General features: G+C 34.1%; 18 protein-coding genes, 5 non-coding genes and 1 pseudogene across 28 annotated transcripts; 11 read left to right on the top strand and 13 right to left on the bottom strand.

The window, feature by feature from the left end:
* Nucleotides 1-13,597: 13,597 nt before the first annotated feature.
* LOC123221728 (DNA replication complex GINS protein SLD5) lies at nucleotides 13,598-16,058 on the top strand. The gene is made up of 6 exons (XM_044644631.1): nucleotides 13,598-13,947; nucleotides 14,021-14,143; nucleotides 14,288-14,370; nucleotides 14,469-14,578; nucleotides 15,618-15,693; nucleotides 15,769-16,058. The coding sequence occupies exons 1-6, from the start codon at nucleotides 13,771-13,773 to the stop codon at nucleotides 15,860-15,862; spliced, it is 663 nt and encodes a 220-aa protein (XP_044500566.1). The 5' UTR covers nucleotides 13,598-13,770; the 3' UTR covers nucleotides 15,863-16,058.
* Nucleotides 16,059-17,022: 964 nt separating this feature from the next.
* Nucleotides 17,023-17,757, bottom strand: LOC123221730 (calcium-binding protein CP1-like). The gene has a single exon (XM_044644632.1). It carries the CDS (start codon nucleotides 17,650-17,652, stop codon nucleotides 17,143-17,145), a length of 510 nt encoding a protein of 169 aa, XP_044500567.1. The 5' UTR covers nucleotides 17,653-17,757; the 3' UTR covers nucleotides 17,023-17,142.
* Nucleotides 17,758-20,730: 2,973 nt separating this feature from the next.
* Nucleotides 20,731-20,802, top strand: LOC123222233. Its single transcript, XR_006503556.1, has one exon. It is a non-coding gene; the product is annotated as a small nucleolar RNA R66 (small nucleolar RNA).
* A 55-nt stretch (nucleotides 20,803-20,857) lies between these two features.
* Nucleotides 20,858-20,945, top strand: LOC123222254. The gene has a single exon (XR_006503577.1). It is a non-coding gene; the product is annotated as a small nucleolar RNA snoR118 (small nucleolar RNA).
* A 1,077-nt stretch (nucleotides 20,946-22,022) lies between these two features.
* LOC123221354 lies at nucleotides 22,023-29,024 on the bottom strand. The gene is made up of 16 exons (XM_044644203.1): nucleotides 28,749-29,024; nucleotides 28,282-28,476; nucleotides 27,942-28,016; nucleotides 27,670-27,837; nucleotides 27,273-27,436; nucleotides 26,186-26,407; nucleotides 25,897-26,023; nucleotides 25,322-25,510; nucleotides 24,768-24,854; nucleotides 24,434-24,594; nucleotides 23,870-23,989; nucleotides 23,455-23,680; nucleotides 22,973-23,032; nucleotides 22,724-22,897; nucleotides 22,530-22,639; nucleotides 22,023-22,418 (listed from the first exon to the last, which is right to left on the bottom strand). The coding sequence occupies exons 1-16, from the start codon at nucleotides 29,007-29,009 to the stop codon at nucleotides 22,253-22,255; spliced, it is 2,505 nt and encodes an 834-aa protein (XP_044500138.1). The 5' UTR covers nucleotides 29,010-29,024; the 3' UTR covers nucleotides 22,023-22,252.
* A 973-nt stretch (nucleotides 29,025-29,997) lies between these two features.
* On the top strand, nucleotides 29,998-33,406 carry LOC123220396 (CTD small phosphatase-like protein 2). Of its 2 annotated transcripts, none has more exons than XM_044642604.1 (4): nucleotides 29,998-30,107; nucleotides 31,049-31,532; nucleotides 32,176-32,513; nucleotides 32,933-33,406. In XM_044642604.1, exons 2-4 carry the CDS (start codon nucleotides 31,085-31,087, stop codon nucleotides 33,089-33,091), a joined length of 945 nt encoding a protein of 314 aa, XP_044498539.1. In that variant the 5' UTR covers nucleotides 29,998-30,107; nucleotides 31,049-31,084; the 3' UTR covers nucleotides 33,092-33,406. The 2 variants fall into 2 exon arrangements, with proteins under 2 accessions (XP_044498539.1, XP_044498540.1); XM_044642605.1 differs by having other exon boundaries at nucleotides 30,008-30,107; nucleotides 31,053-31,532.
* Nucleotides 33,407-34,074: 668 nt separating this feature from the next.
* Nucleotides 34,075-38,422, bottom strand: LOC123221779 (probable protein phosphatase 2C 42). 2 transcript variants are annotated; one of them, XM_044644691.1, is made up of 4 exons: nucleotides 37,604-38,422; nucleotides 36,617-36,978; nucleotides 35,181-35,417; nucleotides 34,075-34,546 (listed from the first exon to the last, which is right to left on the bottom strand). In XM_044644691.1, exons 1-4 carry the CDS (start codon nucleotides 37,926-37,928, stop codon nucleotides 34,331-34,333), a joined length of 1,140 nt encoding a protein of 379 aa, XP_044500626.1. In that variant the 5' UTR covers nucleotides 37,929-38,422; the 3' UTR covers nucleotides 34,075-34,330. The 2 variants fall into 2 exon arrangements, with proteins under 2 accessions (XP_044500626.1, XP_044500625.1); XM_044644690.1 differs by having other exon boundaries at nucleotides 36,617-36,984; nucleotides 37,604-38,416.
* A 3,555-nt stretch (nucleotides 38,423-41,977) lies between these two features.
* On the bottom strand, nucleotides 41,978-44,625 carry LOC123221752 (probable enoyl-CoA hydratase 1, peroxisomal). The gene is made up of 3 exons (XM_044644656.1): nucleotides 44,081-44,625; nucleotides 43,254-43,536; nucleotides 41,978-42,323 (listed from the first exon to the last, which is right to left on the bottom strand). Exons 1-3 carry the CDS (start codon nucleotides 44,488-44,490, stop codon nucleotides 42,219-42,221), a joined length of 798 nt encoding a protein of 265 aa, XP_044500591.1. The 5' UTR covers nucleotides 44,491-44,625; the 3' UTR covers nucleotides 41,978-42,218.
* Nucleotides 44,626-45,192: 567 nt separating this feature from the next.
* Nucleotides 45,193-47,280, bottom strand: LOC123221746 (GDSL esterase/lipase At4g16230-like). The gene is given in 6 exon segments (XM_044644650.1): nucleotides 45,193-45,549; nucleotides 45,552-45,674; nucleotides 45,774-46,029; nucleotides 46,116-46,361; nucleotides 46,713-46,843; nucleotides 46,926-47,280. Coding segments are annotated over 6 exon segments (1,107 nt in total). The 5' UTR covers nucleotides 47,182-47,280; the 3' UTR covers nucleotides 45,193-45,454.
* A 2,067-nt stretch (nucleotides 47,281-49,347) lies between these two features.
* On the top strand, nucleotides 49,348-52,457 carry LOC123221775 (probable pectinesterase 67). Its single transcript, XM_044644682.1, has 5 exons — nucleotides 49,348-49,794; nucleotides 50,444-50,606; nucleotides 51,292-51,498; nucleotides 51,568-51,815; nucleotides 52,064-52,457. The coding sequence occupies exons 1-5, from the start codon at nucleotides 49,496-49,498 to the stop codon at nucleotides 52,215-52,217; spliced, it is 1,071 nt and encodes a 356-aa protein (XP_044500617.1). The 5' UTR covers nucleotides 49,348-49,495; the 3' UTR covers nucleotides 52,218-52,457.
* Nucleotides 52,458-53,214: 757 nt separating this feature from the next.
* Nucleotides 53,215-55,419, bottom strand: LOC123221572 (GDSL esterase/lipase At4g16230-like). The gene is made up of 4 exons (XM_044644396.1): nucleotides 55,117-55,419; nucleotides 54,451-54,681; nucleotides 54,004-54,256; nucleotides 53,215-53,435 (listed from the first exon to the last, which is right to left on the bottom strand). The coding sequence occupies exons 1-4, from the start codon at nucleotides 55,387-55,389 to the stop codon at nucleotides 53,215-53,217; spliced, it is 978 nt and encodes a 325-aa protein (XP_044500331.1). The 5' UTR covers nucleotides 55,390-55,419.
* A 2,485-nt stretch (nucleotides 55,420-57,904) lies between these two features.
* Nucleotides 57,905-58,783, bottom strand: LOC123221570 (glycine-rich cell wall structural protein-like). The gene has a single exon (XM_044644395.1). The coding sequence runs from the start codon at nucleotides 58,781-58,783 to the stop codon at nucleotides 57,905-57,907; it is 879 nt and encodes a 292-aa protein (XP_044500330.1).
* A 2,395-nt stretch (nucleotides 58,784-61,178) lies between these two features.
* LOC123220707 (huntingtin-interacting protein K) lies at nucleotides 61,179-62,828 on the top strand. Its single transcript, XM_044643263.1, has 4 exons — nucleotides 61,179-61,420; nucleotides 61,485-61,540; nucleotides 62,434-62,500; nucleotides 62,583-62,828. The coding sequence occupies exons 1-4, from the start codon at nucleotides 61,289-61,291 to the stop codon at nucleotides 62,661-62,663; spliced, it is 336 nt and encodes a 111-aa protein (XP_044499198.1). The 5' UTR covers nucleotides 61,179-61,288; the 3' UTR covers nucleotides 62,664-62,828.
* Nucleotides 62,829-64,056: 1,228 nt separating this feature from the next.
* On the bottom strand, nucleotides 64,057-70,023 carry LOC123220706 (serine/threonine-protein kinase BCK1/SLK1/SSP31-like). Of its 2 annotated transcripts, XM_044643262.1 has the most exons (14): nucleotides 69,370-70,023; nucleotides 68,798-69,212; nucleotides 68,060-68,723; nucleotides 67,716-67,756; nucleotides 67,276-67,344; nucleotides 66,571-66,671; nucleotides 66,401-66,479; nucleotides 66,031-66,129; nucleotides 65,855-65,923; nucleotides 65,666-65,715; nucleotides 65,472-65,553; nucleotides 65,159-65,253; nucleotides 64,457-64,622; nucleotides 64,057-64,426 (listed from the first exon to the last, which is right to left on the bottom strand). In XM_044643262.1, exons 1-13 carry the CDS (start codon nucleotides 69,771-69,773, stop codon nucleotides 64,496-64,498), a joined length of 2,295 nt encoding a protein of 764 aa, XP_044499197.1. In that variant the 5' UTR covers nucleotides 69,774-70,023; the 3' UTR covers nucleotides 64,057-64,426; nucleotides 64,457-64,495. The 2 variants fall into 2 exon arrangements, with proteins under 2 accessions (XP_044499197.1, XP_044499196.1); XM_044643261.1 differs by having other exon boundaries at nucleotides 64,057-64,622; nucleotides 69,370-70,022.
* A 2,654-nt stretch (nucleotides 70,024-72,677) lies between these two features.
* LOC123220482 (phytochrome B) lies at nucleotides 72,678-79,545 on the bottom strand. Of its 2 annotated transcripts, XR_006503052.1 has the most exons (5): nucleotides 77,036-79,545; nucleotides 75,531-76,338; nucleotides 74,321-74,614; nucleotides 73,083-73,368; nucleotides 72,678-72,997 (listed from the first exon to the last, which is right to left on the bottom strand). XR_006503052.1 is itself a non-coding variant. In XM_044642716.1 (4 exons), the coding sequence occupies exons 1-4, from the start codon at nucleotides 79,116-79,118 to the stop codon at nucleotides 73,146-73,148; spliced, it is 3,408 nt and encodes a 1,135-aa protein (XP_044498651.1). In that variant the 5' UTR covers nucleotides 79,119-79,545; the 3' UTR covers nucleotides 72,678-73,145. The 2 variants fall into 2 exon arrangements, 1 of the variants encoding a protein (XP_044498651.1); XM_044642716.1 differs by having other exon boundaries at nucleotides 72,678-73,368.
* Nucleotides 79,546-81,079: 1,534 nt separating this feature from the next.
* Nucleotides 81,080-87,469, bottom strand: LOC123221208 (ATP-citrate synthase beta chain protein 2). Its single transcript, XM_044643977.1, has 17 exons — nucleotides 87,305-87,469; nucleotides 86,750-86,872; nucleotides 86,549-86,651; nucleotides 85,885-85,950; nucleotides 85,674-85,797; nucleotides 85,373-85,507; nucleotides 84,525-84,585; nucleotides 84,347-84,423; nucleotides 83,953-84,108; nucleotides 83,695-83,823; nucleotides 83,484-83,616; nucleotides 83,259-83,386; nucleotides 83,008-83,113; nucleotides 82,821-82,897; nucleotides 82,565-82,635; nucleotides 82,192-82,476; nucleotides 81,080-81,414 (listed from the first exon to the last, which is right to left on the bottom strand). The coding sequence occupies exons 2-17, from the start codon at nucleotides 86,847-86,849 to the stop codon at nucleotides 81,339-81,341; spliced, it is 1,827 nt and encodes a 608-aa protein (XP_044499912.1). The 5' UTR covers nucleotides 86,850-86,872; nucleotides 87,305-87,469; the 3' UTR covers nucleotides 81,080-81,338.
* Nucleotides 87,470-94,560: 7,091 nt separating this feature from the next.
* LOC123222207 lies at nucleotides 94,561-94,721 on the top strand. The gene has a single exon (XR_006503532.1). It is a non-coding gene; the product is annotated as a U1 spliceosomal RNA (small nuclear RNA).
* A 1,083-nt stretch (nucleotides 94,722-95,804) lies between these two features.
* LOC123222213 lies at nucleotides 95,805-96,000 on the top strand. The gene has a single exon (XR_006503537.1). It is a non-coding gene; the product is annotated as a U2 spliceosomal RNA (small nuclear RNA).
* Nucleotides 96,001-97,023: 1,023 nt separating this feature from the next.
* On the top strand, nucleotides 97,024-97,184 carry LOC123222209. The gene has a single exon (XR_006503534.1). It is a non-coding gene; the product is annotated as a U1 spliceosomal RNA (small nuclear RNA).
* Nucleotides 97,185-98,381: 1,197 nt separating this feature from the next.
* On the bottom strand, nucleotides 98,382-100,687 carry LOC123220317 (annotated as a pseudogene).
* Nucleotides 100,688-101,046: 359 nt separating this feature from the next.
* Nucleotides 101,047-102,547, bottom strand: LOC123221911 (UPF0481 protein At3g47200-like). Its single transcript, XM_044644886.1, has one exon. The coding sequence runs from the start codon at nucleotides 102,501-102,503 to the stop codon at nucleotides 101,130-101,132; it is 1,374 nt and encodes a 457-aa protein (XP_044500821.1). The 5' UTR covers nucleotides 102,504-102,547; the 3' UTR covers nucleotides 101,047-101,129.
* Nucleotides 102,548-112,039: 9,492 nt separating this feature from the next.
* LOC123220898 (aldehyde dehydrogenase 22A1-like) lies at nucleotides 112,040-116,919 on the top strand. The gene is given in 16 exon segments (XM_044643500.1): nucleotides 112,040-112,261; nucleotides 112,264-112,305; nucleotides 112,386-112,429; nucleotides 112,679-112,783; nucleotides 113,072-113,199; nucleotides 113,331-113,453; nucleotides 113,777-113,930; nucleotides 114,125-114,228; nucleotides 114,306-114,384; nucleotides 114,713-114,808; nucleotides 114,950-115,087; nucleotides 115,262-115,477; nucleotides 115,641-115,832; nucleotides 116,216-116,359; nucleotides 116,442-116,617; nucleotides 116,727-116,919. Coding segments are annotated over 15 exon segments (1,788 nt in total). The 5' UTR covers nucleotides 112,040-112,194; the 3' UTR covers nucleotides 116,598-116,617; nucleotides 116,727-116,919.
* A 1,354-nt stretch (nucleotides 116,920-118,273) lies between these two features.
* On the bottom strand, nucleotides 118,274-121,835 carry LOC123220899 (peptidyl-prolyl cis-trans isomerase CYP21-4). 2 transcript variants are annotated; one of them, XM_044643501.1, is made up of 7 exons: nucleotides 121,558-121,835; nucleotides 120,706-120,905; nucleotides 120,582-120,621; nucleotides 120,459-120,509; nucleotides 119,579-119,664; nucleotides 118,856-118,993; nucleotides 118,274-118,778 (listed from the first exon to the last, which is right to left on the bottom strand). In XM_044643501.1, exons 2-7 carry the CDS (start codon nucleotides 120,855-120,857, stop codon nucleotides 118,550-118,552), a joined length of 696 nt encoding a protein of 231 aa, XP_044499436.1. In that variant the 5' UTR covers nucleotides 120,858-120,905; nucleotides 121,558-121,835; the 3' UTR covers nucleotides 118,274-118,549. The 2 variants fall into 2 exon arrangements, with proteins under 2 accessions (XP_044499436.1, XP_044499437.1); XM_044643502.1 differs by lacking the exon at nucleotides 121,558-121,835 and adding an exon at nucleotides 121,426-121,446.
* A 5,388-nt stretch (nucleotides 121,836-127,223) lies between these two features.
* LOC123221748 (probable N-acetyltransferase HLS1) lies at nucleotides 127,224-129,810 on the top strand. The gene is made up of 3 exons (XM_044644652.1): nucleotides 127,224-127,618; nucleotides 127,842-127,975; nucleotides 128,658-129,810. Exons 1-3 carry the CDS (start codon nucleotides 127,436-127,438, stop codon nucleotides 129,565-129,567), a joined length of 1,227 nt encoding a protein of 408 aa, XP_044500587.1. The 5' UTR covers nucleotides 127,224-127,435; the 3' UTR covers nucleotides 129,568-129,810.
* Nucleotides 129,811-132,849: the final 3,039 nt, after the last annotated feature.

Raw genomic sequence — 132,849 nt, 5'->3', positions numbered from 1 at the left:
TGATATTTCACAATGCCTCAACTATTCGCATTGCAAGTTTGTGATATACCACTACACCATTTGCTTTTCAAGTGCTGACACCTATCATCAAATGCTTAATAATAGTTTATTTTATTTGGTATTGCTATTCCAATTACAACCTATAAAGCTAGTTTATGTAGAAGATTAATTTATGAAATTAGAGTATTAATTAGGTCTTCTATTGTAATACATTATCAAAATGATTTACAAAAATAGAAAATTTTAAATTTTAAAACAGTATGATAGATTTGTTAGAAAATTCCTAAAATAAATATAGTCTAGTGAGTTGTTTTTATGGGTATATCTGAATAGATTCTATTGAATGCCCAATATATTTTATAAATAAAAATTTGGTTATGAAGATGTAAGTTTGAACTATTGAGTTTAGTAAATTTGTAATGAAAGAGTCCAGTGAATTATTAATAATAAGATGCTAAGTCCTTTTCTAAATATATGCACGATGAAAACATGACATTCTAAATATCATCATTTGAGCATTTTAGAAAAAGGAAGACTAATTTCATCAAATCAAAAATTGATTGAATTAAGAAACAATTTTAAATCAATTATGACATAAATAAGTTTGTCTAATTCTCTAATCTAGTAATTTTAGTATTTTATAACTTGATAATTTTGTAAAAATATGTGTAGAATCCACCAAAATTATGTAATTAAGGTTGTTATATTATTTAATTTGTGAGAGAATGCTCCCTTGAAAAAGGTACGTAAATGGCATATATATTGCCACATCCTTCCATCTCATGATCTGCGCACATTAATCATCCTCATTGTTTAAATTCAGTGTCAGAGATCTTGTGGAGGCTTTGTTATAAGGCGTCTATTATGCATGTTTATGAATAAAGAGTGCATGATTTAGAGTGTGTTTATCATGTTTCGTGCTTGTAGTCATCAAATCACTAAGTTTCAATGAGGTCCGACTTTTGGTATTGGCTTATGATTTTAGTTTGAATTTTCAATAACATTGTCTGGTTAGTTTATGCGATTCCTATGTCCACCTTTAAAGTGGATCTAAAGTCTAACCAAACTTAAATAAGTTTGAAATACTTAATCAAATCTAAAAAGAGTAATCTATGTTTGATGTGTTCAAACTAGTTAATATTAACATTGAAAAAAGGGAATAATAACATTAAAAAAAAATGAATCATTAAAAAAATAATTTGTAACACTAATATCAATTCCTAATCGAACTAAAATTTGATAAATTAAAATATTTTAATTCAAGTCTGATTGATTCAATATGAACAACAAATTGGTAATAGACTCAAATACAACTCTTTCCCCTGTATTTAGCCAAAGACAAGGGGATATTTTATTTTTGTTAACTTTAATCACACAACTTGTGACGCAACTTGTATAACATCTTGGTACAAATAATTAATTATTGCATGTGACATTTCCTTTTGCACTTTTTTGGCTTGACTAATTACCGAAGGGTCAAATCAAAACTACAATGGGAATTGGGAAACGTCTTTCATGATGTACAATTAAGAATTTGAACATGACCATAACGAAAATGGAAAATGCCGTAATTATCAATCATAATAATAATTTCTATCTTCGGTGGCCACAACCTTTCCCCATTGGCCATTAGTAGTCTGTTGCAAAATACTTGATGATACCTCCACTGCACCAGTAGTTGTGCTTCACTCATGGCGCTTTCCTTCCGTCTGATTCTTAAAACAGAGAAGCAAACTCATTTTCCCGTTATCTAAAGTGGTATTGCTCAAAAACGTAGTTTATTTTTCAGTAATCATGCTTGCATAAGTTCTGTATATATCTTTGTTAAAAGGAAACTAATTGTGTTTTTCTTTGAAGGATTATATATGCTGCTAAAGTTCATATGTAGCTCCTCCTTGTTACAAGCTTGTATATTAGCCGGTTGTTATATGCAGCAATTAAAATTACGATGAAATAAAGAGACCATGAATCGATGATCACTAGCATGGTTTTGCGTCATTTTTACCAAGGATATAAGTTTATGAACCTTAATAAAGAGATCTACTTTTTAGCGATTTTTAGATTCGTTATTTATCAGCCTGATCTGGTTGTGTTTTTCCAAAGGGATATTAAGCTCTACTCTCTCTGATGGATAAAACGGTGCAACTCTAGTCAGTACCATCCTTGCCTTTGTGTGTCTGCCTCCTCCTTAGCTCGCTACATATTACTGCTAATTTCATATTACTATACACACTTGATAATTGAGGGATGATAGAAAGTATGCAATTAAGTAGCACAATCTCTCATTTTTACTGTTTTGCATATCTTGAGAAAGAAGAATCGGATCAATCACAAATAAGCAAAATGCGGAAGAAAGTTGTATAAACTGTACAATTCTTCATTGATCATATATATAATAATTTACACTTCTATGTATTGAACCCTAGAGTAGGTAACATATTCCTCGACTAATTATTGAAAATTTGAAAGATTAACAAATGGAAAGTAACTTAATTATCAATCTTAATTTCAATAATTACTTCTTTGGTGGCTAAGGGACATCGACCAATTGTGCTGCAACACATTTTGGCACCCCCGCATGTATTTTTACTTAGTGCTCGATAGCACGCTACATCTAATCTTGAAACAACTAGCCCAAATCGCCTATTAATTGGCTTGTTCTTCAATAACCCTACGCTCGTTTCTTTTCCTTGTATTAATTATCTTTGAAATTACTAATCATTTTGACAACTAGCTAAAAATATTGTATTTTTTACAGGGTTATGCCAGTTGTGCTAGTGATCGATCGTGAATATGTTACTAGTATTTTTTTCTGCCTTCTTGATAGTCCTTATCAGAAATATATATTGGGCTTACAAATATGAAGATTGAAACTCATATTACACAAAACTAATTGATTTGTGTTAAGGTTCAATCCACACACTTATATATCACTCTCTTATGTTCTATTTATTAGATATGAGACTCTCTTTTTTTATTCTTTATTTGAGTCTCCAACACCCTCGCTTAAGTACAAACACCTATGTTGTTAGACATGTCTTTCGGTTCAGTCGATTTTTGGCTGGGTGCATTGTCATTTGTATCCAGGAACACTTAGACTGTTAAACCCGTCGTTTGACTTGTGCTCTGATACCATATCAGAAATATATATTGGGTCTACAAGTGTGAAAATTGAAATTAACCAATTGGCTTGTGATAAGATCCAATCCACACACTTATATACCACTCTCTTATGTTCTATTTATTAAATGTGTGACTCTCTTTCTTTATTCTTTATTTGAGTCTCTAATACCCCTACTTAAGTACAAACACTTAGGTTGTTAGACTTGTCTTTCAGCTCAATCAATTTTTGGTTAGGTGCATTATCACTTGTATCCAAGAACACTTAGGTTGAAATTGGCTGAGCCGAAAGGAGGTCTAACAGCCTAGGTGTTTGCACTTAAGCGGGGGTGTTGAAGACTTAAATAAAGAATAAAGAAAGAGAGTCTCACATCTAATAAATAAAACATAAGAGAGTGGTATATAAGTGTGTGAATTGGATCTTAACACAAGTCAATTGGTTTTGTGTAATATGAATTTCAATCTTCATACTTGTAAGTTCAATATATATATTTTTGACATAGTATTAGAGTACGAGTCAAACAAAGGGTTTAACAGCCTAAGTGTTCTTGGATACAAGTGACAATACACCCAACCAAAAATTGGCTGAACCGAAAGATAAATCTAACAGTTTAGGTGTTTGCACTTAAGCAGGGGTGTTGGAGACTCAAATAAAGAAGAAAGAAAGAGAGTCTCACATCTAATAAATAGAATATAAGAGTAGTATATAAGTGTATAGATTGGATCTTAACACAAGCTAATTAGTTTTATATAACATGGGTTTCAATCTTCATACTTGTAAACCCAGTATATATATTTTCGACAGTCCTAACAAGTCTGTTAGCTAAGGCGATCACTTTGGAGGAAAAAGAACAAGCAGATGGTCGATCGTTGTCAGCCATTTGTCAGAGAGAAATATGGATCATGTACATGCAGGGTGCATCTACACAGGTGCGAAAGATGCAGAAAGGCTAACTGCAATTTCAGAAGATGATGATACCAACCCAACTTATGAGAACTATGGAAATCCTTCTGGTTCTCCTATGGAATCCATCTTATATGAATCCAATCATATTATAGCATGTCTACGTGTGTGTGTGTATCTTTGTATTGATTGTTAGTACATATAGTATTACCCTAGTAAGGCTGCAACACCAAGATACTTACCAACGCAGCAACATTCAGTTACAACAAAGGCCTAGTCATAAAATTTCTCATAAAAGTAGCAAACACAATCTGGATCACTAATTTTCAATATCTGATTTCATTCCAACAGTTACCATCGCTTCCTCCGCTTCCTCTTCAGTAGCACTACCTGAAGGAGCTGAGGATGCAGCTCCACCACAACGGCACCTTTTGAGTATACTTAAATTCTATGACCACTTGACCAGTATTTTTTCAAAAAATTTGTTCTTTTGATTTTCAAAATTAACAGCCTTGATAACAAAGACATAGAGATATATTGGGAACGGGAAATGCTATCTCTTCGCTCTCTTCAGCCTTTCTTGGTACCTTGCTAATTTCCTTTAGGGCAAACTTTTAGTCATCTTGGTAGCTTGCTTCTTTTTTACTGACCTCCATCAATTTTTTTTTCCCTTTTTTCCTCGGCAAGCATAATTGTTCATTAATTTGAGTGAGCCAAATTCAAACTAAAAACTCTAATTCACCCTCGTTTTGGATTTGGTTTGGGTTGAATCCGCCGATACAGTAATGATATGATGCTAGAATAGGGAACATCTTATCCATTTTCAATTATTAAAAGATTGAATATCAAGATAATCAAATGGAAAATCCTGTAATTATCGATCATAATCATAGTGGCCGCAGCCTCACCCAAATGCACTCCAATATTACTTTCCACTGCACCCATTCTTTTTTTAAGTGCTAGACTTTCTCTTTAATCCCTAGATAGGAATTATGAAACTCGCCTATAAATATTGATCCATCCTTTCATGGCTCTGCACACTTCTTTTCTCCTTGGCTAAGTAAACTGGTGCTGCTCATAACCCTAGTTTTTTTTTTAAATTAATTCTCAAGCTTGCATAAATATTCTTTGAATGTAATGAATCATAGTCGCAGTTAAAACTACTTGTGTTTTACTTTACAGGTTTATAAGCCATATCACCGATCATGAAGACTTCAGTAGTTATCTTTGTGGCCTTCTTGTTGATCTTGGCAAGTCTGCGAGCCGGTGCGAAAAGGCTCACTTTGGAGGAAAAGCACAGCCTGATCATGGCCCATGAGCGTCAGCTCCTGAGTGAGACAAATACAGGTTCGGAAAATGCTAACGCTGGAACTACTGATGATGATAACGAGGCGAACCCGACCAATAAAAACTATGGCAATCCCACTGGCTCAAGCTCTAATAGTCACCATCAATATCCGACTGATCAGCCACCCAAAAAGTGAAGCTTTTATTGTTCGAGTTTATAGAAATATATGTATCTATAGCTTACAATAACGTGAAACTAGCATGTCAGGCTTGTTTAGTTTCAGTTATGTTTGGCGTTGTCAGGCTTGTAAGCTGACGACTACTTTGTACCCGAATATATATTTTCCAAAAATATATGTATATTTTCTTGGCAGACGTTTACAGTTGACGATAGTTTATGAATCTTAAAAAAGCTGGCAAGAAAAATAACGAGAGAAGCCAAAGTTGTGTTATGATGCACTGTGCATATATAAGGGCTTCGAGGTACATCACAGACGAAAAGATGGGGGGCAAATTATACGGAGAGTTTATATATGAAAATACTGGATAGAAAAAAAAAAAGAAAAAAGAGCCTAGATCGATATGGTGTATAACTCTTGAAATTGGTTTTTCATCTAGACAGCATTGGAATTAATGACTGTACTAGGATTTTTCTTATAAATAAGAATCCTAATAGGAATTATTATAAAAATGATCTAAACTATGAAAATCTTTGTGAAAAGATATTGAATCTAATCACATAATAATCATCATCACGAAGTATTGTTGCTGTATATAATGCGATATATTAATACACTGTAAAACTGAAGAAATTGGAGAAGTGAATCAGCATTAGAAGTTCCCATTTTTCATGTTTTGCATCAGTTTCTTAGATCGATCAGATGCCTTATATATACCCACATCAAAACCTTTTACAACAACTCATTACAACAACATTTTCAAAATAAAAAAAAGTTTAATTTTATATATGAAAAATATACAGATCAGTACAAGGGGCATACCCCCAGTAATATGGTCAGAGGACCAAACACAAAAGGCTCAAAACTTACTCTTTACAAATATATAGTGCTAATACAAAAGAAAAGAAAATTAATTGTGGGAATCCACTTAATACAATAATCCAACGACAACAACTTCAATTTTTTAACTTCAAGTCCTACCAAAGGATAAGAGTGAAATCAAAAAGTGGAAGTCCAACCAAACAAATGTCCAAAACCAATAACAAAATTCAATCCAAAAGATGAAAATCAAAGTACATGCTAAATGGTTCCAAACTGTGGTGGGATCACAAACCTGGAGACTGTGTTGGAGGGGGTTCATCAAATTAGGTAAAAGAAAGAAAAGATCAAATGCCAGTCATAACAAGTATACATCTAATATAAAGTTGCTTTTTTGAGATATTGTTAGGAAAGTGGAGCAACGAAAGGAAAGTTCGAAGAGAAAGAGGCAACTTCCAATTTGGTTCAAAGATTATAAGGGTTAGAATCAAAAACTTATGGCAGGAGAAAATATTATGGGTCAATAGTTTATTTAAGTTTTATATTTAAATATTTTAATTTAATGTCATTAGGAAAGTTGAGATATTTACTTTGATGTCTTTAGGAAAGTTGAGATAACTTTCAGTTTTCAGGAATCTTAAGAAAATAAAATCTATATTTTGGAATACTATGCATAGCTTGGCAAAATTATATAAAGCAGACATTAATAATTTCAGAAATTCTTATTCTTTCCTCTGTAAATTCTTAGAGGTGCTACTCCCTTATAAAGACTAGTCTATCCCTAACAGATATGGTGCGTGGTTTGGCAGGATTAAAATATAAGAGAATCATTTTTCAGATGGAGAAGAAAGCGAAAGATAATTATTTTAAAAAAAAACGAAATTACGATTCTGGGAAATTTATTTAATTTAGCCATACTACCTCTGGTGGAGAAAGAACAAAAAATAAAAATATGTTTAGTGGGTAGAAATATAATGAGTATGCATCCGGGTAGACGGCATTATAGCTTGACACCAGACAAACTGTGGTTGCTTAATATCGATTCAAGTCAAAAGATTTGACATGACAAGACGTTAAATCTTTATAATTACATGTAATTAACTTTAAACAGTCATATTAGGCTAAGTATGAAACTTCCTAATCATCACATTTCATCCACTACATATAATAAAGATTAAATATTTCTTCAAACTATGTGCATCAATCAAGAAAATTTCACCCTGGCACTTGCACTACCTATGTGGAAATTTCAGTTATATTGAAATTGATAAGTTTCAAAAACTACCTACGTATCTGATTTCTGTGTAATAGAAAATTTAGGATTAAGGATAGACCTCCCTATATATAAATATTTTCTTGATGTAGAAAAATATATGAGATTTTTATAAACACTCTAAGCAATTTCAGGTCACTGATCTTGCAAAAGTTGTACATGTGGTTTTCATTGCTCTAGGCAATATGGTTTTGCAAAAGTTAGAAAATTAACTCTATATTTAAATAAACATACACAATATTACACTCACATGTAAAGATAAATCACTTTTGCTCCTCAAATACTTAATAAGTATGATAACTGGAGGTACTGTTTCTTTAATTTCAGCAATTTTGATTTAATAGATAAATATATTGGTTGATCAACAATAGACATAAACACCTTGAAACAATTGAGATAATATTGAGACTGCAAACTTGCTGTTATTGATATTTGTGTCTTGAATAAATAGGACAATACAAGAGCTACATATGGTTAGCAATGATACAGTATCAGATGAGATTAGAGATATTATTTGTATGAGATACACTAAAATATACACAAAATATTTTATCCTAATTTTGGTTGTATGGGTTGTCATGTGGTGGCATGAGCTGTGCTTATCACATCTAACATAAATAACTTATATTCCCTTATCAAAACCTCATGACATTAGTATGGCTTTTTATAAATAATTGCATTCTAGGATGAGAAGATATGAACATGCAATATTCCGAGGCAGGGCATTTAGTATCTGTCCTCCAACTCCATGAAGCATGCACAGAAGAGTCTTCAATCATCAAGTTCCTTGAACTGCTTTTATATATGGGATCAAAGTCTACCTTAATTTACCTGAAAATTCTAGCCAAAGATTTGGGATAATTAAAATTCAGGGAAATTTACTTTTTAATAATTAACTTCTATCCAAATAAAATATGGAAAGGGACGCATAACAATGATTGCGGTAGGTGAATTTTTTTCACATGTTTGCATGAATCACCTTATGTAGAACCCTAGAAGCTAAAAAATCCATGATGAATAATTGAAAATCTGAGCATCAACAATTGAAAAAATTGCCCTAATTATCAATCTTAACAATAATTACACCTTTGGTGGGCACAGCGTCTCCAATAATAATTTTGATACCCCCCATGGCATTATTACTTTGCTTAGTGCTCCTCTCACTCTCCATATCTAATCCTTAAACAGCGATACAATATCGCCTATTTATTGCCTCATCCTTCAGACTCTTTGCATATTAATTTTCTCATTGCAAAAACTGGTAGTGTCCATAAACCTAGTTTCATTACGTAGAAATTAGTTAATCAATTTGATTACTAGAAATAATTCTGCTGTTTCTTTACAGGGTTATTATAGCTATATGTACGCTCGATCCATCATGAAGGCCTTGGCGGCACTCTTTGTTGCTTTCTTGCTGGTCTCAGCAACCCTGCAAGCTGGTTCAAAAAGGATCCCTCGGGAGGAAAAGCACAAGTTAATGGAGCAGCGTAACCTACTGAGTGATTCCAAACAGGTAGTTTCAAAGGCTAGTCCCATTTCTGATGAAGATGATGATCAGGAAAAGAACCCCACTTTTAATTCTGGAAATCCTAGCTCAAATGCTGGAAGTCACCATGTTTATCGAACTGATAGCCAACCTTAAAACTAAAGAATATTATGAAACTAGTACGTATTGTATGTCTTGTAACTTTGTGGAACTAGTATATATGTTAGGTGCCAAATTAAAGATAAGAATTGGCATCAGAAATAAAACTACATGTACGTACTATGTTTCATGAATATTGAGTTCCCTCGGCCTTAGGCTTGCGAGGAAACGACTGTATATTTAAATTACGATGAAATAAAGAGACCATGAGTCCATGACTACCATGGTTTTGTGCGATGTAATGAAAACAAAAAGGAAAACCCTAATTTCATCATGAAGTTCAGAGGACTTCTAGATTATCCCTATATCAGCAGCTTATTGTTTTCCTATTAACTGTAAATTCCTGACAAGGGTTTTGTAAATCATCAAGCTACTAAATTAAAGTGAAGAGATGACTGGCAACTGGATTGTTGAATTGTATGTACAAGAAAACCCTAGATTGATACAAGCTTAATGGTGATTCCATTGATAATTCAAGTTGTAAGGATGATTAAGCTATTATAAATAATGTATAAGATTTAGATCTTACATCGAAAAATATAAAATTATAATACAAACTTTATATAATTTTAGACTCTCCAATATCAATGATTAGTTTTTTATGTACGATTTTCTCAAAACTTGTATGTTAACACCATTAATATTAAATTTTAAACCAAATAAAAATTGTCATAACATAATCCAACATCCTTTTATTTCTTAAAATGTTAAACTGTTATTCACAAAAGCTTTATTCTTTGCAAAATCATCAAATTCATAAAGTTTATGATTTGTGTATGGACGAAGTGTTATTCCTAAAGTAAACTCCAAAATGATAAACTTTTTTCATGAATTAAGACTCTTCGGTTAAAAGTAATTTGATTGTGTTATGACATCGTAATTAATCACCTCTATTGTCATGCACTCATCTCTAATATCCAGATTATCATTACCTCTTACTCTGATTAAGATTAATCAATGTTCCACTTTGAAATATGATGAAAATATACCAAGGTTATAGATATAGATGAACCGAAATTTTGATCAGTAGGTACATTAATATCCCTGCAGTATATGGAGAATATATATATATATCTATATATATATATATATAGAGAGAGAGAGAGAGAGAGAGAGAGAAAGTCGTCTTGAGAAGAGGAAGCCGTCATACTTGAATTAATTTTGCACAAACACTCATAAGTAATGAGTTGAGGTACATAAATATTTTTAGCAGTGATAATCGGAACTATATAAGACAGCCTTGAAGCTAGTATATATTGTACTACGTACTGCTTAAATCAGTACTGGTACTTCATAAAAAGAAGGCATCAAGAACGAGCTATTTTCTTATATTATTCTTATATATAGAGTCTTCTAATTCAGAGAGCATATCGCTTCTTTGTTAATCTGGTTTCTGTCTGCTACTCAGAATTTGACCTTTCAATTAGTTGGTTTGCTTCTACTTGTTGGACAAGATCTTCCATATTTATAGTTCCTTACCTTCATTTTAGCCAAACTTATACATGGTCAACTCGAAGTTTAGGGCACAGCGAACACACACACACACATATACGCACATATATTATATATATGATAAGTTTAGGGCACAGTAAACACACACACACACACACACATATATATGATAATAATTTTTAATTTTTTGGCATGAATTCTCAGTTCGTGCTATAAAAAATTTAACATCAACCAATGCAAAATGCAGTAATTATCAAGCTTAATTATAATCACATCTTATTGAAAATTTGTAAATCAACAAACAGGAAAAACCGTTCATATTTGAACTGGTTTTTGAGGTAATTAAAAGAGATCTAATAGTATTTAACTCTAATATTAGCGTCCAACTAAACGCAACAATTTGATTCACTCAAGAGTCTATCGAAGTGATTGGTTAATATGAAACTCTAGCAGGCACAACTATCTAATGAAATAACCAGTATGAAGAGTCAAGTTGTTGAGATGTCTCACATGTAATTGAAAAGAAGTTGGATATCAGTGTGACTTAAACCAGCTTTTCTGAATTTGGAGAGACGCACTGTCTCCTAAAAATTCATAATAATCATAATTACAATTTTGGTGGCCACAGTACCCCTTCCAATTGTGCTTCGTTCTAATCCTTTAACAGCCCTATATATGAATTCCCTCGTCCTTCCTTTTCTCTTCATATTTTCAAGTTGCCAAAACTGGTATGGTTTAAATTCCTGATAAAAATATCTTAGAAGTTAACCGTTTTAGTAAGGCCAAAGGACTATTTTCCATCCAAACTATGCTGAATTCTCAAAGTTCCTCCTATTAATTATGGAAATACCGTTTACCCACCCATAACTGGTTAAATTTAACAGAACCCTAACGCCTGAAAATTTTATCTTTTTTTGCCCCCTTAAACTTTAAAAACTAAAAGTTTACCCCAACCTAAGTTTTAAAAAATAGCAGTTTCACCCTAAGGTTTCGTTTTGAAATCTCCGACGACATCTCCGGCTCCATTGCCGACAGCCTCTCTCTCCTGAAGTATTTTCTCCTTTCGGCGACCTCTTTCCTCCCATTTGGACACTCGATCGACATCGAAGAAGTCTTAGGAGACGAAGATGAAGTTGTCGTTTTTGTCTGGGAAGACGAAGTCTTCGTCTTCCCCGACAAAGTTCTTCGTCTCTCAAAGTTTCTCCGACGCCGATCGGGCGTCCAAATGGGAGGAAAGAGATCGTCAGAAGGAGAGGATGCTTCGAGAGAGAGAAGTCGTAGGCAATGTCGCCGGAGATTTCAAAACGAAACCCTAGGGTGAAACTGCCATTTTTTAAAACTTGGGCTGAGGGAAACTTTAAGTTGTTAAAGTTTAGGGGGGTAAAAATAAATTATATTTTAGTTTATTTTTAATATTATAGAGAAAATGACAATTTTACTCTTACCACCGTTAATTTTAACTGCTTATGGGTAGGTAAACGGTATTTTCATAGTTAATGAGGAAAATTTTGAGAATTCAGCATAGTTTAGGTGAAAAATAGTCGTTTGGCCTTTTAGTAATTAACAAGAGTTAATTATGTTTTCTTGCAGGGTTATAGCAGCCACACGAACAAAATCATGAAGACCTTTCTAGCATTCGTTGTTGTCTTCCTGTTGGCGTCGGCAACTCTGCAAGCTTTAGGAAGCTTCATATAGCCGGCGTTGCACTAAGATTCATTTCCAGTCAACCTTGTTGCCCTAGTTCAATGCAAGCAAATAATAAATAAATAAACCTAATAGCTTCTCAATTTCAAAGAAATGCTGCCTCTAATTTCGCTGACCATGTTTTGGCTTCGTGCCACAATCCAAAATATGTAAAATTCTAATTCAACCGAGCAGGTATAGCATTAAGACGTGCGATTAAGCTGGATTATGTGTTTTCAATTAGCTTGCTGTAAGCTTCAGCTTGTATTGTCATTCATTGACTTCAATGCCAACACTAGTGTAGGGACATTAATTTACGGTTGGATTTAATTTAAATTAGTTTAGTTAGAATCAATACTCATTTTGAAGGAGTTGATTTCAAAATGAAAGTTTAATTAGATAATTTAATTCGAGATCAGTTCATTGGTTTATCTAATAATATTGTTCATTCTATTGGAGATATTGTTCATTCCATTAATAACAATGTTTACCTTGTTGATGGTCTTCCAATAATATTATACAGCAACTCAAAATGAATATTATATATTAGATCTAAACTTGCACCAATCTTGGGCTCTATATGGCTTGATGAATCCACTCTTACATTATTCAATCATAGCAAAAGTTTTTGCTGTTTGTAGGTTGAGTTAATTATCTTTTCTTTCATTAATATTATTAGGGATTTGTCATTAAGCTTTATAATTAATAGTTGATAATCAAGGGTTTGACTCCTTCAAGATTTGATTGTGTAGATTCTTTTTTATAAATTCTTTAACTTTAAATTTGAAAATTTGTCTTAAATCAGATTAAAAAAAATTAATTTTGATATAAAAGTTGTTAAGGAATTTGATATACTAATATATATTTTTAAATAAATAATTAAATTATTACAAACCTATTAATAAAACCCATCGTTAATTCATATAATATTATGTTAATATTAATAGTTGACTATGACAATCGGAAATTAAGAGTGAAGTCAAACAAATTTCCATTAATGAGAGAGAAACAAAGTAAATCTCGTATCTTAATATTTAACTTTCAAACCTACAGAGAAGAATGAACCACGTAAGCAGCATAGCGGAGCATGACTGAGCCTCCAACCGTCGATTTTCCCTGTAAAAACCCGAAGCCCATAGCCATCAATCAATCCAATCATTATCGTAAGAACCGAAAAGCCCGAAAAGAGATGATGGGTACATACCTCAAGTTTGTCCGTGAATCAAACCCCATCACGACCGTCCGTTTCCTTGACTAATCCGATGGCGTTAGATTCACGCACAAACTCGCGATCTGTATCATCAACCACACCTGATCATTCTTCTTTTCCCACCTCTTTTAGCGCCAAACTCTCGTAAATTTTTTATGTTTTCCCTCTCTCTACATTTCTGGTGGAAGATCGGATCCGATGGCTGAGGATCTGGGAGACGGATCGACGGCAGGGATGGACGAATACGAGACGCTGATGTCGACAACCGACGTGGAGCTTCTCAAAACTGCATGGCGTAACGAGAAAGCGGCTCCGGAGATTCTTCAATTTCAGGCGCAGTTGGTTAAGAGAGCTAGAGAGCAGATTCAATTAATGGTAATTCACAAATTTTGAAACCCTAATTTTAGCGCTTGTGATAATGTTTTTGTTGATGTGAATTTGTTTGTAGGAAGAAACAGTGGAGGAATTTGAAGGAAGTGGAATGGATCCACTCACCGTGTCACTTTACCAGATGGATTTAGACAGGGCTCAGTTTTTATTGAGATCTTATCTTCGAGTTCGGCTCCAGAAGGTAAGTGCTGGCTTTGATTATTTATGGAATTTGAATTTTTGAAAGCAAAAAGAGTCAAATTAATACATATTGTGCTAAGAAGTAAGAATACTATTGAATAAATTGAGTTTCATCTGTGTTTTATTAAGAAGTTGGGTGTTGCAGATTGAGAAATATATGTTCTACAACTGGAAGAATGATACTTTACGGAGCCGGCTCTCTGAACCAGAGAAAATTTTTGTTAAAAGGTGAAGGTTTTTTGTTTTTTTGGTATCTTTTGTCCTTATTATGGAATACAAATAAGTCTTGAGTTTATCATTTTGTGGATGTGAATGTATGACTATAGGTGTATTGACGATATGGAAAAACATCTTGAAGAGACTGTCCTGTCTAAGTTGCCTGATAATTATCAGTCTGCTAGAAAGCAATCCATAATCAGTGAAGAGGATGACATGGGTACTTAATCACATTTGCAACTTGTAGCTTCCAAATATTTTTATTTGCTTATCTACTTCATTACTGTATATATATGTTCTATCCATGATATTACTCATTTGTGTGCGTATGGATCATTAAGTCATTGACCTGTTTTTTTTTTTTTTTTTTCTGGATTTTCTGTGGCTTGGCAAAGGAAGTTTGTTATGAAATATAGTTTGTGTTGTTTCGAGCTTAATTTTCAATGCCTAAAGTTTCAATTTCCATACTGAACATTTCTTTGGATGTTGTAAGGACGCAGACTATTGATTCTTTAATTAAACTTTAGAGTTTGGATCTGCTGAGTTTTACCTACACAGATAATTGTTTTGAAGGGAAACTTACCTTTTAAAATCCTTATCAAGGGGTATCATCTGTTTCTACTATGGCTGTAAAATTTTGCTTCTTATAATTCATACTGCTTTTAAGCTTGATGATCTCAATTTATATGTGTCGGGCCATATTTTACAAAAATCACTTTCATGTTCTGTTTCTCATTGGTGTTATTCCAATTGATGTTGCCCATTGAATAACGCCTTGGTCCTTAGTTTTGTCCCTCATTTTACTGTTGAATAGCTTGTTAATCTTTATAAGTTTTTCTGTGTCCTTGATTTCTATATTTGTTTGAGGAAATGAAGCTGCAACTGTACTTTTATGAGCTGATGACTACTAATAATGAGGTTGTAGTTGTTTAATAGGCTTTTGTCTGAGATCTAGTTGCATCTTTTTATTGTTTTACTCTAGTAACCTTGTCTTGCATGCGAAATTATACTACAAATTTTGCTGAGCTCTTGGATATTGTGTATTTAGACATGGCTTCATCTTTTCCTGTTCCATTTTATATGTTTCTTGTGCTTCAACAGTATTTACTAACTTCTTGATTGGGTTGACTGTTGAGCTACAGTCTGCTTTGGCTTTGGTCATATCCCAAAATGAATTGTTGCTATGAGTTGTAATAAAGGATTAATTCACGTAAGCTATGTTAATATTGAATATGCCTTTTTATTTGTATTAATTACAGTGCCAGAGCCACAATTGGACACATTTGTAGCCTGCAAGGGCAGCAACAATTTTGTGTCTCTCCGGCTTGTTGACAGGTACTCTACAATCTTGCATTCTCTTCATGAACTTGAACTAAAACTGTCTGATTAAATTTCATTTCAATCTGGCAGTGAAAGACCCCTGGAAATGGAGCGTCATGATGTATCCTTCGTGCTTTACAAGGTAATAGAGGATAAAATTGGTGTGCAGATTGATTTAGTTTGAAGAATACTGTAAGATCATGCTGCAAATTATACTGAAAAATTTTTGTTTGTCGCTGGTGGTGGCATAAGCCTCATCAGAAGATGAATTCTGGTATCAGAAGTTGCTTGAATTTATTCAGCACTGACCATAACTTATACCAAAGCAGTTTAATTTCCTGTGTTTCTCATCTATACCAGCAAGGGGACTACATGATTCATACCGAGTACCTCTAAATTTATTTTTTTATCCTACTCCAGGAACTTGAAATCTTTAGACATCTGACAGAATTTAACAAATTTCTATTTCTAAACCTGTAAGTGATACTTTTATAGTTCACTGGAGTCTTGTTTTCAATGCAAGCAATTATGGTTGAATTTGATCAGAGGATTAAATTTGAGTCAAATGCAAGTTTCAATAGTTTGGTTCAAATTTCCTTATTGTGATATTATTTATCTTATTGGCAATACTATTTATCTTATCGGTTATATCATTCGTCTTGTTAGTAATATTCTATGATATGTTATCAATTTGAGCAAACTTAAACTTGAGTTGACCATTTAGTATTTGAGTTGCATTCAAATCAGTCTATATTAAGGCTTGGTTTGGTTTGAATCAAGCCCTACAAACAATGCTTTGGAACATTGGACAAGTAGATGTCAAATTACAGTTTCATTAAAATTGCTCCTAGAGCAAATGGCTCTGTTGCAAACTAGTGTATATTGACATATGAATAATAGACAGAATGAGAAAAAAGGCAAACACAGATTTCCTGAATTCATCTCTGTAACACTTTAGATCTTATTAATTAAGAAGAAAATGAAATAAAATTTATGCACAAGTTCTCTCTCTCTGGTGACAAAAATGTTGCTTCATTTGAAAGAATACATACACTTTTTATAGCGAATTGTTGCTTCCTTTGATGTTACTATTTATCACTTAGATCTGAGCTTCAACTTAAACTTGTTATTTAAAAATCAAGTTTCTTGGGGTTTGCACCTGTTCGAATTCAACCGAAAGCTGATGATAGAAAGTTCAGTTGTACAATATTCTTTGAAATTATAACAAATACCGAATATGGAACAAAATTATTAGGGCAAAGCAAAAGCTGGTATCCCCATTCCAACTCGATGACGAATCATTTTGACTTGGCAATTGGCATCATCACAATAAACAAACAAAAATTATGAATTTTCTTGTTGATTTACTGCAATTAAACAAAAAAAAAAAAATTATACATTTGGAAAATTGATTATTGACAATTGTTCCCTCAGAACCCTAAAAAAGACAAATCAAAGACTTGATCAGCCAACATTATCAACGGCTAGAATCCTCAGCAACCTATCAAAAGAAACACCTTCCTCTTCATCACCTACGCCACCGCCCACTTTAATCATAGCCTTGATATCTTCATCACTTGCATTAAAACCCGCCCACTTCATGTAACTCTTCAGATCTTTCAAACTCAATCTTCCGTCTCCGTCCTTATCCATAACCCGAAACGCGTCCTCCAGAACCCCACCACCAGCTTTAACGCCGTTTCTCTTGTTTCCTCCTCCATAACTCAAAACCCGTTCAAACTCGTCGTACTCAACATACCCGTCTTTGTTAGAATCCGCAACAGTGATCATTAAGTTGATAACTTCATCGTCGTTGTCGTTTTTCCCATATTCTGCGTAAAACGTTTTCAAATCCTCGCAGCTAATCTTCCCGTCGTGGTCCACATCAAGCACGTCGAACGCTGGCTTGAAATCTGGCCATGTCGTCGTCGTTGCCATGGCTTTTGGCTTCAAAGATGTGCCGGTTGGACACATTTTGAGTTTTGGAAAGCTCCAAGATTATGAAATCTTGAAGAGAATGAAGCAGAGATATAGGCTATATATGTGAGTGTGTGTGTGTGTGTGTGTGTGTGCGTGTGTGTGTATATATAGAGGGAGAGGAGAGGCTTAAAAAACATGTGACCTAATTGAAAAGATCAAATAAGAGCCATGAATAATGATGGGTGCCACATCGATATACGTATGTGGTGACGTAGAGGGCTTGAATGATAGCTGAAGTTTCATTAGGGAGTGAAGAAGAAGAAGAGGAAGAAGACTGGTAGGTTTTTGTCGCAGTCTCCTTTAACTCATGGAGTCTTAGGAAGAGGAAGAAGACTGGTAGGTTTTTATCACAGTCTCTTTCAACTCATGGGGTCTTAAGAAGTTTGTATAAATTTTTAATATTAATACAAAATTATAAAGTAATCATAACCTTAATCATATTGATGTATCCATCTTTGTTTAATCTTATAATTGGTATAGTTTACAGTTCGTGATTGAGCAGAGCAGAGCACTAATTTAATCTGAATATGGGTAAGTTCAATCTAATCTCGAATTTAAAATAATAAATTAGAATTGCTTGAAATTATAAATAATACCCTAAAAAAAATTATGAATTGTTTAAAAAGGGAAAAAAAAATTAATCATTAAAAAAAGAGAGTTTTAATGAAAAAATGTTAATAAACTATTTAATTTAATTTAAATTTAAACTTTAATTGATTTGATTTGACTATGACTTAATTTCGCTTGAATCAGTCTTTCACAATTGTAGGTTATACATGTGTCAGCTTTCTTACATCATAAGAGACACCAAAACTAAGTCCTAAGTCAAAGGAAGTCGAGAATAGAAAAAATCCTCAGGATCTAAGTCTCAAAGGAATGTGGTGTGGCCTACAAGTTTATGTTTGCTATCAACGGAAGATTTGTTTTTACTCTTTCTCATTTGTCTATTTCATATCACATTTATATTTTGAATAGATAAATTTATCCTTATAGATAGCAACAATTAGATTAAATTTGATCAAAATTTTCAGCCAATTGTATGCAAACATGCATTACTTTCTTGGTTTTCATCTGAATTTTACAGCCGATTGAAAGAAATCTTTGAACTTCAGCTTCACTTGTACTTAGAATCCCAACATGTGGAAAAACTACATAACAGAGAAGACAAAGCAGCGCACCCAAACTGCAAAAATGACATCAGTTTGTGATTTTACGGGAAGCATAGTATGATTGAACTTTTTACTTACCCAATAAAATAATTATAAAATCAATAATTAAATTTTTGTTTTACCTATTTAACATGATCGATTATTTAATTAGGTGAAAAAAATAACTTTTGATTAAACGTGAAAAAAATAATCTAACTCAAATAAAAATTAATTATTTAAAAAAAAAATTAACTAATAGACAGTCATGTTTGGAGGTAATTAAATTTAATTTACTACTTGTTTGCTTGTACACAAGTGAACCTTTCGGTATCACTATTACAAAAATGAACTAGAGTTGTAACTAGGAAGAAAATTTTAGAATACATAACAATATAATATATTTTGATCAAATGAAGTCAAACCAACTTGTATTCAAATCCATGTTTGGCTCCAATGAACTATTCAAATTGAAGCTTCAACTGAGCAACTCGACTCATTGGCAATTCTTTACCAGAGCTCTTCTTTTGAGACTCTTTTTTTAATTTTTTTCTTATTTCTATGATGATTCGTCATCATCTCTTACATCATTTAAGTCGACTCAAGTATGTGTGTGTGTTATTCAACAAATAGAAAAATTAATTTGATAAGAAAGGTAATTAATTATCTCTTTTTGATTAAAAGTATCAAAACAAGAAATTTGTTTCCCATCAAATTAATGTTATGATTAAATAAGATCGAAAGAATAATGAAAGAAATAATTCTTTCTATAAATATCTTATTAGATATTAATATACATAAACAATTAAATTACTCAATCATATAATAATATGTTAATATTAATATACCTATCACTTATATATCATATTACTTATAAGAATATGTTTGATATAAATTGGGTAGCCACGTTTCAACAAATATTTGTCTAAGCTACTGGCCAACTTGTGCATGGTATCTTCTATATTATTCGACTTAGATTACATAATGAGATACCATTTCAAACACTTAAAACACAAAAATCCCAGAAAAAAAAAAAAATCAAGGCATTGCATTTAAAGACTACCAAATATTTATTTTAAAATTTGGAATTAAAAAACTTCACAAAAAACTAAAATTAGATCCTAAAAATTTAATCAAAATACCATCTAAAATTTACAAGGTATGCTTAGGGCTGAATTCCATTTGGATCAAATCTGAACAAAACCTAAAAAATTCAATTTGAGATTAATAAAATGGGTCTCAAATTCAATTAAAAAATATTTTAATTTAACTTAGTTTAAATTTAAATATTCAAATTAATTCAAATTCTTCTTATTTATGAAGTTTATGAAAACAAATATAATCTTGGCTGAACACTTTGAATCAAATCCAGCCATATATTTACCACTTGAAGAATTTTCCTTTGTACTTTTTTGCTCAGTAAATCAATGGGTTGGGCTTGAAAGATATGAAAGGAGCTCATTAAACTTGGGCCTCTAGTCCACTATAGATCCGAGTGAGTTGCACTTATAAACTCGATAAAAACCCTAATTTTTCAATTGCCTCCTCACAGAGACACTATATAATCTCTTCAACATCATCTGCAGAAAAATAAGAAAACTTTGCTGAAAGCAGAAAAATCTTTCTCTGGGTTTCTTTTTTATTATAGTTTTCATGGCTTATTTCGTGTTTTTTATTTTTATTTTTCTTGAAAACAACCGAAGCCTCTCAATGGGTCCTATGTTTTTAAGATTGTTATAGATTTGGGATTCTCATCTTGTTGTGTGTTCAAGATTCAAGAGGCATAGATTTTATGCAGGAATGTTGAGTCGCTTTGCCTTGGTGACTTATTTTCTACAGGCACAGTGAATTATTATCCTGCTAAAAATGTGTTTTTCAGTTTAAACTCTTTGTTTAATGGTTTACAAGTTCTGGTAGATTGTGGGGCTCCGATGATGGCATGAAATCTTTGAGACCTGATTGTTTCTTGATGACAATTACAAGCATTATTTCTGAGGTCCCCTTGTTTAATTTTTTATTTTTTTTCGCGAAATAAAAAGTTTCAATTCCTAATCGTAAATGATGAACATGCACTGGGCTCTGAGCAGTTAAAAACTGCTTAATTTGATGCACATTTGCAGCCTAGAAAGCTATGTCTGATGCCTTTTACACTTATTCCCTTATAAGCTCTCACTACCAAACTATAAGTTTCTTACTAGGGCTGGATTCTTTTGGGTTGAGCTCCAACGAATTGATTTGATTCAAGTTGGCCCAAATTGGAAAGTTTCAATTAGTTGGAATTCATCGTCGAGTCTAATATTTTGTTCAAGCTTTATGAACTCAGGGTCACCGAAAATTTTGCCCAGATTCCTTCTGCAAATTAACATATTATGGCAATGAGCTGCTAAATTCCTTTTAACGCCATTGTACTTTTGAGACTGGTTTCAATGCTGTTGATGTTTATTTGTATCATGAATCATGATACACAAAGATTTATTTAAATTCTTACTCAACATTACCTTCATATTTTCCTGAAAATTTTGAAGTTTAATTCTAATTCTTGAGAACGTAAAGAATAAAAATTCAGAGAGCATAAACTGTAAGTGACATTTCTTAGAACTGCCTAGCCGGTGGCTGTCTAGGTAAAGGGAAGATTGCGGTTTAACACTACCTGAACGGTGGCCGTCTAAGTTATAGAAAGAACGTAAAAATTTACAATTGTTTTCCAGGCCTAAAGAATCTTCACGGTTACCTTTACCAGAATAAGTACTAAAAATAATATAAAAACAATTTTATCTATTTAATCATTAAAGTTAAATTGAAAAGACAACTCGTCAAACTTTTAATCAAACGAAGGGCTTCCCAAATTTCTACAATTTTTGTAAGATTTTGTTAATCATGTTGCATTGGACCATGAAGGTGACTTGATGGTCAAACTGTAAACTGGAATGATTCCAGCGGTTAAACCACAATTTAACCTGGTCTGATAGCATATTAGCCACTTAACTCGATACAACCAAATAGGTCGATCCGGTTTTCAAAATAATTTACTATTTGATCTGGACCAGAACTTCTATTGAATCAAAACTCGATTTGATCTAGGTTTTAAAACATTGGTAGTGAAAACATAAAGTAGAAAATGGAAATTCCTTACACAGAAACTAGAAAATGTGCATAAACCAGTCAGTCATGATTCATGAAGGTTACTAATCACAAATAAATATGCCAAAATCTTGAAAGTTAGAGAACAAACCTGAATTTCTTTTGCTTTTGACGAGCCTAAAAATATTCTGCAAGATTGGTCGAAAACTTTTGTTTGTAAATTCTATACCATTTTATGTTACAAAATTTTGAATCTTCAACTACATGTAGATTATGGACACAACATGTTAGAACATGCAATCAAGAGGCCATAATCACAACAATCTCACTAGGCTAAGCAATTCCTCCTTGGCTATTTGGATTTGACATCAACGAACTGGGGAGGAGAAGAAAATGACAAGAAAATATACGATAAATCCAGCCATAAGAATTCCCCCGTAGATTAAAGTTTGGGAAGACTGAACTGGGTATTTGTACTCAATAGCACAGCACCTCATTTTCTCCTTCTCACCGACCAATACACGTTCTACATACCTGTTTCCGGAAATATACCACAAGTTATCATAAAAATTCAAACAATGCAATTTGAGATATGCAAGCACCAATTTTAATTGACTGAAGAATCTGTAGTGCATGATAACTTACTGCTCGGTGAACATGGAACTCTGAAGGATTTCTGAACTATTTAAATGTGCCTCTTGTAGCCGGTGGTCATATAACAAGGAAGACAGATCAACAAGCTGTTCCTCGAGGGTCTGTTATATGATCATACAAAAGCTTAAAAATTATACCCCAGAAGTTCAAACAATCTTAGAACAGTAAGATTATGGACCACTTACATCTAAGTACTTCTCCAACCGATCAACTAATTCATGTGGATAAGGTTCAGGCAGGTTAGTTGTCTTCTTGTAAAACTTCTCCAACCATAGTTCAGTGGTGGATTTGTTCTTTTTGCCCTTTACAGGCTCACCAAGCGGGGTTTTCAAATATTCTGAGGCAAACGTTTGAACAGCCTGTAAAAAGAAATAAGGTATGGTATCAAGTCATTACCATATATATAACAAATACTAAAATTTAGATCAAATTACCTCTGATGTATCTCGAATTCTTCTAAGTGCTGAATCCACACGAGCATAAATTGTGTTCCTCTATCATGAATAATTAAGCATATTCAGATGCCCATCATTAACAGAGAATCCACTTTGAGAACAAAAGTGGTAACATCCACCAACAAGTAACATTCAAACCAGAGAATTGAAACTACATCCATAAAGCATAAAATATATAGACATATCCAGTTGTCCTAAAAGCAATTCTGATGCATCAATATGCTGTGAATTATTAGGCTCTGTTCGTTATCATTATCATTATTGTTATCATTTACATTCAAAATTTTTCCTTTTTTTTTAATTGGTATTCAGAACCATGAATGTCACTTTTCATCATTCTTCTGTTTCATGAAAACACAAATCTCCTGAGCTCACTGTTAAGGCTTTAGAGGCCTAAATACAGAAAACAGCTAAAAATTGTTTACTCTGAATATTATATTGGTAGAAAGAAATGTTCTTACCAATGCTACATCCTTGAGTATTTCACTGATCTGAGAAGTATTAGCAAATGGTCCAAACGGATGACAACCTGTCGCCCAGAGCCAATCCACAACTGGCCTTTCATGTACATGAGAAGCCTTTTCATATGGAGCACTCAGTCCACCCACAGCAGAAGCACACCCTGCTAATATATGGCGCTGTGCCTGTGATGGAAAGGCATGCCTTCTCTCAGTTTCAGACACATAACTGTCAACAAAAACATATGAGCAAAAATTTCAAGATCAGAATGTAGCAGAGAAAGATGGAAAAAAGATATTTGGTACCAGAAGCCAGATGTACTAAATAGTCCATTTAAAAACAAACATTGCAGATTGAAAATTTTCACAAGATGACCATAAATTGCAGAAAACAAATAAGAAAAATAGTGTCACCTACCTCAGCGGTATCTTTTCATTTTGATGCTCAAGTACTATGACAACATCTTTACTTGTCCAGACAAGGCTTTCATCCTCCATCATAAGGTGTGGATCCACATCAGCTAATGAAAGCACAAAGCTGCAGAAAATGTTCAACATATATTGCACAAATCATTCTCAAAATTAACTTCCTATCTTCAGCTTTACGCAGCATATTAAGCAAGTGCACGATGTTACCTAAAACTAACCGTGGATTCAAAAGTAATTGAACAGTTATTTATCACTATATCATGCATTATAGTGGTGTATTGAGCCAAAGAAAATTAAATAGAGAGTATACAATTTACACAATGCAATTGATATAAAAGCTTGTGAAGTTCTAGCTTAACATGACACGCCTGAATTGAAAGAAGCCAAAAATATATGCATAACTACAAAATTTTAAACTCTGTTAAGATCAAACAATGCAAGGCATCCAAAAGATTTTATATTTTAAAACATATTGTTTCTGAATACCATATTCACAAAACATATCAAGCAAATGATTTTATATTTTCAGTGGAAGAAAAGATGGCATGCTCACACAGGAACAACTCTTGTCCCATAAGTTCGGTACAGATTCCCTTCTTTCTTTGGTATTTTCTTTTTCTTCTTATCCTTGCCCAGTTTGGAACCATAAGTAGCCCAGAGGGGTTTATGCTTCAGAATCGAATCACCTAAATCATCTGGATGATCCATCCAGTGCTGCAGGACACACAATTGAATTTAGGGCCATAAAGACAAAAGTAGAGTAGAAAATCCTTGAAGTAACATTTCACTTTGTATGTAATGCACAGAGATCATTCACAACAAAGGTCAGCCAAAGAAAATCAAGATATCTTGTATGACTGTGCATATATGTAGAAAATAATAATGACCTGGCGAAGGAAAAATTTACTCGAAAGGGATGGGTCCGCCACTTCAAGTAAACCAGCAGCTAACACATCAGCAGACCTCTCCATCTCCTGCAATGAACATTTTTGAAAACTTTTGAACAAGTGCTTATATTTAAACTACTTATCCACATCTAAAATTACCTTCCCCCCTTTTCATTCAGTAAGCCAAATCTTATAGCATATAATTATGGTTCTAAAAATTTGAAGAAACTAAGGGGAAGAACAAAGAAAGAACGACTATAGGGCAAATAGCATTAGAGGCAAAATCATTTCACAAGATAAAAGCAGTACCATCCTCATGCTCAAAATATCTTCACATAAGACACAACACCAGGCGAAAAATACTTTCAAAAAAAATGGCTGCGGAAACAGTACAAACTGTACTTTATTCTTGTTGGGAGGTTGTCCTGATTACTAAAACCAATTTCTGGCAACAAATAACATTTTCACACTTGTAAGTGCATCACCGAAAACTTAATCCCTAGTAATATAGCAATAATCATTAATAGTTAAACAGAATCAAATAAAAAACTCACTTCTTTAAGCATGGCACCATCTAAATATGTCTTTGTTTGAACATGGAAACGCCCATCCTTTCTTGTTTCTTGCACAGAATGGCCACGCATAGCTTTAGACACAGCAATAGCCAGCTTCTCATGACGATGCAATCCATGTGAGCCCCCAACTATCACTACTTCTTGCCCTTCATGAACAAGTTTCTTCACCTAGAAAAAGAAAATTATATCATATTAGCTCTGTCAGTTAAGTACATTTAATACCCATATTCATTAACTTTAGATACTAATGTGTCACAAAAGAATTTCACTGAATGTAATATCCTCCTGGGGTAAGTCTCAAATTCTTGCAACACGAGTTAGCAAAGCCTTGATCTAACTACCATAAATGAAAGGGTTAAAGATTATCCTTCCTCATTGTCATCAAATCTCAATGTAAATTCCCCTAACAATTTCCAAAAAACTAAACTAAGATACAACAAAAATTTTAATTATGACAAACTGCCCCAAAAACTTTAATCATAGATAGCTTGTGCTGACTAACTTGCAAGCTAGCATACAAATATCAAGAAATTATTCTAGATAAAGTAACCAACCTCTCTTTCTATTGCTTCAACATCTATGGAGTAATTATGGCCCTTTTCCATAATATTATACCGATTATGGTTTTGGAGGACGATGATTGGTATAAGCAACCTTGTTGTCATATCAACAGTCTCAAACCTGAGTTCACGGACTTAAAAAATAATTAGGTTCCGCAATGCATCAAAGTCAATGAAATGATAGCTATTTAAACTAAGTCTAAACCCTAGGTTTACCGATTGAATTATTTTTCAAGCAGATATCCAAAAGATTCATAGTAAAAGAGAAGTTGTAGTGAATTACCGAACATCTGGAGCAATTACATGCTCAATAGTGGTTGATATCAAGCTGGCAAGTTGTCCAACAAAAATATCATGGCTGGTCTTATCACCGAATGCACCACCCCAACCTCTTGAGAACATCATGTTCCGAATTCGTGGCAATGTTCTATGACTTACACTCCCCTCTTCGGTTTCGATTTTTCCATATGTGCAAGGGCCTGCTGAGAGGTCGATCACAACAAATCTGAACAGTATGGCAGAAAATCAGACTCAAACACATAGAAAGACAATAAGGATTCACTTAGCAGTATCCTCATATTTTGCTTGCAGATAGTATCTGATCTCTACAAGAGATCAACTGATTAATGCAACATAAATTATAAAACACGCACATGATTCCAACTTCGTTTATATTTCATTAATTTAACTAAACTTCAAGGTGGCACTAGCAATGATAGCTTGGGAAAAACAGTGCAACACATAGAATTCGAAAAATTGACACAGATGTGATCCTAGTTAACACTTCTCCTGATAGTGCCAAGAAGCTCTTGCTTATCACCCACAGCAAATTATTAAATTTTCTAAACATCATTGGAAAAGTGAATGTCATAGATTGTCCAAAATTATATAATCCAAAACCTAACTTGTATTTTAAAATGTACTGACATTAGTTACTATAGAAACATTGCTTTTACATGGTTCAATTTGTGCTCCAAATGTCAAGCAACACAGCTACAAATATTTTCCTGATCATCTTTCAAATGGAACATTTTGTTACCATGTCAGTTAGAGTTTTCAAGCTCTTCTTTCCCAAAAAAAAAAAAAAAAAAAAAAAAAAAAAAAGAAGGTTTTTCCTTAAAGTCTGCCCATTTATGTCTTGCATAATTTCCCTTATTACATTTCAATCAATTAAATTTTTTAGGATTGCACTGTACCAATCAAGTCTTTTAATATGATTAGAAGCATTCAGAAAAGATATTGTATAAGAATTAGAATCTCTAAATGCATTGAATATCTTCAACTATAAATTGCATTGCTTATGCAGAAAGGAAACTTAAATGGGAATGTCAGCTCCAAGACCATACGAAACATGATTATGTTTAGTATACCTGCCAGAGCCAAGCCAAACTTGAGATGCTGCACCTCCATTGTACCGATAACGATAAATATAATCTCCATCTTGTTTTTTCAAGTCCTCGTCAGTCAGCTGGGAAATTTTTCCATACATTAGACTGTCGAGATCAATTTCTTTGTTTCTAGGGTCCATTCTGACCTGAAAACGATGTGAAACCAGCCCCCAGTCCCACAATCCCCCAAAAAGGAAAAAAAAGAATAGAAAAGAAAATGAGTGACAATGCACTGATAAGAAAGATTACCATGAGAAGGATGAAAATATATTATCAGCAGAACGTCACAGATGCTAGAGTCATGTGAATAAAGTTTCTCAATACATAAAACTTTGCAAAAGTGATGTTCACATCGATGGACTTTGATTGCAGCTCACACCTTATCAAAGTTGACAATAAATATAGCACTGGGTACAGGTCTATCCATCTCTCCAGCAGAAAATTCACCATTTTCCATGTCAAATATGTAGGAATACAGCCTACGAAATATTGGCTCCACAGCTGTCGCTTCTACGTCAAATGCAGGCACCTCTCGTCCAAACTCAGCCTAGAATATGCAAATCACAATCAGCAATTTATCTCACATAACTGAAAGGGATAATTTTCCTTAAAACAATCAACTATGAAATCAATAGAAACAATAGCAATTACCTCTCTAGCAGTCCCAGATCGAACCATTGCCTCTTTCAGTGCCTTCTCAATAGCTATCATTTCAGGCTGTCCAGCCTGCAGTCAGAAACAATATGAAAACCAACACCTGGGATGAGTTATCAGCCATACTAACCTCTGATCATCGATGATAAAACCAACAGTTACCTCACATAAAGTAATCCCTTTCAAATTTTGAGTTATAAATCCACATTCAATAACTTACGCAAGCACACACACATGCATAACCTTGAAAATTCGCTTTTTCTGTTTGCTGTCTCATTGGAGCATAAATCCAACACATAAAATAAAAAATTCTTTATCAATTGCAACAAAAACTTACAGGGTAAACATTATAGACAATGTGATGCTCAATATCAAGAGGATCTCCTGTCTCTTGACATGCCGGTCTGTGAGTCAGAAAGCTAACTTTAAGAAACTCCTCCAATTTGTGAGTATCTAAGGAGTATCTATAACCACCATCGCCACTAAACCCAATCAATACTACATTCACTTCCAACGGTACCTGAAGCGGAACCTGCAAAAAACTTTGCTATGAGTCACACTACAACGTCACTTTCAACACAGATTAATAACGCAAATTTTCCAGTTCTTAAAAGCAAAACTATATCATTCAATTTCAATACTAGCAAACTACTTACTCTCAGAATTTCTTTAAAAATAAAATAGCCACATCAAATTTGCATAATAATCATCGAAAATATAATAAATTGATGAATCAATTACAATTACAGAGCAACTAAACTGTAATTCAATTTCTGATAATGAAATGAATGGAAACTAAATGACCTCGGCACGTGTGTGGAGCATGCGGCGGACATCGGATCGGACACTGTCTCGGACATCGTGAAAAGCTCCGTGGTGCCACTGAGGATGACCGGGGTCTCGCCGGAAAGGTTGTTGAGCTGAATCGGACTGGAAAACGAGTTCACTCAGCGCCAAAATTAGCGGAAATAAAAATAAGAAGCCAGTTTTCGATTTCATTTCTGAGTTCTGTGGAGACAAACGAGCAAATGATCGGCTGCTCGTCGTTCTTTTGAAGGAAAGCATTGAACTGAATATGAGTAAATACCTAATTACCAAAATGCCCGCTATTCTTGCAATTAATTACGGTTAACAGTCGGATTGTTCAAGGGCGGGCGGGCACGTTTTAAAACCCGCATCGGGGCATTAACCTAACCAAGGATTGGTCCAGGCTTTTAGCTGTCCAAATGGGTTAATGATTATATAAATAATAAAATAATATTTAAAATAATTTTGTTTATATCATCATTTAATATAAAATTAAAATTACCTTTAATCAAAATTAAATTTACTCTAGTGGTCACTCAAATCTATATTTATTTGTAAGATTACTATTTGAACCCTAACTTGATGGGACTTGAACTCACATGTTGTATGATTACTAGGACTTTTAATCCATTCCAACTTGGTTAGTTCGATTGTGAGAATTTACCTTTAACCTTGTTTAAATTGGATTGGTCATGAAATTTCAATTGTATCTATTGATTCTATCAATTTGGTTTCAAAATATTATCTCTGTGGTTTGGTTTAATATTTAAAAAATGATATTAAATTAAATATCCCCACCTAAGGGCATAAATGAAAATATCTCATTTTTAAAAGTTTAAACAAAATATCTTTTTTCAAGAAGTTAAACAAAAATGTCTTATTTTTATTTTAAAATATCAAAAACATATTTGACCATTTTATATAAATTTTTATACTATTTAAATTTTCAATTTTACTTAATATCGGATATGGTGGATAATTTTTATATTATTTAGAGAATAATTATTTTTGAATTTCAATTTAAATTAATTGGTAAAAAAAGCTGAAATATCAATTTATATTCATCGAAATTTATTGGCAGTGTTAAAAAAATATTTATTTATCTTTTATTATTATATTATGTTTAAAAAAGAAAAAGAAAACGAGACGACCATTGTGTTCACTTTTTTCATTCAATTCCACACGAAAATTAATCAGAGCCGTTGATTTGACTGACCCACAATTATGATCAACATTACCTAAAGCTGCTTGCTTTTGTCCTATTCATTCAGAAAAATTCAAACTTTCAGTCTCTTCTCCAACTATTTGACTTCACTCTTCTTCCCTCTGGTGCAACTCAACTCGTCGCGGTTACAGGTACGCTTTCTGCTGCATTTTACGACGTCGTTTGATATGTTTCTGTATAATTCAAGCTCCATGCATCACAAAACAACGCCATGATTTGATTTCTTTGTCTTTTATTATTATTTAAAAATATTTCAGGTGAGGTTATAGCTAGAGCTTTCAGTGCTGATTTGTTTTGTTTGATGAGGAAAATCATTGAAAACGAAGTGAACGAAATTTTGTTTTCTGTGTTTTGTAATTTTGGTTTCAAAAAGTGAAAAAAGGGGACATGAGACAGTGAGAAGAACATTAAAGACTATATTTTAGCGTTACTTAAATTGGGTAATCTTTAAAATTTAATTTCATAACCAAAAAAAATATTTTTTAGAAACTAAGATAATGGTTCTTGTTAACTAGATGATACAAAAATAAGCACATTTATAGCATGAATTTTGTTTTGTGGATGTCCAGTTATTATTTTATTTTTATTTTGTTCACTTTTACAGTAAATATGAACCCTTTTTGAACAATAATACTTAATGTGCTAATAATAATTACAATTATGGATACAAACATTGGTGTGTCATCGAGTGATTTTGAATAAGAAATAAAGTAAAACTCAGTCACATAATGGCACGTGTTTGTACCCATGTTTGCACTCATTCTTAGTGCATGTAGTATTGCTCCCTTTTGAATTGATAAACCAGACCAGTTTGTTAATAATTTTGTGAAAATATACATAGGCGAAGTGTTTCTGTGTATTTTTGAGCATGCTATTACACAAGCTTTGGTGTTAATATCCTTGAATCCATTCTAAATGTCAATTAATATACAATGTAAGTTATATATTTTTGATTCCTTTTATGCATATGTATGTTTAAGTAAGCACATGGTTGCTTTTTGCTGGTGATAAATTGACTTTATGGGATTGATGAATTCTGCATTAGCTGATTTTATTTTTTTGTGGCAAATAGACAGATTTCAATTAGTTTGATGGAAAGTTGCCAAAAATGAATAGCCTCAATGAAATTTTTGGAACGAGTGAATCTGATGAATTTAGCAACTTATCAGCAGAAGAGATTGGAAAATCTGCAGAGGATTTAATTCCTAGGCATGAAGAAATCAATTTTGGGACAGTATTTGATCTTGATATGAGGTGGCCTTGCGTTGAGATAATAAATGGGGGACAAGGAACTGCTCAAGATTTTGCATTGCTTGATGAAGCTCTATTCAACCCCTATGACGCACTGTTTTCTTATTCATTACAGCAAACTAATCAGTGGGATCTTGGTGTTAATATAAATAGCTTCCCTGGGATTTCTGATGAAGAAGACTATAACCCATATCTATATATGATGAGCTGGCAAAGTCTTCCTGAGATTGTTTCACCTTCCTGCTCGCAATCACTATTGAGGGGAACAGAGAGACTTCCGATTACCCTTGTTCTAGATTTGGATGGTATGTCTCATTTAATGCTATCTTCTCACATGTACTCCACACTCCTTGCATATCTTACATTTTATCTGTCAATAGCTTGTACCAACTGCGGCAGTTGACACTCAACTTATGGTACTACTAGCTCATATTATGTTAATTTAAGTTGATGTCTTCCTTATGCAATTAGTTAAATTTTCCACTGAGCTCCTAAAGCATATCTTAATTTTGAGTTGGACATGTGGGAGCTGTCCAAGGATTGATTTGGTTTGGTTTATACATGTAATAATTTGAGCAGGCTAACTGAATTTACATGAGAAAGGATCCCTAAGCATACCTTTTTGGTATGCTCTATTGATATGTCTCTGTCCATTTAATTTAATTGGCTGAGAGATGAAGATTTTATTCTTATATTTTGACTCAACATAGATTTTCATTACATAGCGGCTTATAGTTGATTGACTCTAGAAAGCAAAAAATCTCTACAAATTAATGCATTACCTGAACCTGACCACTGACCAGAACCAAGTAGTTCATAATTTGAATTGTTTTGGCTTTTTTTCAAAGTACTTACGATTTGGTGGAAAGAAATTAATTATCCATCATATTTGCTTAAATTCATTTATGTAACCACCAGTTTCTCTTCTTTTAATCATCTGTCTTCCAGAAACCTTAGTCCATTCCTCCTTCGATAAGTGTGAGGATGCGGATTTCAGTTTCCCTATTTGTTCCAAAATGGAAGTGCAAACCGTATTTGTTCGCCAGAGACCATATCTGCGATTATTCTTGGAAGCAGTTGCAAGCATGTTTGACATTGTCATATTTACGGCAGGCCAAAGTATTTATGCAGAACAGTTGCTTGATATACTAGATCCAAACCAAACTCTCATTGGTCAGCGTGTTTACCGAGACTCTTGTGTGTTTGCTGATGGTGGATACTTGAAAGATCTAACAATACTGGGTCGTGATCTCGCAAGGATTGCAATTGTTGATAATACACCTCAGGTTTGTGTCTATCTTTATGTACTTATTCTTGTTTTGACACTATATTAACATGTTTACTGTCTATTCGTATGTCAAAGCTTCTCAACTTGACTTGTATTTCACCACTGTGATGCATGGTGTTCTTCTATGTTGAGAACATGACAGTACCAACATGGACAACCACACGTGCCAGTGCACTTAACACATTGGCTTTAAGTACTTGTATGTTTTGATGTTCTTTCTTAATCACCATTAGTAATGAAGTAGTAGCCAATGACTCAAGTCAAAATTGTTTGTAAATCTTCTGGAATCTCTGATAATCTGTTGTGGCCTGACCTGTGTTGGCCTTGCATGTCTTCATCATTTCTAAAATATGTGTTTGATTGAAATATCACTGTGCCATTGGTAAAGTAAAGCATATCATGTTTCTGTAAATGCAGGTATTTCAGTTACAAGTTGACAATGGGATACCCATTGAAAGCTGGTTTGGTGACCCATCAGATAGTGCATTGCTGTCGCTGCTTCTCTTCTTAGAAACACTTGTTGGTGCTGATGATGTTCGTCCAATCATCAAAAAGAAATTCGGTTCCAGGGAATGACAGGTCGAACTATTCACTAGGCTTGTTCACTATTAAAACTACCAATTTCTGAATTGGGGGGGATACACAAAATCAGTATGCATTCTATCAGATTCGACGCATGCAGTCTCCAGCTGCACTTGCAACTTCTTGAGGAGGCTTGGAATTTTTGTTATGATTGTGGTCTGAGTGCTTGACAACAGACAGAATAACAGAATTTAGGCTAGTCTGTAGTGCTCTCGCTTGTTAGATCCTTTATACGGGCTTCAATGTAACTGATCAACCAGCATGTGGAATGTGATGATAATTGGTAAAATTCTGCGTCATTCCACAATATTCAATTGTTATTTTCTACGTGCATTGATTGAAATTATAGTATAATATGATGCCATTCCCCTTAAATCCACATGACTCAGCATGAGACAGATATGAAGCACAGGGTCCGCAGTCATTTTACTCAGCTTAAAGATACTAAAATATTAGAGATGTTTGTAACAATTGGAAATGTTTGTTTATGGCAATGTTTTCAGGCCTGAACCAGGGATTGACTCTATGAGGGGCATAAGAGTTAACCGACAATCAGACCAAATTAAAAATAATATTTAAAACGATTTTGTCTTTTAATCATTAAATAAAAATTCAAATTATCTCTTATCAAAATCTATTTTGTCCAATGGCACACTTGTATCATGTACATTGGAGGTGACATCAAGTTGACATCATCATATGGATTGATTACTTTGAGCCAAGGCTGAACTATGAATTTAAGTGATTCCAGCAGTTCGATTGTAGGTCAAAATGGTCAAACTGTAAGGTTAAAAACAGTTGAACCAATCGAACCGATTGATCTTATCTGGATATGACATCCTTGTTTATGGTACAACTAATCAATAATCAGTCTTTAGAATCTCAGTGTACCAAGATACATTACATACATCTGCAGTGTTTTCCATGCTTTTACTCAAACTGAAATTCATAGAAATGCATAAAAGACAAATAAAGAGTTTGAAGGCAAGAATTACTAGCAATTAATTAGATCATATAACCATTCATAATATTACATTGAATCTGTAGCAATCACAGTTACATATAAAAAATTTTACAAACTTTAAGCCTCTTCACATAGTTTGGTCTCAATATCAGTATCCGAGCAGTACAACTGCTTTGCCTATGCAACTCTTCAGCTATGCATGCATTATATATATGGATCTTCAGGCATTGGCGAAAAAAGAGGAAGTGAATTATGTTTGATTTTATGATTTATAAGTGTTCCAGATCACTTCGGATTGAGAGAGGAGGGTCTTGTACCGTGACTCTAGATATAAGATCATGGTTTAAAAATAGAACAATTACAGTTATATCATCATGAAAATGTCGTCGAACCTTCTTATCAATTTTTTTAAGATCCGAGTATCTCATCTCCCTTTTTTTTGCTGCTTCTTGGAGTGCAGCCTTGATAAGTCTTTTGGCACTTCCCTGCAATAACAGAAGACCATGAGCTGAAAATGAGAAAGAAGATAAAGGGGAGGGGAGGAATTGCAATGCTCTATCCACAGAAACTGTCAAAGCACAGCATCATGGGACTGAAAAGAAATGTTGAAGCTCCATTTCTAAACCAGATTATCATCTGACATAAGAATTTGAAATGAAAAAACAAATGCTACTTCTAAAGTGTACTTCGTCCATAAAGGAAGAAGGCTGGAAATCTTTGCCACACAGAAGCTAATGTTATCATATGCAACAAAAGGGATCTTTTGTGACGAACCACAATTTGATCTATTTTTGGCCTGAATTAGCACAGCAACTGCAAGATATGGAAGCTAAATATTGTAAAACATGATTATAAGTGCACAAATTAGTGACACCAAATCTATCAGGAATAAAATTACAATTGATCTACAGAAGTGCATGTTGTCAAAGTGAAACAAAGAAATATAACAAAATTTTGCAAAAGTCTCTCTCCTTGAAGAAAAACAAAAGAAGATATAATTTATCAAAAATCCATTAAAATGGTAGTAAGATCTTGCCTATAACTTCATGAAAGTATGGAATAAGGGTAATTTTATGCATTGAGAAATGCAAAAAAAAGACACAAAGGACAATATCTTACCGCACGTGGATGACTATGGACAATATCCACAGCCTTTTCATTACTCAAGTGTTCCCACAGACCATCAGATGCAAATATAAGGAAAGAGTCATTTGGATGAAGAGGATGAGAAATTACAGATGGATTGCCAGTCAAGATAGGCATGTTCATTGGCTCAGGAAGTCTGTATTTAGCATTTATCGGTTCCTGGTTATACCGTGAATGTTTCATATATACATCACCAATAGATCTAGAAACCTGCAGAGAATTATCAAGAAGTTGATGACATGAGGTCATGCCAATGAACATATCCATGAAAGTAGATAAAGTAATTTATAAACTTGCAAATATCCTTGAACGGGTCATGAACTTCAAAAGCAACAGTTGCAATATCCATAGATCAGTTGACTTCTAAATTACATACAATATGCTAAACAAATTATCCAAGTTTTCTTTATTGTAACCATATTATCCATGGATATAGAGTATTGCATCTATCTGATTTTACATCAAAGAAGGTTGCCTCAAACTTCTAAAAAATATGCTTGCCTCTAGCCAACTGGTAATATATGCAACCAGTAAAATCTAATTACCTACCACCTCCTTTACCCATTTAATTAACTTTGACCCATTTCTTCTCTTATTTGTACCAATATTAATTTGAAATAAAATTTCTAATGGTCTACATGCAGGAAACATCATGAAAATCATCCAATGACCCAAATTCTACAAGAACTAACAGGGCAAAGCCAGTTTTGTTGATGATGACAACAAATAGTCAATACATTCAAGATGTGTTTCAAATACAGCAAGGGTAAACATGCAAAGAGAGTACTGATGAGTGAAAAATAAATAAAAATTAGATGTGCACCATGATTAGGCCTAACCAAAATCAGCATCCAATTGTGTAATTCAATATTGGATAAAAATTAGTTGGAGACATGCATACATCAATGGCAACTGAGTAGGAGTACCCATGACATCAAATTCTAAAGTGGTAGATAGGGTGGAATTCTTTAAGTTAGTCCAAAATGCTTTTAGGTCCCCAAATACATGTGTTTGCAACATAATTCACAATTAGAAACTTCTAAAATATGTCAGAGGTAATTAACCAGCAATTAGAAGAGGGCAAATATATATCTGTACATAAAACATAACAATGAATATCAAAAGTTCTTAAACACCACAACTAGGGTCATTCCACTGCTATATACGTTACATGGGCTTTAAGATTCTCGGGTTAATAGTGAGCACATGCTTATGACCACAGGTAATCACAAGAAAGTGCCTCATAAAAAACTTTTCATGTTAGATTCTTAAAGATTGCAGCACTACCCACCACTTAATAAAATAAAAGGCACGTGTTAGCAAATACAAGAAACTGAGACATTATGTCAGTAAGTATAACATTTTATCTATATGCCCTAATCAGGTTGACATTCAGTATTTAAAATAACCTGAATGATGCCCTTCACTCTCCAAACCCCATGTCTCAGGATTACAATCTGGGGATCATTTGGGTGTAGTTCCCTAAGTTCCTGTCTAACCTCCTCAAGGTTAGCATTGTGTTCCCTTGACAACTGTATGGCTGCAGTTACTCCAGTGTTGCCAACTTTCTTGCCCAACACAACTCGTGAATCTCCAAGGTTTGCCACAAAGAGGGTCTGCTGACATATCACCCCAATTAGACAACACGTACCAACTGTTGCTATATTAGGTCGAGTACTCCATAACTCTGACACATAAGCAGTAAATCCTTCCTCAGTTAATTGAACAGCTCTTTCAATGGTCTCTGTCGTCACATTACCCTGCATCTCAGCTGCTACTGTTGCAAAAACACACAGCCTAAGCAAGCCAACATAAGAACAGCTCTGCCTCCAATTTCATATAAGAGAAGAAGATTTTCAAGAAGGAAAAATTGAAATAAACACGGGACACACTGCCCCAATATACTTGATCATGCTCAAGGTCTCAAACTTGTTGATCCCAACCAAATTTTAGTTTCTCTATGTAACTCAAAATTTTAATGCTATGTTTGGAAAACAATTTAAAAGTGCTTCCTTAGTTTTCTTAACAAATAGATTACACTGATTTCACTTCTTAATCACTAGTACATAAACTTCCTACAAACTAAACTGACACATTTGATTTGATACTAAATACTGCATTTTGACTACCCTATCACAACTCTCAGCTGTATATGCCAATTACTGTATTTTACACTGATTTTAGCAACTCAAAGATCCCCCTTCACAGTAGACAAAAAACATTTGGCTGGTAAAATCAACAAATGATTCCAAATCAAAATCAAGACTGATCACTCAAATGTCCAAAACATATCAACTTTACAAGTAAACCCAACTTAACCCACTAAAAGCATCAACCTTCAAACCAATTCACAAATCATATTACGAAAAAATAACGATTAAAAACCATAAATGGACCTTGAAAGTGTCTATACAAGTGATCACAAACGTAACGGGCTGCTTCGGGTCCGCCATGGCCATCATAAACACCAACAAAAGTCCCAAACGGGCCAGACTCAATCTGGCTCTGATCTTCAAGAATTTGATTGGCTTGAACAACAGCCATTGAGAACTCCCCAGAACCAAATTTCCCCAAATCTCTACACCAGAGAAGACCACCTTTGGCTTCTCTAACAAGATAACTATTGTTGCTGTTGCTGCCGCTACCGTTACCGTTAACAGAGTCAACTCGGTCGCCGTCATGTTGCCTAAAAGGCTTTAAACACGAATACAGTACGTTCATCAATGCCTGAACCCTGAAGCATCCCACATCGCTGACATGCGAAAATCCTTTTAGCCCCAGGTCCAAGACATGGAGTGATAAAAAGGGGAGATGGGGAAGAAGGCTAGAAGGGTGCGCAGGATAAAGGGAGTAAGGCGTAGATTAGATAGAGGTGCTGTGTGTTCGGTGGAAAAGGAACAAGGAAGGGGTCAGTTAAGAGTGAGTTTTGTTGGGTGTTGCTTCTCTGTCTTTTGTTGTTTGTTATGTTCCAAGGCCAAAGCCAAAGGCGAAAGGGCAATTTTGAATATGAAATCTCTCAACTTTCTGTAGGGGACATGTCGGTTGCTTGTTTTTAGTCTGTTTTTTGTTGCTTCTGTTTCCCTTTTTAACTCTTGGTAGCGGGTTGAGACCTCTCACTATTTCAGTCCTCTTTCTTCATCCCATATCAAGTTTGCATCCAGAGAACAAATTGCAGAAGGAATTTGAGAGTAATTGTGAAGGATTTTGAGTGTCATCTTGATTTGAGTTGTCACATTTGAATTGAATTGGGAAAGGAAGATATGTCAACATCCTTGCTAGCTGTTGTTGGCAGAGAAACAGAGACCATTGAAAGAGGCCACCAGTGTCCACTCCACTGCACAGTCTTATAATGGATGATTGGCTTGGTTTTGTCATTCATCGACCACATTACTAGTACCGCTCCCAGACATATCACAATTATTTCAAACCCATTATGTCACCTTTGTCACTCCTGTAAAACTCTTGCCTATTACCTTAAAGAACCAATGTACATGCAACAACCCCTCCAGAGGGTACTCAAGCAAGAGGGTGTGGATTTGAAATATTGGGGATTGTCATGTTAATTATTTCGGAAAAGTAATTTCCAATTAGAAGTAAATGAGGGTGATTTACTCAAGTAAGAGTACTTCATTCTCGGAAAAATATAGATACAACAAAACATACTTCATTCTCAAAAAAATATAGATACAACAAAACAAGTGTTTCAATGAATTTTATTTCCATTAATTGGTTGTATGCATATCTATTACATAAAAGATATCCTCTATGTTTAGATTTTTGGCCTGCAAACTTTCTTCCAGGCCAAAAGACTGTTTCCCACCCAAACTATGTTGAATTCACAAAGTTCCCCCCGTTAGCTTTGAAAATCTCATTTATCCACCTATGACTGTTTAAATCCATTAATTTTAAGGATAAAATCATCATTTTATATTTAATATTAAAAATAAACTTAAATATGATTTCATTTTCCCTCCTAAATTTAAAAACTAACTTTTTTCCCTTAAACCAAGTTTGAAAAAATGACATTGCCCCCCCTAGGGTTTAGTTTCAAAACCCGTTAACTTTCTCTAGGGCCATCGTCGGCCGTCTCTCTCTCGACGATTTCCCTTCCTTCGACGGCCCGCCTCAACTTTACCCCAACCCACCCGACGCCGAGAGACGTCGTCTGGGAAGAGAAATTATCTTCCTAGACAAAGATGAGGATGACTCGTCTTCTCGTCTCCCTCTAGGAAGACGAGTTGTCTTCATCTGGGAAGACGATTTCTCTTCTTAGATGACGTCTCTCAGTGCCGAATGGGTTGGGGTGGAGTTGAGACAAGCCGTTGGAGGAAGTGAAACCGTCGGGAGGGAGAGACGGTCGGCAATGGCTCCGGAGAAAGTGAACAGGTTTTGAAACTAAACCTTAGAGAGGAAAATGTGATCTTTTCAAACTTGGCTTAGGGGATAAAATGTTAGGTTTTAAACTTTTAGAGGGGGAAATGAGATTAAATTTTCAGGGATTAGAATTCTATTAAATTTAACTGGTCATGAGTGAGTAAATGATATTAAGTTAACGGAAGGAATTTTAAAAATTCAGCATTGTTTGAGTGGGAAATAGTCCTTTGGCCTTATAGTAAATACATAAAAGTTTACCCACTAGGAATAGAACAATTATTTAAAGTGTAAAATCTTAAATTTGAAGTTAGAGAATTCAAGTTTGACTTTACACTCCTATAAATAAATAAACTTGAATGTACAGGTTAACTTCTTTTGATATATTTATATTAAATTAAAAAATTCTACTGATGAGTTGTTGAGTTTTTCTATCGAAATTTACTGGTTTAGTATTAAATGAGGTTACTCATTTAAAAACGTAAACATAAACATAAATAAATAAATAAAATAGTCTGTCTTCTTATATATTTGTGTTAGTTGAGAATCAGATGAGATGAGATAGGTCAGTTTTGTAAGGAATCTGGTGGATTCTTTTTGTGATTTCAGTCATACATTCAAGAGACCTAACATTGATCTTCTAATGGAGATTCTTCAATTAGCTTGAGAGGATAACTTTCTCAACAATTTGCAATTGTCCATTTGCTACTGTACTACTTCTAATGTCATACACATTACAAACCGACATAAATAGACTCCTGCAAATATTTTGTTCCCAATTATTTGAAGAAACAGAAGGCTCGGTCTCTGTGAATTCCGTAGTGTGGTCGATTTAAACAGGAGATTTCCATGGATTTTCCTTCTCTATTTGTCAATGGCTAACACCTATGGGGACATTATAAGCTTATCCTCAGACTGATATCAAGCTCAATGCTTGATTCCATTCCCAATTAATGAAACATCAGGTCTAAAAGACACTATCAATTTGCTTGAAACATGGGGACAGTACTCTTATAGATCACTAAATGGGGCAGGATAATTTTGGGAGCATTAGTGGCTCAGAAAATGCTTGTTAGTGCTTTTGACCTTGAAAGTACTGAAAATTAAATGAATGTTTAGATGTGTTTTGATCTTACAAGTGTAACTAATACTATTGCTTCTGTTTTTCAAAGATTGGAAGAAGGTTTGACAAGTAGATGTGAATTTGAACTGAACTAGTTTGGATTCGAATCTATATTCAATTCAAACAATCCAAACTCAAGCCCGACTATTTGATTCAAGTTTGAGAACTTATCTGTGTTACTATTCCACAACACTTCTTTTGACGATTGTTTTTTCGATGATTTTCTTTAATGACCCTCCAACAATATTGTTTACTATTTGAGTTGGTTAAACTCGAATTCAAACTAATTTTAATTCCAATTCAATTCAACTTGAATGGACCCCTATTAACATGACTTCAATTTTATACTTGGAATGGGAAAGTGAGTCGGGTTCACAAAAGATGCTCAACATGGCCCCTTTTAAGCTCTTTCTTTTCCAGAGAACAAGCCCAGCAATCTTCAATTGGACCAGTCTGTCATGCCAATAATTTCTCTGGACTTGGCGGAAATGGAAAACTGCTTTTGACTAACTTGGAATTGACATCTTTGCACTCCTGTGTCAGTTCTTTCTCTTCTGGTCTCAAGGTTTCTCTTGAAACTGTTAAGAATCATTCAAGAAAAAAGGGAAACTCTGCCAGCGAGACGAACTCCAATGCTATTATACAGATGAAACATCTATCTCAAACTCAACAAATTGATCATTTTTCAATTTGAACTCAATTTGTTCAAGCAAAACACTAAAGCGGCTCAACTTAAATCCACCCCTGCTAACAAGTACACTGTTCCAGCTAAAAGCCTCTAATGCACCCAAAATATCACTAATTAATGTTTTCATTACAATTTCATCTTCTTTTGTGATCGACTGCTCAGTTACTTTGAAAGTTTATATGATGCCAGAAACAAATACCTTTCATAGAGCTCTGTTAAGAGATCCTACTAACAATATATTTGTAGGTCTTTGTACTACAATGAGTGATTCCGACTAGATCTACAATGCATAAAGCTGCTTTTATTGAGACTCTGGAAGCTCTTTAGTTACTTACCAGTTTGATCCATTTGCAAACAAGCTTGAGAACCATGTAGGCTGTTCGACTTGCCAGATGCCGCAAGCTTGAGAATTTCTGAAGTTGAAGAAGCCAAGACCTCAGTTAGTATGAAGGGAGAAGCTTTGGGCTTATCTATGCTTATACTTGATTGTTCTTTCTTGTCATTAATGGCTCTGCAGTCTGTTCATAAAATGTACTATTTTCTTGTTGTCAATAAGTTTCTTTCCAAAATACTAATCAGAGTGCATTCTGCATGAAATGTAAATCATATGTTCGGTGCCAAACAAGTATCATACAATGATATGTAGTTGCCTAGATACATGATGAATTGACTGTATACATAAAGATTCTCGTGACACAGTAAAAGAACAGTCTTTGCATCTGCAGAATTAAGAGGACCCAACTTCTATTCATATCAATCTTCCCACCTTTTGGGATTCAAGTTTAACAAATTTATTTTTTTTCCAAAACAATATCACAACATGTTGACTTTACAACTTAGGCGAAGGCTTCTTTGCACCCCGACCAGCTATGAACTCCTGCATTTTCTTGAATTGCTCTTTGGTCATTCCATTGTAATAGTCATGGGCTCTCTCCTGAAAGCAACCAAGAACATTCAGATAAGCAACAATGAGATGAGATAAGAAATCTGGGGAAAAAAAAAAAGACCAATAATAAGTAATTGGAGACATGGTACCAAAACAAGGACACAATTCATGTACATTTGCCCATTATATTCTTCAAAGTCGTCTGTTGTCCCTTGCGACTCCAAAGGATAACTACCACTATACTAGTCTGTAACAGTAATTTCAGTGTTTTGCTTCAAAACCAAAAGCAGAATAGGTGAAGCACAAATAGGAATGTTTACAAGAAAGGGCAAAAAATAACTGTTAGGACTGTGTATCTGTTACAGTGAGGGACAAAAATACAATATAGCTGCCGCCACAAAAAGGAGAGGAGGGCCACTCAAGGGAAAAGGTCATGTGGCCATAGCAAAGGAGAGAAAAGGATAAAAAGGGGGCCATGGGAGGGGAAGAGAAGAAAATTTTCGTTTTGAGTTTTCATTGCAGCTTCGGCTGATTGAGGAAGATTGTCTAGCACCTTAAAAACTAGACAATTTTAGAGAGAGATTTCGGCCTCTGGAAGCCAGACCTATGAGTGTTTTGTTATCATCTCTTTTCTGTTCACAGGTAATGTCATTGTAAGAAACTAGTTCTTCATAAACACAGCCAACAATCAATACAAATTACAACAAATTTCAGCATCACTCTAGCACTTCAGAAATAAGCCTTTGACTATGATAATAGGCTCGACATCATAAATTACATAAATAGTCAAATGTTAATTCAGAAGGCAAAGAAAGAATTATTATTTTTATTCTTTTAAAAAGATATTTCAGATGAGATTAAAGATGCCTTGTCTTCAACTGGACATTATTGTCACCAAGCACACATGATACATCACACACACTTCATATAATAAGATATAATTAAAAGGTAATCCTTCAACAGGAAGTAAATCACTACCTTCTCTAGCTGAAGAGCGTGGCCAAGGTCCAGCTTCAAACCATCATTTATGACTGCCTTGTACCTCAACACCAAATCTTGATTATTTTTTAGAATGGCCTCTGCAACTTCTTTGGCTTTCTTTATCAAATCACCTTCTTCAACAACATGGTTCACCAAGCCCCACCTCTCACCCTGCTCTGCAGTTACAGGGATAACCGATATAGACACTTCACGAGCTCTATTAGTGCCGATAATTCGAGAAAGCTTCTGAGAAAGACCCCATGAAGGAAATATACCAAATCTGAATCAACCATTCTCACAAAAAAGCACACCAATTAGAACATCGCAATTCAAATTCATCATTTCTATTTGAATCTTCCACAGGAACCCATTTCATGTTTTGCAAGATAGCATTTATCCCATCAACAGTTAATTCATACATACTAAAATACTGGTATACTGTAAGCAAAATATTGACCAGTAACGTTACCGATCTGGATGACTCAGGATTTTCTAAAAAAATTTTTGAACAATTACGCATTCACAAAGTAATTCGAGAAAGCTTCTGATGAAGACCTCATGAAGGAAATATACCAATCAACATTCTCACAACAATGCACACCAATTAGAACATCACAATTCAAATTCCTCATTTCTATTTGAATTTTCCACAAAAACCCATTTCATTTTTTGCAAGATAGAATTTATTCCATCAACAGTTCATTTATATATGCTAAAATACTGTATACTATAAGTAAAATATCGCCCAGTAACGCTACCGAACTGCAACAATTACGTATTCACAAAGTAAATTTCGAATTGCATTACATTGATTGACCACAGACCTAGCATGAGTGTCAAGAAATTTAGCTCCCTTAGCTGCCACTAATATATCACAAGCAAGCGCGATTTCAAATCCAGCCGTCACTGCGAACCCGGAAATGGCTCCGATAATCGGCTTCCTGCACCGCTCCATTTGCGCAACAGGGTCGGACTCGATATCTTTAACATCACCCTTGAACACGTCCTCCGCCGCAGTAAGATCAACGCCCGCACAAAACGACCGACCCGATCCGGACAAGATTATCACCCGGATAGAAGGATCCTTATCCAAGGACTTGAACGCCTGTGCCATATCCTTCATCATGGACCTAGTCAACGAGTTCAACGATTTCGGGCGGTTGATCGTGATGTAGCCAATCCCGTTCGGGTCTCTGGTTACGATGATTAGATCTTCGGGTCTGATTTGGCCCATGGGTTAAGTTTCGTTTCTTCGTTATTGAGTTTTCCCACTTTTAAGATATTATTATTGTAAGAAGATTTGATCATAATTTTGGGGTGATAAGGTAACGGTGTCGTTTTTTACCGTTGGAATGCGTGCCAACCCTTATCTGGTTATCCCTGACCCTGACGTAGCTGGAGTGACGGGTGGGAAAACTCAACATTAGTTTTGTCATTATTTTTGTGTATAAATAAAAAAGTGAAAATTGGGACAAACTTGAAGTTATTTTCATTAACGTTGTTGTGTTGGCTGTTGTCATTCCTATGAACATAACAATGTTTTCAGACCAGTCAAGCGATCGGTTCGGAGCTTCTCCACTCAAATGGAATTGTAGGTTGGTGGTGTATTGGATACGAGGTTGATTTAATCTATGACTTAATTTAAATAAATTAATGTTAAATTAAAATTTTAATTTGATAGCTCAATTTAAAATTGAATTATTTTTTTATAATAATTTTATTAATTTCGTTAATAACATTATCCATCACATTAATAATCTTTCAATGAAATTATTTATCAATTTGAACAAGTTTGCATTAATTATTTTGGTTTTAACATAAACTCAAACTATCTCTAAATTTTCTTCGGTTTATATCAAATTAAATCTTTACTATATATTGACTATCTTTTAAATTGTTTGAAGTTTGATTTCCAATAAAAAACTGGCAGTTAAACTGTACCCAATTTCTAACAATTCAATTACTTGATCACTTCTAAAACACTTAAAACTTCTGGTTAAAGTAATGGATCCGATCAACAGACGATATTTTGTCAGATTATTCAATGCCAACAGGAATAAAAAACTGGAGCCCAGCTTATCGGTTATGTCAACTAATGATTTCTTCTCGCAACTCTTTCTTACACTGGAATGGAATAATCTTTTAATTTCTGCAGTCATACAATCAAATTTCATCAGAGTAGGGATCCTGTCAACTTATCAGATTGTGTTCACGAGTTGCCGGATGTTAACGGGTGAAATATCGCCAGGGTCGCCGTCCAGGAGGCGTTTTGCGATGAGGACATTAGCAGCAGATGGTACGGATCCCAGAACAGATACTTGGACCTGTCACTGCAAACTTTTGACGACGGCCCACAAGGGATCAGACCGCCATGCTTACCAGCCATATAGCAACATGCTGAATCTATGTTACTAAAACCTGTAAACAAAAGATATATATGGGTTCAGTTCAGTTCAGAGGCTATGTAAATTTAAGCTAATTTTTTGGACAATTTTACAGTATTTTTATTTTACCAACCATATGATTCGTACTTCAATAAGATATCTTCCAGTATGTGATACACATCGGCATACACAAATCTTGACTCCTTCAGAGACGAACTGAGCTCTGCAATAAGGCTTTTCAATTTGTTGTTAAATAACTGTGCCATCTGATTCGGAAAACTGACACAGCCTTCTCCTGCTGATGGATTCACGTCTCTTTCAAATGGTATGCACCCGATTGGACCAACATTTGCCACAATGATTTTTCTGGCACCCAGATTATAGAGTCTCTGCAAGTGAAGGTGACACTCTGTTAGTGGTTCAGTTAAACGGCTGGAATGGAGAAGAGATTGTGTAGAGTTGAGAAGAAATTTACCGCAAGTTGTAGCCTGAATCTCGAAATCATGGTTTCCAGGAAAGATTCTGGAGAAACCAAGTTTTGCTCGGTGGTGGAGAGGACGGGAGTTAAGTAATTATTGATGAAGTCGTTGGCTCCGATTGTGACTGAGAAGAGAGCCCCTTGCAACAGCTCCAGAGTTGCAGAAACACCAATGCTTGAGATCATGTCTTGTCTTGTGTTTGCAAAACTGTCTAACTGTGCGTCCAAGTTGATTCGACCACCCTATGAATTACAAACAAACTGCCCGTTACTTGTCTATTGTGACGTCAAAAATCCCAGCGGATTCAAGGGTCTTGGTCCTGTGGGAGGCCTTTTACAAGCCAAACCGTGAAGTGATATTTATGGGCAAAACCGTGAGATCAATAAAGGCTAATGTAAACAATATCTCATGACTTTAAATGACCTACTGCATGTATCAAGAACTGAGAGCCTTGGCTCAATATAAATCCATTGTCTCCCTCCCTATTAGGAAAACTTCTTTAAAACAAAATTTAACAAATTCCAAAAGTGGACAATACCTTGTGGTTTAGAGTTTTAAGCAAGGTTTTAAATCTTGAGGAGAAGAATGCTTACAAAGATGCTACCAGTCTGATTAAGAATTCCGGCTCCACCTGAAGCATAATTAACACCCTGCAAAATCACGGCTCCTGTTGTAGATGGAGCCAAGTAAGGAGGAGTAAATCCCTGGAAACCCAATTCCTGACCTGGTAAAGAAACACATACACATTAGCAAATTTGATTCAGTAAAGTAGAATGAAGGAACTGCAGAACAGAAACAGAACAAGCCTATAATGTCAATGATGGTTCTGCCATTTGTGTATCGTCCTGTGGGGCCTCCGAAATCAATCCCATTTGGTATGTAATCAGCCTTGGAAAGTGAAACAATGTAGTTGTTGTTTCCCACATCAACCAACGAGTCGCCGAAGACAAAATTAGCTGGAACGGGAACAGGACTTGCTGCAGGGCACTTTTCTTGAAACACAAGGACTGTCCAGTAGATTATAGCAGTAATAAGAATCTGTTTGTCTGAGAGAGTAAACATTACTGCAAACTATATGCCGTAAACAAATTTGAACTTTTGAGGCTGTGAAGTCTCAACAGAAGACAGAAAGGCTTGAAGGTGAAGATGTATTTATACGAATAACTTTTCAATTTGCCAAAGTACACTTTCTATAAAGGGTAATTCTTGAGATCTTAAACATTCTAGTAGGAAAACACCCTTAAATAGCAAAAATTCAAAGGAGAAGATTGGTGTGGAATACATTATACACTGATTGCCCTGCAAAATCAGCGTGCAACGCAAAGTTATCATTAATTTTCATATACCAATTTTTAATATATTTCTAATCTAACAAGCACAACATTTTTTTCAATGAGAAATGAAAATTTCTCCAGGTTGCACAAGTGATTCATCAGAACATTGAAAATTGAACCAAGATAGACACAGAAATTGGCTGATATAGTAGCCGGTGGTTTGGCTTGGGCAGAGTAGCCGGCCAACCAACTTTTAACTCACATGCGTAATCAATTGGACCCTTGGCCTCTACAGCAAAATTAATTTCGTGGGAAGAATTACAGCTTTGAGGGTACTAGTCCTTCCCATGTCAATGTCAAGTTTGAACACTTTACTTTTATGGTTTCTTTAAACCTTCAGATATTCTTATAGAAATGAGTCAAATAAAATTAGAATTGTGGCTTTAGCTTTCAAATATTTCAAATGACAATACTTTTGGAATACGTTATTTAGGTATTAAACAAATAAAATTAGAATTGCTTAGTTTGTTTTAGAAGTAAACTCATTAGTTTAATATTTTTAATAAAAAATAATGAAATTTTAATTTTTTAATAAGAAAATATCAAAATACAGTCTTTTTAATAGAAAAAATTAAAAGTTTAATTCCTTCAACCAAACTAGTTTTTGTGGTGTGAGTGCCCAATAACATTTTGTGGAGAAAGCATGGTAAGTGGTATCAAAGTTCAAGGTTAAAAGAAAAATATTTTCTAAGGAGAAATTTCTGGTTCATGCAGTTCTTAAAACTTTTTTCCATCATGAAAGGCCAGTCCAAAATAAGTTTGCTCAAAGCCGAAGGTTAAAGAACAATCTCATCAAATGGGAGATTTTCAATCCATGTAGTTCTCAAATTTTGCCCATCCCTGAATGCCCAATCAAACACAGGTTTGCTCTTTCCATGGTGGTTGTGGACAGTGATGGTTTGTTCTTGTTGGTGGACTGATCACCCTCTATGTGATTAGGGAAGGATTTTTTGTAGGAATCCCATATTGGTTGGAAAGTGAACATGGTGTGCGTATATAAATGTGAGAAAAATTCTCTTTCATTGGGCTAGCTTTAGGGGACTGGGAGAGACTCAATAGTATTTTGTGAGAAGCTGAAATTTCAGTTTACATACAGTACCTACTAATTTAGCCTATTTAAGTACGAAACTGCTGTCAAATTTTTGATCTTGAGAGCAGAATTAATGGTTTGGCAGATTTGGCAGCCCTTAATTTAGAGCTACCTAAAAGAGCAAATAATTTGTTCTCAATAATAAGGGGGATTATACCTGTGCTAGTTAGAGACATCATCGAAAATTGTCAATGGAAAGGATAGTAGGGACAGTCACCTCAATTCAATCACCTTTGTATTTCAGATTTTGAAACAAATAACAGAACCTATTTAATCTAAACATCGATAGATAACATTATCTGGTGAATTGCCGAAGAAATGAATGTAAAATAATATTAAGGAAAATAATTATGTCCTCAATCGGAATCAAGATTAAATATAACCCAAACATAAAACTAGATTCCCATGCTTGTAAAATGGATGAGCAATAAGCTTATTCGCCTACTATCAATTAAGGGAAGCTGTGTCTCAAGATAATTTAATCCTTCTGGATGTTGTTATCCCGATAAACTTAAGTACAGAAGAATTTGGAGGATTGGACGGCCATTAATGTTTAAAAATGCATTGAGTTCAAGCCAGAGATGTGAATAAAGGGCCAGAAATACTAGTGTAATTTTCAAACTCCAACAAATTCTCAACGGTTGACATCTTCCGGAACCTTTTCGGGCCTCTTCCTCACCAAATATAGCTAACATTTGGTTTCCCTGGAAACTGGCCATTTCTAAAAAAAGATTTCTCCGAAAAGGTAAAAAGGGTCTCATTGTAACATCTTCAAACTTAAAAACCAACCAAAACATGCAAGCCACTAACTCTCAAACAAACCATTGCCTGTGAAGCCCTTTATAAACCAAGAATCTGTGACAGGATCATGGATAAATAAGAATTTATTTTCATTTTTTTACATTAAATAAAATATATAATATACATAGTATAATTTATTCCCATCTCAGACATGCCTCATGTTCATATTCATATTGCCTTTGTAGCGATTCTCGCCATTGTCAGCTGTGTTTCAGGTCATGTCCATGATGTAGACGAAGCCGCCGAACATTTCCTTGAGCCAGGACAGCACCTAGAGGCGTCAAAAGTCCTGGATTCTCCCCTGCTGACAAGCAAAATTAAAGCTAACCGCACAATCAAGGTTGACATCAATGGCAACGGCGATTTCACAAGAGTCCAGGACGCCATTAATGCTGTACCTGCAAACAATAGCGAGTGGATCATTATCCATGTGAGGAAAGGGGTTTACAGGTGATTAATTTATTAATTAATCTCATCTGCCGTATCCTGAGAATTTATATTCAGAAAATGAAAGAACTTGTGGTTATGTTAAGGCCAAATAACTATTTCCTACCAATTGTTAGATGAAATGCCTGAATGTCTGGTCATTTTTAAGAGTTAAAAGGGACCTATTTAATTTTGTCAAAGTACTATAATAGAGTTAATGTATATCTAATCATACAAACAAATTACACTTTAACTCTAAATTCCAATTTTTTTTTTTTTCTCCAATTTAATTTCCCTATAATAAATTTAAAGATTAATTATGTCAATAATGTCAAAAATCACATTAAACGGTGTCATTGAAAACTAAAATCACATTAATTTAATGTAATTTTGATTGAATTCGTACCCATTAATATGATTTTTGAAATCACACCAAATTAGCATAATTTAAGTCTAGAAATACATTGATTGATACAATTCTTGATGTTACAAATAATGAATGTCATTGATGTTAGTTAATTTTATTTTTATTTGTAATTAAAATTATTATAATAAACAGTAGAAAAATGAGTTTTCCAAACATAAAGACTGGAGAGTATCGTCTCATAAATCTTGGGTGGAAAATTGTCATTATAAATAACCTAAAATTTATGCTCTCTATTTTGGGTGGCAGAGAAAAGGTGCACATACCAGAAGACAAGTCTTTTATATTCTTGAGAGGGAACGGGAAAGGAAAGACGGCCATTGTCTGGTCCCAAAGCTCTATCAATAATAGAGAATCTGCCACATTTTCTGTCGAAGCTCCTCACTTCATTGCTTTCGGTATTAGCTTCAAGGTACGTTTTCTTGAACTCGAGGTGGTTTCTAACAGAGCCAGCTCAGCTTAAATTGTTATTCGATCCGATTCAATTTGAGTCCAATTTGAATTAAAATTTTAGTTTGAGACTATTCAAGTTTGGCTCGAATCCATTTTTGATAATATTGTTTATTTTATTAGTAATATTATTATCTCATTCCCATTGATAATACTATAAATTTTACAGATAATATTATTCATCTCACAAATGACCTTCCAATGAAATCTTTGGCCAGCCCGAATTTGGTTTGAGCTAGCCATTATTGATTCAAGCTGAAGTTTTAGTTCGATAATCTGACTCAAATTTAACTCGAATTTACCTCTATTGATAATATTTATCAAGCTAGTGACATTATTCATTCCACTAATAATACTATTCAACCCATCAGTTGTTGGCAACCTTTGACAGAATCTTCGGCTAACTCAAATTTGATTTATCTAATAGGTTCTAGTAAAACTTGAGCTAACATATTTGGGCTTGGCTCACTCGAGTCCACCCCTATTTTTTCTCATTTCAATTTTTGGATTTACTCTTGAATTTATTTCCTTTCCAAGTTCCATTTTGACCGTGTAAAACATCTCTTTAATCTGGGAAATTTTACCTTAAACCATTGTCTGATGCGGCAGCTAAGTTTTTTTATTTTTAATTTTTGGTTTGAACACAGAATGAGGCTCCGACTGGGGTTGCTTTTACCTCACAGAACCAGTCAGTGGCAGCATTTGTAGCCGCCGACATGAATGCATTCTATCACTGTGCATTTTACAGTACTCACAACACTCTCTTCGATTACAGAGGCAGGCATTTTTATCACCATTGCTACATCCAGGGTTCAATCGATTTTATCTTTGGCCGTGGCAGGTCCCTCTTCCAGGTAAGTGGTCAAGTTATATTTTCATTATTGGGAAAACTAGTTTTCATGTATCGACCATGGATTTTGCAGAACTGCGAGATCTTTGTGATTGCAGACAAGAGAGTAAAGATTCTTGGATCAATCACGGCTCAAAACAGGGAATCAGCAGAAGAAGAAAGTGGGTTCGTGTTTGTTGGAGGGAAGGTGTATGGCATTGGTGATGTGTATTTAGGAAGAGCCAAAGGTCCCTATTCCAGGGTCCTATTTGCCCATGCCTACTTGTCTAGGACCATAACACCCCATGGCTGGACCAATTGGAGCTATGCCGGCAGTACAGAGTAAGAATTCTAAATTTTTCTTGAAAGACCTTAATTTATTTGTAAGCAATGTGAAATGCTTATATATACATGATTTTGTTTTTGAGTTTTGTAATCTAAAAAGTGTATTTATAGGTTAATAGTTCACATACCTTTTATACCTAATATTTATTTTATATTTTACCGACGTAGGATTTGCAATATTACAGATTACCCTTCCAGGATTAATTTATTTTTCTAACATATTGGTTGTTGTGAAATGGCATCAGGCATATATTTCAGGCGGAGTACAAATGCCATGGACCTGGATCTGATACATTTAACCGTGCTCCTTGGTCGAAACAGCTCAATGATCAGGAGGCAGAGAAGTTAATCTCAGTCGATTTCATAGATGGAACTCATTGGCTTCCGGCATGGCATTGAAGATCATTGTTAGCTAGGGTTCCGGCATGGCATTGAACAATCTCATTTTTTAATTTAATTAAGTTTTTCCATGGAATTGTAATTTATGCTTTATTATTATGATGCTACAGAAAATTTGGCTCTAGCTTCTGGTTGTCAAGCTACCTGTGCATATTATGTAATTGACCTAAAATCCATGAACATTGATTTTATATTGTCAATGTATATGTGCCAGTGACAAAAATCCCACATTGAAGCGAAGTCGGGTGCCTTTCTTAACACAAACCCATCATCTTCTTTTCCCACGAGGCCCCATTTTAAGGTTAAAATCGTAAAATCAACAAAGATCAAAATGAATAATACTTCACCATTTTATAAAGTACAATGATGCCCTACACTTGTGACAAGGGAATTGTGTTAATGTCAAAAAATTTACATCAAATAAGAACTAAGAATTTTGATTAATATAAATTCATTATCTCTTCTCTTAATTATTGATATCAAAATCTCACATTAAACAAGAATGGAGAGTCTTAGGTCAATATAATCACATTATATCTTTAAGGAGTCATTTTAGTGAGTGAATTGGTGTTAATATTTCTTCAATATGAGGAAAATCATTAGAAAGGAAAATCTAGAAGTAGCATTGCCATTAACAAGTGAAACATGTTTCAAATTATTGAAATGTATTATTACTTATTGATTAAAGACAAGTATTGATGAGACCGTGATATTGTTTATAAAAATATTAAAAAATTGATATCATCCAATAGATAAAGAGATAAATAAAAATTTAATATAATATTTAGTTATTCTTTTATATTTATTGATCGATTTTCTAACGTCAATTGGAACGATATTATAATTGTACCAGCGTTTGCTCTACGTCACTTATAATACTTTGTCTTTGTAAAATCCTATGGAATAAATTATACAAAAAGGAAAAAAAAAAAAAAACTTGAAAGAAATTGCCGGGGATGGAGTTTTCAGAAATTATAGCAGTGTTCATAATGGACTGCTAATTCAGAAGCTGTCGAATATTCACTGGCGAGATATATTTTGAGCCACCATCCATTAAATACTTGGCCGCAATCATGTTTGCCGCATAAGAGGGATGGAAGGCATCCCAAAACACGTATTTGCTTCGATCGGCACAAACTTTAGCGCCATTAGCACATGGAAATAAGCCGCCATGTATTCCAGCAATGTGGCAGCAGGCATAATCCATTCTTTCAAACCCTGAGAAAGCAAAGAGAATTATACAATCCGATCAATATGAATAATGTAAATGCTAGGAAAAGCACATTGGTAGGAACGGAATTGGCTGCAGGTTTACAAGTGTGAGAGAAAATCTCACCTCTTAAATTAGCTTTTATGGTGAGAGAGATCTGACAAATGGTATCAGGTAAGTTTGACTTTAAAGAACAAATTAGACCCAGTCAAGGGGAGGGTTCGCTCTTTTTACTTTAGGCGTGTAACCCATGTTTGGTAGTCTTCCCCTAGTGGTGGCTGTAGGAAGTGTGGGCTATAACCCAGGTTTGGTGGTGATCTTCGTCTAGCAGTGGTTGTGGGGAGTAATCTAGGTTTAATGGTCTTGGTAGTTGTAGGGAATGTGGGTTTAATATGAGTGAGTAGATATAGACCGATTGATAACCCAACGTGTGGGGAAAGATTGTTAGGAATTTTATATTAATTAAGAATAGAATTAAGTGTGGGTATAAAAGTGAGGGAAACCTCACCTATTGAGTTAGCTTTTGGGCTCAAAAGGTCTAATAAAACATATAAGACACTATTGATTATAACTCACCATATGATTCATAATTCTTAATAATATCTTCCAAAATAGCATAAGCATCAGCAAGAACATATTTTGATTTTGTATTGCTCAAGGTAAGCTCAGCGAGCAGCGCTTTCAGTTTACTGTTGTATAACTTGGCATCGCTATTCACCGAAGCAAGACACTCATTTCCTGGAGGATACATACCTCTAATAAAAGGCATGCAACCAGCCGCACCAACGTTTGCCACTACAATTTTTCTGGCATCCAAATGGTACAGTCTCTTCATGCCCACAAGAAAAAATAAAAATGAATTCCAAACAAAATTGTGATAACAACATCCAAAAGTATCAAATATGTATTAAATTTTACTATTTATTATTAAAGTTATCAGACAAATCCGGTAACTTCAATAATAAATACCGAAAGTTTGGTATGAATATTCAAAAGAAAATAAACAAAAGTTAGAAAATTTACTGTAAGTTGAGATCTGAATCTTGAAATGACAATGTCAGTGTAAGCATCCGAAGACAAGTTCTTTCCTTTAGTATTACGCTTGAAAAACGTTACATCATTTGAGCCAATAGCAAGAAAGTATAGAGATCGAGTAAGAAGACTCTTAGCTGCATGTTCACCGATTCTGGAGATAATTTCTTGCCTAGTGTTTTCAAAGCAAGAGATCTGCATATCGAAAGTGATACGATCACCCTGTATAATAACATCATCAGCCATAATTGAAGTAAACAAAAGATGTATTTTATTCCATTAAATGGATTGAACTTATGTTTTTTTTTAAATTAAAGAAAGTGAACTCTCAAATTTTCACATTAGAAAACCGAAATTTTATATATTTTTTTTAACGGTCAGTCTCTTCATTTGAGAAAAGTGATAATCCAATATCTATTGATATTGTTACGCCAACAAAATACTGAATTAAATGGAGTAAGAAATGTTACATAGATGGCTCCGGTTTCATTCAATATTCCAGCTCCAGAAGAAGCATAATTAACACCCTTCAGAATTCTGCCTCCGACTGTTGTTGGAGCCAAGTAAGGAGGAGCCAAGTTAAAACCCAGTTCTTCTTCTGCATTCATGGAACAAAATTACAGAAACAAGCTCTCAACTTCTGAAAACGAAGGACACAGACGTCGAAAAAATAAAATAAAACTTTCCTATGATGTCAGGAATTGTTCTATCATTCGTATATCGTCCTGATGACCCTAGAGTACCAAAATCAATCCCATTTGGACTCACAGGCGTTGCCAATGTTTTAATGTAGAAGTTGTTTCCCGCATCGACCAGCGAGTCTCCAAAAATGAAAACTGCTGGGACAGTTTTTCCTGAGCAACTGCCTACGATCAAGAAGATTGTTAAGACTTCGGAAACGCGCCTGAGCGATTTGAGCCTCTCCATCATTAACAACGTACCAGGAGACTAGAGATAGTGCACTTTACAGTTGATTGTCGGCCAAATGACCCCAGGGTTTGATACAAACCTATCCCTAACTATTAACTATCGAAAATCTAACTATTCATCCATCTATTAAATTTTACTAATATTGTTAGGTGTAAAATTGTAATTTATCAAAATATTTAAAAAAACTAAAAGTTTATCACATTCCCCAAGTTTTAAAATTTACTTCCACCCAAAGTTTGAAAAATTAATATTTTCCCCTGAGGTTTTTTTAGCCACCACTATCAACAACTAGAGACAATGACAATAGCATTCTCTCTCCCTCCCGACTTTTCTCTCAGTCTAATTAACATGATTTTTTTTCGTCTTTATCTCCGGCTACCAACAATGGTAGTTGAAAAAACTCTAGAGAAAAATATTGATTTTTCAAACTTAAGTGAAAGAAATTCGTTAGTTTTTAAACCTAGGGGAAAATGTGATAATTTTTTAGTTTTATTAAATATTGTGATAAATAATAATTTTACCTTTAATAGTAATAATAAAATTTAACAAACAATAGGTATTTAAATTTTTAATAATTAGTGAGTGGAAAGTTAGGTTTGTGTCAAATCTTGGGTGGGAAATAGTCATCTGACCTTGATTTTATAATGAGAACTCATGAGAGACTAAAAATTTGTGGTTTAATTCAAATAAGGTCCCACTACAAGTTTAGCAATATGTAGGGGCATATGAGATAATAACAAAAAATTGATTATGTGAACTCCTGAGCTGTTCAAAGTGAATAAAATATCGATAAGGAACCATTTTATTGAATCCGTACGTTACAAATGTTACATGATGAAGTAAATCTTAATAAGTATATTGAGTTCCATAAATGTGGTAATATAACACCTTAAACCCTGGTATCAAAAGGGTGGATATAACAGTTCAAATTTGATATCAATAAAGTACATTGAAATGTTAAGTATGTATAGATATTTTATATATTAATTAAAGAATATATAAACTCTTAAATTATTAATCCATGTTTTGAAAAGTAAAACGTGAAATTCAACCCCTGACGGATTGTATGTGCAAAATATTACTATAGATTAAACTATTGGAAGATGACGTCGGACTTACACTGAGGTTTTTAAGGTATCTACCTCGTGTCAATAATACTAACTTGCCCTGCAAGACAAGCAGCTTTTAGATACTTGCCCAACATAGGATCATTCTTTATTTTTCCAAGATGCCTTAACAACTCAACTGCACAATATTACCTCTCAAGCCTGTCAACATTAGCTTCTCATTCGATTTGAAAACTGCTTTGTATTTATAAGGGCTACGGTATTGGTTTCTTATTAATTAATTCTTTGGATTTGGACTAATTACATGAACACCGATAGGAGCATCAACTATATCAAGCGAACTACAACCCTACCGTCGTCCCGACACTGCAAGACGTGAAGGAAACACCACAAAACGACGGATAACCTGCCTCAAGCATGTGGGCATTGCACCGGTTCGAGATCATCGTTTGGTTCATTTGCAAATGTGTTTTTTTTTTTTTGGAACTTTTTTTAGTGATGAAAAACTAATAGTGATCTCAAATCAAAAGTGAAATGTAAAAATGAGTAGAGAAAATATAAATTAATGAGAAGAATGAATTGCGATATGACATGACACAAAAAAAGGATTCAAATCGAATAAATTTAACATGAATGAAAAAGGGATAATTGCACAATCTTATTGAACTTTTTCAAATGGGGCAACACCCATAACACCAATTATCTTTTCATGAGCAACTATCTAAGTCAGCAATTGAGCTTTTGCATATCAATAATATTATGTGTATATTTTTTTTATACAAATACAATGTTTCATCATATAATTGAGTATTATTTTATTTTTAATTTTTAATTGTCTAATCACATAATAATATATCATTGTTTATATATAAAATTATATACATAACATGACATGACTTGTTTTTTAAAAACGTCTGAATGAGTCATGTTTAGGTTAGTGTATTTCCAACCGTAACACAAGAAGATATAACACAAATGCAAGCCATATAATTTCTAACCGTAGGAATTATCAATTATGAATGAGTGAAAAGAAAAAATAATAGCTCAAACTATTTTGAGAGTAGTTGCTAGGCTTGAATTCAATTCTGGCATGTTGTATTGAATTTTAATATATCCAAAATCGAGCCTAACTTGGTTTGAATTCATCTCTAATTATAAGATATAAAATAATATTTGAAGTTTATTAATTTTGTATATGTAAGTTGTAAAATTATATATAAATTTTACAAGAAAATAGAAATGGAATTGAATATTAGTGATAATTGGTGATGAAGGACGTGGTGCATATTCAAGTGAAGATAATTTTATTTATTATAGTTGTTAATTATAGAGATTTTAACAATACTCGACTCACTCATGATGTATCTGTAAGCTACAATTTAAAGCCTACGTTAACACATGCAGAAGCCTGGCTTGCTTACTACTACCTATAGCTTAGGTTTACAGAATCAAAACCTACCGCCAGCACCTCCTCCGAAACCACCGCCTGCTCCTCCACCTCCACCTGCACCACCTCCAATTCCTACTCCGCCACCTGCACCTCCTCCAAAGCCTCCACCAGCTCCACCTCCAACTCCTCCACCACCACCTTTGCCTCCTCCAAAGCCACCTCCAGCACCCCCACCAGCTCCTCCTCCTATACCACCACCTTTACCTCCTCCAAAGCCACCACCAGCACCTCCACCAGCTCCCCCTCCTAAGCCACCTCCAGCACCCCCACCAGCTCCTCCTCCCACACCACCACCTTTCCCTCCACCAAAGCCACCACCAGCACCTCCACCAGCTCCCCCTCCTAAGCCACCTCCAGCACCCCCACCAGCTCCTCCTCCCACACCACCACCAGCACCTCCACCAGCTCCCCCTCCTAAGCCACCTCCAGCACCTCCACCAGCTCCCCCTCCTAAGCCACCTCCAGCACCCCCACCAGCTCCTCCTCCAACACCACCACCTTTCCCTCCACCAAAGCCACCACCAGCTCCCCCTCCTAAGCCACCTCCAGCACCTCCACCTGCACCACCTCCAAGGCCACCGCCAGCACCTCCTCCACCTCCAGCGCCTCCACCACCCCCAACTCCTATGCCACCACCTTTACCACCTCCTAAGCCTCCACCTCCTCCTAAACCACCACCACCTCCGAGTCCTCCACCTCCTCCAACACCACCACCGCCTCCAAGTCCTCCACCTCCTCCTGCACCAGCCCCACCGCCTAAACCACCACCAAAGCCGTCAGAAAAATCATCCATCTCAAGCTTCCTGCATTCCCCTATCGCTATCACCAGAACAAATACCACAGCTAGTAAACCAAAATACTTAGAATGTTTCCCCATCTTTCTATAAGAGCAAAATGCACACACAAATCGAAGAGAGAAATTAGTACTTGCTTAGTGATGGTAAGCTCGCACTGTAAGCAACCTATTTATAGTAAACTAACAGTAAAAATCATTAATGCATGCAGTTGCAACTTCCAAGCTAGCTCTTGCTTTCATGTTCTTCTGACAAGAACATGCTTTTTATTGTTTGCTTAATAAGAAGTCGCAAAATTCAAGTGGGTTTGAAAATGGCCGGTGAAATCATAAAGAAGTTGTCCCAGTCTCAACTACTAACCTAACCACTGTCTCCACCGTCAGTCGATTCCAGCATACGGACAGCTGCGATCAATTATCGCCAGTGAGTTATATGCTTCTGCTTCTAGTACTTTTTTTTTCAATATCATTGAATCACATTACAGTCTCAGGCACTCTACAAAATTTCAAAGCTTTGCATTCAATGCTGGCTGGTTCTTTTTTTTTTTTTTTTTTGCTTCTTTCTTTCTTAGAGTAACTTTCATATAACATGAGTAAGATTTATGTAATCCTTTATCAATTAAATCTTGTCGACTAAGCTTATCGGAACCCCCGGAAGCTGTGAAACGACAAAAACATCTTTTTTCTCAGGGCCCAAAATTACAGCTAAAGGTGGTAGGCTTCGGAAAATTAGATGTGATTGTCGAGCTCAAATTCTACGGACTAGGGACTTAGGAAATCACAGTTAATGTTTGTATAACCAGATTCAAAACTGATTTGATGAAAGAGACGATTTGATCTAATTGATAGTCAAATCAGGTTAATTAATTATTAAAAAATAATATTTAAGTTTTTTTTTTTTGTATAATTTATCATTTAGGTTTATTTAATATTAAAATAAATTTAGTTTAATATTTTATATATTCAAATATAATAAATAACATCTTGAGTTTAAGTTTTTAAAATGAATTTTTTTTCAAAACATTAATTTTTATGTTACCAAGTCAAAGTTGGAATTATAAATAGTCTGCTTGAACGGTTCAAATGTTTTAATTGCAAAAAGCATTTTTAGGTGAATTTCTATCATTTAATTTGAGTTTAAATTTGAATTCAAACTCGAACAACTTAAATTAAATCAAATCTTATCTTTCGTATAAAATAAAAAAGGAACATATTTGAATCTAAATAGTGAGACCAAATTCTTAACAAATAGAAATGAAGAAAGTGATATATAAAGAGCATTAGCCCATCAATTTTCACTTATAATTTCCGTCTATTATTAAATAGGCCGAAAGTCTATATTTTGTCTAAATTTTAGTTAAATTTCAAAAATATATTTACGCTAACTTAAAAATTGAAACATTATCAATGAGCCAACTGCTATTAAAATTTTTTGTTAGTAAAATAAAATCGTTATTTTATCAATATTATTAAAAAATATAAAATTTATCATATTTTCACCTTAAATTTTAAAAACTACCAACTTTACTCATATCTAAAGTTTTTTAACTTTTAAAAGTAATATTTCCCTCATCTTCCCCAAAAAAACCTAGGGTTGATGAAGATATTATAGATTCCAGAAGAGTCCGATCGGAGAGAGCCAATTGGGAGATAAGAAAGAGGTTGAAAGTGTTATCGTTGATAGCCAAAAAATGGAAAAAAAAAATAAACTCTAGGCTTAGGAGGGAGGAGAAAATGTTACTTTTTCAAACTTTGAGAATATAAATCAAGTGTTAGTTTGTAAAACCAGGGGAAAATACTATAAATTTTTAATGTTTTAGGGGTTAGTGATGAAATAACGATTTTATCCTTATCTCTAACTGAAAATTTTAACAACAATTAACTTATAAATAAGTTTTTGAGTTTTTGAACTATCGTAGATATATTTTTGATAGTAGACTAAAACTTGAGTGTGATATAGTCCTTTGGCCTACTAAATACAGGAAATAATGTCACCCACTTTTCAATTATTTTGTATAATGCAAAAATACATATAAAACACCCTTCATAAATAAGATTTTTGACTTTTTTTTCGGTGTCTGAACATGAAAGAGACCAGTGCTGGTTTTAATTAAAACCGAAACCAAATAAAGCTTACCTTGAGATAGATTTAAGATTTAAGATTAATAAACTGAGATTCAAATTTAGTTTTAATTTTGACTTTTATTCATCCCAGTTTCAATTTGAATGTTTAAATTCTTCGAATTTGATTTACTCAGTCTGAATTTAAATTCGTAGGGTTTTGTTCGAATCTAATCTTAAAAGAGTCTGCGATTGTGTTTTTTAAGCCTACAAATCGTGGGCCCAATCTTGATCTAAGTTTGGCCCAACTAATTATGATCCAGGGCTCAACACTCTCTCCCTGTACTGGAGCGATCCAATGACCCGAGAACCAACCGGGTTTTTGCATGTGGCCAAGTGAGATAATTCGAACGAAACGATAAATTTTTTAGACATTTCGGTACTCGACTCATCTTACCCTAGAGTCCAAGACTGAAGAACAAAAGCAGACAAGTAGATTAGGGTTTCCAGCATCAAGCAATCTAAAAGATGGACGGAGCTGATAGAGCTGAGGTTGATGGAATCGTCGACTCAAAGGACTTACAGCAACAGAGCAAAGCATTTGATAAGCTCACTGACCGTGTCGAAGATCGTCAGCTGAATTCCACTCGTGTGCAAGAGGTAAACAAGCTTAATATTTTTTTTCTTTTTAATTTGGTTTATTAATTGTTGTTTGATGTTGCAGGCTATGGCCTCGATTGCCGCTTCAAAAGAAGGAGATTTGAATGCCATGAGACTGAGGCAAGTCCTTGTATTTTAATTTATTTACTGTGCATTATTAGGTTAATAACTGATTTGATAAGAATATTGGAACACAAAATATAAAATTAGTAAAGAAAAATAAAAATAATACCTGTAGTTTTGGAAGAATTTCTGGGCTAATAAGGGTCTGATTGAACTTGGCTCGATTCTAGAATAACCATCTCAAGACCGAGCTTGGCTCACTTGTTGGCAAACAATATCATTGAAGAATAAGATGAAGAATCACTTGAGAAGAATTAGAATTGTTTGAATCTAGAATTATCACTAAAGAAGAAGAAGAATGTGGTGATGCTGGCAAGGCAAAAGGTTTTGAGCCGAGCCGAGTTCAAGTTGAGATTTTTCTGATTTGAACTTTGTTTGTTTAAAATGAACAGTGATCCAAACTCGAGCTCGAGCTTAGATCCACCCCTATTTGTAGTTATTTGAACTGTTTATAATTTGTTTAAAAAGGGCTGTTGTATGGTGTAATGGTGAAAGATTGAATTAATGGCATGTACATTGTGTCATGACCTTCTGCAAAAAAGTATAACAGGAATTACATACAACGTAAAAAGGCCACTACAGGGAAATAATGTTCTTATGGTATGCTTAACCCATCAAAAGAGATAAAATAAAACCTTCTGGTGGACTAAAGTGGTTGACTGGGTGGGACTTTGAATGAGCTTAAGCATTCCCAAACCGGTTTTGGAACTTCAATGATTTAACCAATAAAAATTTTTTTAATGTTTGTCTCTGAAGCAGTTTGTTTCACCTAAAGATGGTGTATTTTAGACTTTTTAGCATTATTGAGTGGTTATCTATTGGGTCAAACGAAGTTCAATTGAGATATTCGTTGTGTGACCTCAAGCACATTACACTTTTGTTTCTTACAGGGAGAAAGAACTAGCTGCTGTCAAGATCAATGCAGCCGATGTCGACATAATTGTAAATGAGCTAGAGGTCAGTTGGCCACTTTCTAGCTCTAAAGTTATGCATTTGCGAAATGCTTCTAATATGTTCTTTACTTTGATTTTGAGAACAGTTGGACAAAAAGGTTGCTGAAAGAACCCTACGCGAGCACAAGGGTGATGCTGTTGCTGCCATTCGATACTTGCTTCGTTAGAGATCAATATGGAATTTAAGGTGCTATTTTTCCCTAACAGTTTTGATTGCTCAAATGTGAACCTGGATAGATATAGCTAAGCCCTTTCTGTCTGTATGAACAATCTAGTATTGAACATCCCAGGTGATTTGATGAATGCCAATTGTTGGTGTGCTTTGATGATCACGTATTTCAATTTATTTGTAAACATCTATCAATGCTAGAGCCTAGAGGTGGATTCAAGCTGAGCCGTCTCAACCTTGAATCCATGTTCGGCTCAAACAAACTAAACTCGAGCTAGAGTTCCAATTCGACAACTTGGTTTGGGTTCAAGGGTTCGTCAGGTGATTCACCTCTCCCATTTTATTGTTTCTCCTTCTGATGATATTGTTAACTAGTTTGAACAAGTTCAAGTTTGATTTCAAATTGAGTATTTTGAATTCAAGTTGAGTCCACCCCTAGGTAGCTATACTTAGAAATAGGTGAGTTGTACCGCCCAACAGCATGGTGGTAAACAGAGCTCCACTAATACACCTTTTTCCCTCCTTCCATAATATCTTTTGAAATGATTCAACCTTAGAAGAGTTCTTTCTAAGCTATCAAGTAGTTGTAAATCACTCGGCAACCAACCACAGTCGAGAAATCTGATTTACCACAAAATTCTTGTGAGAAAAAGTATACTGAAACTGTTTACTTACAATTTAAAGCTTGCTCGTAGGTCATATGCAATGTTACAACCAGATGGTCACGTTGGAAGTTGGTGCCTAACTGAATTATGAAGTTCGAAGGCCAACTTGAGGGGAAATTATTTATAGCCCAACATGTCTCACTCATAATAAAGAACCAACCCAACCGTCCCATGAAATACTATTACTATACGGTGTAGATCACAAATTTTGATGTCTAAAACTAATCATCTTGTCGCATAAAAGAATCGCTTATTTAGAATAAATAATTCAAAATAAAACTCTAATAAAATTGTAAACTTATATAAGCCACTTGAACAAATCTTTCAAATTACACTCTTACAATCTACAAATTATAGGCTTCCAATCTATGAGAGGTAGAATTAAGTCAAACTAAATATGTGCAGAAGTTAGTTTAAATTCGGTTAGAATCCAAAATAACTAGTTCTAGTTTTAGTTTTAGTTTTAGTTTGAATTTTAACTGATTTTAACGATGTGACAATGCCATCATGAAATAGAAGAACAATTGTAAAAAAAAAAAAAAAAAAAAGAATTCTTCAAAAAAGAAAAATTGGAGGGGAAAAGATCTCCCTTGCGAGATGGGCAAAGTGGAAAGATTGATCTGGTGCACATGTGATGGATCCCAAAAGCATCCATTCTTAAGCTGACGTTCAACATCACCCACAACAAAGTAAAGCCAATCCAATCCAACACCATCGCCATTTTGATAAATAAACAATGCAAATATTAATAATAATATTAATTCACTCTCTATATACTCCAACGAGAATCATCTTTTCTGTACAACTTTTTTCCTTCCTAAACAAGTTCTGACACTCTCATTAAAGCTTCAACCCCCACTCACAGATTTTTTCAAGACTTCTATCATGCTAGTACAAAAATAAAGCATTGCAGCAATCACCATCACATTGTCCTTTTTTTCTTTTTATCTGGCAGCTTCAGCTTTGCGCCTTTGGGGTTGTGCCAATAATACATAAGCCTTTTGGTGGTAGCCATCTGTTTTTCACCACCAAAGAAATGGAATTGCTTTTCAAAATTAGTGCCGATGCTTCCAATTAGCCATACTGTGGTTGAATTGCTTCCAATTAGCCATACTGTTGTTGAATTCAAGTAATGGAACTGAAACACCAGAACAAGGTCTATAAACTATAATTCCTTCTGGGTGCTATCTCCTGCCGCTGTCCGGGATGCCTGGAATTGACTGACAAATTTTCTCTGCACATCTCGAAGTCTATCCAGCAGTTCCTGAAATGATGGCCGGCGTTGTGGATCGCTGTTTCAAGAAAGTTGATTGGCATGTTATCATAATCAAATGTCTGTAAATGTTCTTCTATTTGAGGGAACTATTAAATAAAAGAAATACTATATTATAAAATTAACCATTGAAAATGATCATGTTCCGATCAACAATAATTCCATTTGACTTGATATGTAACCCAAAACATCAATATTCTCACACATCACTTGACAGACAAACGAGAAAATAGTTCTAAGTTCCTAACTATTAGGAATTTATGATAGCCACAAAAATTCCATCAAGGGCAACGGAAACTGGAGAATTTAAGCAAAAAAATTAATCATCACAAAAGTATCACGGCAGTATATTTGGTGGGCATGGCATGATTCATATACAGAAAACACGGGGCATATGCACCTCACTAACAATAATTTTCAGCAATTTTCATCAACAACTATACAATAGTCTCAAATTGTTTTACACGGGGAGGCTGTTTAGAGTGGCGGATCTCTGGTGCTAGATAAGGCTATAGATAGGAAAAGCAAACAAAGTAAAGAGTCATAAATAAGCACCTGTGCCAGCAGCTCTCCATTATGGAAGCCCACTGTGGATCCAAATCTTTTGGGATCTCTAATCGTTGGTTCATGAACCCTACAGCTCCAATCACCTGCAAATATCCCAAACAAGCTGTTCATAACAATATATATATATAGAACATCCAATACAGATTGTTTAGAAAAAGCTGGTTGCTATAAAAAAGATTCCACCTCATACACCTTGTCGTCTCCTTTCAAAGACTAAAGAATGCATCGCATTGTGAAAGTATGACTCAGAATATTACTTTCACAATGTCTGTCTTTATAATTTTCCAAATAATTACTATACCTGCATGGAGTTGAGATTATCCCAAGGGATCTTTTCAGTGGCAAGCTCCCACATTATCACTCCAAAGCTGTATACATCAGACCTAAGTTTTCACATGGGAAAAAGATAAATTTGATAAGTTTGACCATTCATTAGAGATGATGATCAAGTATGAGAAGGGGAAACAATTAGTATCCAGCTAAAGAAAAACATACTTCTCATCTGAGGGTTCATTACGGAGAACTTCTGGCGCCATCCATTGAGGCTACAAAATAGGAGCAAAGTAAGCTGATTAGATTGACAGTTAACTGAAACACAAACTCCAAGCCTTGTATAAAAAAAGAAATAGAATAACGAGAATGATTATCACTAATGAAGATGATAGTTGCATCCAAATAACTTACTGTTCCATTCCCCGTCTTGGTGGTGAGATATGTCTCATGCTTGAGACGTGACAGACCAAAATCACCAACCTATTTCATATGAGAAGAAGATTACACTTTTACTGTTTTAAAATTCAAATAAATGCAATGAGAAAAAGCAAAAAAATGGTTTTATCAAAAATTCATAAACGGCAGACCTTCACAGTCCAATGTTTATCAACTAGAAGATTCGAAGACTTCAAATCACAATGGATGATTGGGGGGTTACAATGATGAAGATAACTCATGCCCCGAGCCTGCAACAAGTTTAGTAATATTAGAAATCATGAGTTTCTCCAAGAGAAAATACAATCAAGCTACATAAACACAAGTTACTAGAATCAGGCCACACCAAAAAAAAAAAAACTTCCAAAGAATGTCTAAGGCACTGCAAAAGAGGACAGCAAAAATGGAAGCAATAACTCAAGAGAAATGCAACAAACATATGGCACTACTATACTCAAAATAAATTGATCATAATTCAAAAATTAATAAATAAAATATTTTCAAGAATTACTTAATACTCACTATATCTAAAGCCATAAGCACACGTCGTCTCCAATCAAGTTTACTTGTGTTCCTTTGTAGCAAGCGAAACAAACTTCCCCTGCATTAAAAAAAAAAAAAACTCTAAAATCAAAAAATTAAGAACATAAGAAGAGGGAATGTAAAGAATTATCATGAAGTTGAGAATGAACCGTGGAAGAAATTCTGTAACAATGCAGAGACGCTGAGGCGAAGTCACAGCTCCCATAAAGAGCAGAATGTTAGGATGTCTAAGTCTTTTCATCAGAGATACCTTTATATACAACCATTAAGTAAAATCAGATTAGCCTTTACAAATTAATAATAGCAAAATCAAGAAAGAAAATTACATAATGTTATTGCTACAAACTAATTTCAAGAGAATTAATGGTAAAAAACCAAAAACAGTATACAGCGGTATCTAATAAGATCCTTTGAATACATTATTATCTGTGGAACTAGTAGATTTATAATGGGGTATGAAGAAATAAATAAACCTCAATTGTAACACAGTTCAACAAAATGCTATTTGAAAACAAATGAAACAGTCATCCAGCAAGATTTAAATAAAAACGGCTCCAATGATCTTGCACACAGTGATGAACTTAAATCCCACCAGAAGTATATGCTCTGAGTATTTCTCTAGATAACGGGATTGTAACTGGACAAACTTCATTGTGCTTCATAAATCATTCTCAGTACAATACAAGGAACAAACAATTTTTTGTCTATGTTACTAAGCAAGATAAAATTACATCAGAGCTCATTAAGCTGTCAGGGAAAGGCTTGATTTTTCTCAGTTTTTATCACAAAAAAACCTAAGAATATAAGTAACTGAACAATGATATGATGAATGGTTATATGAACGGAAAGCACACCTCTTGTCTAAAGGAATGCATCACATCATCTGAATATTCTTGCTTGGAGAATACCTTGATGGCAACATCCTGCAATAACATAACTATATTATACACAATTAACATGAATATGATAGTTCTTATAGTTTGATTTTCCATCTAAAACATTCATATCACTGACATAAGACTATTGTTCTTATTTAAAAAATATATTAACTTTAATTTAAATAACAGCATAAGTGCGACGCCAAAATCATTATTTACTATGAATAAAAAAAGCAGAGTCCCACTATGCTGCACATATACAGACCATAGATTTAGGTTAATTTGTGCAACATTTAAATGGATATGTAATGATAACACTCAAACATCTCATCTCAAAGAAACCAACAAGGATGATATATCTAATTTATGCATCCTCTGAAAATCTAATTAATCAAAAGAAGAGCAATAGAACATACTGATCCATACCACAGACCATGGTACACCGTACCACAAGAACCTGCAGATACAAGGGGAAAACGTCAAATTTATGTCAGTCTCATACATAGCCAAGCAAAACTACACCCTTTACATGGCAATACATCAAAATACAAATTGAGAGGACGATTTTTAGCAATAACACTGTATCAGCTAATCAGTAATCATCCTTTGAAAAAATTTTATTTAACCAACATGAGCATATTCCAAGAAATTAAGAGTAAATAAGTGGTTCCACTTAATGACATGGCATTCCTACCATTCTTGTCAAGCCTTGCTAGAATTAATTAGGATAACAGTTTCCATTCACTTGAAAGATGATTACCTTGCCCAATCTGTTCTCCAATTGTCAAGTCTTCCCACAAGATTTCATAATCCAAGCAGTCATTGTCCAAGTCCACCTTATTTACAGCACTACCGCTGGTACTTCCACAGCTGCTAGCACTGCTTGTGCTGTTAACATTTACATATGAGGACCAGGATCCAGAGGCCTCATTATTTGAAGGCCTATTACATTCACTCATGTGGCTTTCAGATTTTGTGCCAGAAGGGCTCTTCTGCTGTATCAATTCATTGTCTTGATCATTTTGTGACCAGGGCCAAGCAAAACGACCAGACTTTGGCTCTGAAACTTCCCGCTCACTCGCTTTCCATGGCCACAATAGACCTTTCTTACCCAACAATTGTTCTGCTTTAGTTGTAATAATCTTTTGGATTGTAGTTTTTCCTTCACCCTCATCACCAGGATCTCTAAAAGGCTTGACAGGGGACCTCTCATCAACGGGAGTAAATACACCAAAAGGAGATGGAGGTATATCTCCTCTAGGCGTGCTAGCACCGCTTGAATTAGCATCCTCCTTATGATCAGAAAGAGCTGCATCAGACAACCCATGATCTGACTGAAGACTATCTCCACTTCCATCTTCACGGTCCATGAGATTTTCTCCATTCCGAATCTTTGACTTAACTTTGTTGCTCATCTTAGTTGCCTGCATTCATGATTTTGCAATTTAAAAATGTCACTTATAATAACTCAGACAAAAATCAAAACCAAAATACCAACCAGATTGGATATTTTTGAAGCAATTGCGGCTTGCAGAGACTGCTGAGAATCAAGGCCAAGTTTAGCTGTAACACTATTTCTAGGACGACCAAAACTTGAATCTGGCTCTGAATTCTTAGCACCCCACATTGCAACCCTAGTTTCTAGGAATGGTCGAGAATCACTAGACACACAAATAATCCCAACCAAAGAACCATCATCATCATAGAATGGAGTATTGGTAGCAACTGCCAAAAACCTCTCCCCCATTTTATTCTTCACAGGAAATTGCCCAGTCCAACTCTCCCCCATAGTAACCCGATTAACCATATTATGTGCAACTTCAGAGTCCCGAGGGTCTGATAGAAGCTCAATGGCATCATTACCAAGAGCTTCAGCAGCTGAGTAACCATAAAGGTTCTCCGCTGACCGGTTCCTGCAGAATCAACCATTTTCAAATAAACCCAACTATTAAATAAATAAACACACAACAAGATTTCTTTTTTTTTTTCCCTATTCAATCATACAAAGCTCGAGCTTTTAGTAACTAATTCATGCAAAAAAGGAAACACTTAGCTGAACAAACTACTCACCAATAAATAATACGACCATCAAGATCAAATATGTAAACAGATTGTCCCATGGACTGCAATATATTCAAATACTGTCTATCAGTAAAATTCACAGACGCCGGACCACCATCACCGCCACTAGAACCGCCGCCGGCTCCACCACTCTCGCCACTTCTGCTCTCTCTTTGCAACGGCGAAGAATGCCGAAACGAGGCCGAATTCTTCCATAAAGTAGTGGGTTCTTTTCTTCTTGGAGCAGCTCCCAATCTCAGACGGCGAGGCGACACAGAATGTGAACGTTGGTGGGTGACGTCGGATTTAGAATCTTTAAGCTTGGACAACTCTTCCTTCAAGTGAGCATGGCCCGCTTCAAGTTCTCGAATCTTCTTCAGAAGCTCCTCAGCAGGTGTATTATTGGCTTTCATTATTATTATAATCACTATCTGAAAATCAACGAAACTTATCCACTGAATTTATCAACACTATCTTGAAAAATACCCTTTACTGTTATTATTAGTATCTTTGAAGCTCTGGAAGAAACTCTATCTCTCTCTTTCTCTCTTTGTATGTGGTCAATTTCCTCAGAAATGCAAAAGAAAGAAGAAAGCAATATGTATGAGAGACAGCCAAGCAAGAAGCTGTTCTGTTTATTCATTTTAAAAATAAATAAAAATCACTTTTTTCAACTCTTTCTTTGGCTGGTTGGCTTTGCTTGTTCTCGTACATTCTCTCTCTTGTTTTGGGCGGTTTGGTTTTTTATTATTTTAATTCACTTAACATCATCCTGTTAGGTCAGAATGAAATTGAATCCATTCGTATAAATTGAACTTAAGTTAAGTTTATTAATTTGACTTATATGTTATTTTAATAATATTATTTATTTTATTAATAATATTATTTATTTTATTAATATTTTTTTAATTATATATTAATTTAAATAACTTGAAACTTAAATTAAATATTATAGTTTGGATCAATCTTAAAATCAAGGCTTATTTAATTTGAAGGGTTTTTTTTTTATATTTTATCATCATCTGATAAAGGTAAATTCGAATCAAATTAGTTTGATTTTAATTTATATTAAATTTGAATGAATTAAGTTTGAATTGACATTCCATTCTAATAAATCGTCTAAAGTTTAATTCATCTAATTTTTTGGTGATTTTATATATCTCATCAATAGTATTTTTTATCTTATTAACATCGTATAATAATTTTAGACACTAACTCAAATGAGTATAAACTTAAATCTGATATTATAAATTTAAGTTAAACTTAAAAATTTGTTTTTTTTAAATAATTTATTATTATGTAATTATGTGATAAAAGTGTATTCAAGTCAAACTAATTCAATGTAAAACTCAAATAAATCGAATTTGAGTTTGAGTTTAAACTTAATATTAAATATATTTATTATTCGAGTGATAATGTTTATCCCACTGATAACATTTTATCCTACTAATAACATTGTGATCAAACACTAACTTAAATGAGATCAGACTCAAATTAAATATTTTTAATTGGAGTTACATTAGAATTCGTATTTATTTGATTTGGGTAATTTAGTTTTTTTTTAAATAATTTATAACTATATGATTAAGATAGATTCAAATTAAATTAATTAAATTTATATTTATATTCAATTTTAATAAATCAAACTTAGGTTGGGACTTTAATACATCAATTTGACTTATTTATTATTCTATTGATATTCTCAAATAAATTTAAACTCAAAATAGATATAATAAAATGGAGAAAAACTCATATAACACTTATTCAAACTTGTCGTGACTCGAATCTACGAGTGCTTCTTATCGTCGTTTAATTGTGAATTGTAAATTAAAAAAAAAAAAACCGTACACACATAATATTTGTGTCTGTGGAGTAATCTGTCAATTAAATATTTAGACCACATGTTTATTTGTACGACAGGCCAACCAAACTTATTTTGCTTACGCGCTATCAGATAGCGTGGAATTTTGGCCTATGGTAGTGCTGATTTCCAGCTGACGGTCCGATACACTTGCCTCGTTTGTGATGGGGTAGTGCTAGGATTTTTTTCACTTTTTTATTTTGTTATTTTGTTTATGAATTTTCCTTTTCAACCAAAAGGCCAACCCTATCAAGGACCACCCTTAGAATTAGAAGGACTGTGCCCATCCACCCACATTTTTTTGTACGTCCACGCACCTTTTGGGTTCATGTAAAGCAATGTTTTTAGAAAGCCTTAGATTCGGTCAAAAAACCCGGTTTATAAGTCGCCCATCTGATCCAAGGGCTGAAGCACAGCTTACAAAGATTTTGAAGTTTAATCTTAAATCAATTCATTCTTATAACTAAAATAAGTTTCAACTATAATTCAAAATCTCGAATATCATTTAGATATTTAATTAATTGATGCAAATGGCCTTTGAGATAGGTGTTTATGATATCCTTTGGAACTTGAAAGCAAGAGGCAACTTCTCTTGTTTGCGTGCACGCACAGAGATGGGGGACAAAGGCCAGCCACAAAGGGACTGCCATTAAAACTTAGAAACCTTATTTGTGGGTTCTCCTTTCTTGCTTTTATTGAAGAAGAAAGAATAATAATTAAATCACTAAAAATAGAAACAAATTGATTGCTCTTATTTGACCAGTCAAGTTGAAAACCAAAATCCCCATCAGACAGCTAAAGCCAGTATTTTTTTTGAACTTATCAGGCTGCTTACAATTGCATCAATCTACTGCTTACCTATTATTGATGATATTGCATCTTGACATTTTGTAGCTGAAATCTTCAACTACTTTTCTACTTTTCAGGTTCAGGACTTGAGGGTTTGATTGGGTCTTGTTGTTCGGCTCAAAAGAGCTGAACTTGAAATGAAGCAATCCAAACTTATCGAGTTCAAGTTGATCTTGAGATTGATGCCAGAGCTGGAGCTCATTCTTTTTCTTCTTCTTTGTCCATCAGCTTTAGTGAACCAAGCTAAAATTCAAGCTGTCTCTTGCTCAAGTTTGACTTCATCTAAATAAACCATTAGTGGACTTCTTGTTCAACTGTTCTATTTATAAGGGGTTTTTCTTGGCTAGCCCAATAGGTCAGCCAAATCCCATCACCCCACTCAGCAATATCCTTGGGCCTTTACTAGCTCGGTTTAGAAGCAAAACATTTCATATGTAACCACCAGGCAGTATCAAGGAGAGAGATTCTTGGCACAAAATAAGAGTGATATCAGAACACATTTGCAGATTCCGGGTATTCTCATTCTGGGAGTGATCCGAAGAATCTGAGCAAGATGATAGTCACTTCTATTCTACGGAAAACAATAAGAAGATTTGCGTATTGTGACTGACCCCAATTTATATTTTACATTCATCACGGAAATTTGATATAATACATTGCCACATATCTAGAACACAACCTTCTGACAGAGGAAAGGCATAATTAAGTCCAACTGCAAGTCCCCAAAGACTTCACATAATTGGTAACTTTAACAATAATCTCAAATGGACCCAACTCCCACGAGTATAATACATGCAACATACCAATGCATAAAGACCTTTGGAATCGACTCCAGCTGGGAGGTTGGTAGCGCAGAGGATATTGGTTTCGCCCATTATCAGAACATTGCAAGCACGAACAACTTTACTGAGAGGGTAACCAAAATTCCTACTTTTATTGAAAAGCATTAGTTGAATCAGGTGGCTGAGTAAACCATGTAACCGGGTTATGCAATACATACTCAAGTATATACCTCAATAAGGTTCTCATGTTAAGTTTGAGAAAGATCCAAATTATGAGCGTCTCATGGAATAATCTATTCAACAACACTCTTTGATCCTCTTCGAGGGAGTGGAAGTTCCAGGATGATTAAGAAATAAGATTTTTCAGACTCTCTGATATATTGGACTTCACCGTTCATGATCTTCAAAATCTTCCTGCACATGCTCAGCCCTAGGCCCTCCTGAGTCATCCATCGACTGGTATGAAACATGTCTTGAACCAGTTCTGGGGGAAGACCTTCACCAGGGCATACAATCCTTGATAAAAAGTAAACGCATGTCAGTCAATAGAGTAACAAAGGACTCAACAGGGCTTGTGTTATGTACAATTAAAGAAATATAATTTGATCTTTATATCGTTGCAGTTGATCATGATAGAAGAATATGATGTGTTCCTATGGACTATCTAACGAATAAAAGATCAATAATTCAAAATCATACAAATCACACAACTAAAACTTTTTCTTTAGTTTTGTACAATTGTAGAGGCATTATTGTACCAAAACATCTAGCAGAAAATCTAAATAATATGCAAAAACAGAGCAAGATAAACAATCCGGTCCCCCTTAATAGGAAGGTCAACAACTTTTCTGGTGGCACATGCTTGACTATATCACCATCATGTCATAGGTTATAAGCAATAACATTGACCAGATAAAATCAGTTGAAAATAAAGAATTACAATAATAAAGTATGGTTAGACTAAACCAATGTGTTAATAATGAGACTAGGCCTTGACCCAGCCCAGGTTTTTCCAGGTCAAACCGGAAAAATAACACTACTTAAATATATTTTATCTTCAATATGCAACAAATGAATTTGTGGCCTAAAGGTGCTGCACCATCAACCCTAAATGTTGGGACTCAAGATTTGCAGAAAAATTGCGAATGCCATATTTATGTTAGCATATCCTTGGACTGTGGTAAAACCGGTGGTTTAACCATGAACTGGTGCAGTAAACCCAGTTGAATCGTGGTTCAAAGCTGTCCCATGGCCATTACACTAAATCAGACCGAAATGGTCACGAGGGCCAGTCCGGTTTTCATAGATTACAGTTCCAGTACACATTAAAATGAGTACACTAAGGCTTTATTTATAAATAGTAATAGCAATAATAACAATCACATATTGACACTGATCTCTTTTTCTTTGACTAGAACAAACTTACCATTAGTTACAGATGACGTAAAATGAAATGAGAGCAACATACCTGAATTCAGCGTGCAGAATTGTTAGTCCCTCAGAAATTTGCTTTAACGTTGGACGAACATGAATCTCTACCCAACCTTCAGTTGTTGGAGCATACCGAACCATATTTAGCAAAAAATCTGCCAAAACCTGTTGAATTCTTGCCTGATCACCACAAACAGCCAAAGTTTTGATTTCTTCAGGAATATCGCGAATCAGTTGTAGGCTTCTTTCTCTCAGTAACAACATTACTTGGCTAACAACAGCATTTATGACACTCCCAAGAAAGAACTCAGACTTCTCAAGCTCCAGTGAACTAATTCCAACAGAAAATGTAAAAGAAATGAGATCGTCTTTTGCATTAGCAGAATAACAGTTAACACAGTAAAAAAACTTGAACATCCGAGAAAACATAAAGAAATTACTGTCAAGTTGAAAATATCACATAGACTCCAAAAATATCACATTATGCTAAGTGCTACCATCCACACTAATAAATTACAAACAGATGATTTCGCCGAAGCACAGCATATACAAGGTAAAGAGACAGTAGACCTTACTGTTGTAACAAGCACTTAAACAAAAAAGAACCACATAGCAGTGCCCAAAAACTGCACCAAGGTACATATGAAATGATGACACCATTATTAGTAAATTTCTTACATGCAGTCAAATCACAGTGAGACAATATTACACTCCCCCAGTTCCAGAATCTTAGCCCCTTCCAAAACATCAGTATTACGAAGAGAGGTGGTGCTTGGAATTCTAAAATTATCAAGCACCTAAATGGAATGTTTATAAGATGTATTACCCTTAAAAGTATTATGAACTTAAGTACATGGAATAGTAAAATCAAGCAATATTATACCCATAAAAAAATCGGTATGTCATCAGGAGCTACCAAAGTTGTCATAGTTAGGCAATATAAGACTATTGCTTTTGGTGGCGGAGAATAAAGCCTAAAGGTAAGAACACGTTAAATCTAAGGTCTAGTAACTAGAAATAGTCATTCTGTTATTCTTTTACAGCCTATAAAGTTATACTATCCTATAGGAACGCAAAAAAGCAAGAAATATGAAAATGCAAATGAAGACAACAAGGGAATAACATTGCTCAAAGAATTCAAAAAATTTAGTATACTACAAACATTTTAAATCACTCGTGCATCGAAAATCCATATGTAGGTGGGGGTGCAAGGAGATTTATGAAGATCTGTTCATAAAATAACTCACCCATCTTCAATGGTTTCCAGGTCTACATCCTTTATGATCTTTGACATCTGCTTCTCACAAGCAGTACTAGTCTCAAGGAACTGCTTCTGATCTTCAGTCAAGTCTGTAGCCTCCAACAGGGAGTTAGTAAAGCGTATACCACTTAATGGATTCTTTATTTCCTGGCAAATGTAAGCCAACTCTTTCAACCTTGCAAAGCATTTCTTCTCCTGCTGCCTTTGGACTTTCAGAGCCTGCTGCAATTCAGGACTAGCAATTTGCAAGAAGCAGAAAGCTCCTACATTCTGGCCTTCCATATTTAGCCTTTTGTTGGCTGTCAAAAGAGCTTGCACATATTTCCCATTCCGATCAAAGAAGGCAAAAGGAAACTTGTCTGTATCCTGTCCTCCAAATGCATTGTGCAAGACAATCATGAACTTTGTCAAAGCATCTGGACCCTTGAGCCGGCAGCAACTGCCAAAAACTTCCCCAACCAACATCTTCCCAATGATCTCACCCCTGGGCCACCCAGTGAGCTTTTCCATGGCAGTGTTCCACTCCAGGCAACACGTGTTTTCATCCGAAGCAAATATGGGAGGGATCAAAGGATTGGGACTGTGAACAATGGCCTTGTAATCACCTTGTATGTGAATAAATTTGTCCATCACCACTTTCTGACCCGTAACATCCTGACCGACAAAGCAAACTCCAACAATGCTATTTGTGTAATCCTTGCTAGAGCAAGCATTGACTATCACGAAGACAGCTTTCTTATGATTTTCTGAGCCGAATGTCCTCAATTTAATCTCGACATTCTTGTCTTCCTCACCTGAACTAATAAAAAACTTTAAGTGGTAGAACATTCACTATGCTACCAAAAACAAGGCAGCTGCAAAAGCCTTACTATAGTCTTGAGAATTCTAATCAAGGAACCACTAACCAACACCAATCATAAAACTGTCACCATCTAACTTATGAATGAGGAGAATGTTGTTTTAGCCATGAAAATGACATGAAGGATACAACAAGGATGTAATAAGATAGTCTCAAGAATGCCTTGAATATTTATTCTTTAATTTTCCTGGCTCAATGGAAAAAAATGTTATAGTACTATCTTGCCTTTTTTTCTCTTTCAGTTGAGGAGTCACTAAATGCAAAGAATGTCTAAGGCACTACCTATTCTATTTGATTAATTATATTTCTCTCAGAAGAAGTCGTTTGGACAACCCAAGCAAGCAAAACTGGCACAATACATGTTACATAGCATTTGCACTGGAATCAATTTCAAATTATTTGATGATGCATATATGTACTTTTAGAATGTGAAAATTGATACCTCAGAAATTCATTTTATCATTTTTGCCACTGATTTTTGGCAAGAGACCTTAGTCTTGCATGAATTATTCCAGTGTACTTGCTCAACAAGTACAATGATGGAATGGAACTATTGCATTTTCACAGGATGTCAAAACACACTGAATAAACGTTTGAATGGGCAAGAATGAAGTCATCAAATAAAGGACTACCTCTCAACGCACGATGCAGAAGGTTGTCAACAGTTTCTTCATATTCCTTAAAAACAAGATCATGAACCAAGGACTTCCCCATTGCTTCCTCAACTGGTAAGCCAGTCAACTCTGCAACCTTTGCATTCCACCCATTAATGAGGCCATTGACATCTACAGCAAATATGGGAGCAGTTGCAGTCTCTATCAACCTAACCATTTCCCTGGCAACTGAACTCAGTTCATCCACTCCTTGCAACTCTAGAACCCCAAGCTGTGCATTTACAACAGCCTTAGAATTGCTTGCTTCAGCATCTCTAAATGAGTCTCGCAGAATCAGCTGCAAAGAGTGAATAGCATCCATTTCAGCATTTTCCCATGGCAAACTCCGGCTCTTTACCACTTCCAAAAATGCCTTGAACGAAGAACGTGGATGCATCCTTTGTCCATCATCCTTGTCCTCAGGGTGATGCTTAGCACCACCCCATTTTATTTCTTTTGCAGTATGGGACCGGAACCAGAATAGAAAGTCCCTTTTGGTGATATAAGCAACAGCCATCCCACAAACTGCATCTCCAAGCGTGGCTGCCTTAGGGTACCCTGCATCAGACAAACTGTCTGTGCTTAAACCAGTTGAATCTCCATGAAAAGTCAACAACCAATCCACAAGATCCTTTATCTGGGTTTCAGTCGGGGTCACAGCTAAAGGGTAGTACTTCCCTTGGTAGTAGAGTGCTGCCCCATCACACTTGACAAGGTCCATTATACTAGGACTCTGAGTAACAATGCCAGTTGGAGAATCACGAAGAAGCATATCACACAATAGAGTTTGGGTCCTCAGAACATGTTTTTCAGACAACTGAGATGCCAATTGCAATTCCATATTCAATTGGAGTCCAAAAGCTTGCATCAGGAATTCACAAGCATAACGGAGTGGAAACGGGATGCACCGAGCAGAAGTATGATGGCAAACAACCAAACCCCAAAGCCTGGTCGAGTTCCTCCTACCAATAGCTTCCTCATCATTTCCATTAATAACAACTGCCATGGCTAACGAGGCGATTGATCCCATATTAGCCATATACTGTGCGTGACAACCATGAGGTGCCCTAAGTGTTGAACCAACTAAACACAAAGGTTGCATAAGCCCCTCATCCTGAATTACACAATATGGGGAAGCATGACAATCAACAATCATCCTAACCCTATTCTGCTTAAACAAAAATCGTGATGCCTGAGGGATATCCGTAGCTGGATAATGCAACCCAATATAAGGCTCCAAATCAGGCCTTTTACTCTCAGCCACAACCTCACCATGCTCATCCTCATGAAATTTATACACCATAACCCTATCATACCCTGTTAGCTGCCTCACACTCTCAACAACAGTATCACATAACAGTTTAACATCTCCACCAGGAAGTGACTGTAATTGCGAAATCGCCCGCACAGCCAATTTCTGAGACTGCACAGCTCCTGCAATAGAGAGAGCAGGATCCTCAGTCCTTGCAGGCTCTAAATCGATAACTATCCCTACATCAATCCTATGCAAAATAGCGTAAAATGGTTTCCCCGAATTCTTAGAATGAATCCAAACGGGGTTCAACAGCGTAATTTCCCTTGCACCGAAGGCTTTCTCAAGTAAAACTGAACTTGATGAAGTGAAGAGAGTCCGTACATCAGTCCCAATTGTTAAAATTTCTTGCTTTTCAAGATTCGGCACTGATTGAGGAGTCAGACCCAACATTTCACGGGCGTTTTCACTATAAGCTATGACTCTAAAGGTTGGTTCATCGACGGCTATCATACAACCAAAGGGTTGGATATGTCCACCCCTTTGAATTTTCGACAAGTAAGCACTGATTTGTTGTTCTGGAACAGACTGGCTTGTGGTTCTAACAGACTGCGAATAATCAAAGGACTTACCTGACTCTCCAGACTGTTCAAAAACTGCATGTAGCCTAGCGTCAACGGTGTACTGAGCAATAGCTTTGCTCACAGCCATAGAGTCTGTTACAGTGTTATGATGGAGCCTTATGTTGGCTGTACCTGAAGATTGTGCTTGTTGCTTTTGAGAATTTCCCTCTTTACTACTTGAAGCCATTTCAATGTTCACTCTTTTTCACAAACCAAACTCACTCACTTCCGTTATTTGTAACCCAACTTCTGAATTTAGAACTAAACCCAACTACCCACAAGAAAAGACAGAATTTTGAAACGGTTGCTACTCTAAAATCGGAAAAAATTTAGACTCTAGGTTACACAGTGAGTGTTAATTGATAATTTGATACCCTTTTGGAAAAAGAGAGAGGAGCTAGATGGTGAAGGAAAAACAGAAACGGTTCTTTTTCTTTTCTCTAAAAAAGATCGCATTTTTATATCTTCTGTGCTGGAAATTTTTGTGGGTATCAAGATAGCTAAGGTGGTGGGAAACGAAAAGAGAAGAAATTGATTGGAAGGCGTTGGTTCTGCAAATGGGGCATGGCAGACCACATTTTTTTTATTGTCCTTTCAACTTTTCAACTTCCATTCTGGGTTCAATTTTTATCTATATTATAATTTTTCTTCTTTCAATTTATAATTTAATTTAATTTAATTTTTTTATTTCCACAGTCAGGATTCAAAGAATATAATAATAACAATCCAATCTAACCCCAAGATGGACCATCATCATGCGCATGCACATTCCTTTTTTTTTTTGGCCAAACGACTATTTCCCACCCAAGAAATGACAAGTTTCCCCCCTTTAACTATGGAAATACAAACAATGGTCAGTTAAATTTAACAAATCACCTCATTCTTCGTCTTTTCCCAACGAAGACGACCGCTTTTCTTCAAAACTTGAAACTCCATTTTCTTAAACTTAGACTCAAACTTCTAAAATTTTCAGGCGTTCTGTTAAATTTAACTTCCATAGTTAATTGTCATGCATACCTAGTCGATACTCGTTAACCGACCGTGTGGACCAGCCCCCATTCTAACTATGTGTCCATCCTTCAAAACTCTCTTCTATATTCCAATTAATGTTGTATAGGATATCATAATTAAATTCTATATATGTATTAAACTAAATTAATATAATAAAAAATATGTGATGCTAGCGGAGTTAATATCAAATCTCATAAATTACCATAACGTTATTTTTTATTATTCTAATAATTTATTTCATTAATAATAAAACATTATTTGATTTGACATTAAATAAAAGATTTTAATAATCTTTTATTATAATAATGATATAATAAATAATACATGATAGTATCAATTTTATAACCTATTTTAGTATTAATTTTTTATTTTTAATAATAAAAAATTATCAAAACCAAAATCAACCTTTAGTATTTGTAAGATTACTTCCTTTTAAATCCTATGACCAAAAAAGATATACTTGTAAGAGTGAATATCCTCATTAATGATTAAGAAATCTCATTAGTGAAATTAAAATATAATAAAAATAACAAAAAATTTGAGGGAGGAAAGGATGGTCTTGCTTTCAATTTTTTTATATATGAAAGTGGCAAGCCTAATAGAGAAAGAAAGAGAAAATCTAAATTGAATTCAAAATTGATACTGATGTTAGAGCCTATCTAGTTAACAGTTTTTTTTTTTTTTTTGTTTTATATATATTACTATTCACTAATTCAAGAAATTGAATTCAAATAAATTATTAAATCAAATTTAAACCAATTGTTGGATTTAAACCGAATTTAAATTAACCCTGGTTCCAACTGTCTACATCCACCCTTAGGAAACTAGGATCGGATGCAAATTATGCAAACGAAAGAATCACGTCCCATTGCTTTCAAGTTTCATCCGTATCTTCTTAAAACAACATGCCAAATTTCCAATCGCCACTCCATGTCGACATGGGCGTCGTGACCATCGTGACACCCACGTGAAATTGACCATCTACATTTAAAAAAGTAGATTCCAATCCAATCAATCACACAATTCCCTCCTCTTTATCTCATTCACCATTGCATTTATTTTCTTTTATTTTGATTCCCACGCTCAGAAACATAGTGCAGGCTCTTTATACATAATACTAGAGCACGATTCATCAGATAAAACAAAAGTCAACTCTATTATTTGTTTTGTGAAAACCAGAAACTACAAATTCTTTTTATGGAAATTTTCAGTTTGTTCAATAAAAAATCATCCCGAGGACTCATTGAACTTGCAGATACAACTTAACAAAATGAAGGCATTTGTCCTCTGTGATTATCTGTATTATAAGAATCCCAGCAAATTGCAACCTTTAAAAAGGAAAAAAAATTAGCTTTCCGAAAGCCGAACTTGCGCCACCGAATGATGGTGATTTGAATTACTTGGTGTAGAGTACGTCCTCCCATGGGTGACGGTATAGAGGCTGTTTCAATCTCTTCTGGTCAAAGGTATGCCTAAGGTTTCAAACATGAAGCAAAGCAATCGGTTAGATGCAAGATATAAAATATGAAAAGTCGATTCAAGAGGATACAGAACACCTGTTGCTCTTCCTCTCCATGATCTCTCCCTCTAACCTAGGAGTGATTCAAACTAAACTAGTCTAACTTAACAAATCGAATCCAAATTGAAGTTTTAGCTTGACAATTCAACTCGTTTGTCTTTCTATAATACTATTCATTCTATCAATGATATTGTTCATTTCAACAACAATACCATTAATAACCTTTTGATGATATAATACATCAATTTGAATGAATTCAAACTTAATATTATGAATTTATATCAAACTTGAATTGACTTTAAACTTGATTTAATTCAGTTCAAATTCACTTATACTTCAACCCAACCTTTTGAACTCACTATCACAATTAACTATATTAATATACCCCTAAACACACGGAAATCCGATCTATAGTTGTAGATAAGTCTATCTTTATCAATAAATATACGGGACAGAAATCAATCAAGAGCAAAAGTCCCCCAATCAGCCAAGTATTATACAATATTCACGAGGTACCCAGAGCTTATGGACCCACAGCATCTAATCTGAGATGGGAATTGTCGGTGGGTGGTTACTAAGGCTGTTAGATCAGAAGGCCTAGACTTAGTTTTAAGGATGGATGACTCCGGCTGTTGATGTGACAATATGAAAGATTAACTGTAAACTAACGAGCAGACAAGCATGGCCTAAAAGGGTTTAGATAAGATAAATCTAAAGTAATTTAACTTACCCAATCAAACCAATTGAACGTGCCAGTACAAAGAGTCCATTCAGATAGCCAATCTCAACAATCTCATCAATCTCTTGCTTGGTGAACATTCCACTGCCAGCAAGGAGATCCAAGAAAAGGGACCCAATTGCACCATCTACATTAAGAACGAGGTTATTTGCCTTTGATAGAGTGTATGTTTCAACTTCAACAGCATATTCCATGTATTTCACAGAAGGGAAGTTTGTGCGAGCAAATCTTTGCAGCAGCTCCACTCTTTGGTCTCTGTTATCTCCTCTCTTAATCCTTTTTTAACAATTAGCAAATAAAAGTATATCACCACAGATTTGTACTGGTGATTTTATAGATAATGGCTATAAAAATTTCTCAATACCTGTGCCCAATTCCTGGCACACGAATGCCCTTCTTTTTCATACCTTCAACAAACTCATATGGTGTAAGACCCTGAAAGAACAACCAGTGGATGACATTTCACTATCTAGGAATCATCAAAGCAATCAAACAAGAACATTATGTTGGTACTGGACAGCCTAGGTCAGATGGGTTTGGTTAAATTTGTAAGTTTGAAGGGAGTAGGGAAGAATGAAAACATTAAATAATCCTACCAAGTTCGTTCCACTAAATCTTACCCTCTCATAAGCATCCTTAAAATACCTAGCAGCATCATCAATGGCACCACCGAATCGAGGACCAATTGTGAGCAAACCTATATCAGAAGATCATAATTAGGTTTTTACTGTATAATTAGTTTTGATGAAACAAATTTTAACTACAAATTGTTTGACAAGATGAGAGAAACTAATGCCTACAATTTACCTGAGACAAGACTGGAAACAAGATCCTTTCCAGCTCTTGCTGTCACAATAGAGTTGTGAGCACCGGAGACACAGGGACCATGATCAGCACACAACATGATACATATCTGGCAAAGTACAAATGCATCATGAGCATGTGTACTTATACGGATAAAGAAGAGAAGGAGAAGAAAAGCTATGGAAAAATACAACTTTCAATATATACCAGCTATAGACTATAAATTCAACAAAATATCAGCACAAAAGACCAACCTCGATAAATTTGGTACAGTAACGGGGAAGGCTGCGCTTGAACCACAAAAGAGAGATAACATCACCCACCCCGTAACCTTGTTCCACAATGGAAGACATTGGCACACCAGCATAGCATGGCTCCTCACCTGCAGATTGTAATGCAAAAATGTAGTACTGTATCTAAGCCATCAAATACCAAAACACTGATTGAGAAAAAAAAAACAAAAAGAATTCAAATAATACCTCTGTCATCAGAGATGGTTGAAATAATATGGGTTGGAGCCCGAACTCTCCCACTCTTAATGGCAATGTTAAGATCCTCAGGGATTTGTGGAGGCTTAAATTCCTTCACAGGGGGAATCTTCCCCCCCTCAACCTAAAGAGAGAACCAACCATGTATGAGACTAAGGTGGTCATGAAGGCTAGTGAAAATTTTGCCAGTTTTGAGACAAACCAGTTTCTCAAATGTCTCCTTAATTGCAGTTTCAAAGGCTTCATATGATGTAGGTACAACAGCTCCAGCATCCCTCAGTGCTTGATTCTTTGCCTGAGCAGACTCCAGCTCACCACCACTTTTAGCTCCCTGATTTTATCAATTGCAAGGAAGATTAAGGATGTGCTAGTCTCATTGTAGTAGAAACTAATGCTTTGAACAATATATTTAAAATATAATAAAAATAAAAGAAAGCTTCAGGACAACTGAAGAACTTACAGCATGACCAAATTGTACTTCTGATTTGAAGAGCCGTGCACAAGTTCCACTAACCCAAGCAACCACTGGTTTATTCACTTTTCCCTGTTTCAAGGCTTCAACTAGGGAATACTCATCTCGCCCTCCAAGTTCCCCAAGAACAACCATCATCTTAACCTAAAGTTGATCAAATAAAAAGAGATTAGATAGAATAAAGAAAAGCCAGAAAATGTATGAGAAAAAACAATACCACAGGAAAATGGACAAAATATTATAATTTTCTTTCATAAGAAAGTTGAGATTAAGAAAATAAGAGTTTAGGCCATCCTAAATCTTATGTGTATTGCTTCAGGTAGATAAAGTATCATGCCCAAGCAGGAAAACATCTAGGGAGCAACTAAAGACTGTAATTTACCTGTGGGATGTTGTTAAACCGCAAAACATGGTCAGAAAGGGTGGAGCCAGGAAAGACATCTCCACCAATGGCAATACCTAAAGAAGTTTAGAAAATATTCCAAATTACGCTCCATTCTAAATATATGGTTAAAAGCAAGCATAAAGATATATAAATGACTAAATAGTGCATGGTGTACCTTCATAAATTCCATCAGTCACACGAGCAATAGTATTGTATAGTTCATTCGACATGCCTCCCTGAAATTATAGGGAAAATGCAACAAAAAGGAAAAAGAAAAAAAATTATTTTTTCAAAGCTTCTAAAATATAGAATTATTCAAATGCTATCGCAGAAGATTACTCACAAGATCAAACTGATTAGAGTTAAATTGACAAGAACCACAAGATAAAACCCTAGATGACTAGAGTTTGGAGCAAGTCTAGAGAAAATTACAGATTGTAATATGGCATATTGAAGAGGTAGAATAATCCATCTCGATATCTACCCAAAGAAAACCATTCTCAATCTCAAAACTTCAAAATTTAGAAAAAAAAAAAAAACTGTTTTAAGGTCAGATATATTGAAAATTACATGTCTATTGGCTAGAAGCTTCTTCATTACAAGGACATCTACAATCAGCAGTTGAAGTCATACAAAAAAGAGGCAATTTTAAGTTTGGTTAAGCTAGTCAGCATACAGAATACAAGAACTACAAAATTACAAAGGGAATTTTTTAAATCTCCTTTTTTCCTCTTATTTCAACTATAGTCTAGCCAATCACTAAAATCTACTTCTACTGACATGAGCAACTTCAAATTAACGTTTTTACATTATAGACTGAACCAAGTTAATAGGCACATGGAACTTTACAGTAATAATAGGAAATTGTTATAAGAAAATACTATATTTTTTTAATTTGAAAATTACAGTTCACAAAGAAATTTTGTCGATATTATTGGTAGAAAGTTCTTGTATGTGCAGGTACAAGGAAAAACTACTGTGTGTAGTACAAGCATATGGAGTGGCTAAGGAATGAGTACTTACAGATTTGGAGACAAAGCCAACAGATCCGGGCCTGTAGAGTTTGCAGTGAATAATATTGTCAAGGGTGCCGGCAGTGTCACCTATCTTAAATGCTCCAGCTTGAATTCCTCCAACAGTAGCAGGGCCAATGACAACCTGCAAAACCATCAGTTCTAATTAAATGTAAATTAAAAAAATTAATAAACTATTAAGGATCATTATTTGCAATGGCACCATTATATCTGGAAATTGAATTTTCTACATGCAAGTTGACTGCTTATTGACTTTGTGCACAAGTTTAGTTTTAAACCAATTTTTTCACCTTATTGTTTGCCCGTGCATATGCAATCAATTGCTTGGTGTCTGCCTCAGGCACACCTTCAGCTATTATAGCAACCACCCTGATGGTTGGCTGCTTCAGAGCAGCCATGGATGAGGCTGCCGCACTGCAAATAAACATATAAATACATAAGGTGGATGTAAACAATACAAAGAAGTTACACTATAAAATCAACTAATAAATGTAGGCTTACCTTCTAAATGATGCAAAGTTAATAAAAACATCAGCAGTTGGATGGGCAGCAGAAGCTGCTTCAATACTGTAAAACATTGAAAAATACAGGTCAGAAATTTCAACACCCAGAAAAAAAAACAGATCTGTTTTCCAAGTTAAACAACCATACTATTTCTTGTAGTAAGTTTGACACTAATGGTCTTAAATGCTCGCTTCAGAAAATTTAATACTTCAAACTTTAGGTTAATAACATTTACCAGTGCACTGTAGAAAAAATTAAAGAACTTTAATAATTTCCTTTGCAGTGTTCTCACCATATCGAAACAAGATTCCTGCCAAAAGTGTTAGGCACCACAACTAAATACTAACCAAGCTACCACCACACAACCATCATTCTCTAATTGTGAGCAGAAGTTTTCTCACAACACCGTCAAGAACAAGTAAAATTTAAAATAAACTATGTCAGGTAAGGGTGGGCAGTGTTCTCAAACTAAACACTAACAAGTTTCCCATATCTGTCAACCTACCTAAATAAAAGTGAATCAGCTTTCCTAGAAGGCTAGTAACCTACAGAAATAACATTTTTACTTCTAAATATATTGCACAAAAACTTAAACAGTAAACTGAAATTAACACTTAAATATTAATCGCATAATAACTGAATGAATAATCCATAAACTTACGTTGAATGTACTGGAATGGCAATTTCTTCTTGACCAAAAAAGAGTTTCTGAAATCCCTCAGAACCAGGATTTATAATTCCAGCAACGGATGGTGTTTCCCTCCCTTAAAAAACAATTCCGATCACAACTAAGCAATGCAGTTACAGTATTCACCTCAATAAATATAAATTCAATTCCATAATTTCATAAACCAACACATACCACATAGAAAATCAAAATCAAGCATCCGTTGAATCGGAAGCTGCTTGTAATTGTAAAACAAAGCTTGAGTGGTTTTCGAAAATAGCTGTCCAGTAGCCATTGTGTAGCTAATCACTCAAAAAACCTGCAACACAATTAAAAGCAGTTCACTTTTCTCAAGTTTCTACGATTCGAGTACACGCACTAGATCTGTAGCATTAAATCTAAACACACATAAGTTGAAAGAGAAGCGAAATAGAGGCAAAGAGCAGATCCGAGTTCGAGTCAACAACTACCTTTAAACACACATAAATTGAAAGAGAAGCAAGACTGGATCTTAAAAACTAACAATAAATTACAAAACGGCAGAGTAGAAGCGAAGTCAAGCAAGCGTGCGCAATTTCCTTGAAAACCGTAACTAATAAATTTATATATACAAAATTGTAATCTAAACGTCAAAACAAAGTATCTCAGATCATCGAAAGCATCCAGAGTTGGAGATAAAACAAAACGAACACGAAATGGAATAGAAGCGAAAGAGAGGCAAAAAGCAGATCCGAGTTTGAGTCAGCAACTACCTGAATCCTGCCTCGTGAAAGCCGTCAATGAATGGCGCGACAGACGGACGGAGAGGACGAGAGTAATGGGATGCGGTAGAGAAATGTTTATATAGAGAATTTGGTAGCTGAGAGATTTGAATTGGAGGGAAGAGAGGTCACGTGGCGTATGGTTGTTAGATCATGAGCAGCGGTTTTTGATTTCTCACTTACTACTGGTGTCTTTATTTTATTTTTATTTTTTCTGATAAGGTGATGGTGTCGCGGTTGGCTGGTGGTAGGTGTGAGAGTATCATTTTCCCCTTTTTCCTAATGAGTAATAAATAAGAATTTTTTTTTACTAAACTAGCCCCTGACTTGCAGATAAGTACGATTTTGCCACTGCCACCAATCCATACATACAATTTACAAACTAGTCCACTAATAATTAATACTAATCTTTAAATCCAGAGTTTGATAATTTTCAACACGACTCACTAACAAGATGTAATATGAAAAGGAAAATCAAATTTAAGTTGAGTATTTTTTACATGAGTTCTAATTTGAATCATCTCATTTCATAAATTAGATCATATTCATGTTTATTTTTCGTAACTACAACATTACATAAATATTTTCTAAAATAAAATAAAATAAAAGTTTGGAAAATTAATATATAGTTATTTAATTATGTTTTATATAATGTTATGTTAGTTATTGTGTTTTTTTATTGACCTTGTTTTATTGTGTTTGCATAATTTTAGTATACATGTGTGTTAGTTAATGGAGCTCCAAACAAAATAAATAAATAAATAGGTCAATTATGTTTTGATAAAACATGTCATATCATGTGAAAAGAGTTAAATTTGATAAATCTAATTATAATTTAATACGACATAACTCATTTCTTAAATAGACTATTTTATGTGATGTTGTATCAAGTTTAGTATAAAATAAATATAATTCTTTATACTAAAAAAACAGCTATGTGATAACATTTTTTTTTATTATATCGGTCATTTGCAATAAAGTGTTATAATTAATTTTTTAATTAATAAATATTTATTAAATGAGTAAATGACATTTCTCACCCGAAACAGGGAAATCATACATTAACACCCATAGAATTCTTAAACTACATTAATTCAAAACTCAACTTTGTAAGAGATAACTTAATGGTAGAAAAACGTGGATGGCTTATTTCTGAAGATGGATAAATGAATAGTATTGACAAGAAGGAATCGTTTATTTATAAAATAGTTATATATATACAATTTTGTATACAATCAATAATGTATCATTATGTAATTAAATAGTTAAAAATTAAAAATAAAACAATGTTTAATTATATGGTATTATATAATTGTTTGTGTATATAGTTTTATTGTTATTTATAATATATAAAAATGAAAAAAATGAAATATTATCTTAATATTTTGATATTTATTTATCTTATTATATTCAAGAGTCCCCATTTACTTTTATTTAAAATATTTAATATAGAATTTATAATTTATAATTAGACAAACCGTTAATATTGAATTCAAATATGTCAATTTGAGTTAACTTAAATCGAATTTAAAGTTAAATTATTTTAAAACCAAATTCATATCTCAATTCATCGATTTCCAATTGGTTTTTTGAATTCAAACATATTTTTGATTGAGTTTTATTCAAATTTAGACCAAATCAAATTTAACCTTATTAACAATATGTGGTAAAGTTATCAGTTTGGGTTGTATTGTCACTATTCAAAACCATTGAATGTTTTGTTAGTTTCCTCAAACCCTGGGGGAATATTGTTTTTTCCCAAATATGAAAAAACTCTTTGAAGCTAACATAAACATTCTCATAAATAAATAAATAAATATATATATAATTTATTACTCATTAAATGGAGATAAAAAGGCAAATAAAAAGTCAAATCCATTGAGAGGGATGGCCTTCAAACCATCTTTTCAACAAGATTAATAACTAATTCAAATTGACGTTTTATTTATTCTCTGTTCAAGATACTGTAACTGAAAAATTAATTTGAATTTAAATGGGAGTTGTTTCATGTTTAATTTATATTTAATCAAACAATTCAAATTTAATATAAAAATTTAGTTTGATAACTTAATTTTAAATTGAATTTTTTTGATGACCCACGTAATGGAATTATTATTTGTCACTTTGATACCATTCATCAACTCAAGCTCAATTAAACTAAAAATTTTAAATTCGAGTTTGGTTGGGTTGTTACCCACCCTTTATAACCTACTAACGAAAAATAATGGCCAATTTCTAATTTGTCCAAGTAAAAGGGTATTTTGGTCTTTCTGTTCAAATGACCATCCATCTAACCTTCGGAAGCCTGTCCGGTGGTATAAACTGACTTCTACCCGGACATTGCACCTACTACTTCCCTAATTATTTTATTTTATTATCAAATTTCAATTATCTATAATTTAATAACTATTTCTGCTGCCGTTTTACATGACTAATTGTGCTCTAATTTTGATCATTTCTTTGTCTCTTTGCATGGACATGGTCTCCTCTTTCACCAAACTCCAAACGTCACCGTATTTGTACTTACCTCTTATTTCACAACAGTATATACATTATACTTGACTTTAACGTACCTCGCATTTTTATCAAGTTTGGTAAGAATTCTACACGTTTTCCTGGTTCAAACATACAAAAATACACCCTTTGTATTCATTTAAAAAAAATATGAAAAATTAATGTCATATTTAATTGTTTCAAATATTATTGTTTAAAAACTGCTACCAACAAAATTATGCATACACATTTTTTTATATAATTTATGCATATGAATGATGCGTTATTATGTAATTAAATGATTTTGAATTAAAGATAAAATGACATTCAATCATATGATGACATATCATTTATGTATATAAATTATATATTTAAAATGTATACACATAATATTATTCAACCATTATACTTGGTAAAACGGGTTTTTATCAACATGTATGGATTATTAGTTTTTGGAATCTTATTAGTTTAGACAAGTATTTACACACTCTTTTTTCACCTTCTTTAGGTTTTACTGCTTCAACACTTCTCACTATATCTCTGTTGTCACTTTCATCTTTTCCCTCCTTATGAGTTTTACTTCTTCTACTACATTTTCCTTCTTCAACCACCACTTCTTTCTCCTCTCCGATCTTATTTTTGTCCTTTATTAAACTATCGATGACTCTCACTACTTCACCATTTAAGGGTATTCATTTTTTAAGGGTATTGATATATAAAACGCATTGTTAACCACAACTTTATTGTCTCTAATTACCAGTACATCATCTCTTTCATTTTATATTTTCCATCAAACATACAATTTTTGTAGATTTTGCTCTTCAATTTTAATTTTAAATAAAACATAAAAAAAGATTGGGTAATCTCTCTATTTTAATAATAATTATATTATTACCAAGATAATCTTGATTTTATTATAATTATATTATTCTTTATTAATTTTTAAAGATAAAAATAATTTTATTTTTAATTAATACAATAAATAATATAAAAATATTTAAAAATAATTATATTTAAAGGTATTTAAGTAAAATAATTTATTAGTATTTTTTTATTACTTTTAATCAAACACAATAATTATTTATACCTATCAAAACTTTATCAAACAAAATACATATTTATATCCAGTACTCTTTTAAATAATCTATTTTCAAATTAATCTATTGATTTTAATAATAAAACATTATCAAAATCAAATGACCTCTTAGAGTTAAAACAGTTTTTCTGATGAAGTGTTTGAGATTGATAGTTGTTAGAATTGCAACTGGATCATGGTTGTGCCCAAATTGCTCAGGCCAAGATGTGTAAGAAGTTGGGAAATTTATTTTCTTTCTAAATGCTTGTTAATGCTACTGTTATTTTGAAGAATAATTGTTGAAACTCACAAGTTTACCCATACTCGTAAAAGGTGGTGTATGAAACCATAGTTTATTATAGGCCAAAGGACTTACCCCTTCCACACACCTCTTTAGGCACGTTTTCAAAATCATATAAATCATATCTGTCAAGTTTAAAAATTTAAAAATCTTATATATCTATTAAAAATCTTAGTTATAATTAGGAGTAAAATCATCATTTAATAAAAGTTTTAAAAATCTAAAGTTTTATTACGTTTACCCTCCTTAACTTAAAAATCTCACAAGTCCTCTCTAAAGTTTGAAAAATCAAAATTTTCCCCTAAGGTTTGCAAACTGTTGTCAGAGATGACCATCTTCGATGGCAGTAGTTTTTCTTCCTGACTTAACTCTTCCTGCCAATTACTTCCTAGCCACCCGCGAAGCTTATTTCCTCCGACAAAGGTGAAATTGTCTTCGTTTGAGTGTCTTCATCTTAGATGAAAACGATCGTCGAAGGTCTCAGACGAAAACGATGCAAAGGTCTCAAATAAAGACAACGTGGCTGTCTAAGACCTCTGACAGTCTTCTTCATTCGAGACAAAGATAATTCGATGAAAATTGTTTCATCTTCGTAAAAAAAAAAAGGCTTCACCAGTGGCTGAAAAGTAATCGGTAGGGAGAGTTAAGTTAGGAGGGAGAGCCAACGCCATTGCAGATGACGAAGTTTGCCGTCTCCGATGACGATTTGCAAATCTTATGAAGAGAAATTTTGATTTTTCAAACTTCAGATGAGGATAATTGTGAGATTTTTAAGTTTAGAGGGACAAACATAATAAAACTTTAGTTTTTTGTTAAATAACAATTTTACCTTTAACTCTAACTGAGATTTTTAGCGAATAGATGAGATTTTTGAATTTTTAAACTTTACGGGTATAACTTTGAAAACACACTTAAACTTGGATATAAAATAGTCCTTTGGCCTTTATTATACATATAAAATTATATGTTTTATCTATACCATTTTGAACTGGTGCATACCTGATCAATCCATCGGTTTTATCATGTTTATAGACTTAAGGAGATGTGGGTGGATTTCAAGTTTTATATTCGTTTTTATACTAACTGGTTGATATGAACACATCAGTTGTTATTGAATTGAAAAAATTTTTAATTTGGTGATCATATATGCACATATTCCATTGAATCAAGTTGGAGTAATTTTTATTATCAATTGACCAAGACTAAAACGGAGGTTACAAGTCAATTATATAATAATGGTCTCGTTTTGTTCAAGTTCTTCTTCGCCAATTTGTTTTCAACAAAAGACTAATAATTTCCTATATAAAATTTGAACCAGACCACTTCTGCCCATGACTGCTGAAAAGGTCAAATAGACATCGCATTTGCACAACTCTTCTTCATTATCTTAATGAATAAAAATACAACGAGCTTGGCTGGATGTCTGTGGTTGAGGCTGAAAGTCCTACTTTGACTGTAGACACTTTCTTTGATTGGTAGGTGGTTTTACGATAGAGCAACCGGGCATTAACAAATTGGGCGCCTCCGAGCCCCCAGGGCTCAAATTGTTGGTAAATGGTAATTATTTGGTCCAACCCGGCCGTGTTTAAAATATAAGGCCCAGACTCTTTACACCCGGGCCTAGTCTTGATGTGTGTACAAAATATGTCCAATTGAGCCGGGTGACGGGCATTGTTATTAATGAATTTTTGCTTTAACTAGAAATCACATTCAAAATTAGTACTCTGCACTACAAAATTTTTGGACGTCTGTAAAACTGTGGAGCCAACAAATATTAGGGCAAAAGACTTATTTCCACCCAAGGTACAGTAAAAACTTAAAATCTCACTTTCAAACTTTAAAAAACTCAAAACACTTATTCTTAAACAAATTTTTATTAAAAATCTCAATTAAGATAATGAGTAAAACAGTTGTTTATTAAAAAATTTTAAAAATTAAAATTTTATTATATTATCATTTTTAAGTTTAAAAATCTTACATTTTTTCTAACTTAAAGTTTTGAAAAGTGATAAATATCCCCTAGGATTTATTTAATTTTCTCTCTAACGCTAATTTCTCCTTCTCTAACCATCAATCGTCATCCCTTTCATCTTATCTCTTCTTTTGGTCCTTGTTCCTTGCCTCTTTGACCATCTTCAATTGAGACAAAAATCGATCGTTTTCGTTTGAGATGAAGACGATGTATTTTTATCTCAGACAAAGATCATTCATTTTTGTCTAAGATGAAGATAACGCGTTTTCGTCTTAGACAAAAATTGTTTGTTTTTGTCTCCAACTGAAAAGGCAAGAGAGAGAGATTGGAGGGAGATATAAAATAGGAGGGAGGATGACTAATGGCAGAGATGGAGAAATCGACATCGGAGGAAGAGGAACTAACCCTAGGGAGGTATTTGTCACTTTTCAAACTTTGGGTTGGGGGGAAATTATAAGTTTTTAAATATTAGGAGAAAAATATGATAAAACTTTAATTTTTTTAATTTTTTTAATAAATGACAGTTTTACTCATAACATTAATTGTGATTTTTAACAAAAATTTATTTATAAATGAGTATTTGAATTTTTAAAAGTTAGAAGGTGGGAATTTGACATTTCAATATACCTTGGGTGGGAATTTGGCCTTTATTTTATTTAGAGCTAAGTTGTTTGAGAGTTCAGGCTTTGGTTGTGTACGTAAGTGATACGTAACTCAAAACCCTAATCAATTGGTTTGCTGTGGCCGTTCTCTGGATCTCGATCTTCTCTGAGCTGAACCAGAAGGTATCAGCGACAACTGCTTCATAATGTTCATTGACCTCATACAATAACTGTAATAGCCTCTATTACCTTCAAATTCTTCTGGAAAAATTACAAGCACTTTCTTGATTATGGATCTACTATCAGAAATACTATAGCGATGGTTGAGTAATAATGCAAACAGCTTTTACATATAGAGAGAATTCCATTTTAATATATACATGAATCGGCAGTTTTTGTTTCACTAATGCTATCTGGGTTACTACTGGAGACTGGATAATTGATCCTTCTTAACTAAAACTCTCTATTCGCACACGTAGTTTTACTGTAAAGGAACTTTACATCATAAAAGTTCTGTGAACTTGCTCTTGTGTTTAGATTTGCACGAAGTTCTGCTTTTTATAACATGGTTTATTCATAGTAGAGGCTTGTTTTAATTTGTTGAATTATTCAAGTGTTTAATCTTCGGTTTATTACTCGATTGTACTTGAGTCTTTGACTGTGAGACAGACTACATATTTTCGCTCAGATAAAAGTGTAAGTGTCTCATGTTTATTCATTGCTTGGAGTCCCACATGGTTTAGAAACAAAGAAATAACTAGACAGTAAGTGTATAAATAAGGAGCTCCAATGTCAAACCAACATACTTACCTGGACGGGGTCAATGGATGATCAAGAAGGTCCATGGCCTAGGGTGGTGGCCCTCATTGCACTTGGAAGGTGCACCACTCTAAGGTCTCCCCAAGTGGGAGAGCCTACGTCATAATTTGTGGCAGAGGGGGCCTGCGTTCGCGCGGCCCCTATCAATTTAGTTTGTAAGGTCTTTCTTCTGAATTTCATATTTCGTTGTAACACTGGTTTCTTTGGAGACAGAATTTACTACGCTAAGAGATTCTCTAATAAGGGAAGGGGGCTTTTTGATTGTGATCGCTGATGAACTGGTAAAAACTTATAGCTATGACCCGAAGGCTTTTCAGTGGAAGGCAAAATCAGAACCTACACCACGGTTTAGTTACTGTAACTACTTACTAGCAATGGCCTCACGTAGTAGCATATTCCTGCAGCTTCATGTCTTGTATTGGCTCTTGCAGCAAGTTAACAGCAGCCCTTTCGAAGGCACTGTCTCCTCATTACTATGAAAACTGTTGCCCCAAAGCTTTTCTAACTTTCAAACGAATAGTGGAAGCCACTTTTAACAAAGAACCTTCAAGTCCAGCTCTAGCTGTTCAGCTTTTTTTTTTTTTTTTTTCAATTTCATATATGTATGTTAGATTTATACTTAAGCTCTTTTGCATGCTTTCTCTCCTTGATTTAATTAAAAAAAAAAAAAACATAATTTTTAAAGCTGAAATTCAATATTTACCCTGTTAATTTCGAATTTTCATAACCAGAAATTTTCTTAGAAATATTCTCTAACTAGAAAATACCTTTGAAAATAGGAGTCCACCACACAATAGGAGCAAGCAAATTAAGTAGCTGGTAATTGGCCGTGTCACATTGACTGCATCAAAACACACGCAAATTTTTTTCAGAGCAGTAAAAGGATGGAACGGACAAATATTATTAAGACAAGTGTATCTTTCGAAGCAAACAAATGTACAACAAGCAGCAGCAGTATTAGATTCTCTAATTTCTATTGCCGTATCATGTGAAAAACGTCCAAACTCAAAACACATTGGTTCATGAATTACTCGTCTTTCAACTTTGTGTTAATATTCACAATCGATTTAAAGACTGATTTCAGATTTACATCAATACATACACCTGATGTGGCAGCTAGAGCAGTAGAAGAACTTGAAGTGAGAACTGTAGTACCACATCGGTTAAGAAAGAGAGGAGGCTGTGAGGGGCTTACTATGAAATAGGTTTTCGCAGATGAAGAAACTCATACCTTTCTCGGCCTTTTGGCTAAGATCAAGTGTAGTATCTGTTCTTATCAGTTTAATATCTGATACGTGGACCATTGGTCCACATGATATTAAATTAATTTTTGTAGGGGGAGAACCCACTACAATAGCTTGCTATTGGGGTTCTCAAGCGTCGTCCATGCGTTGCACTACTGCAAGGGCCTGGCGCACCCCACCAAATCTAGTGAAAATTTCCACTGAGATATTTGTGTCATAAATTGATGAGAATTTTAGGAATTGGATGCCAAAACAAATGTAGAAAAAAATGTGGCTCATTTTATATTTTAAAGGTTTTTACATACAAAATCAACAATTAAAAACTGAGTGTTCTAAATGATTTTTTGTGATTGGGTTGTAACGATTGTTCAGCTTGAATTCTGATAGGGCACGAGAAGTTTTTTTCCAATGGCGCACTCCACCAAATCTATGTTTAAATCTTTATTTTTGTGTTTGCCATAAATATGAAAATTGTATGACTTTTGCTTAACAACTTAAGGTTTGGATTGTTAAATGAATTTTTTGGATCGGGTTATAACGATCGTAAAGCTTGAAGTCTCATGGGGCACCAAAAGCTATTTTCTCAATGGCTCAAAGAAGCTAAACCAGATCTGAAAAAGTTTTCTCACTGTGCATCAATGATTCATTCAGTCGCCCATGGACACAATATGCCTCAATATATGGCGGGCTACAGGTGAGTCGGACTTCAACACCACAACGGAAGCTCAATTCCAATATATATATATATTCAGACCCGGGCGCACGCTGGACTCGATTCATTGGATCCAATTGACAAACCTAGTAACTGCTGGAGATCGGTTAATTGATCTTCTTAACTAGAGTTATATATAGGAGTACGCAGATTCTACTCAAGGTCTGATTGCCTTACTGTAAAGGAACTTTACATCAGAAAAAATCCTGTGCTTAGATTTGCACATGAATTTTTATCCAGTTTTAACAAGGTTATTCATGGTAGAAGCTCGTCTCAGTTTGCCGAATCATTAAGTTTTTTTAACTTTGGTTTATTACTTGAATTTACTTGAGTTTTCGACTGTGACACAGACCATCATCGCAAAGTAGAGATAAAAAAAACTGAACTGCTCGTGTTTATTCATTTCTTGCTTTGAGTCCCACATTGTTTAGAAACAAAGCAAAAACTAGAGACTAGGTGTATAAATTAGGAACTCCGCGCATTGCTCAGCATACTTACCTGGGCGGGGTCAATGGGTGATCAAGAAGGTCCATGGCCTAGGGTAGTGGTCCTCATTGCACTTGGAAGGTTCACCACTCTAAGGTCTCCCCGAGTGGGAGAGCCTGCGTCATAATTTGTGTTAGCGGGGGCCTGCGTTCGCGCGGCCCCTTCCAATCTACTCTTATAACGTTTGCTTTCTCTCCTGAGTTTCTTGATTTCATATTTTTCTTCAGCATTATATTTAGTGGCAGTTTTATTTAAAACGATTCTGGAAACGGCGTGCAGACTGATGCGTTGATGCGTGAAACTAAGAAATTACCGTTGTTATTTTAATGCGGTCTTTTATGATGGCGTCGGTCCAAGCCGTGGCTGAGATATTTTTCATGGAAGGCGAGGTAACAGTAGTGAAAATAGTAGTGGCCGGGATCAAGCCGCTGATAGACGCAATTCTACTGCTCTCAGGTGGGAACAACGGCAGGCCGGAGAAGCCACAAACAGCAAGCGCCTGTGGCTGGAAAGTATGAGGCTGTTGATCAGGCGAAAGATAGTAGATGCAACTCAAGTTTGTGGTCGTTCTGGATCAACTTCGTGGAAGAAGGTAGCGGCATATACATATTCATATTCATATCATATATCATTGACAGCGGAGTAGTTGAGTAGTGGGATGTATTTTACTGTGAAGAAACACATTCCCTAATAATTTTGAATCCAAAACATATAAAAGGCATTTTTATGTTTGTCATATTATATATCATATTATACTACTGTATCTTCGAATATTTTTCTCTGACTTCATTTTATATAAAGTTTTAAAACCAATTGAAGTAGTGATAATTAGTTTTTTTTTTTTTTATTTGGGTCAGAATAGAAATATCTTGTATTTTTATATTTTATATTTTTCACTATTAAATTCTTATTCTTATTGATGACCAGGTTAAGATAAAAGATAAAGGTGAAATTATTATTAGTAAATCTTTTTATTGGTGTAAAATTAAAAAAATTATGATGTTATATATTTGAGCTACTACAATTTAATGTCTAATGATAAACTGAATATAACCTTACAAATTGTTGCCTTTTTCAGAATGTATTATTCTCAATGTATTGCAATAAACTCATATAATGCATAGTACATATTTTTGTGTTTAAATTCTATAATTAAATTTTATAAATATATTTTTCATTATCCATTGTATTTTTCATTTTTTTTAATCATTTGCCTATTTACTAGCTAAGCACATTCTTACTTCACATAATTTTACTCTCTAATATTTTATATAATACTTCGTGTGTGTGTGTGTGTGTGTGTGTGTGTGTGTGTGTGTGTGTGTGTGGAGAGACATTAAAATATTCAATGGCAAACGAAGGTATGTCAAATCATGGCCATTAACTCCCAATTTTTCTCAGGCATTGATAAAGAAGGTAATATTAAAAGAAACAAAGTTATTTCATGAGATTCTACATGTATATGCAAATTTTTGAGTCTTAGACTTCTTGCCCATATAAGAAATCCAACTCAAATGCACTTATTCTTTGAGCAGAAATGATGAAGAAATTATATTTCATGATCCACCTTCACTACAGTAACAGGGCAGGAGCCATTGTTCACCACATAGTTGCTTACACTGCCCAGAATAGCCCTGAAAAAATACAAAACCAGAAAATATGATAGCTCATTAAATCCCAAAACAAGATACTATCAGCTGAAAGAGTCTCTAAAAAGCTTTTCTCCGCAAAGAAACTTTAAAACCCGATCTAACCACATATACTTAAATTGATCTCTAGATCGGGTCAATACCCGAACCGGTGTAAGAAAACATTGCTTGAACTAAAGGGCATTGAAAACTTTGGCCAATCTATTCTTTTGTTGGAATTTTCCACACAAAACGTTTACTTTTCAAGAACAAGAAGTCAAAAATTATAAGCTGGAATCACATCATGGCCCCCAAAGTCCATATTTTGCAAATACGTTAACCAAGCACAGAAATCCCTATTAGATGAACCATTGACTTGAATGGGAGCCATTGATTCCAATAGGAACAAACAGCAGAGCTTTGAGAAAGCAGAATACCAGAAGATGAAGAAACAAAATTAGAAAGCAACCCAGAAAGAAAAAGAATCAATTTAAACTTGTGAGCAAGATAGTTATAAAAACCAACCTCTTGATCTTTCCAAGCCCTCTGTTTCCGATGATAAGACAGTTCAAAGGAATTTTTTCAATAGCTTCACATATCTTCTCACGAGGATCACCCCAATATATCTTCAAAAGAACCACCACCTGCCCACATTTCACAATCTTGGTTAATTCAATAATATGACATGATAATAATATTATTGAAAAAACTAGAGACTGTATGGAATTAATAAAACAAACACACGTAATTTATTCTGTTTCACTCTAAGCAGAGTCACGAGAATGTATTTATATACTAGAAACAAATTATAATAAGATTCTTATTACCAAAATAAACCTCATTAGAATTCCTTTTTCTAAGAGAAATTTTAACACACATTAAGCTCAAACCCACCAAGTCTGCTCACTGGAAACAGGTAACTGGACCAATAGGCATGTGTGCGCCTTATAGATGAAGTGGTAGCCAATTTTAACAATTATTATTAGTCTTGAAATCCTGACATTTCAAAGATGAATCAACTTTCAAAAAAAAAAAAAAATCACCTTTTTTTGCCTGGCCAGAGTGTTGAGAATATCCAATGTTTCAGGGTCGGTTCACTCCATATTTCTTCAGCACAACAGGATCGGAAAACTCAACCAGAGGAATCAAAGCTGTATTAATAATATTATCAAACAAGAATTCTCATGTACCTAATCTTGCCTGATAAAATAAAATAAAGCAAGAATTCTCATGTTCGAACACTAAGACAGTAAACTTTGAATAGATTAATCCAGCCACCAATCATCAAGACCTCACACTTCAATAGTATGTACTAAATCCATATGTAGTCAGGGCCTCCCGCTTGAAACACGGGAGTATCGTAGGACTAATAAACCTCGAAGAGATTAATCCATCCTAGGACTAATAAACCCGGGGAGATTAATTTGGTAACCAACCGTCAAGGCCTCCTTCTTCAATACAACATTATCAGAAGACGCTAAAGTGTACATTAAATCTATTTGAAAGAGTGTGGAGTCAAACCCGGGTCTCTAAACCGGCGTTTGAGTTTTCAAATCTTCACCAACAGCGGTTTACAATTAATTATAAATTCTTAAAACATACGAATGTAAAATATAATTTTGCAAGAGAGATATGATTACGTGAACCGGTGGCTTCCCAAAGCTGCATCTCGTTTTGCTCATAAAAGCCTTCGGGCTGAACGGTCACAAGAATAAGATAATCCCCGTCACGAATAATGTTATCCACAGCCCACTTCAACGCTTTCTTGCTGCATGGAGAGAAGTCAACCGCTACACCAAGTCTCCTGTCTCCCATTTTTCTCCCTTTCTTTCTTTCTTCACTTTCTGGGACTTTGATCTGAGATCTGCAATGAATTGTAAACGATAGGCCCCAACTAAAGAGCCTTTTTCCGGGAGAGAATTGAATCAGAACCAGATTCAAAGAGGGGCTGGTGAGACTGACTGCTTAGATTCGGGTGTATTGTCTTTAAGTTTTTGGAGCCGTTGGATGGGGATATTGGTTAGAATTATGGTGCTTGATGAAATCTGTCGGTGTAAAAGTAGAGGAGTCTTTGTCTCAAGAAATCAAATTGGATATTCATTTTATTTTATTTCAAGTGTAACACATTCGTTTTAAGTTACTCGTGTCTCTTTGGTCAGGCTAAAATTTATGAAGATTTACCTATTAATATTTTGTATTACAATCTCAATATCATGAAGATTGACAGCGTCTTATCTTTATCTTTTCCTTGAGTTATGCTCATTCGAATTATTCTCTATATTAAAACAAACTAAATTCAAACTAAATATTAGTTTAAGTTAATCATAATACATCCGAATTAAATTCGAGCTAACCCATATTCAAGTTTGATTTAATTCGATTCGAATATAACCCTAATAAAAATAAATATCCTATCACGATTGAAATTTTACAAAACAAAGCAAAATCTTATTACTTTTTTCACCATGGATCTCCTTAAAAACTAATGGTTGGAGAAGAATGACATTGCAGAGAAAAGAGTTCCCAAGAAGATGAGAACAACCAATAAAACTGCAACGACAGAGATCAGAGCAAAGGGAAAAGCAGCATCCTTCTTCCCATGAGCGTCGTTACTCCTCCCTTTCGTCTTCATGAACCACACAAACCAGCTGGGTGCTTTATATCCATTCACCTGTTCACAGAGCTCATTAAAATAGGAGTCCTTCACAGTCACTTCAGTCTTCTTAAAACTCTCAAACAATCTGAAAAGCGTACTGCTCTCGTCACAACCATCATCTTCCTTGTTTTCATCTTCATCTTCATATTCATCTTCAATGCTTCTTAAAATGCCCGCTTGTTTAAGCAATTCCACATCCTTTTCTGAGCGAATCAGCTTTCTCATGAAGAGGACATAGGAGGTAACTAGCTGTGTATTAGCACATGGACACAATACCTCAAATGCAATGAGATTTTTCAGGAGATTTTCTGTGTAAACGTGCACTTGCAGAGGAGGGATTTCAAGGACTCCATTGACGAACTTGATGTCTAGTAAATTTTCTGTTCTTGCCTTCTTCAACTTTACTCCCCTTACTTCTTGCAGCTGCGTTGCGCTTGGAAGACAGTGCCGTACGGCGTCTTTCTTCACACTGATTCTTGGAATTGTTGGGAGAAAACAATGGCGGATCAAGTCAAGTAAGTGGTTTCCCTCTTGGCCAAACTTCTCACGAGTAAGTTTATAGTCTCCTGGAATCATATTTCTGAAGAAGCGAGAGGCGAGATCGGTGAGAGATTGATTACATTGCTTAGGCATTGGCACAATTTGAAACAATCTCTGAAGAACAATGAAGGGTATCTGGTTTTCTAGCAGAATCATGTCACATCTCAATTCAAAGAGCAATCCAGGAGTGGAGAAAATGGGATCGCTTCTTCGCTTTAAACCTTTTACAGAACACTTCAAAAAGAGCTCAATTATGAAGCCTCCATCTATCAACATCAGCTTCACAAAATCATCACTTATGATATGGTTTAAATCTTCTGCGTAGTAGGATCTTGCTTTGGCCTCCAGCTCTTTCAGCGCTTGCACACAACTATCCAGCCCTGCTTCTTCGTTTGGGCTCCGATTAAGAAGTGAATACAAGTAGCGCAATTTGTGATTTTCCATGTTCTTATGTAAATCCTTGTGGAGAGGGCCAATGGAGACTTTAACAGGGACAAATGCCTTTCTGTTCTCCCCTGAAATTTCCGGGCTGACTCTGCAAATGCAACCCGCATAAGATGCTTTTTCCATATTTTGTTTCAGAGACGTTATAAGAGCCTGATTATCTTCTGAAATTTCAATGGAAAATTGACTTCTGCCATTGCTGCTCTCCATCCCCATGTGCAGATGAGGTGCGTTTGTGATTTCTGCAAGTAAAGGTTCATAAATATCAGCTGCTAAACATGAATTATTGCATACAAATCTGGTAGAAAAAGAAAGAAAACAATTGATGTACCTTGCAGTAGTAGCCTTTTAGCTCAAATGAATTCCAACCCACATCAAAACAGTTGATTCAAGAGAAGCCATATGTTGGTATATATCTTCACACAGAACTGAAACGAATCCCAGATTACTTGCACAGATTGGTAAGAGACCAATGAACTTTTGTAACGAATAAAAACAGAACCTGTAAAGGTTTCCTTCCATTGCCCTACTGTAAATTCATCTGAAAGCATATTGCTGAACTCAAACAAAGCATCTGTATCTTAAGTGCTACAAAAGCGGAGCTGAATTGTATACTTCAGAGAGAGTTTAAGAACTAGTAACAGTGGTAGTATTACTGTAGTGAAAAACAGATATTGATAACATATATGATAAGAATTCAGGTTGAGAAGCTATTTGTTGGTAAGTTTGCACTAACTAGACGTATACACGGAATTTCTTGGATTCGGATGCAAGCATATGGAAGGAATAGATACACCAGCTTTACGTGGTTCAATCGGAAAATTTAATGTTGATATTATCACAATAATGCAAGATTACAAAATAAGCAGGGTAAAACAATGCAAAGATACGCTTGTGTGCTTAGCTTGTCTCTTTTCCCTTCCCTTTACCCACTGTCCAAAATTTATATTGGTTGGAGTTAGCACATGCAATTGTCTAATGTAGTGTAATAGCTAACGACATGACTCTGTGTCCTGTAGTCTTAATATTATAGGGAAATAATTGTATTTTAATTGTGATCAATTAAACTGAGGATGATGATTTTTGACCATAGGAAACAATTATTTAAATTATGATAATCATGAAGGATTTGTTTTCTGTTTCCTGTCTACTTAGCTTCCAGGTTAACAACATGTCTTGTGGAAGGCTTGTCCGGTGGTTTGTAAGTTAGAGCAATGCATATTTGCTAATGACTACTAAGAATCATATCTATGGGTTAAATCGAAAAAAAAAAAATAAATTGTATAACACTATTTTTATAAGATTTTTGCCGTGAACTAATCAAATACAAACAATTATTATGTATAGATGTTATGACTATCAACTCTTTGCAATTAGAAATGATAACAGGGTGAAGAGAGGTCAAATATCTTAACATTTATCTTTAATTTCACAAAAGAGACTTTTTCCTATCCCATTATCCCTAATACCGGGACGATAAAAAATTTTTCTCTTTCTATCCCCATAAATATAATAGAGTATTTATTAAAGTATTATAATATATTTATAACAATTTAAAATTTTAAAAATAATTTAATATATACAAGTTTAGAAGATATGTAGAGAATGAAAGACATGGGAGGATGGTCAATGATACGTTACTATATGTATCCATCCAACACTTAGCTAAATTGTCATTCATAAATACAAGTTAGGGCTGCCAAGGCTTCAACGACAATTATCCTTCAACTACCAAATGCTACAGTACTGCATTGCCAGTCTCAAAGTTTGATAAGCCCTTATATATATATATATATATATATATATATATATATATATATATATATATACACAATTATTTCTATCTTGAGATTAAGATTCTCAAACTTATCTATAACGGTATTCAATAAACCAATAACAAACTTATTTTCAATTCCATGATCTAAATGAAAACACGATTTATCATGTATTTTTAGTAAGTCAAGAGCTAACTAGAGTAGAAAAATCTCTTACTAGAGTAGAAAAATCTCTTTCTAAAATAAACTCTGATCAACAAAGGATTATAGCTTTAGAACATATTTTTACTATTCTGTTAAATAGGTAGACACGTAAAACTGACTAATAATTTTGGCTTTTCGAATACTATCACAAATATAGAGGCCCTATGTCACTAACCCTCAGTGATATAGAACAATTGAATCCAATTAAAGGATATATTGAACAAGTGATCAAACAATGTACTCTTAATCTCTGTAATGGGAATCCAAACATTCGACAAGACTATTTGGAGTGGTTAGGGGTAAAAAGGTTACTAGACGCGGTTCGCAAAGCCTTAAGTCAAGGTTGTATGTGGATATTTTGCTTTATACCAACTTGGATAACAACCATAAAGACAAGAGAATTAGAGTTGAGAAGTATATGGTTGGATAAAGTAGAAGTTGTTATAAGATATTGGTACATAGAATCTCAGAATCCTGAGGAGCCTTCAACATCACGTAACATATTTTTTGATTGAGGAAAAGTATGGTAGACAAAGAAACACTCAAGCAATTTGCTGCCAGCCTATAAAATAAATATCCTAGTCTCCTACCAGGATATACAAATTTTGTAGCTCAGGAGTCCCAAGGCGATTGGGACAAAGTTGAAAAACTATATTTAAAGACAATAAAAGAGAAATATTTTATTTCTAAAGAAGAAGGAAAATGGAAGATAAAAGAAGAATTCCAGATATAACTCTCTCGGATGCTGATAAAATCAGCAAATATTACAAAAAGAAACTTAAGAAATAAAATAAAATTGCTAAAAGGGGAAACACTTCTAAAAAGATATCTCTAGGAACAAAAATAGAAGATCTAAAGAATGTAATCTCTAATCTCAAGGAAACTGAGGTTAAAGATGATTCTTTAGAAGGAATGAAAAATCCTTTGCACTTTTTTGAAGGATTTTTGCAAGAAATCTCAATGCTTGAATATACTCCTATGACTTATCGTACAAAGATAAAGTCAGAATTTTCGTTGAGACCTACATAAAGATTGGTGGAAATACCATCTAGCAAAGTTTTCTCAATATAGATTGTGTCAGCAATGTAGCTGATACTATCTTAAATTAGGAAATTGTAAACTGAGTCTATGTGCAAAACAAATCTTTTGACCTAAGATAGACTTATTATTTCCTACGGTCTGCATTGCAAGGAGCTGTAGGAAACTTCTGGATGAGTCTAGAAACTAGTATCGACATTTTAGATATGATGAGAGACTTTAAAAGTAGAGAAAGAATTTTTGCTTTTTTTAACAATATGCTCTCTAGGGAATTTATAGGTATTACAATATCTAGTAAAAACCTAGTAGAGGTAGTTGTTTTAGAAGCATTAACTAAACTTCAACTTTGCGAAATGTGTTTGTCTGAAAATTTTGTTTATGAATACAAATGATATTTTTATCAATTACTCGGAGGAATACAAGAGATTTTGAAAAACATCTTTTTCGCAAAGTTACCTAATGGGTGGGATAAAGCGGCTAACGAGGCCTTCAAGCTACTTTTGGAAAAGAATCAAATAATTGATTCCTTAGGAGGAAGAATAGAAGTAGTAAGGCAATTCACGAGAACAAGGTGTCTCAATGCTAAACTTGATAAAGAAGCTAAAAAGTTTAATTTTGATGATGCTCGCTGTTACAATTTTTAAAGAGTTCTAGGACAGTACGGTTGTAGTAAAACCAAATAAAAAAATCTTCAAAGTAGAAAGACTCATAGGAAAAAGAATAAATTCTTTAGAAGGAAGAAGTTTAGACCTAAATACTTTCAAACTATAAGAGAAAAAATTGTCTATAATAAATCTAACTTCCTGCCCGTAGTAGATTTATGAAAAAGACAAGAAAGACTCTGCCTATAACAAAGGAAAAAGGAGTAAAGAGGTATTGTACCACTTGTCCCTTAGGCAAAAGTGTAAAAGACTATGATTGTTGTTGGATATGTGGCAACACAAAATACTATGCCAATAAATGCCTAGATAAGGCCAAATAAAAAGCTAGTACTAAACTACTTAATGTAGATGTTAGCACTAGAACTTTGGAATATGAGTCTGTATTACGATACGAGATAAACTCGAATGACAAATCAGTTTATGAACTAATCTCAGAATATTCTGGAGAATCACAAGAAGACTCTTCAACTGATGAAGACTATTCGTCAAGATAGGAAGAAGAGCTCTCAACTCTACATCGGTTAAACATTTTTATGAATAGAATAAAAAATTTATAGGAGCCTTCTAATATATTCACTAATGATGAGGAACTCATTTCATTAGAACCCGAGACTATTCCACAATTAATAATTAGCTCGTCTACTAGTTATGAGGATACATCAGTAAGCCTAAATGAATGGGTGATTCTAAAGCTTTCTCCAAGAGAAGTATTTATAAAAACCTCACGATGGATATTCCAGGCTCGAAGACTAGAAGATGTATATGAAAAACCTATTAGAGTAGTCTTAACCCAATCAAATAAAGAGGAAATGATTTTGTCAAAAGATGAATGGTTACTAAAGCTTCGTGAACTTGTGAAACGAGCAAATAACAAGTATCACTATGTACAACTAGGAGTTGTACAGATTCGTGTACAAGACTTATTTCAAAGTAATATAAATGTTCTTGTCTAAGTTGCACTACTAGATAAGAGATGAACCATTTTTACTAAAGCATTATTTGAAGGATTTCATGCCAACTTAGCTTTAGGAGACTCTTATAGGATAATCCGACTAGGATATATGGACATTTTAAAGACCCAAACCTTAAAAGGATTATGGTATTACAAATTTATACCTTTGGATTGGAAGATTTATTACAATCTAGTAACAGAATATCAATTCAATATAAGATGATATACAAATTAGTGAATTTTGTTAATCTTATATCAATATACTCTCAATCAAATACAGAAGTGTATTGCCCGGGATCAAACTTGATTATTCCTATAAATCTTACCATAATCAATCCTAGATAGTTGACATGGCCAAGGAATTGAAATAAACCGAGGAATAAAAATTGAGAAAATTGGTGATAGGGTCGACATAACTTTCCCAATTCCAAGAAACATAGTTTCAAGGAATGTGTATTCACCAAGAAATTCAATTTCTAAAAGAAGAGAAGATGTATGACCTAGTGTACCAAGGATCAATATATTGGAGAAAGAAAGAATAGACAACTCGAATGCTGACAGTCATATTTTGAGGAACTCTTTTATAAAGAAGATTATCGAATATAAATCTGTACAAATACTAGTATATAAAGAAGAAAATACTTCATCAATGCATATGATAATGAATCATAAGGTTCATTGTCATGCATTGGTACAGAGCACAATAGATACTTGTATCACTGCGAAACTGGAATTTTTTGAATATGAACCATATTCTTTAGATATTCTAGTAGATACAAAAGCGGCAAAATGTATAGAGTGATGATACTATTTTCCACAGGAATTACGGAAACAACTAGAACAACTTATTATGAATACAGTCGCTGATAAAGGATAAAGTGTGATTATAGAATTTATCCAAAATGTAACCATATTGTTAAGCATGAAAAAGTTCATCTTAAAGGAAGTTTTATTATTAGACTACCTAAAGATAGACTTTATTATTGGAAACTCATTTCTGTGAGGACAAGTAAAAGTGACGTCATTTATCCAAGATAATGACTATATTATTCTTGGAGGATATACTATTCCTATTCTAGCAAAGCCTGAAATAGCTAAAGTCAGAAATGGTTTAGACTTAAAAGGCTAAGGCAAGAAACTAATCACATCGTATTCTTGATAAGTCCTCAAGAAAAATAGTGGATAATAGAAGTTGAGCTATAAGAAAATGACTTGTAAAAGAATATTTCAAAAATTTTCTCAAGGTGGATTGAAAGAGGAAGAGAAATCCTATAAAACATACTTTAGAAAACAAGAAATCTCTGAAATAGTCAAAGGTTATGAATACTCTTCAAATTTTGAAGAAATTAAAAGATTTAAAGATAAGCTTTCTCCTTCTTTTGATGAATTACTATTAAAACTATGGGAAAGAAACAGTATATTTACATAAATAAAACTAAAAAAATCTAGACGATAGGATCAAAACAGACTCTCAACAATACTCTCCTAATACAAAGAGGAATTTATACAACAAATACTGAAATTACTAGCTAAAGGGCTAATAAGAAAAAGTAATAGTCCTGACTCTTTGCCTACTTTTATGATGATAAATAGAACAGATCAAATTAGAGGAAAAACTAGGGTGGTTATCAACTATAGAATTTTAAACATTAAAACTATAGATGATGTGTATAAAATACCTAACAAATCACTTTTATTAAATAAAGTTAAGTTTGGAAAAATCTTTTCTCGATTTGATTTAAAGTCATGATTTTGGCAAATTAAAATGTATGAGGAAAGTATATCTTTGATGACATTTACATGTCCAAAAGGACTATATGAATGACTAGTTTTACCCTTTGAGTTAAAACAAACGTCATCTATATTCCAAAAGAAAATGGATAAAGTTTTTCTTTGATCTATTCGATTTTTGCGTCGTTTATATAGATGATGCACTAGTATTTTGTAGAATTAGGAAAAATCATATAAAACATCTACAACAAATGACCAAAAGGTTCCTTGAAAATGGAATGATTTTATCTGAAAGAAAAATACAATAGTTCTAAACTAAGGTCAAATTCTTAGGAGTGGAGTTTGGAGAAGGAAGAATTCAACTCCATGACCACATTTTAAAGAAATTGTTAGATTTCCATGATGTGCTAGAATCAAGACACATGTTACAACAATTTCTTGGACTAGCAAATTAGATGAGGGAATATGTCTCGAATCTAATTAGGGTTATAAATGAATTAACAAAAAAAGTAAGTTCAAGGGACCATGCGAATGGACCAATGAAGATACTAATTGTGTAATCTGGATCAAAGATTTGTCCAAGAACTTTCAATATTTAACTTTACCTAAAGATGCAGATTCTATGATAATAGAAAGTGATGCTTCTGATTATTACTGGGGAGGAGTTCTTAAGGCCAAGGGAACTAATAATATTGAACGAATTGTTCAATATGCATCAGAAAAATTCTTAACAGCTGAAATTAACTATCCTACTTATGAGAATAAGGTTTTAGTCGCTAAAGAATATATTGATAGATTTCGATTATTCGTAATCAGTCAAGAGTTTACTTTAAAGACATATTCAAAGTATTTACCTTCGTTTATGAAACTTCCTTTAAATGATGACAAAACTAGATTAATTAGATTACAAATCTGAATTCCTGAGTATAACATTAAGATTGAATATATATCTAATCAATCTAATTTTGTGGTAGACTTTTTATCTTGACTCTTACAAGAAAATGGATTAAAAGGAAACTAGAATACGCTTCTCTTGTTCTAAATGCAAGTTGACAACCCATTTAAGGAGAAATTGTCCAAACAAGAAAATGCGATCTCTGAAAATGCAAAAATAAAAGGAAGAGCCTTTTAACACCATTATTAAACAAGTAATCACTGTGCTAAGAGGAAATATCGTTTCTATACAGGATACTAACTATAATATTCAAAAATAGAAAAAACTTGTAACATCACAAAGATTAATCCATTCCAGACCTTTTCATTCACTAGAAACGAAAAATTCTGATTGAAGAAATCCAAAGTATTAGAAAGCCTGCATAGCTAGTGTGGTGGATATACAAAAGCTAGTAGTGCAACAAAAAGTTAATTTTGATAGAAAAAGGAACTTTGAAATTAGCGAATGCAATAATAAAAACTTTATGTTAAATAAAGGAATTAAGATAAATGCAGACAACAATAAGAAGAAAAACTCCAAAAAGACTGGAGGAAAACCTGAAAAGGTTAAGACTGCCCAAAAGGAAGATAAAACTATTACAAAACAAAAAAAGAAAAAGAAAAAGCTACAGAAGATGATAAGTACTGTAGGCAGCTTTGAATTTCTTGAAAATCTTAAGCTGACAAAAACCAGTAAGACATTGTGGGATGACCTAGAAGTTCAATGCCAAATAGTTATTGCTACTAGCTTAGGGCTAGTAGAGCTTAGTCAACTAATGCAAAAGTTAGTAAAAAGGCTAGTTTGGCTTGGACTTGATAAGGTATATTACGAAGAAGAAGAACTTATGGGAAGATTTATTCTTTGGAGATAATTGTTTTTAAAAACTCATATATTTAGGGAAATAATAGATTTTATTATGCCTTATCTAAATCCAGTCACGCTAGAAACATTAGTAGCCCATTGGCAAGAAAAAGAGGTAAATGATCTTTTGGCAAGACTATTTGTTTTTGCAGGTGAAGCTATGGAATTGCACATTCCTTGGAAACTCTTTAGAAGAGGAAATTGTGAACAACTCTTAAAAAGAGGATGTATAGATGCAATGGAAATAGATATACAAGAAGCGATAATAGACCCTCACATACCAGATGCGGTGAAGCAAGCATTGTGTGTTTTAGATAAAAAAAAATTCACACCTTCACCTGTATTATCACTTCTTCCATCCAAGAAGACAATGATATACAACTTGTACAAATATGAGAGTTTGTTGTAGAAGAACCATGGTATAGATTAATGGTTTGGGAGGACATCTAGATGGGACGATATGCACTGTAACAAATAGAAAAAGACCTTGATAAAGAGGATTGATATTGGACAAGAATTCATATAAGTAAACTATTACAAGTCCAGTCCAAAATTGAAGAACTTCTACAAAGGGATATTATAGTTCACAAGGATAAAGGAATTATAGTAACTCTACCAAGTGAATACACAAGAGTTCAAGATATTCTGTTAAAAGGGAATCGGGTTAACTCCAAAAGATAGTTGATGGATTTAAGATCTATAATATCTCTCAACAAAGCCTGATGGAGACAACAAAGGAGACTCATCGGCTCATATTAATTCAGGAAGCTAACGCCCAAGTAGAAGCCAACATTGAAGCCCAAGTTGAAATCCCAACTGAGGAAGAAGAAAACAAAGATGTCTTTGGACTTTTTATGGACTCTATAGATAAAACTTGATATTATCTAAGGCCTAAAAGAGGAAAGGAGATTCGATCAACCTTCAAATGATCGACACGTAAGACATGACGTGTATTTAATAAGCGGAATACAAATGAAGGGGTAAGATATTGCCCACACTCAACGAATCCACGTTTAAGATGTTGTCGACACTCAAATACTTTACTTCCATAAAATAAATATTATAAAATACGTGAGAAATAAATACCCCAGTGTTGTTATAAAAAGTTTGTCTATTTATCATTTTACGTCGGCCAACAGACTATTTGTAAAGTTTTATATTTATCATTTTGCGTCGATTGATGAATCATGTGTAAAGTCATTGATGTTAATTATGTGTATGGATTCAAAACTAATTAGAATCTAGAATAGTAATATTCTCCTATCTATAAAAAGAGATAATCAATTGTAATACGGGAGAGATAAATAAAAAGTGGTTCTCTTTCAAAACTTGCGAAGTTTATTCTTTTGAAATAATCTGAAGAATCAAAACAAGGTACTCTTATATCTTTTTCTATTATATTATGAATCATGTATATTATAATAATATAATTGTTTAATTTTTAATATAACATATATATATATATATATATATATATATATATATATATATCTATTAAAAATGATTAATTAAATTTTGATTAAAAACAATTCCAAATTATAATCTCTGTGATTATAAGGGCGATTTGTTTGTTTATTAATGATGAAAATATATTATTTTAAAAACTCCAACCCCTCACAAGCACTCACTCACGCACTTCGTCACTCTACCTGCGCTTCCTTTCAAAATTGAAAGCATATTTTTCTACTGAAACCGATCCGATCTATCAAAAAGTAAGTAAGCCTCCAGAGCCCTAGCTTTGCTTCAAACGATGGCGTTTTGGTGGCCGTTGATCGTCTTCTCTTTCGCTTACGCTATCTGTAGATTTTTGTTCATGCTCATCCTCCCAATGTTCCTTCCATCGACGTCGACACATCTGACGGTTCTCCTTTCTGTTCTGAACGCAGCTTGTTTTTGTTTCTGTGTGCAATGTTTTTAAAACTACTTTTTATAATGTTACAGTGTTGGAGGACGGCAACCAAACGCAGGAGAACAGTTACATTTATGTGAGCTTTTAGTGATCTTAACTTCTTGTACTTATCTTTTTCAGATTTTTCTTTTTTTTTTTGGACGGAAATGTTGAATGTGTATGAATTGATTTTAGTGTTGAACAGATGCTCACAGGTGTTTTAAATTGAATATATATGCTTGTCCTCTTGATGAGCAATTCTGATTTATCTTTATGTATACTGACGTTTCCATCATTGAGATCAGAGATATAATTGCTTATTTCTTATGTGCAATTTGCTGTGAAGATACCTCCTAGGGGAAGGGCACAACAGTCGGACAAAAAAGTGCAGTGCTATGAGCCTGCAACTATGAAGTACTTGGGATTTTTCCCTGCATTGACGCCTGCTGAGGTTAGTGATGCCATGCTTAGATTTTTTTTGCCTGTCACGTTGTAATTTATGTCACTATTGTTTATAGACGTACAAAAGTTGTCATGTCGCAATTGGTTCTATTGTGATGGCTGCTGCTCTTCAATTGAGGTCCAGTTTCCTTGAAGTTTTTTTAGCTAGCCTGATAGACAGATGATTTCTATCTGTTTGACCATTGATATGGCTTACCTATACAAGTACTATCTGTATAAACTTACATAAATACGTTTGTGTTTGTTTGTTGTGCAAATATCTAATATATATGTGCAGGTTGAGGAGCATGTGGCACAGGCAAGGAAGGCACAGAAAATATGGGGAAACAGTAGCTTCAAGCAAAGGCGTCAGTTTCTGCGGATACTTTTGAAGTATATTATTGAACACCAAGAGCTTATATGCGAGTAAGGCTTTAGTTCTTTTGTGGATTTCATTAAACACAGTTGAGGGAAGGATTAGCTTGTTTCTTTGTCATTCTGACTGGCAAACTAGTTAAGGAGTGCTGCATGCCCTAATTCAGTATCATTTTGATTAGAGTTTCCTCTCGTGATACTGGAAAGACAATGGTAGATGCCTCTTTGGGAGAAATAATGACAACATGTGAGAAGATCACTTGGCTTCTTTCAGAGGGTGAGAAGTGGCTAAAGCCTGAATATCGGTACCTCCTCCTATCTTTTTGTTTTTATTTTTTTCTTATCTCCGTTGTGACAGAATAAACAGAAGCTGTTTTCTTCGTGAAGTGCGTAAGAATTACTAATTTTAATCTCCTATGTCTTATTTTCAGCAAATGTTATGATACATAGTGATCTAAATTTTTTCTGTTAATCTCTAGTGTTACCAGTAATGCAAAAAGTCTTACATATTTCATTTTCTACCATGAAAATTTAAATAGCTTCCTTGTAATTCAAACTAGCAAACTCTACTTCTGTTGATTGCTTTTGATACCGAATATCTATCTTTTACAATATGCAATGTCTATAGGTCTTCTGGGAGGTCAATGATTCACAAGAAAGCAAAAGTAGAGTTTCATCCCCTTGGTGTTATAGGCGCCATTGTCTCATGGAATTATCCTTTCCACAATATCTTTAATCCAATGCTGGCAGCAGTATTTTCAGGGAACAGCATTGTTCTTAAGGTATTCAATATTGGACTAACTGCCAATCTAACCATCACATCCAGTACCTTGTAGATTGGGTAGAAACTGATGCAGCTGCATTTATTTCTATTCATCTCATTTATGTATCATGTTTCATATCCTGGAGATCATTGTGCAGTGCCCGCTATCCAAGTTAGCCATTGTTACATGTTACCATATGCTTGTAACTGTAGGTTTCTGAAAATGCAAGTTGGTCTGGATGCTTCTACTTTCGTATTATTCAAGCGGCCCTAGCTGCTGTTGGTGCTCCAGAAAATCTGGTTAATATAATCACAGGGTATGCATTTTCCAAGTTTCTTATACTCACTGAGGTCAATATTGTATATCTGGCATTAAATAAATACATCTTGCTAGGTTTGCTGAAACAGGGGAAGCATTGGTGTCATCAGTCGATAAAATCATTTTTGTTGGATCACCTGGTGTTGGAAAGATGGTATGATCCTATTGGTATCCAAGAAGAATCTTTTATTTTTGTTCTTAGTTTTTGAACCTGTTGCTGAACAGAATTTTCAATTTGTATTCTTTTATTTAAGATCTCTTAATGTCATCTATAAAGCGGAAGAAAATTTTTTATTTTCCACCTTAATAATTTGTGCTTACAAATATCAATTTTGTTCTGTAAGTTTTAGGCTTTTATCACTTAATTGCTCGGAACTGGACATCTTATCGAGAAGAGATATTTTATTCATATTTTGCTAACAGATAATGAAGCAACCATACTATCTGTGATTTTCTTGCTTATCATGTTAAATTTACTGCAGATAATGAGAAATGCTGCTGAGAAGCTTACCCCAGTTACACTTGAGCTTGGTGGAAAGGATGCTTTTATTGTGTGTGATGATGTAGATGTGGCTCATGTATGAATGCTTTCTACCTTTTTTGATGTCTTGTTGACTTGGATGTTTTCAGCAACTGTTGAGATAGTGACCTAAATTTGTGACTGGCAATTTAATTTAATTTTCTAATTTTTCCAATCCTTACTGCTTTACTCGGCATAGGTTGCTCAAATCGCTGTCAGAGCAGCTCTTCAATCTAGTGGACAGAATTGTGCTGGGGCAGAGAGATTTTATGTCCACAAGGACATTTATTCTTCCTTTCTCAGTCAAGTAACTAAAATCGTGAAGTCTGTGTTAGCGGTGAGTGCTTCACCTCTTATATGTTTCATGTGGAAGATGTTACTTTTGCCTGTGGCTGCATCATAGCCTACAGGATTTTATGTGGAATTTGATTTTCAATATTTACTAGTTGTATGCCCAAAAAATCTGTTTCCTATAGGGCTGGAATTTTATTACCGAAATAATCGTTTTCAGGGTCCACCCCTTGCTGGTAAGTATGATATGGGAGCCATATGCTTGATAGAGCATTCTGATAAGCTTAAGGCCCTTGTGGATGATGCCATAGAGAAAGGAGCAGAAATTGTTGCTCGTGGAAGTTTTGGTCATTTTGGTGATGATGCGGTTGATCAATTTTACCCTCCTACTGTGATTGTGAATGTTGACCACACAATGAAGTTAATGCGAGAAGAGGTAGCAAATGTCATTCTGTCATGTTCGATTCAACACTCAGCATGAATTTTCGTAGTAGTATAATTTGAGTAATTGTGTATGGTGGTTCACATGTAGAGGATTTTTTTTGAGAAGTTATCAGAAAGATTTGATTTTATTTTATGTTAAATGTGTGTATTTTCAGGCTTTTGGACCAATAATGCCAATAATGAAATTTAGCACAGATGAAGAGGCTGTGCAACTTGCAAATGATTCAAGATTTGGGCTCGGCTGTGCTGTTTTCTCTGGTAATCAGCGCCGTGCCAAAAATATAGCTTCCCAGATACATTGCGGGTTTGCTGCCATTAATGATTTTGCAGCAACTTATATGTGTCAGGTAATCAAATGCATTCTTTATTTTGAGTAGCTTAATTTAGGATGACAAAAATACTTGGTTTAAAGAGAATGCATGATGCAGGCCATCTTTACCTTGTGACTGAGCTGTAAACTGTTTGACAAAATCACATCTATGATCAGGAAACAGATAAAATGCTTAGGAAAGGATGTAATACTAATGAATGAAGACTTAAATGATTGGTCTGTACAAAGGCCATAAAATTTTTCTGCTTTAACAGGTTCTCCATGCTTGTATTTTCTTTTTACTCTGTTTAAATTAATTTTGTAGGAAACTGTAAATTTAGTATTAAAGTGAAAATCAAATGAAATTGCAAAAAGTTGACTATTAGATTACTAAACTCAAGTTGCCTGAATATTTTCCAGTCCCTACCATTTGGTGGTGTGAAAGATAGTGGATTTGGACGATTTGCTGGTATAGAGGGATTGAGAGCCTGCTGTCTTGTCAAAGCAGTTGTTGAGGATAGGTGGTGGCCATATATCAAAACGATTATTCCAAAGCCCATTCAGGTTAGCTTGTGAAGCTTTTACTACATAAACTCTAATCATGCTTTTATCATTCTAACCTTTTGTTTTTGCTCTCCAATTGTAGTATCCTATTGCAGAGAATGGCTTTGACTTTCAGGAATCTCTTGTAGAAGCACTTTATGGCTTGAACATATGGGATCGGTTGCGAGCATTGGTCAATGTGTTGAAGATACTTTCAGAGCAAAACACCCCCACTGGCAGTAGAAGAAAAGATGACTGAACTGATGTGGGAACATGCTTGTGAGTTTACTAGCTTGTTTGCAAGGATATCTTTGTGCTTGTCACTATATTTTTCTCACCATGTTCAACAATTATAAAGAAGTTATAATTATTCTTTTTCTTTTCTCAGCACAAGGAGTATCAAATGCACCATCTTATTTTAGTGCAGCGATCATCAGGATGGTTTGAACTGCACTTTTTGGGATACACAACCAGTAATCTTGGAACTCAGGTTTTGCTTTCAGCTGTTTCAAAACTATTCCTTCCACTTTTCACCATAGAAGGCGCTTTAATTTGATTTAATAGAACTTCCATCTCCTCGAGCTATTTATCTTTCATTAGAAATTATAATTACAGTTGCTCACTGTCCCAAATCGTGCTCGGGAAGAGCCACCAATAAATTACAGCAAACTCTTTCTCCAGCAAAACATGCTGGAGAAAGAGTGTGCAGGAAAAAGTGAGCTCTGTAAATATCCTAGAATTATCTAGACATTGCACTGTACAAGATGTTTCTTCTCTGGTTGCTTCATCAGTGACTTGCTGTCAGCTGGAGCCGGCCTCGATTCAAGGTCCACTCAATTTGAATCCATCCCTACTCCAATGACGAAGGGTACATAACTTGTTCTTCATGGATAAAACATCGAAATTTCTAATGTTAAAATATGAAAAACCCATCTATCATGAGCCAGAGGAATGTTGAAATAAGGTTTAGCTGAGAAATATCAGATAGAAGAATTGCAACGGTAGCCCTGGTCGAATAAGCAATACAGGTGTTGCAAATGTGAGATGTGATCCAGCTCCACCTGGCCCCACCAGTTTCCGATCCATTGTTATTCGGATCGTAACCACTTACCTCCCTCTTCTTAAGGCCACCTTGCCTACTCAATCAATGAGAAACAGATCTTCTTCTGTTTCCGTGACCGTGTTCTTTTTCGTAACTCATTTGAGGACCTAGCGAGTTGCCACCTGCGGGAGCTCAAACCCTCCTTTGCCACTGTTTATACAAAATGACCGCGTTTTATATTTGGCAGGGAATATTGGCGTGGGGTTTTTATTTTGGGATGAGCTAGGTTGCCGATTGTCCGTATGACACGTCTTGGTCCTATTTGAACCCAAATTAGAACGAATTTTGATTCTTTTTATTTTTCAATTTCTGCCCCTAAATCTTTTATTTAATCAGAACTCAGTTGAAACTACTTTTGCATATTACGCAGATTTTAATAATAATGATAATGATAATAATAACACTATGGGTTTTTCAGCGTTACAAATGGTTAAAAATAAATAATCTATTTCAAAAAGCTTTGAACTGCATTTCAAACCTAACTGTTGATTCAAAATTGAATAAAAACTTCCCACAATCGCTAATCTTTTGTAGTCAACATGGGAGGAAAGGTAATTGGAAACTAAGACCGTGCAGGCTTCTCTAACAACTCATTGCTATGAGCTTAGTGCAAACACAAAATTGTCAAGGTAGCACCTAAATACGGACGGCCACTAATATCTAGTGATGGTTATTAGTGCAATACGTAATATTTAAAAATCTAAGAGATTCAAAAATTTTGAGATGCCATACAGAACACTAAAAATTAACTTTGCAATAGGCAAAACGATAAGTGATTAGATTAGCATGATCATAACCACACCCAAGAAACAAAAGAGAGATAGGGAGAGGACTACAAAATATTTAACAATGGAATTCACAAAATTGTGTAAATTCTGTATTTTGTTTACTCTAAGTACAACACCTTCACTAACCAACAGCATTCCTTAAAACTCTCCAAGTCTAAGCTACTCTCACCCCGCAGGAAAATAATGTATTGAAGGGGCACAACAGGAGAAAACAAGATTCCATAGAAGAAAAATGTAATATTACAACAAACTCACCCAGTGACAATCTGTCTTGCAATGCAGAAAAAATTTACACTATCTTGCCCAAACATTCTCAAAATCTCATGTTTTTAGTGTCACATTAATGATTCCTACATGTGACTTGGGCTGATAGTGTTCATCAGTATCCACCTCTTCGATTTCCTGAACCACATCCTCACCCCTGATGACTCTTCCGAACACAATAAGCTTATCATTTAAGTCTGGAATGGGTGCAGTAGTAATATATAACTCAAATTCTTTACTGTCTTTAGTTTTTGAAGTTCCGATCGTGAATGCCTCATGCTTTGGACTGTTTTTTCAGAAAAATCAAATCATCAGTTTAACCGAGTACCAATAAACACTACAGAAAAATGAGCAGATTGAAACCTTGTAGCAAGTCGACCACGAAGCTTCCCTTTTGAAGTCCAATCCTCGGCAGCTGCAAGCCGCTGGGAATGCCCAGCTTGAATCACATAGTTTTTTATCACATGATGGAAAGGCATCCCTTTGAAGTGCCCCTTTTGACTGGAAAACCAACAAATTTTTAGGTATAGTTGTACACAAAGAGTATACCAGAACATGTAGCATGAACTAGGCACATAGTTTCTGCCACATTAGTGTTAGAAAAAACTTAACTAAAACATTTTTGGGTGGAATAAATATCATAGTTTAGAAATGTTCACCGCAATGTCCATAAAGAGAAGGTAATATTGAGCTACTACTATGACACTGCTATATATATGCATCATCTGGACCCAAATGAAGGACAAGTGTATACAACAGGAAAAAACCCATTTATGACTAGTTTCCAACCTCAAGGAACAGAAAAATCTTCCGAACTTTCTCTATGAAGAAAAAGAACACACTAATGAAAGAGATGCACTCCAATTTATGGTTAAGATATACTAAGTCTTAAACCTTTCCATCATCCATTTTAGTTCAAACAAAATCCACAGAAAGTATGCACCATCCACACCAAGAATTTTTGTCATTCTCCAGTAACCTAACTTATTCTGGCTTATTTAATCACAGTCAATGGATGAATTATGTTATATCCAGTTAATTTCCATGGATTTAGCTAGCCAATTACAAGAATGTTTGGATGCTTACCACAGGTCAATGAATTTATCCACAGTTTCTGGTGATCCTTCTTTGAAAAGCTCCACAATTATATGACCTTTAGATGTATTTAGAATCTAGAAGGGGAAAAAGAACAACATTAAGGACAAAAGATAATGAAGTTGATAGGCAAAAGGCAAACATTGGAACAGAAGAATTAGAATGCATAGTATCTAACAGTACACAATGCAGACAATGGCATAAGCTGTTTAAGAATAAAAAAGAAGACAAGTATATCTTAGATTAATCATAACTTTTTGCATCAGTGCAAAAAACCATTATCAGAATCGCAAATGGTTGATGATCAACAATGCAATTGTCAAAAGTGAAGCTAACTTCAAAATATAAAAATGTTCCACAACAAAGTTAGACATCCAATAAGTTGTCATGGACAAAATGCAGTGATTCCTGATAAAACAAGACCATTCATGCAAAAAGTAATCAAGTCCACAATAAATATTCCAGTTATCAGCATCTTCACTCCTAATAGTGAACTAGACAACCAAATTTTCTGGTCAAAAAACTCAATTGCAACTAGGGGTGTAAATGAGTTGAGCTGAATATTGCTTGACTTGAGCTCGGCTCAATGGAGTTCACATAGAGGTTGAGCCTGAAGAAAGCCATTTGGAGCGTCGCCAGCTCGAGCTCGAGAGTGAAAGTGAGGACTCAAGCTCAAATTGAAAAATTACAATTAAACTCCATAACTTACATATTTAAAGTAAAGAATAAGATTTTAATAATGCGAAAGTGCAAGCTTTTAAACTTTTAAGAGCTTATTGATATTATACTCAAGTTGGTCGAGATCGGTTCAACTTGCAGCCCTAATTTTAACAAACTTTAATACAAAAAATTTTGATTTAACAGAACTTACAGCATGGCCAGGAAGATCAAACTTCTTCGAAACAACAAAGGCATCAGTGTCCTTCACCAGAGAAATGAAAATAAGTTAAGTGAATTACAATTGACTCGTATTTGAACTCCAACTGCTTAGTACCTCAAAATTCGAAGATCTAGTCTCTTTTAGTTCACCTGACCTACAAGAAAATTCACAGCATGGGATCTTATATTCTAGCAAACAAAATCATCTTCAATAAGATCTTTATATTGTCAAAACAAACCTGTGTGACCAATGTCTATAAGCCCCAAGAAAGCACAACACAATTAACACAACAATCAAGTTGCAGAAGACAATCGTGGTGATACTGATTCGAGTCGGCCCCTTTTTCCTCTTACTCTGAACTAGTAAAGCCTGAGGTTTTATCCTTGCCATTTTGATTCAATTGAACTGCTAAGTGTACCCCCTTTTATATCAACAAAACTGCAAGAACAAGCCCAAACATATTGAACCAAACAGAAGAATAAAATCAACCGAATGGGAGCTTAACTGACCCGGTCCTCAGATCATCATCTACACCATCAACTTTAATTAGAGTTAACACAGAGTTTAAGTACCTAATCGCTAAACCTAATTGAAATCGGCAAAAGAAATTGATTTCATCCCATTTTGCTTCAATTCAATTGCTAAATTTACCCATTATTATATCAACAAAACTTTAAAATCAAGCCAAAACATATTGAACCAAAAAGAGAAATATAAAACTACAAAATTGGAGCTTAACTGACCCCGATCCTCAAATCAACATCTACACCGTCAAGCTTAATTAGGGTTAATACAGAGTTTAAGTACCTAATCACTAAACCTAATTGAAATCAGTAAAAGATAATGAATTCAACCCATTTTGCTTCAATTCAACAGCTAAATTTACCCCTTTTTATATCAACAAAACTGCAAAATCAATCCAAAATTTATTGAACCAAAAAAAGAAATAAAAATCTACCAAATTGGAGCTGAACTGACCCCGATCCTCTGATCAAAATATAAGCCGTCAACTTTAATTAAGAAAGCAGCAAAAGAAATTGAATTCAAGGAAATTTCAATCAGATTTGCAAATTACAAATGAAAATCGAACCTTAATGGAGCTTTGCGGCTTGATGACGGCGTACGGTAGATCTCCCTAATTGAAATTTAATGGCGTCTAATTCAAATGAGGAGAAGAAGAGGAGGGGCGTTTGGTTTTGTTGGGCCCATCCTTTTCACGATTTGGACCCATCAATGGAAGAGAAGTTCCCTTTGACCGTTCAGATGCAACCAACTGACGGCTGTGATCAAATCTGCGTGATGACTGATAACCCAGTCTAACTGTCCTCGCTCAACCCTCCGCTTACTTTGATGAAGTGCCTCTCGATTTTCCTTTTTTTTTTTTTAATTTAATAATTTCTAACCCATGGATTTTTCCTTTAAAATTTATTTTAAATATATGCTAAAATAAAATCTAACCATACAATAATATAATAAAAATTAATCACATAATAACTTATAAAATATATTTTTACTGTAAATTTATATTAATTTTAAAATTAATAATTATAAAAAATTAAATTAAAAATTAAATAAAAAGTCATTAATGATATTTTTTTATTAGTAAACTAGCCAAAGTGAGAATTTGGTAGAATATCGCTTTGGCTGGTTTCATTTTGTAGGATTTAGAACTGGGATGGTGCAATATAGTAAAATTTGCATTTTATATGATTCGATCTGGTTGAAATCACATTAAAGACAAGAGGATTTGACTTAAATTGCATTATCTTGAGTGCATGAAGATTGTATTATATAATTCAACTAAAATAACAATCGAGATAGTGTATTTGACTTAATTATACTATTTTATATATAACTATAGTAAAATCGTATTGTCTGAAGTATAACATGGCCAAGATTATATTTAGAAATACTATTTTATCAATCTAAAATAGTATAAGTTAGAGGTTTTTTTTTTTCAATTGAAGATGAAAATTTAAATGATTAATTTTTAAATTAGTGAAGGAAATATAATTTATTTGTATTTAAAAGATGCAAATTATATTAATTTTTTTATATATTTTACGGACTAACGAAAATACCCTTATAAATTTTGTTATAATTGAAAAATATGATTTTACTTTTGAAATTAATAAGCAATCCTCACATGAAAATGATGATTATAACCTTATAAGAACAAGAAAAACAAATCCCAATATAAATTTATATATATGATAATATATTATTATTAATATTTAAATAAATATTCATTATGAATCTTCCTAGTATTGGAAAAAAAAAAAAAAGTGACACTACAATGTGCTACCTTATAAGACCAAATGTATGGACATTGAGCGTACGAAAATTGCGTCCTTGCAGAAGAGTATCCTGCAATTGTGATCCTGGCCACACAACTTTGGGGAAACATGATCCCCACTCATTGTAAAGTTGAAATTTTACAAGAATTTCTTGCTTTTAATTATAGTTTTCACGCCCTCTGCCATCACCTCTTTAAAATATATAAAAGCTCTGGTCAATGTCGTTGATTTTTCTGTTTTTTACGACGATTATTTTTATATAAAAGCTCTAGTCCGGAGCGGTCATCTCTCACATGTGAAGAAAAACGATCGTGTCTCACCAAAAGTTCGAACCCATGCCGAGGGCTGAGAATGACAATTTTGCCCTCATCCAATGCTTGGGGATATAAAAGATGTGTGGGACATCTATTCTGATTGAATTAAGGTTATAAGATGTACAAAACATTTGTCTAATTGGTGTACAAGTTACAAGAGGTGTTTGAGATGCTCATCCTAAATTTTGAGTGTTTGAGACATCTTACCCGTGAGCATGATGATTAAGGGGTTTTAATTGTAAGAGATTTCTGAGACATCTACTAGGCGAGTGTCCAAGACGTTAAATCATATATTCAAATAGATAGTTTACTGTTAAGAAATATTTTAATAATGCTTGAATATTTGTGTGTTTATTGAGCGTTTTTCTCACTCACAAGTTTTTTGTTTGTTTATAGGTAGACATGATGATGGGGCAAGCGAGAAGCCTAACGGATCAGTTTATAAATTGCATGGCCACTATGGCAAACGACTTCTCTATTTAATTCTATGTTACTTTGTGTTTTATTTTGGGTTTTATTATGCATACTAATTTACTTTTAGAATTTAAAGATTTTAAGCTTAGTATTTGTCTTCAATGCTTTTAAACACCTTTAGTACAATTTATTTATTTATAATAAATTCATTGAGATTTCATAAATTTATTTATTAATTTCTCTTTTTTGCAAATGCATTTTTGAGAGTTTTATTATAATTGTGACACGTTATCTCGGTAAATTACCTTTAAGGGTATTTAGTTTAGGTAATGTTTTATTACCAAAATATAAAAATTACTTTAAAGATCAATTATTTAAAAGATTATTGGGTATAAATAATTATTATGTTTGATGAAATTTGATAAAAATATAAAGAAATAAATAATTATTATATTTGGTTAGAGTTAATAAAAAAATATTAATAAATTATTTTACTTAAATACCATTAAGTATCATTATTTTTAAATATTTTTTATATTACTTAATATATTAATTAAAAATAAATTTATTTTCGTCAAAAAATTAATAAATTATAATAAAATTAAGATTAACTTGGTAATATTTTAATACATAATGTGAAAGTAGTAATTAAATTATCACTTACATTACTTATTATATTACTGTTGGTAATAAGATATTATTGTAATATTTTATTACTGACAAACCAAATAAGATAATATAAATAATAAAAGATAGATTATCAAAATAATCTTTAACAACTGGAACTAAACAGCCCCTTAGGGTATGATATGAAGATAGGGTGTTAGAGTTCTTCTTATTCTTCTTTTATGCCTCTTAAGTTCTCATTTGATGTTACTATTTTGATATGGAGCAAACCCAATTCAATTTTGAATTGCCCATTCTAGATTAGAGCCAAATTTAAATTGGTCAACTCTTGTTTAAGGTCAACTCAATTTGAATTTAAGTTAATTTTTGAATATATATAATTCGCTATACAAATAATATATTATCATATAATTGAATATTATTTTATATTTAATTTAAAATTATCAATTACATAATAAAAAATAAATATATATCTAAAAAATTGTATATATACAGTTCTATCGATAGCCCCTTGGCCAATACTAATATTTTAATACTTAACGTGAAGATAGTAATTAAATTATCACTTATATTATTTATCATATTACTATTAGTAATAAGAGATTACTGTAATATTTTATTACTGACAAACCAAATAAGATAATATAAGTAATAAAAGATAGATTATCAAGATAATCTTTAACGATTGAAACTAAACAACCCCTTAAGGTACGATATGAAGATAGGATGTTAGAATTCTTCTTATTCTTCTCTCATGCCTCTTAAGTTCTCATTTAATGTTACTATTTTGATTTGGAGCAAACCCAATTCAATTTTGAATTGCCCATTCTAGATTAGAGCCAAATTTAAATTGGTTGACTCTTGTTTAAGGTCAACTCGATTTGAATTTAAGTTAATTTTTAAATATATAATTAAGTATATAAATAATATATTATTATATAATTAAATATTATTTTATATTTAATTTAAAATGATTAATTATATAATAGCAGAATAAATATATATCTAAAAAATTGTATATATATAGTTCTATCGATAGCCCTTGGCCAATATTAATCTTCTAGGTGGGGGGATGAGATTGAATTTTGCAAGCTAAGGTGGGACGGTGGGAAAAGAGCAATCATAATTTGGAAGACTTGCTTCTGAAGAACAGCTAAGATGCCATTTGAAACTAGCACGTCAAATGATTGATACATATTTCTTTCCTTCTTTACCTCTACATATCACATGATTTACTTGAGGCTTTCTCTCTCTGGGCATCACCTGGCACAACAACAACCACACCAGATCAATCGGTGCATGTATGAACATACTCTTCCAAATTATAATTTAGAGGGTTATCACCTTTACACCCCTGATGTTTGAGTTTTACCTATTCACATCCCACAAGATCATCCCGTACTTTTCACTTTTGAAAATTTGTATGATAACTCTCTTGGTAGTGTTGAAAGGAAGAATTAGATCGAGTGCATAGTAAATGTACTCTTCTAAATTTGGCCTTTTGTAACCCTTAAAAGTAAAAAATTACAAATTTGACCTCTATAACTTGTATATTACCTACATTTCTGACAAACGTGATTGGCACTTGATAGTCTTAAAATGTCAAAAAAAATACTTGTTAATTGATCCAAAGTGACGAGTTTAAATTTGGTGGCCATGCATTGTGACTTTCATTAGCTTTTCTCGATTGACTTAAATCAATTAAACAGTGAAGAAAAATAACGTACTCAAAATAGATTTACATCAACTTAATTTTAATTCTTTTCATCCCCTTGTTTCACAATAAACATATACTTATATACGAAATGTTTCTATGTTTAAAAAGAAACCCTATCAAGATTCTTTTTTCAAACAAAAATTCTATTAAAATTAGAATCTTAAAACAATTTCTCATAGGTTAAACATCCAAACGTCTCTAAACAAAATTAGGGATGGTTTTGAATTAAACTTATTCGATTCGAATAATCATTCAATTTGATTAAAGTTAAAGTTTTAACTCAATAACTTAATTTGAATTTGATTTAAATCTCTATCTAATATATTATTTATTTTATCAATAATATATTTTATTTATATATTATATATTTTATTGATATCTATTTATTTTATTAATAATATTATTTATTTTTTTATAATTTTTTAATAATATATTTAACCCACTTATATCTGACATAATGAATTTGAATCACTCTATGTTAAGCTTAATTCGATTTGAAAAGTAAAATCTATCCCTGAGCAAGACTAGTGCGTGTCGTGCCCCAATAAACTAAGTGGTCGCTAATTCCAATGGAGGTATTTGAGAGGTGAAGATAATTGCTATGCATGGAGGGTTGTGCGAAGTGAAACCCTAGGAGGTGAGGAATAACCCTAATTCTAGCGTCAAACAGGATTATATCGTAATAACACGGGGAAGTAATTAAGTAACGAAAGCAAAAGAGGTAATGCAATCAGAAACTTTATAAACCAAGTCTTAACAATACAAATTTGATCCCTAACTAGCCATTACTAAGATCAATTGAAGGCTGCATCACATCAAATCAACAATTAATTGTTGGATGAGACAAGACTCAGAAGACCAGGGTCCGCCTCTTTCGGTATGATTCTCATAAATAGCAGCGGTGATGATAAGACAAGACACTAGACCTCTGACACACCGGAAAAAAGCTTCCATATATATTTATATAAAATATTTGTGATCATGAAGCGAGGAGCAGCCCTCAAGATTTATAAAAGAGAGACTTGCAGACTCTTGTCGATCAAACGAAGGATGAGAAATTGAGTGAAAGAAAGTAGATGAGCCTTGAAGATCAGCAGCACATAGTTTATGAGAAGATATTCTGAGATAGGAATGATTATATGAGGATTCAGCGAATCTGTTCGTAACATACTGCTCCATCTTTGAGGCGCATCCCATGTAGATTATGACTGCTGAATGTCCTGCTCATCACTTTCATAAGAATTGACAGCTTTCACTCAGTAAAAGTGTAAAAGTAATTAAGTGTTATGAAGGGTAGGGTTTGTATTGTACCTGAGTCAAGCCTAGCCACGCATATTATAAAACCAATAAGAAAAAGAAAAAGGGCAGTGGGCATCAGGGTATCTTCATGGTAAAAGAAACAAACAAACGAAAGTTGATAAGGAAAAAAAAAAAATTACCAAAATATAAATAACGATCAACGTGGTAGTGTGTTTGTATTATGGCAGCTAGCCCATTCCAGAAAGGCTTTAAGATACAGTTTGTTAAAGAAAGCTAATATCTAGTATTTCCACATCCTGGTTTTCCCAAGCGATTCCTGGTTTGGTTTAGGATAAGAAAATGGTTGACAAGATAGACAACAAGGTTCTAATAAGGGAATTCAACGAAGAAAGAGATACTCAAGTGGTCGGGAAGCTTGAGAAGAACTGTGAGATAGGGTCTAATAAGGGAGTCTCTTTCTTCACTAACATGATGGGTGACCCTTTATGTAGGATTAGGCTCTATGCTGCTCATGTTATGCTGGTGGGTGAGACCTGTGTTCATCTTTCTTCTTAAGCTATAGATTACCATTTTCTTTTATATATACATAGTATTTTTACTTTCTTGTGGAAATCATTCTAACAATGATTTGTCTACGTTACTTTGTGATTACATTACTATATGCAAAAGAGAAAAGATCCTTGACCCCAGCTGAGCTTGATAATTTGATTGCTAGACCACTAATATGTGAGAAAATGGCCAACAGGTTGCCGAGCTGCGTGAAAATGGGGAGCTTGTCGGAGTTGTGAGAGGATGCATCAAGCATGTGGGGACAAAATTTGGAGGAAAACATGTGAAGTTGGGTTGCATATTAGGCCTACGAGTCTCTCCAAATCATCGGTACTTACTAATTTCTCTCTCTAATTAGGCTCACTGGTGAGTTGAATTTACTTCAATATATTCTAACTCCTCTAACGGCCAAAATCTTCACTACTATATAATGATTCTAACTAGAACAACATGTGATTTTGTTCGGCACTTGTTGGCTCTCTCTCTCTAAATTAGCATCTTTCTTGATTTGTCAAATCGCAAATGTTGTGAGATGAAAAAATATTCTCGTTTGTTGGTGATGTTTCCAAGATCGTTATTTGGGTTTATGTAGAAATTTATAAGTGTTAACAAGATTCCTATTTCATGATTGATGACGCTCAATTCGCTTTTCAAATAATGCTTGTATCTAGTTAGATTAGTTCTTACATTGTACATAAATCACAGCTATTGGAAGATATTAGTAAATGCTACTTGGCATATAGAGTTTGCCCTAGAATGAAAAGAAAGAAGAAAGAAAGTAATTAGTCATAAGATAAGAGTAAATATGGGTACAATCAAAATGTGTTAATACATTATCACGTGATTATATGTTATTTTAAATTTAAAATCATTCAATTATATCATAACACATCAATGTTATATATAGGGAGATATAATTTAAGCCTATACATTCATTGTACATCTGTTGAACAAGTATACTTATCTATTTATATCTAGCTACAAGTGAACTTAATTGTTAATAATATTGTAGGCGAATGGGGATAGGATTAAGCCTTGTTAAGGCAGTTGAAGAGTGGATGGTGAGAAATGGAGCTCAATACACTTTCCTTGCAACAGAAAAGAACAATGTGGCTTCTACAAATCTGTTTACTACTAAATGCAACTACATCAATTTTAGCTCATTAGTCATATTTGTTCATCCACTTAATTTACCTCTCAGAGGTCTAAAGTCTGGAGATATAAAGATAGAGAAGTTGCGTTTAGACCAAGCAAATTCTCTGTACTATGACAAGCTCAGAAGCAAAGACATTTACCCAGCTGACATTGACTCCATCTTGACGGAGAAGCTCAGTGTTGGGACGTGGGTATCTTATTTCAAAGAGGATGAATGGTTGGATTTTAAGAGCAATGATGATAATAATAATGAAAATGAGAACAAGGCGAAGAATCATGAAGATGTTATAAGTAAAACTCCAAGATCTTGGATCATCTTTAGCATATGGAACTCGTGTGAGGCATACAAGATTCAAATAAGAAAGTCATATCCTTTAAAGCTTATTCATGCAACTTTGAGCCATGCAAAAGATATAATTTTCCCTTGCCTTAAAATGCCAGTATGTGGTTCACTTGAAAACCCATTTGGATTTTTATTTCTTTATGGGCTGCATGGAGAGGGAGAGAAGCTAGGGGAGCTTATGCAATCTGTATTGAGATTTGCATCAAGATTGGCTGAAGATGTGAAGCATTGCAAGGTAATAATAACTGAGTTAGGAGTTTCAGATCCTCTCATTGAGCATGTGCCCAGAGAATCCTCCATGTCCTGTATCAATGACCTTTGGTATTTGAAATGTCTCAGTGGTGATAATCATAACAATGATCAGGAACAGCTGATGAGAATGGGACAATTGGGAAATGTGTTTGTTGATCCAAGAGACTTTTAGCCAAGAGGCGCAGCTGCCTAGCTATGATTTGCACTTTATGCTGTGAAAAAGATCTGACGCCTATCAGTTTCAGTGGATTGAGAGAGCCAATACTGCATAATGAGATATATATATATATATTTATACTTTATATATGATATATGTATCTCATACTTTTGTACACATTTCAGAATTAAGCTATCGTTTAGTACTTTATGTTTTCCTTGATGAATCACTATCAAATATATCTATACCAAGACTATTTCATGGTTCTTTCAGAATGTTATGTTTCTTTATTTGTTTGATCTATGTAGTTCAATTACTTCCTATATTTGTTCTATTGGTAATTCAATGCAAGAAGCAGAAATGTGAGATGATCGGTTTGTTGGTTCCTATTGGAGTGCTTTAAAAATATAAGTGTTTTTACATACTATATATGATTAGAAGTGGATTTGACTTTAATCAAATTCGAATAAGGATTAGTCTGAGGTTAAGTTTTGCTTTTTTAAATCATTTAACAGAAAAAGAAGATTTGTTCGAATATTGAAGGATCCATCATGTATGAAAAAAATAAAAAATTGTTGATGAAATGAGTTACGGTGTGACAATACTAACACCAATGAGATAAGAGGGTTTAACAAGTTGAATTCGAATTGGATTTGTTTCAATTTGAAATTGGTTTCTCACCTGCTTAGATAAGATCCAAATAAGCCTCACTATAGTCCTATATTATTTTGCTAGTCTCTTATACATGCTATATTAAATTATTAGAGACTTAATTTTCCATATGCAGATGGAGCGAATGACATTTAAAACTTTACAACTTGTTTTTTATTTTATATATAAATACACACGAATTAAAGGGGGATTCACTTCTTTCAGGTGAACAAGACTTGCCCTCTTGGTTTCGAATAATCAAAGAGATTTGGACGGTTTAGAAAAGCTTATAGTATTTTCATTCAAAAACCTTATTTAAGTCAGGTTAATTTAGTTGGGTTTAAATCAATAATATGTAAAATTTTAAATTCAATCATTACCGTACAAATATTATACCAGAAAAATCATTTTGAAATGTTTTTGGCGTGCTTTGATTCTATACTTTTTTACACGGGGATTCCGCCTTTACCATTGGAATTATCCAGGCGAGCCGCAATTCTTATTTGTTTATTAATAAAACAGTACGGAAAAAAAAAGTAGTAAAAGGGAATCTGTGGCCTTAGTGTTTTAAACATAAATGTTTGGGCGTTTCCATACAAAGTTTAAGAACCTGAGGGCTTAATGAAGTTTTGTAAAATCTGTGGCTTAGTGTTTTAAACAAAAATAGTATATTGTTAGAACTGCAAACTAGGATGGATCCAATAGTGATCACAATTCACTCTAATCCAATAGCCTATCACAAAATTGGGGCAAGCCCAATTCAGACTTGCCCCTGATCAGTTCAACTAACTAATCTTAGCCAGTTTTAAATACATGATATTTGGCTTTAAAAAATTATATTTTTTATAATTCCATCCCTAAAAATTCACAAAGACATAATTTATCATATTGGAGGTCATGCATTGAACCTTGAAAATTCATGGACCAGCACAGCCTGCCATGACCAACGTTTTGTGGGCCTTTGGCACGGCTCATTGCTGGCTCTACCCATGGTCAAACATAAACATAGGGCCTGAATTTTCCTTTCCCCGTACAATGAGGTAGACTGATCTGTATTTTCATAACCCCAACAATAACCATTCTAAATATTGGTTTGAGGCAGCATTGCTGCAATTTTTTTTGCTGATCTGTATATTTTTCATGAGGTTTAATTCTTTTTGGCACAGAAGATCTTGTTGTTTCAAGCATAGTGTCAAGCTTATCAGTGTCTAGAGACAACCTGTCCCTGGCAAATTCATCCAAATCAAATCCAATTAGGCCTTCCAAGTCATTGCCAATGCCAGCTGATTCCTCTTCTGTTTTATCTTCGTTAGCTCCTGGATTATATCTTGCAGGCTCTCTGCTGTATGAGCTGAGTTTCAAGTTCAATAATTTCTTAATTCTGTCAAGCTAAGTAGCACGGAAACGAAAACGTCGAAACGTGGAAACTCGAAACGTATTTTTGCAAAAATATAGGAAACGGAAACGAAACGTGGAAAAATGTATAAATATTAAAAATGTTGGGATTATTTATAAATACCAAATTTTTATAAGAAAATACAATACTCTGCATTTGAAAAAAATAAATAACACAACAATGGGACACTTTTTCCAATTCTTCCAGGAAGTATTTACAATCCAACGCTAACATGAATAAAATTTAAACTAGACAGCACTAATTTCTGAATGAATATTTACTGTCCACTTTTTTCTTACTTTTTTCCCTCTGCATATTTCAAACTTTTCTCTGGGTTTTTCTCTTGTTCTTCTAACATTCTTTTGATATTCAAAATTCTGACAACAAGATGCATCATATGTTCCTTTAATAACTACTTGAGAAACTCTTTTTACCAAAGACTGATTCATATCTCTACAGTTTAATCATCAAATTAAATATTGAAGACAAATATGAAGATTGTAAAAGAATATGAAGATTAAATAATAATGTAACAGATTCGCCTGAGACTTTGAGTTGCCAGAGGCAATGAGGAGTTAAGATGCCGCGCTGGAGTCGGAGTCGGAGACTGTGAGGAGCCAAGACATATATGCTTGGGATGGAGAGATGTTAGGTTACTGGAAATTGAATGAAATTGGGAATGAGGAAGAAACATATTGCTTTGGGACGTTCCCTATGCTTGGGGATATGTCAAGAAATGCGTTTCGTATTTTTGCAAAATAACCGAAATGGCCCCGAAACGTTTCGTACCGGTTTCGGGCCGTTTCGGAAAATGAAACGTTTTGGAAACTCGGGAACGCACTATACTGTGCGTTTCCGTGCTTCCTGCTGTCAAGTGCTGGGTCAGTAATATCCAAAAATCCCATCATCAACAACTTCTGTTCGCTGCATCAATCAAATAAAAGTGGTTTTTGGTAGATGCTCAACTTATCGTCCAAAACAGCCCAACACTGTCACAAAAAGAACTAAGGTCAACTCTCAATATAGCACAAAATCTGCAATTCATAGGTTCAGCCAGGAAGTGCCAACAAGCATCTGATTATTCTTGCAATCAGATCATAAAAGCAGCACATGAATCAAATTTACCCAATTCCACAAGGAATGACTTGCCAATTGCAATCCCATTTAAGATTAGCACATGCATTCAAGATTTGTTCATCAATTCTGATTGAAATTGAACTGAAATATCAGTTTTGATTCTGTAAAAGAAA

Source organism: Mangifera indica, chromosome 7, assembly GCF_011075055.1.
Source record: "Mangifera indica cultivar Alphonso chromosome 7, CATAS_Mindica_2.1, whole genome shotgun sequence".
Lineage (NCBI taxonomy): Eukaryota > Viridiplantae > Streptophyta > Magnoliopsida > Sapindales > Anacardiaceae > Mangifera > Mangifera indica.
This window is presented reverse-complemented; position numbering and strand designations above follow the sequence as displayed.

Excerpts from the sequence above, each read along its gene's own strand:
- LOC123221354 (XM_044644203.1), bottom strand. The coding sequence starts at position 29,009 with ATGCTTTCCTTCAAAAGAACGACGAGCAGCCGATCATTTGCTCGTTTG. Across the intron at positions 27,838-27,941 it reads GATCTGGGACTGCTAGAGAG|GCTGAGTTTGGACGAGAGGT; the intron begins GTAATTGCTATT and ends TGCATATTCTAG. Across the intron at positions 22,898-22,972 it reads GAATTCGAGATACATCAGAG|GCTGTTCAAACGTTTGCCTC; the intron begins GTAATTTGATCT and ends TTCTTTTTACAG.
- LOC123221911 (XM_044644886.1), bottom strand. The coding sequence starts at position 102,503 with ATGGGGATGGAGAGCAGCAATGGCAGAAGTCAATTTTCCATTGAAATT.
- LOC123221572 (XM_044644396.1), bottom strand. The coding sequence starts at position 55,389 with ATGATGGAGAGGCTCAAATCGCTCAGGCGCGTTTCCGAAGTCTTAACA. Across the intron at positions 54,682-55,116 it reads ATTTTATTTTTTCGACGTCT|GGTGATCGTATCACTTTCGA; the intron begins GTGTCCTTCGTT and ends GTTATTATACAG. Across the intron at positions 54,257-54,450 it reads GATTCAGATCTCAACTTACA|AGACTGTACCATTTGGATGC; the intron begins GTAAATTTTCTA and ends GTGGGCATGAAG.
- LOC123221728 (XM_044644631.1), top strand. The coding sequence starts at position 13,771 with ATGGCTGAGGATCTGGGAGACGGATCGACGGCAGGGATGGACGAATAC. Across the intron at positions 13,948-14,020 it reads GAGAGCAGATTCAATTAATG|GAAGAAACAGTGGAGGAATT; the intron begins GTAATTCACAAA and ends ATTTGTTTGTAG. Across the intron at positions 14,579-15,617 it reads CAGTGAAGAGGATGACATGG|TGCCAGAGCCACAATTGGAC; the intron begins GTACTTAATCAC and ends TATTAATTACAG.
- LOC123221752 (XM_044644656.1), bottom strand. The coding sequence starts at position 44,490 with ATGGGCCAAATCAGACCCGAAGATCTAATCATCGTAACCAGAGACCCG. Across the intron at positions 43,537-44,080 it reads TTTCTTGACACTCATGCTAG|ATTTGGTATATTTCCTTCAT; the intron begins GTCTGTGGTCAA and ends TGGTTGATTCAG. Across the intron at positions 42,324-43,253 it reads ACGCTCTTCAGCTAGAGAAG|GAGAGAGCCCATGACTATTA; the intron begins GTAGTGATTTAC and ends GGTTGCTTTCAG.
- LOC123221779 (XM_044644690.1), bottom strand. The coding sequence starts at position 37,928 with ATGAACGTACTGTATTCGTGTTTAAAGCCTTTTAGGCAACATGACGGC. Across the intron at positions 36,985-37,603 it reads CTTGTATAGACACTTTCAAG|TAGCAGCTGAGATGCAGGGT; the intron begins GTCCATTTATGG and ends TTTTTGCAACAG. Across the intron at positions 35,418-36,616 it reads GAGTGAAGGGCATCATTCAG|GTTTCTAGATCTATTGGTGA; the intron begins GTTATTTTAAAT and ends AATTCTCTGCAG.
- LOC123220707 (XM_044643263.1), top strand. The coding sequence starts at position 61,289 with ATGGACGGAGCTGATAGAGCTGAGGTTGATGGAATCGTCGACTCAAAG. Across the intron at positions 61,541-62,433 it reads TTGAATGCCATGAGACTGAG|GGAGAAAGAACTAGCTGCTG; the intron begins GCAAGTCCTTGT and ends TGTTTCTTACAG. Across the intron at positions 62,501-62,582 it reads TAATTGTAAATGAGCTAGAG|TTGGACAAAAAGGTTGCTGA; the intron begins GTCAGTTGGCCA and ends TTTTGAGAACAG.
- LOC123220482 (XM_044642716.1), bottom strand. The coding sequence starts at position 79,118 with ATGGCTTCAAGTAGTAAAGAGGGAAATTCTCAAAAGCAACAAGCACAA. Across the intron at positions 76,339-77,035 it reads TCTGCATCGTGCGTTGAGAG|GTGAGGAAGACAAGAATGTC; the intron begins GTAGTCCTTTAT and ends TTATTAGTTCAG. Across the intron at positions 73,369-74,320 it reads ATTCTGCACGCTGAATTCAG|GATTGTATGCCCTGGTGAAG; the intron begins GTATGTTGCTCT and ends CTTTTTATCAAG.
- LOC123221570 (XM_044644395.1), bottom strand. The coding sequence starts at position 58,783 with ATGGGGAAACATTCTAAGTATTTTGGTTTACTAGCTGTGGTATTTGTT.
- LOC123221748 (XM_044644652.1), top strand. The coding sequence starts at position 127,436 with ATGGTTGACAAGATAGACAACAAGGTTCTAATAAGGGAATTCAACGAA. Across the intron at positions 127,619-127,841 it reads ATGCTGCTCATGTTATGCTG|GTTGCCGAGCTGCGTGAAAA; the intron begins GTGGGTGAGACC and ends AATGGCCAACAG. Across the intron at positions 127,976-128,657 it reads CGAGTCTCTCCAAATCATCG|GCGAATGGGGATAGGATTAA; the intron begins GTACTTACTAAT and ends ATAATATTGTAG.
- LOC123221208 (XM_044643977.1), bottom strand. The coding sequence starts at position 86,849 with ATGGCTACTGGACAGCTATTTTCGAAAACCACTCAAGCTTTGTTTTAC. Across the intron at positions 85,951-86,548 it reads GCCATTCCAGTACATTCAAC|TATTGAAGCAGCTTCTGCTG; the intron begins GTAAGTTTATGG and ends AATGTTTTACAG. Across the intron at positions 84,109-84,346 it reads GGTTTAACAACATCCCACAG|GTTAAGATGATGGTTGTTCT; the intron begins GTAAATTACAGT and ends GATCAACTTTAG.
- LOC123220899 (XM_044643501.1), bottom strand. The coding sequence starts at position 120,857 with ATGGCAAGGATAAAACCTCAGGCTTTACTAGTTCAGAGTAAGAGGAAA. Across the intron at positions 118,994-119,578 it reads GATAAATTCATTGACCTGTG|TCAAAAGGGGCACTTCAAAG; the intron begins GTAAGCATCCAA and ends TTGGTTTTCCAG. Across the intron at positions 118,779-118,855 it reads CGTGGTCGACTTGCTACAAG|TCCAAAGCATGAGGCATTCA; the intron begins GTTTCAATCTGC and ends CTGAAAAAACAG.
- LOC123221730 (XM_044644632.1), bottom strand. The coding sequence starts at position 17,652 with ATGTGTCCAACCGGCACATCTTTGAAGCCAAAAGCCATGGCAACGACG.
- LOC123220706 (XM_044643262.1), bottom strand. The coding sequence starts at position 69,773 with ATGAAAGCCAATAATACACCTGCTGAGGAGCTTCTGAAGAAGATTCGA. Across the intron at positions 69,213-69,369 it reads GATGGTCGTATTATTTATTG|GAACCGGTCAGCGGAGAACC; the intron begins GTGAGTAGTTTG and ends TTGATTCTGCAG. Across the intron at positions 64,623-65,158 it reads ATGGAGAGCTGCTGGCACAG|CGATCCACAACGCCGGCCAT; the intron begins GTGCTTATTTAT and ends TTCTTGAAACAG.
- LOC123220396 (XM_044642604.1), top strand. The coding sequence starts at position 31,085 with ATGAATAGCCTCAATGAAATTTTTGGAACGAGTGAATCTGATGAATTT. Across the intron at positions 31,533-32,175 it reads CCTTGTTCTAGATTTGGATG|AAACCTTAGTCCATTCCTCC; the intron begins GTATGTCTCATT and ends TCTGTCTTCCAG. Across the intron at positions 32,514-32,932 it reads TTGTTGATAATACACCTCAG|GTATTTCAGTTACAAGTTGA; the intron begins GTTTGTGTCTAT and ends CTGTAAATGCAG.
- LOC123221775 (XM_044644682.1), top strand. The coding sequence starts at position 49,496 with ATGCCTCATGTTCATATTCATATTGCCTTTGTAGCGATTCTCGCCATT. Across the intron at positions 49,795-50,443 it reads GTGAGGAAAGGGGTTTACAG|AGAAAAGGTGCACATACCAG; the intron begins GTGATTAATTTA and ends TTTGGGTGGCAG. Across the intron at positions 50,607-51,291 it reads CTTTCGGTATTAGCTTCAAG|AATGAGGCTCCGACTGGGGT; the intron begins GTACGTTTTCTT and ends GTTTGAACACAG.